Raw genomic sequence first — 115714 nt, 5'->3', positions numbered from 1 at the left:
GAAGATAAGGGAACAATGTATGTGACTGATAAAGAAAAAGCAAATGTGCTGGGGAAAAAGTTTGCAGGGGTGCATAGTGGCGACCATCTGGATGAAAATCATAGACGAGGGAAGGAGAGGATGATAAAAAAGAATAGGGATGTGTTACTAAAACAGGATAGTGAGGAGAGTGTGATGGATGTTGAAATTAATATCAATGAATTGCTAATAGTATTAAATAAAAGTAAAGATACTGCAACAGGAGAAGACCAATTGAGTTATATTATGTTCCAGAATCTACCAGAAAATATGTTGGGAAAAATATTATATTTATTTAACAAAATATGGGAAGAAGGGATAATACCAAAGCAATGGAAAAGCGCATTAATTTTACCATTTAATAAAACCGGTAAGGATCCAAAACACCCTGTGAATTATCGACCTATTGCTCTTACATCACATCTATGCAAATGGATGGAGGAAGTATTAGTCAGAAGACTTAACTATTTCCTTGAAAGTCGAGAGTTACTTACAACTTATCAGTGTGGGTTTAGAAAAGGACGATCAACAATGGATGCTGTAGTTAGAGTAAGTAATGAAATAGAGAAAACCTTTAAAATGAAAGAGTTGATGAATATTGTATTCTTTGATATTGAAAAGGCTTATGATTCCATGTGGCGGGAGGGTTTATTGATTAAGATGAATAGGATGGGAATTAGAGGTAGGTTCTATAACTGGGTCCTTGATTTCATATCGGACAGAAAGTTCAAAGTTAAAGTAGGATCAGAGATGTCAGAAGAATACAGTATAGCAAATGGTATACCACAGGGGAGTGTAATTAGCCCAGTTTTGTTTAACATAATGATAAATGATATATTCATGAATCTGGATAGAAGGATTGGGTCGGCCCTATATGCAGATGATGGAGTGATTTGGGCCAGGGGACGAGATTCTATAAATGTGACAAGTAAAATGAAGGAAGCAATAAAGAAGATAGAACAATGGTCATATGACTGGGGATGTCAGGATTGTGTGCTGCGGTACTGCCTTCTACTGTTTCTCTGTTGCAGCACACTCCTGAGCACCCTGATGAGCTGATCATCTTCACCTGTGCCTGATTAGTTGTGCTATTTAAGCTGTGTGCAATGCTAGGTTCAGTGCCAGATTGTCCCTTTGCTACACCCTGTTCAGCTCCTTCCAGCTTGTTCTTGTGCATTGTGTTTTGGCTTTCTGACCCTCGCTCTGCTCACCTGTAAGTACCTACCTGCCTGCTTGACGTCTTCAGCAGTAGCTGTATTCTTTGGTACTTCTGCTAGTTTTTTTGTTAGCAGCTCTTTTTGTTCTTGTCTGTATTTTTCCCTGCTCAGCTCACCTTGCTAGCAGTGTTTTTTGTTACTGTTTCCCGCGACTAGGTCCGGATGTATTTTGGTTGTACTTTGTTTCTTGTGTTGTTTTTGGTACCTTTTTGTTATCCATTTTTGTATTAAAGACCTTTTCTGTTTTCACTTATTCGACTCTGCATTTTGGATTCCTGTATCACGGCCTTGGCCGTTCATAACAGAACAATCTGGCCAAACATGGAATCCGCAGAGTTCGCACATATAAAGGCCGCACTATCCCAACAAGGTGCGCTCGTCGGCAGCCATGAGCAATCCCTCCGGGGAGTTATGGAGTCCCTGGCCGCCCTCGCCACTAGCATTAGCGCTATTGAGCAGCATCTGGGACTTGGCTCTCACCCAGGACAGTCGGAGGGTGCAGCTCCCTCATCAGAGGTTGTTCGAATCGCACCTGCTGCCAGCAGCAGTAATAGTCGCGAGCCTAGCCTCCCACCCCCCCCACGCTTTTCGGGGGAATCTATGGATTGCAGACAATTTTTACACCAGTGTACCCTGATTTTTGACCAACAACCCAGCACTTACTATTCCGACCAGGCCAAGATAGCGTTTATAATGAGCCTACTTACTGATAAAGCAGCAGCGTGGGCTATAGCGGTGAGCAAAGCTAAGCCGGAGTTACGCACCTCCTATCCTGTTTTTTTGGAGGAGCTACGGCAGGTCTTCGATCACCCTATCCGTAGTAGGGAGGCCGGTAACCAATTGTTGGACCTACGACAGGGCAAACGCTCGGTAGCGGCTTTTTCTGTGGACTTTAGAGTGCTGGCGGCAGAAAGCCGATATGATGAGGAGGCTCTCCGCGGAATATTTCGCAAGGCTCTTAACGAGCGGATCAAGGATGAGCTGGCAGTGAGGGAGTTCACCACCACGCTCAACGAGCTTGTCGACCTAGCCATACGGCTGGATAATCGCCTCCGGGAACGTGATCGCGAACGCAGTGAGGGACTACCTGCAGGATCAGCCAAGAACCACCGTCAGGAGTTTCGGCTGATACCACTAACTTCCGGAACCAGCGGAACAGAGGGAGTCCCATCAACGGCGGCCACCGAGGAGATTGCGGAGCCCATGCAACTCGGGGGAAGACGCCTGTCTGCTGCGGAGAGGTCGCGGAGGCTACGACTCCGCCTTTGCCTGTACTGCGGCGAACCCAACCACACCATCAACAGATGCCCCGCGCGCCCGGCACGCCGCGCCGGATCTCCTCCTGACGTTATTAAGGAGACTGGCGCAGGATCGACCGCCGTATCTAAGTCGAGGGAGAATCAGCCTACGCAGGACCGTTGTGAGTATGCTGAAATGCCTCCGGCGTCGGCTCCGACTCCAGCAGTCTTTAAGAGACTACAGGTGACTGGACTCATTACGGGGGGGGGCGTCAATGTTCGGATTTCTGCATTAGTCGATTCTGGGGCGGATGATTGCTTTATTGACTCTAATTTTGTTAAGGAACATGGCATTCAGGGGGTTGAGTTGAGAGACCATAAGGAGGTTCACTCACTGGATGGACGCCCCTTGGCGGTAGTCACTCATAGAACCGTTCCGTTATCTCTTCAATTGTCTGGCAACCACCATGAATCCATTAGTTTTTTTATCGCTCCGTCTCAATCCGCGCCCGTAGTTCTAGGTCTCACTTGGCTCCAGATTCATAACCCGACGGTGGATTGGACGAGGGGACAGATAGTTAATTGGGGCAGTCACTGTTTTGCTAGTTGCTTACGTTCCGCGGTACCCACAGTTTCAGGTAAACCTAGGAACACTGAGAAGATTGATGTCACTGGTGTTCCCAACGTCTATCATGACCTCCGCATGGTATTTAGCAAGGATAGAGCTCAGAGTTTACCCCCCCATCGTCCATATGACTGCGCTATTGAACTCCTTCCGGGAGCACCATTACCCAATGCTAGGCTTTATAGCATCTCTGGACCCGAGCAACTTGCGCTCAAAGAATACATTGCTTCCTCTCTAGCTGCCGGACTTATTCGCCCCTCGTCCTCTCCACTTGGGGCCGGCTTTTTCTTTGTCGAAAAGAAGGATAAGTCTCTACGGCCTTGTATTGATTTTCGCGGCCTTAATGACATTACCATTAAGAACCGTTACCCGCTTCCTCTCATGGACTCCGCCTTTTCGTCTCTTCATTCGGCCAAGATCTTTTCCAAACTCGACCTTAGGAATGCTTACCACCTGGTTCGAATCAAAGAGGGGGACGAGTGGAAGACGGCTTTTAATACGCCACTCGGTCACTTCGAGTATCTTGTTATGCCCTTCGGCCTTACCAACGCACCCGCCGTATTCCAGTGTTTAATAAATGATATACTTAGGGATATGATTAACCACTGCTGTTTTGTTTACCTAGACGACATCCTGATTTTTTCTAATTCCCTCCAGGAGCATATCCAGCATGTACGCCGCATCCTTCAGCGGCTGTTGGAGAATCGCCTTTTTGTCAAGGCGGAGAAGTGCGAGTTTCATACCACATCCGTGTCCTTTTTAGGGTTTATAGTGGAGAAGGACAAGTTAAGAGCCGATCCCGCCAAGATCCAGGCGGTGGTCGATTGGCCTTCTCCCAAATCAAGGAAGCACTTGCAGAGGTTCTTGGGGTTCGCGAACTTCTACCGGAAGTTCATTCGTAATTTCAGCATAAAGGCAGAACCTCTGACAAGGCTTACATCAGTAAAGGTTCCCTTTGTATGGTCTCCCGAAGCTGAGGAAGCGTTTACCAAGCTTAAAGCACTGTTTACGTCTGCCCCTGTCCTTACTCACCCTGATCCTGCCTTGCAGTTTATCGTTGAGGTTGATGCCTCGGATACGGGAGTGGGGGCGGTTCTATCCCAGCGCTCACCAGTCGACCAGAAGCTGCACCCGTGTGCCTTTTTCTCACGTCGCCTCACCTCTGCAGAGAGAAATTATGATGTGGGCAATCGGGAACTGCTGGCCATTGTGCTTGCGCTGCGGGAGTGGAGACATTGGCTGGAGGGTGCAGCCCAGCCGTTGGTAGTTATTACGGACCACAAGAACCTGGCATATATACGCTCAGCGCACAGACTCAACTCTCGCCAAGCCAGATGGTCACTGTTCTTAACAAGGTTTAACTTCTCTATCACTTACAGACCTGGATCACGGAATATTAAGCCTGATGCACTATCTAGGATCTTTTCCCCGGTGGAGTCGGACTCACCACCGGAGACAATCGTACCTGTCGCCCGGATACTCGGCGCCCTCCAGTGGGAGGTGGAGAGGAAGGTCTCAGAGGCAGCGGGACAGACGGAACTACCAGAGGGGTGCCCAGAGGGGAGATTGTTTGTTCCTGAACGACTCAGATCCGAGGTGCTGCTGTGGGGTCACTCGTCTAAGATTGCCTGCCACCCGGGGATTCGACGAACCCTATTCCTGGTCTCCCAAAGGTTCTGGTGGCCTACCATGACAGCTGACGTGAAGAAGTTTGTCGCCGCCTGCTCCGTCTGCGCCAGAGGTAAAGCTTCCCATCGCCCTCCTGCCGGTTTGCTCCAGCCGTTACCTGTCCCTGGTCGGCCATGGTCCCACATCGCAATGGACTTCATCACTGGATTACCCTCGTCATATGGCCGGACCGTCATACTCAATATCGTGGACAGGTTTTCGAAGATGGCGCATTTTGTGTCGCTCCCCAAGTTGCCCACGGCCCTAGAGACAGCTAAACTGTTGGTGAGGCACGTCTTCCGCCTACACGGGATACCTGCAGACATTGTTTCGGACAGAGGGCCTCAATTTGCTTCAAGAGTGTGGCGGGCATTTAATAAGGCATTGGGGGCGACCGTTAGTCTTTCTTCTGGTTACCACCCTCAGTCCAACGGCCAGACGGAGCGGGCCAACCAGGACTTGGAAGCAGCACTCAGGTGCGTTTGTCATCGACACCCCTCCTCCTGGTCGACCCACCTCCCCTGGATCGAGTATGCCCACAACTCGTTACCCTGCTCGGCGACAGGTATGTCACCCTTCAAGACTGTTTTTGGTTACCAGCCCCCGCTTTTCCCCTCCCAGGAAGCAGAAATTACCGTCCCGGCAGTTCATGTACACCTACGACGTGCCCGACGCATTTGGCGAGAGACCCGGGCTGCATTAACACGTACAGCAGAACACAACCGCCGGATTGCTGACAGGCACCGGGTTCCCGCACCTGATTACCAGCCTGGGATGGAGGTATGGCTGTCTTCTAAAGACCTTCCGCTTGCAGGGACCTCTCGGAAGCTGGCTCCAAGGTTTGTGGGACCTTACAAGATCAAGGCAATAGTTAACAAGTCAGCTGTCAAGCTGGAGCTCCCACCGGCTCTTAAAGTCCACCCAGTCTTCCACGTCTCCTGCATCAAGCCTGTCGCTACCAGTCCACTGTGCCCTTCGGTCGAGGCTCCACCCCCGCCCCGCATCATCGACGGTCAGCCCGCGTACACGGTGAGAGCCTTATTAGATTCGAGAAGAAGGGGGAGGGGGGTGCAGTATTTGGTCGACTGGGAGGGATATGGACCAGAAGAGCGCTCCTGGGTCGCCTGCTCCCGTATCCTGGATCCCTCTCTCATTTCCGACTTCCACTCCGCTCACCCCAATAAACCAGGTATGCCGCCAGGGGGCGTCTTATAAAAGGGGGGGATACTGTCAGGATTGTGTGCTGCGGTACTGCCTTCTACTGTTTCTCTGTTGCAGCACACTCCTGAGCACCCTGATGAGCTGATCATCTTCACCTGTGCCTGATTAGTTGTGCTATTTAAGCTGTGTGCAATGCTAGGTTCAGTGCCAGATTGTCCCTTTGCTACACCCTGTTCAGCTCCTTCCAGCTTGTTCTTGTGCATTGTGTTTTGGCTTTCTGACCCTCGCTCTGCTCACCTGTAAGTACCTACCTGCCTGCTTGACGTCTTCAGCAGTAGCTGTATTCTTTGGTACTTCTGCTAGTTTTTTTGTTAGCAGCTCTTTTTGTTCTTGTCTGTATTTTTCCCTGCTCAGCTCACCTTGCTAGCAGTGTTTTTTGTTACTGTTTCCCGCGACTAGGTCCGGATGTATTTTGGTTGTACTTTGTTTCTTGTGTTGTTTTTGGTACCTTTTTGTTATCCATTTTTGTATTAAAGACCTTTTCTGTTTTCACTTATTCGACTCTGCATTTTGGATTCCTGTATCACGGCCTTGGCCGTTCATAACAGGGGATTTAAGCTATCACCCAATAAAACATGTTACATGACGATTACCCGGAAAAAAGGCATAAAAAATCAGAACCTGATGCTATATGGACAAAACATGATAAAAGTAGATCATTTTAAATATCTTGGTATGTGGCTAGATCAGAAAGGCACATGGAAGACCCATGTGGAAAAGGTAGAAGAGAAATGTAAGAGGATAATCAACTTAATGAGAGCTGTTACAGGTAAGGAGTGGGGAGCAGATAAACAGTCACTAATATATATATATAGAGCTTTGATGAGAGCAAATATAGATTATGGAAGTTTTGTATATGGAGCTGCAGCTAAAACACATTTAATGAAAATAGAAAGAAATATTCACAAAGCATTTAGGATATGTACAGGTGCAATCACATCAACACCAATTAAAGCAATGCAGGTTGAGTTAGGAGAAGTACCGTATGACCTGAGAAGAGATCAACTTATGTTAACATACTGGAGTAGACTTAAAGGATGTAGGCATGGACATCTGGCCAAGAATGTGATAGAGGAATGTTGGGAGTATAATACAACTAAAAGTAATAGCTTTGGGTGGGTAATTAAAGATAAAATAGATAAATATAACATAAAAAATATACATATTAATAATTCTACACCCATAAGCAATATTCCTATTTGGCTATTTCCGAAACCTGAAGTAGATATACATATAACAGAGTTAAAAAATAAATGGAAAGATAATGAAAAAGGACATAAGGCAAGTCAATATATTAAAAACAAATATTATGGTTACTTAGATATGTATACAGATGGATCAAAAAGCGAAGAAGGGAAGGTGGGGATTGGAATCTATGTACCAACAATGAATTATAGCATCATTAAAAGATTACCTGACCAGCTCTCGGTTTATACAGCAGAAATGATGGCAATTATTATAGGCTTGCAATGGATAGAGGAAATAAAACCAGATAGAGTGGTATGTTGTGTGGACTCTCTGGCAGCATTATATAGTATTAAAAATATGGAATCAAGTCGAGAGGATTTATTATTAGAAATACATCAAAACTTATTCCAACTACACATGTTAAAAATAGACATAAGATTTTGCTGGGTGCCTGCACATGTAGGGGTGGAGGGGAATGAGGTGGCAGATAAAATGGCTAAAATGGGAATTAGAAGGAATGAAATGATAGATATACCTGCTGGTAAAGGCGAAGTAAAGGCAATAATCAAAAAACAAATGATGGAGAAATGGCAAAATAGGTGGGATGAGGGTAGTAGCGGGAGAAAGTATTATAAAGTACAAAAATCTATTAGCACACAAGGGGTGAAGAGAAAAAACAGAAAAGAGGAAATAGTGTTAACTAGGATGAGGCTCAATCACACCGGGTTAAATGACAAGATGTTTTTGATAGGGAAATGTAAATCAAAAGTATGTATGGAATGCAAAAGTATAGAGAACGTAGAACACATATTACTACACTGCAAGAGATATAGGGAAGAACGTGTAACGTTAAGGAAAAGAATTAAGAAGATAGGAAGGGAATGGAGCATTGAGGGTATCTTAGGAACAGGTGGGGAGGGGGTAAGAGATATACAGAGGGCAGTGATAGAATATTTGAAGGACACAGGATTATATAATAGAATATAGATAAGTATTAGAATATTTTAGTATTATATTATATAGTATTATATAGTAATATATAGTATTATATAAGTATTATTATTAGGATTATTATTAGTAGTAGTATAAGTAGTCTCCTCACTATCTAAGATAGCATAAAGTAAGATACTGTATATGGCCCATGTTACATACTCCGGTACAGTAGGTGGCGGTATGCACCTTTTCAAGTCATGGTTGCAACCCGCCATTAAACTAAAAGAAGAAGAAGAAGAAGAAGCTTATATTTGCTAATGCAACTGGCTAATCATTCCTGGTCACATGGTACGCTTCTAGCAAATGGGAAGCACAAAGTTGATCTGAAATCACATGAAGTCCTCCAGATCAAATCAGGAGTGAACATGTAAATAAATAAATATTTAAGACCACGCTGGATCTTCTCATGTTCTAATAAACTGTTTGATAGAAATGTGGACTGACAACAAAGATACCCTCCCCCACACGTGATGCACCGCAACCACTATTTGACCAGTAACCCGCTGTAGCACTACTGCTGGTGTGAAGTAGACTGTCATAATGACACTAAAATGTATTTAATCTGCTGTGTAGCCACATCAGCAAAACAATAAGAGTGAATGTTGTCACCATCATTGTATCTAAAGCACTTACGGTGGTTACAGTGAGCTCATTAGACATTTTGTCTACGGTAGTGGTAGGGCTGGGCGATATATCAATATTTTAAAAATATCGATATTTCTTTTTAGCACGATATCAAAAACAAGCATATCGTTAAAAGTGGACAATTTTAAATACCTTGGTATATGGTTCCATCAGAAAGGCACATGGAAGACTCGTGGAAAAGGTAGAAGATAAATGTACAAAGATAATACATTTAATGAGAACTGTTGCCGGTAAGGAGTGGGGAGCAGATAAACAACCACTGATGTGTACACTCCTGATCAAAATCTTAAGACCAGTTGAAAAATTGCTAGAATTTGCATTTTGCACATTTGGATCTTAATGAGGTTTTAAGTAAAGCTACAGTATGCAAAAACAAGAAGGGGGAGTGAGACAAAAAGCATTTTGAAAAGTAATTTATTGAAAACAACAATTAAACTGAAATAGGCTGTTTATCAGCTGATCAAAAGTTTATGACCATCGCTCAAAAAATAGCAAAAAACTCTCCAAACCAGAACAAAAAATGTTCCCAGAAGGACTCAGTAGTGAGTAGCTCCACCGTTGTTGTTAATCACTTCAAAAATTGCTTTGGCCATGCTTGATGCGAGTGTTTCCAGGAGGCTAGTGGGAACATTGCTCCAAGTGGTGAAGATGGCTTCACGAAGGGCATCAACTGTCTGGAACTGATAGCTATTTTTATAGATTTCCCTTGCCAACCATCCCCAAATGTTCTCTATGGGATTTAAATCAGAAGAACATGCAGGATGGTCCAAAAGAGTGATGTTATTCTCCCTGAAGAAGTCCTTGGTCAAGCGAGCATTGTGAACTGCAGCGTTGTCCTGTTGAAAAACCCAGCTGTTACCACACAGACGAGGGCCCTCGGTCATGAGGGATGCCCGCTGCAACATCTGCACATAAGCAGCCGCCGTTTGACGACCCTGCACCACCTGAAGCTCCAGTGTTCCACTAAATGAAAAAGCACCCCAGATCATGATTTTTGCTGGTGAAGAATCCCTGTGCTATTACAACTGATAACGTCCGCAGTTCACTTCTTCTGATTTAGCAGACTTCCTGAAAGAAAGAGGAATTAAACACATCAGAACAAGCGTGTACCATCCACAAGCAAACGGAGTGCTCAAGGTCTGTATCCAAGGAGCACAAGCAGCTCAGAAACCTTGGAAGCCAACAGTAACTGTCATTCTCCAAAACTACAGAGCTACGCCCCATGCCACAACCAACGAGTCTCCTTTCCAGCTGCTCAGGGGAAGACCAATGGGAAGCAAGCTTCACATACTGCCAGACTGTGACCAAACAGGGCAATACAAGAAAGTGAGATCCAGAGTAGCAGTAAGAGTTATATGCACATGAAGAGAGGTGCTAAACCCCCCAAGCTTGCAGCTGGAGATAGAGTGCGTATCCGCAAGCCTTTTCATGTGGGAAAAGGAGAGAGAAAGTACACCGACCCTGTGTCCGTTCAGCAAACTGGATCCAGCACCTTCATCTCGAGTGATGGAAAAAAGATGGAATGCCTCACGCCTTTCTCGCTGCCCGGAGAGAGCAGAGGAACCACCACAAGCTGGTACTGCTAAGGAAAATGCTGACTTGACAGGCACTTTACTAAGCCGCACTGCTCCACAAAAAGAGCACAAACCACCAGCATGGACTCAGGACTATGTTATGAAGTAGTCTGAACCAAACAAGGTTACAAATGTTTCAAACTTGTTGCTTTTTAATGTACTCCTTTAGTTAAATGTAATGCTTGAGCTATTTGTGACTCTACTAGCTGCTGGCTTAAGTTACTTAAAGTGAATCTTCATTCAAGTGATGCACTTACTTTAATTACAGGATGCATTGCAGCTAGTTTTAAGTATTATTGTGAAAGAAACTGGAAGCGAAAGTTACAAAGTCTGAAATGTGAATTACTTACAGTTGCACTATTGCTAAGTGCTGTTCTAAATGTGCATAGGAGATGTAATGTTATGAGTAATGGGGGAGATGTTGTGTCTACAGATACATCATGCTTTGCCTTGAAGTAATTCCATAATTAGCAGACCAGGTATGAATGTGAGTGTGAATGGTTGTTTGTCTATATGTGCTCTGCGATTGGCTGGCGACCAGTCCAGGGTGTACTCCACCTGTCGCCCCAAGTCAGCTGGGATTGGCTCCAGCATGCCTCCGCGACCCTAAAGAGGAGAAGCGGTATAGAAAATGGATGGATGGATATCTAATGCGTACAATTGTTATTATTTTTGAAGAATAAATCTCCAAAATAAGTCAAACATTAATGATTTTTTTCAAACATTATCTCAACCTGTATCACGTAATGCATACCTACGTATACATACATATGTATCATGCTGATGATCACAAGAGTACCAATTTCTGAAATGCTGCTCTGTTTTCTTACTATACAGGAGGAGAGCTTTATTATTGGAGGTACGAAGACTCCAAAAGCTATCAAAACCAAAGTGGTCTGTGGGGCGAACGAGGCCAATGACATATTTGTCGACATCCACACGAGTCCTACTGGGGAACACTGTGGCCAGACGAAAACAAGAGACGCAATCTCTAAAAGGTTTTAATGGCCAGGGATGTAGTTAGACAACAAGTGTGTAAGTGTGTAATGTTTTGAAATCCATTGAAATCATAGGAATTGTCGCTCTCCGCTTGACAGCTCCTACTCTTTGTGTTGATTTTCCTTATTTCCTCTTTGTGCTCTTATTTTGTACATCCATTTCCTGTTTTTCACCACTGCCACTTCTTATTGGTAATGCCTTGAGCGCACTTGGCACTGATTGGTGAGCTGTTATTTAGTCTGGCTGCTAGTTGCTGATTCATCCTTTGAGTTAGGGTTATTTTGCAGCGTCTCTTTTTGTTCCGTCTTTTTCCCTTCACTCTCGTGCCGGTGATTGTTGGCACCTGCCTGTGCCTCTAATTAAAGACTTTGACCCGCACTTCAACGCTGTCTCTGCATCCTGGGGTTATGACCATGACCAGGGGTTATGACCAGTTCACTAAGTCACTATTAACATGAACAAGGCAGTATATATTGATGCAATTTGTTGAATGAAGCTATAACATGGCAATCTTTTTCTTTCAAAGGTTTACCAGCCATTCGAGTTGGTGGGAATGGATCTTATCGGCAAACGAACCGAGACAAATCAGGACAATCAATACATCTGTGTGATGATTGACTTTTTTACGAAATGGCCACAGGCTTATGCTCTTACATCAAAGAGTGCCAAGGAAGTGGTCCAGTGTCTAATTCAATTTGTGTATGAGTTCGAAGCCGCCAGAAGAATACTGACAGATCAGGGGAAATAATCAGTCAGTGCTGTAAGTATGTAAATCCTTGGCAGAATTTGTCTCTCTTAAACATTAGTCAACAATTTGTACACTTGGTATTTAATTCAAGCAACTCTTCATTTTGTTGCAGAGTCATTCTGTTTCTGCAATAAAGTCGTATTTATGAATAGATTTTTTTGCTGGGTGTTATTGTCACATATCTTTGTAAAACAAAAACCTTATGCTTGTAGGTCAACTCATAAGTGTGTGAAATACTTCCCATGAAAAGAAGCCTCTGCTCTCCCTACCACCCACCAAAAAATGGGTTGGTAGAGAACACAATCCAGAGGTTTGTACAGCTCCCATATGAGGAGCTTCAGGAACTACGTGAAACAAAAAGGTAAGAATTCTATTCAGCGTGCTAACAGACAACTGTGTCTATTAAACAATGTCTTTGACACTGTTTCCAGCCAAGTAACGCCCCAACAACATCTTCTGTGGCTTCCTTTACTGTGGTCCTGGGACAAGTGAGCTGGTCTGTGCAAGGTTAGTAAAAAAACAATAACTACATTCAAACACACAAGGCGCTGATGAGTGAGCAACTTTGTTATTTGTATTAGAATATTTCAAGTCCTTGGTACCCACCAGTGACCAAGCAGCCAGAGTTCAGCATTCCTCAGCCCCCTGCTTCCCTTGTGGATCCTAGAGAGTTGCTACCCCAGCTAACTTAGAGACCAGCCACCCTGTTCACAAGCCAGGAATACATTGACGCCTGGACCTGTATACCACCCTTTCAATGCCTCTCCTGGAGAAATAAACAGTCGTCTGCCCTTGGACATGCCATTCAAGCTCCGCCTCCACAGAAGGAGCTGCTCTCTGCACAACTTCTACGTCACGCCTTCCTGCTAGCTGAGGCCGGCAACGTACAAGACTACTCTAGAAAATGGTCTTAATGTGAAATTCAGACTTCTCTATTTTTTTGCTCTCATTTGGCAAAAAAGATACAAACATGAAGCCTGTTGTCAGTCTGCTGTACAGGTGTTCTAATAACAGCTTCATGTTACATCAGTAGTAGGACATGTTTGTGTTGCCTGACTTGTCGCCATTCCAGTTGTGGAACTATTTGTGCTGGCGGAAGTATCGAAGAGGTTACTGAAACGCTTTCACATTGCGAGATGCCTCGTCCACTCATCCGATACTGAGTTAGCTCCGTCTGAGCTGGAGAATAAACTATGCAAACATCTCCAGAGAATAGAGATTAGGGGAAAATGGGGACAAAAGGTCCCTATTCTGCTCACGCCTGATACGCTGGCTTCTATGGAGTTACTCGTCACGACTTGTCGCAAATGTGCAGTACTTGATGAAAATCTGTCTGGCTCAGATGTTATTTGTCATGTTGCTGTATTTGCATACTGGGGTACCATCTGTAGATATGTCTTTTTTTTGCCTGCCAGAGATTCTCTCTTAAAGTAACTGCAATTTAACTGCGCTGGAATAATAGAGATTGGTGCATGATGGTGGAATTATGTCAGCATTATGATTTCTTGAAGGGTTTGTTTGGTTGAGTAAGTGCTTCCTCGTTTGTTTTTCGATGCAAAATGTGTTCTACATTTAATTGTTTTAAGGTTACGAGCTCGTGGGGTTTGACAAGTTATTTTTTGTTCAATTTCTGTTTTATTTCATTCTGGCAATTCCACCCTCATAGTAACAATAGTCATAGGTTCTTGAGGTTGTCTTTAAAGTCACCTATTGAATAACTGATTAGTTGAAAGTGAAGTTCATCCTTTCCAAAGTAGGTCCCGTTGTCCTGTATAGAAGGCCCTACAGGGGTGTGGAAGTTGCTCATCAATTGCACATCAAATATTGAAAGACCAGATTTAAGGCTGAAGCAGTCAAAGTTTGTAAAGTGCAACAGGTTGTGAGAATTTTACCCTGGGTCTCAATTACTTGAAGAAGCACTCACTGAACTCGTGAGTGACACTCCCACTGAGGAAGAAGAGGTGCTTCAGCCGTACAGACTGACCCAGATTAGATGGATGAAAGTGACCGTGAGGAGCACTTCTTCTCCTGTGCCCTCTTTAACTACCCGGACACTTCCACCTGCATCCTCACATTCTCAGACTCACTTGGACTGGTATGTTGGTATGTTTGGTCAAAAACTGTGTCATTGTGGTGTTTCACATTTCCGCTTTTTATGAGTGCCACGGTCTTCAAGCATATAAGATAAATGAGTTTTGTGCTTCCAGATGGAAGAATGAACATAAATGAGTTAGGAGTGTTATGAAAGCTTGAGATATCAATCGCTCTATTTCACCTTATGATGAACCATAATCAGGGGTGCTCACACTTTTTCAGACTGTGAGCTACTTTTAAAATGACCCAGTCCCAAAGCGCTACCTCCTACTACACGATAAATATAAAATATATATATTGATGAAAAAAACATGAGTATAATTTCATGTACGCTATACGTGTATATCAGCATCCAAGTTACAAGTCAAAATTATCTACTGTACCTCTTTCTATAAAACATATACTGTATATATAAAATCCAACCAGTAAACTTAAATACTATTGTAAATATTAATAATTAGTATTTTAGTCATAAAGTAGTTTATATATTTATATTCAATATGGCAATAAAGATGATTACACATAATTCCACAACAGCTGTGTACATAACCTCAGTACTGCTAATATGTGAGTCAAAATAGCTACGCAGCGTTCATGTATTTCGTCCAGTTAGCATTTGCACAAGAAATGAAAAGGATAATGCAAAAGACATCATAATATAGAGATATTAAGATATCATTAATTTAGTTTTTTCAATTAATGAAAAAATTGTCTAAACAATGTTATCGATAAAATCGATTATCGACCAGCAAATTTGTTACCGTGATAGGCATTGTTTGAAAGATCAGTGAATTGATCCTCGAAGAAGCCAATTGTCGTTGATGTAACGCAGTGTTGATAGCATACAAAGACTTCCGAGTCAGAATATTTAGGAAGTCTCCATACTACCCATTCAACACCTGATTGCTTCGAACAAGTTAATCAGGGGAGAGCGCGAACGCAGTCCCCCACTACCACAAATTATGCAGTCGAGATTCCCACATTTGGGGAATTCGCAGGGGTCAGCACAACCGGAGTGCAATGGCTGAGCCTCACCCTGGGTGAACCACCTTCTTGATCATGGTATCTCCCCTGCCAGGTAAGTATGAGTTGTACACGTCTCACACGCACACGTCTTTCACGCAAACACCATGTTAAGTGATGGGCTCATCATGTGCACACAAGCAAACACACACCGGACGGGTGTGTACTTCTACGAAACACACCACAACACTGTTTCCTCATCACAGTACCTATTATAATTTATATTATATTTAAACACAACCCTCTGTTTCCCATCATGCAATGCTGCTGTCTTTCGTTCAACGAGGAAGCCGTTCCTGGTCACATGATACACTTCTGGCCAATAGGAAGCAGAAGCACAAAATTGGTTTCAAATCACATAAAAAGTCTTCCAGGTCAAATCAGGAGTGAACATGTAAAAATATAAACATTTAAAAACACACTGAATCTTCTCATGTTCTGAACAATAAACCGTTTTGCACTTAATAGAAATTTGGAATGAAGCACAAAGATACCCTCCCCCACACGTGACGCACTGCAACCACTTCCTGTTTCTTTTACCAGTAACCCACTGTAGCACTACCGCCTCCTGCTGGTGAGAAGGTAGTCTGTCATAATGACTTGTTCTACAAACACTAAAATGTATTATTTCATTTGTTGTGGAGCCACATCAGCAAAACAGAGTGAAATTTGTCAACATCATTGTACCTAAAGCTAAATCTGTTTTTAAATCAGATGTCACACTTCTTTTAACATATCCCTGATCATTGTATTTTTGTTTATTAACTATTGTTATTTATTTGTATTGCTGCTTGTACTTGTATTTTGTGCCTCTTGGCCAGGTTGCTTTTGAAAAAGGGATTTTATATCTTAAGCTTGACCCAGTTAAATAAAGGTTTTAAAAACTAGAGAAGAAGCCGCCAAGCGCCATAGTTGCCCCCATGTTGTGATTCACACCAAAATAATAATCCAACATTGTTTGGATCATTCTTTGATATTTTATAGAACCTGTTGTAAATTTATCCTATATTTTTTTCCCAAGTGCACTGACCATTTTGTGTAAATGCCGAAAATGGTCCCATCTCGCAATGTTAATGAACCCTTTAAAAATCCTGGACCCAGACGGTGATCTGGATCACCCCCAAAAAGGAATTAGTTCTTCCATATCCCATTTTCGACAATTCCTGAAAATTCCTCCAAATCCGTTGAGAAGTTTTCAAGATACGGTATTATGAACACAAACAGACAATCGGATAAAGACCGGCGTTAACATGACCTCAGTATTAGCTTGCGCTGCGGTTAGTGGAAATAAACAAATAAACACGTACACGGGTCACTAAACTTAACCAAAGCCTCGTTTGTCAGTACCAGTGGTAAAAGGATGATCGTGGTGCGTTTATGACATCAGTTGTAATTTAGAACCACGTTAACAAATAATTTACATAATAGCTCAACCATTAATTTCGACAACTTGATCAGGGGAGAGCGCGAACGCAGTCCCCCACTACCACAAATTATGCAGTCGAGATTCCCACATTTGGGGAATTCGCAGGGGTCAGCACAGCCGGAGTGCAATGGCTGAGCCTCACCCTGGGTGAACCACCTTCTTGATCATGGTATCTCCCCTGCCAGGTAAGTATGAGTTGTACACGTCTCACACGCACACGTCTTTCACGCAAACACCATGTTAAGTGATGGGCACATCATGTGCACACCACCACCCACACACTGGATGGGTGTCTACTTCTACAAAAACACAACACAGCACAACACTGTTTGAGCATCACAGTAACTACATTATTTACATTATTCTTCAACACAACTCTATTTCCCATAATGCAAGCTATTCCTGGTCACATGGTACACGTGCGGCCAATAGGAAGCAGAGCCCCAAAACTGATGTAAAATCACATGAAAAAGTCTTCCAGGTCAAATCAGGAGTGAACATGTAAATAAATAAACATTTAAGACCACGCTGGGTCTTCTCATGTGCTGTACAATAAACAGTTTGAATGAGGCGCAAGGATAGCCTCCCCCACCACTGATCTGTATTATATATCTGGATACACCATAGTCGCACCCGCCCGCGCAAGCCGCTGAAGCCACAGAGACGCCATCTTACCACTCACATCTCGACTACATTCACACAGCGTACATAGTGTACAAAGCAGATGAAGAGGCTCGCAGAACATCTATATTTTGACTTAAAAAGCGGAGAGATTCTCCCATTCCTTCAAGTAACGCAACCTTCGGTCCTTAAAAACGATTTGATACGTTATTCTCTATCTTTTGGCTATATTAAATGTACTTTTTCCCCTTCCAATTCTCATTGCCTTTGGGACAAAATTCTACTCTGCACCCTGGCTCAGCACTCCCCTATAGCAATGCATAGTTTTACTCCTCTAGAAAGAGATTTTCATTTTAACTGCATATCCCATCCCTTTTTGTCTTTACTTTTTTCATACTTTCATACAATTCACTATGCTCTCGTCTGTACAAAATATGAATAATAATATGAATAATAGAGTGACTTTGGACAAGTTTTAAAGTCTTTTAACATTTTTCTGATTTTTTTTTGTTTGTGTTATGAAATAGAAATAACCTCTTTTCTGATATAGAAATATATTTGAAGAAAAACCACAGGAATAATATGTGATAACCATAATGTGTAATAACCATAAACACATACACACACACACACACACAAAAACAACAACAGTGAAACAAAACCATATGCTTTGGGTAAGACAATATGTTGTTTGCAATCTCAAACATACCAGTATGCATGTTCAGTAATATTATTTTCCAGAACATATCATATGAATGAATCCTTTTACGTCAGTCATTCAGCAGCAAAAAAAAAAAATTGTTGTTTAACCAAATGAAGGGTCATGCGGGGTCAATTGTATGCAAACTGGCTTGCTAACTGCACTGTATACAATGTCTGGTAAGCATCATGGAAGCACTGAGATTCTCCCATTCCTTCAAGTAACGCAACCTTCGTCCCTTAAAGAAATACATATATCATGATATAACAAAAAAGTACGTAAATTTCCTCTTAGCTATTATAGAGCTATATAAACCTATCAATTATGGACATACATTTTAATCAAAGAAATTTTACACGATCGAAAATATCTGAGAGACCGACAGTGCAAAACTCTTAAATTATCAGTCGTAAATCTACATTTCAATCATACTTACAGGTGAAATGTTCGTCCACAGCCTTTGAACTGGCGATTTGTGCAGTTAATAGCTGCACATGCAGGCATCTTAAGGCAAAATTTGTGTCCAATCCGAATTAATAAAAGAAGTTCACCACGAATGCAAAAGCTTGTCGAGAAGTGTTTCTTGCGAGTGGTAATATGGCGGCCGTGTGGCTTCACAAGTCATCGCCGATGAGCTATCCAGATATATACTACAGATCAGTGTCCCCCACACTGCAACCACTTCCTATTTCTTTGACCAATAACTCACGGTAGCACTACTGCCTCCTGCTGGTGAGAAGGTAGACTGTCATAAGTGCATGGCTCAGATCAAGGGTACCCTTTGCTGTCTTCAACTTCACTTGAGTAGTATTTGAAATTGTTGTTCTAACAATGTGTACTATCCCTATCACTCTGACGTTTATAGAGTGAGGAAGCTTACCAAACCATAAATTAAGCCTGTTCATGTATTTATTTTGCGCTAGCACGGCTATGTTGTAAAAAAGTGTCTATATTTGGACATTGAAATGTTACATGTAAAACATGTCTACTTTTGTTGTGAAACAACAAACAATATTTTCTGTGATAATTTTGTCATGATTTCTTCTTAGAAGTAAAGAATGATGTCTGAAATTGGTTTCTAATGTGTTTTATTCAAATATTCTCAGTGTAAAAAAAAATAACTGTCGTGTAATCATTAGTGAAAAGTACATTACCTTCGTGTCCGCCTGCCAATGAAAATTTTGAAAAACATAATTCCACGAAAAAACAAACCCCATGACGATTACAATGGTATATATTCATGGAATAATTACTCAACTCTGCAACTAAAGTGAATTTTTGTGTATAAAAGAGTAAAATAAGATTTTTTGAACAAAAGTCATAACACACCCAAATTTCGTGTCCGGCCCGTTATGTACGTACACTTCGAGCTCACAGCGTAAATTGCGTATTGCTAGTAAATATTGAATTAGAAAATAAAAAGTGCCTTCTTGGGCCAAACAAGAAGTGAAATTTGTCAACATCTTTGTATCCAAAAACACAGACTGGTTACTAAAAGTTACATTACCGGTACGCTTCATTTGTCAATGCTGGAGGTAAGGGAGGGTGTTGATAAGTTAATAGTCTCCTCAAACAACAAACATCCATCCATCAATTTTCTCTGTCGCTTCTCTTCTTTAGGGTCGCGGGGGTATGCTGGAGCCTATCCCAGCTGACTCCAGGCAACAGGGGGGGTTCACTCTGGACTGGTTGCCAGCCAACCACAGGGCAGAAATATGTTAATATAATAAGCTGAACAAACACAACAGAATCAATGGATACAATAAACCTTAAATTGTTTTAAACAAGTTAATCAGGGGAGAGCGCGAACGCAGTCCCCCACTACCACAAATTATGCAGTCGAGATTCCCACATTTGGGGAATTCGCAGGGGTCAGCACAACCGGAGTGCAATGGCTGAGCCTCACCCTGGGTGAACCACCTTCTTGATCATGGTATCTCCCCTGCCAGGTAAGTATGAGTTGTACACGTCTCACACACACACGTCTTTCACGCAAACACCATGTTAAGTGATGGGCTCATCATGTGCACACCAAACACACACTGAACAGGTGTTCTACTTCTACAAAATCAGACAACACTGAGCATCACAGTAACTATTCTTATTTATAACAAGGGTGGGCAATTATTTTAATTTAGAGAAGCAGAAAATATTGTGGAGGGTCGGGCCACAAACTGTACTCTGGCTATTAATTGTTTTTGTACTTTGAAACCAGTAAATAACATTGTTTACACAAGCTGGTAAGAGTATGCGGTGTTATTAGGTAATGAGAAAGTGAGGCTGTTTTACAGAAATGAATTTATTCAGTGAATGTTTCCAAAACAATGGTAAATGTGAAACATTTGAAACCCTCTTTCAGTCACATTAACCCCAAAACGGCTTTTGATTTCAATTTTCTATTAAGTCGCCACAATGTGCCAAATATCATGAACACGATATGTCACAATATAAGTACATCTGGCAGATGATCATCAGTGAGTGAGGATCTGTACCTGGATTTGGTCAACTTCATTACTGAGAATGTTTGTTCACACATGTACTGTAGGTAGATCCAAAAAGAACCATTTTCCATCAATCATCAACATCTTCTGAGCACGTTTTCTTATGTTTGGAAAGTTCTCCTCCTTGAGAGATGAGTAGAACTCCAGCAGTGATGCTGACTTCAAGTGCTCTGCCGGTGCTGTATCAGACTGCAAGTCAAGCTTGGACTGCACCATCCACCAAGCACTCTTTAACACACTCACCCTCTGAGAATGGCTTACAGTTTTTAGTGATTTTGTGAGCTGTTACAAAGCTGGTCTTGGTGGCTGCATGCCGGGCTGCGTGTAGCTTGGTAAAATATCCTTGTTGTTTTGCTAGAAAATCTTCAGATGTGCACGCTCTCTCAGCCTCAGTCAAGTTTCTGCATTTTTCCACGTGTTTTGTCTCGTAATGATGACTCGAATTGTACTCCTTAAACACGGCGATCTGCTCAGCACAAACTAAACACACAGGTTTATCCCTGGCTTCAGAAAATACATATTTAGCCCTCTTTAGGGAAAATAAGTTGGGCCAATTTGACCGAGCAAGAGTTTCATCTTTACAGTACCCAGTCTGATACCTTACTGAGTAAAATTGAATTGCCAAAAAGTGCAGTTACATGTCGTGGTATGAATTGTATGAATGTGCAACATGGCCTAGAGTTGTGCTCCCTGTATGAGAAAATTGTAGAATCCCTTCTTAGCTCAAGCAAGTCTGATTGTGATGAAGTTAAGCAATAATAAGGCCTGTGGTGCAGACAAGATATCCACTGAGCATTTAAAATTCGCCAGCATAAAACTTTATCCTCTGTTAGCAATATGTTTTACTGGGTTTTTAATTTATAGTATTTTACCAAAGTCTATACTGTCTGTTATCTTAGTGCCCATTGTGAAAAATAAAGCTGGAAAAATAAATAGTAAAGATAATTATCGTCCTATAGCTCTGGCAAGTACCTTATCAAAGGTCCTGGAAAGGGCTATGTTGAATAGAATGGAAAGGTTTATCATGACATCTGACAGTCAGTTTGGCTTCAAATCCAAGCTTGGCACACATTATGTGCATTTTTGCCTTAAAGGAGATTATGGATCTGTACAACAGGCACAATACTACCATTTTTGTTTGCTTTATTGACGCCTCAAAGGCTTTTGACCATATAAAGCATCAAAAGTTATTTCACAAATTCTATAATAGGGGTGTCCCAAAATATTTAATAAGAATTTTAGTGTTTTGGTATGCTCAGCAGTCTATGTCTGTTAAATGGGGAAACTCCGTATCATCTCCCTTTCATGTTGGTAACGGCGTGCGACAAGGCAGCATTTTGTCTCCCTGTCTTTTTAATATGCATATGGATAAACTATCTATCTGTTGAAACAGCACTTTTTAAAGCATATTGTACTCCTATGTACTTGTATACTGCCCACTTGTGGCAGCATTACAAAAAAAGCCGTATACATAAACTTCAACGATGGCATGAGGATGCTGCTTAAGGTGCCCCGCTGGACTAGTGCCAGTCAAATGTTTGTTCAGCCTGCTGTACCAACTTGTGCTGTTGTGTTATGGAACCTCATGTACAGATGTATGTATGTGTAGGCTAACATGCTCTGTAAACGGCATCATATATGTGCTGACCAACCCTGTACAAAGCTCAGTCAGGTTATTTTCTAGTTTGTGCAAACACTGGCGCCTTAATCTACTTGTATATAGCAAGGGATAGCCATCTTTCACTGTGTCTTGCTCGTAATGTGTTTGTATTTTGAATATTCTATGGACCATGTATGTGTGTGAAATAAAGTTGATGACGATTTAATCACGCTGGATCTTCTCATGTGCTGTATTATAAACCGTTTTGAATGAGCAAGGATAGCCTCCCCCACTCATGTGAAGCACTGCCCCCATCCTGTTTCTTTGACCAGTAATCAACTGTAGCACTACTAATGACTTGTTCAACAAACATTAAAATGTATTTCATCTGTGAAATAAATGAGTGTAATTTGTCAACACTACTAATGCTTCATTTATGAATATTACAGGAAAGGAAGGTGCAGTGTATTTTGATGTTACCATAAACCCAGTACTCCTATGACGACCAGAGAAATCTATCATGTTTTTTTTTAAAAATGCTTTCGCTGGAGTAGACGTAGGCCAGACAGTGTTAATTGTTGCATTTAACAAGAGTATCAGGGGAGAGCGCGAACGCAGTCCCCCACTACCACAAATTATGCAGTCGAGATTCCCACATTTGGGGAATTCGCAGGGGTCAGCACAACCGGAGTGCAATGGCTGAGCCTCACCCTGGGTGAACCACCTTCTTGATCATGGTATCTCCCCTGCCAGGTAAGTATGAGTTGTACACGTCTCACACGCACATGTCTTTCACGCAAACACCATGTTAAGTGATGGGCTCATCATGTGCACACCAGCAAACACACACTGGATGGGTGTCTACCCCTACGAAAAACACCAAAACACTGTTTGAACATCACAGTAACTATTATTATTTATATTATTCTTAAACATAACTCTGTTTCCCGTCATGCAATGCTGCTTTCTTACGCCAAACTAGGAAGCCATTCCTGGTCACATGGTACACTTCTGACCAATAGGAAGCATAAGCACAAAATTGGTTTCAAATCACATGAAAAAAAGTCTTCCAGGTCAAATCAGAAGTGAACATGCAAAAAAATAAACATTTAAAACCACGTTGGATATTCTAATGTTCTGCACAATAAGCCGTTTAGCAATTTCATAGAAATTTGGAATGAGCACCAGATACCCTCGCCCACACGTGACGTACTCCAACCACTTCCTGTTTTGACCAGTAACCCACTGTAGCAATACTGCCTCCTGCTGGTGTGAAGGTAGACTGTCATAATGACGTGTTCAACAAACATTAATATGTACAGCATTTCGTCTGTTGTGTAGCCTCATCAGCTGAAGAAATGAGTCAAATTTGTCAACATCATTGTATCTAAAGCACTGGTTACTAAAATGTATATTATGAAGATAAAGGAAGGTGTTGATATGTTAATAGTTTTCTTAAGCAACAAACACGTTAATAGACTGAACAAACCCCCACGACCCTACTGAGAATACGCAGCATAGAAGATAATCAATAAATACAATAAGTCACCAATTGTTTCCAACAAGTTGGTCAGGGGAGAGCGTGAACGCAGTCCCCCACTACCACTAATTATCCAACATATGGGGAATTTGCAGCCTTCCTGTTTTCAGAAGTGCAGTTTACAGTTTTCAGTTAATAATGAAAGAACAGTAGAAAGAAATGCATTCTGAAATACAAAATGTGAGTTGTGGACACCAGCATTTTGTTAATGTTCTGGTAAAACAAGCATATTCGCTTTGTTTGGGTTTAAAATAAGCTCTGAAAATAAATGTTACAAAAATGAGTAGCTCTTAGCCATTTTCATTTTGTAAAAGTAGCTCTCACAAGGAAAAACGTTGGTGACCCCTGCTCTACAGTGTGGAGAGGCGAGCGGGCTAGCGGTGGAGCGGTGGACAACTAATCACAAGCCGTGCTGACTGTAGAAGACGAATCAGAAGCCGCGACTAGACGACTGTAGCCTACCAATCACAAGCTGCGCTCACTGTAAACAGAGGTGGGGCTTAAAATGATGCCAGTATGCTTGTTTAATCATGAGTATTTTTTTAAACTTTTGGATTTCTACATGGTGCTTGTTTTTTGCTATTCAACATGCTAACAACAGACAACTATGTCTATTAAACTAGTCATTAAACAATTCCCTAGACTCTTTTTCCACCAAAGTGATGGCACAACATCCTCCGTGGCTTCCTCACTGTGGTCCTGGGACATGGAAAGCGACAACGAGCTGGTGTCTGCATGCCAGTCCGTGGAAGGTTAGTAAAACACTAATAACTACACTCAAACAAACACACACAACGCAGTTAATGTTTGTGTTATTTGTATTATAATCTTTCAAGTCACAGGTACCACCAGTGACAAAGGAGCCAGTGTCGCCTGCGCAGCCCAGGCAGCCAGAGGGCACTATGTCTCAGCCCCCTGCTCCCCTTGTGGATCTCAGTGTGATGCCGCCCCAGCTAAAAAATAGACCAGCCACCCCATCTACGAGCCAGGACACACGTTAGTGTAGTTATATGTTTATACTACAACATTACTAAATACAGAACTTGTGTAATATGTGTTTTTTAATATATACATTACAAGGCGGAACTAGAGGGCTGCGTCCACCTGTGGGAGAAGCCCAACGGCATCCCACTAGCGGATATCTGGTGGCTGAAGAATGCGACCCCTTTGCTCCCATCAAGGCGTACAAGGACAACGCCGGAGTCCTGAAACACAGACGGCTCATGAAGTCAGACCGCATGTGGTTCCATCCACCTGAAGCTCCAGGCTACATTGGTGGAGCTCTGCCGAACCCTGCAGTCTTCTTTCGGGGCCGCATGTTTGTCTGGCACCCTGTGGGAGTGTGGAGGTGCTCACTTAAGTGTCCTCAAGGTGACCAGTGTGCGGGGGTAGGGAAGGCCGTGTACCTCTACAAGTCGGGTTACCACCACCGGGTAAGTAACTTTAAAGGATGATGCAAAATGTCAAGTAATGTTATCCTTTGTTGTTTACCTGACGACTGTACTGTGCAGGTGTGGCATATTTGTGACACATCCAGTCGGCATACCCTCATCACGGAGGTTCCGTGCTGTGGGCCCTGCACAAATACGGCGAGAAACAAAGAGGGTGTTTCGGTCGACCACTGGATCGCGTGGGACTTTTGATTTTGTCACAACTGAGTGAGGCTCACTGGGCAATGTTTCCAGCTGTACTGTCCCTTGTGTGCTTATTAAACTAAATGATTCCTTTTAACACACTGACATTTTGTGTTAACAGGAGGGACGTGGACAAGAATGTGGTGAGGCTAGTGAGGGACAGGACCGAAGGCAACATAATGGCGCCAAATACAGGAAAACCGCATTGAAGAGTATCTTCAACAGAAGGACCTGTACACCGCACTTCAGATGCATACGCTGGTCAAAGTGCTGTGGCTGCGTAGCCCATGCCATGCGAGCCCTGTGAAGACCAGCATCATTGAGGCCTATGAGCGCATTGAGCACCTGGTCTTAGTGGAGGATGCTGTGCTGTCAAAAGCAGGTATTCTTCTACCAGAAATTAATACCAAAACAGTCCGTGAATTCATTCATCGCCAGGAGAGGCTCCTTACAATCTACACGCCACAAAACACCCAGCTGCTGCTGCTGTTTGGTCACCGGCTCCACACCAAGAAGTTGCTCTCCCTCCACCAGATTACCCTGTCATGACATTCCAGCCTATTCCGAGCACAGCAGGGACCAAGGCCCTAAAGGGGAGGAAAGAAGTCACACAAAGGCAGCCTCTCAACTTACCCGCCGCCTGCATCCTCACATCCACATCCTCCACATGTGATGATAGGCCCTGCTCCCTCTACAGTCACCTCGTCCTCTTCCCAGGAAGAGCAAGCACAGACAGCAGTCAGTCCTTTCACATGCACGTCTTCCTCTGTGCCCTCTTCATGTGCCACGCAGGCACAGGGGGGCCTCCTGGGCAAGAGCCACTCAAGAGCATGAGTATAAGAGAAAACTGAAAGAACAACAAAGCGGCAACATCAACTCAAAACTTTCTCTCAATAATACAGAGTCTAACAGTTTGCAAAGTATGTGGCCAACCAACACAGGAAAATAAGAAGTATAAAAATAAAACTTTTAGTCCTGTAAAAATGATATCCTCCTCCAAAGGTTTGGACACATCCAAAAGCTAAACATCTTTTGGATAATTTAAAATGGATGTGGACAACTTGTGAATCGTTGTTGTTGGCAACCTTTTTTAGATTTATTCTTTTTTTATTATTATTATTATTATTGCACACTTGTGATTACAACAAACAAAACTGTTGCTTTATTTTTCTTTTCACAAATATAACAGTGAATATAAACAGTGAATTCCATCCAACACATATATACTAATATAAAGTATGTGGTCTTGAATCACACAATATAAGACAACAATGGAAGACAAGACAAATATTTCATCTATAGATCTGTGTTGAGGAATTAAAAGGGCGGCTGGTGTCTGGCCTATACTTCGGCATCCAGGCCACTGTTGGGTGCCCTTTGAATTTTTAACCCCCCTCTGATGAAATCGATTAAAAAGAAACCCTCTGTTGAACCCCTCTATCAATTTTCACAGGAGTCAGCAATGACTGAGCCTCACCCTGGGTGAACCACCTTCTTGATCATGGTATCTCCTCTGCCAGGTAAGTATGAGTTGTACACGTCTCACACACACATCTTTCACACACACCATGTTAAGTGATGGACTCGTGCACGCCAGGAAACACACACTGGATGGGTGTCTGCTTCTACAAAACACACCACAACACTGTTGGAGCATCACAGTAACCATTATTTGTATTAAACACAACTCTGTTTCCCATCATGCGATCTATTCCTGTCACATGGTACACTTCTGGCCAATAGGAAGCAGAAGCACAAAACCTATTTCAAATGACATGAAAAAGTCTTCCAGGTCAAATTTAGGAGTGAACATATGAACCCACTGTAACACTACTGCCTCCTGCTGGTGTGAAGGTAGACTGTCACAACTCTACAAACACTAAAATGTATTTCATCTGTTGTGTAGCCACATCAGCTGAAGAAATGAGAGAAATTCATCAACATCATTGTACATATAAACGCTGGTTACTGAAATGTATATTACAGAGTTGAAGGAAGAGGTCATGTTTTAATAGTGTTCACAAACAACATAAAAGGACTGAACAAACAGCAAACACAAAGAAATGTCATATGCCTTCAACAAGCTGATCAGGGGAGAGCGCGAACGCAGTCCCCCACTCCCACAAACTATGCAGTCGAGATTCCCACATTTGGGGAATTCGCAGGGGTCAGCACAACCGGAGTGCAATGGCTGAGCCTCACCCTGGGTGAACCACCTTCTTGATCATGGTATCTCCCCTGCCAGGTAAGTATGAGTTGTACACGTCTCACACGCACACGTCTTTCACGCAAACACCATGTTAAGTGATGGGCTCATCATGTGCACACCACCACCCACACACTGAATGGGTGTCTACTTCTACTTCTTCTTGTGAGTGGTAATATGGCGCCCGCGTGGCTTCACAAGTCATTGACCAATGGTCTATCCAGATATATAATACAGATCAGTGGGATACCCTCCGGCCACACTGAAACCACTTCCTGTTTCTTTGACCAGTAATCCACTGTAGTCTGTCATAATGACTTGTTCTACAAACACTAAAATGTATGGGGTCGCTTTTATTTATTTATTTTTTTAAGTTCTGTTTGCATTTTTTTAAATAATTTTTTTTTTTAAAGGGATAGTTCAGATTTTTTGACATGAAGTTGTATGACATCCCCATCAGCATTGTAGTCAATTAACAGCGACTTACCCCCCACTTGGTCTCCTAAGTCCAGTTCTGGTCAGATTTCTGTGATGAAGAACGTAGTTCCAAGTAAAGAGTTTGGCTTCTCAAAACAATATGCGTTCAAAAGATTAAAAATATTTGCATCACAAAAATGTCTTCTCAAAAAACACTCGGCGTTGTATCTGTCTCCCACCGTATCAACACACGCAACACATTCCGGTCTTCAAAATAAGAGCGCTGTTTGTCACATTTGTCTAATTGTGTAAACAAAATAAGGGTGTGTTAAGGATTTTCTTACATATCTTACAATGTCAAATACCAATGTATGTACATACTCTATTTTATTATCTGAAGTTCATCAAACAGTCAAAAATCCTGTGATTCTCTGTGTATTCTGTAGAAGTGGAAAGGTACTGTGAGTGGACTGAGCGAAAGCGGTTGAGATAAGGGAGCACTTGGGGGTGCGAGGCATGACCAAGGCTGTCCCCCCACATGCGTGGGCTCAGGGCATCTCCAGACAATTCAAGGACAAAATGCACATTCCACAGTCATGCGCTAAGCAGCCGCTTCCTCAACAATCCATTACCAGAACTAGCTGTGACTAATATCGAAACTTAACTCACCACGTCCATCTATGTGTTTGTGTTTATGGGTTTATGGGTCATTGTGTTAATTCATTGGTGGTGGGGGCAAGTTCCCCTGACAGGGTGTCATTAGAGGTTTGTTACAAAAGCCAAACAATATTGTTGGTCATACTGTGTAATAAAAAAGTAAACTCAGCAAAACTTTAGTTGCTTTATTTTTCATGCATTGGAGAGCTATTTTCTTAACCATATTCAATTCCACAAATCCATGTTTGCAACAAAAGCTGATTATTATTTAAAAAACAAATAAAAAAAGAGTACCGGATATCAGATCCAATCGGAAGCCAAAAAACCTGAATCAGGACATACCTAGCTGATATATTAACAGTTTTCTCAATCAACAAACATGCTAATACACTGAATAAACCCTCCATAATCTTAGGCAGAATAAGCAGCATATAAAATGATCAATTGATAGAATAATCCAGGACAATCCAGCAATTGGTTGCTTTATTTTTAATGCTTTGAAGATCTATTTTCATAACCATATTCAATTCCACAAATTCATGTTTGTAACAAAATCTTAATATTATTAATGAAACAAACAAATAACAATCAGTACCGGATATCGGATCCAATCGGAAGCCTATAAAACTTTGATCGGGACATCCCCAGTTGATATGTTAGTAGTTTTCTTCAACAACAAACATGCATTAACTGGGTGAACTTCCACAACTGCAGAGAGAACAAACATTGTTGAAAAAATGGCCACTAAGTATAATAAGTCATTTATCTTCAACATGTTGATCAGGGGAGAGCGCGAACGCAGTCCCCCACTACCACAAACTATGCAGTCGAGATTCCCACATTTGGGGAATTCGCAGGGGTCAGCACAACCGGAGTGCAATGGCTGAGCCTCACCCTGGGTGAACCACCTTCTTGATCATGGTATCTCCCCTGCCAGGTAAGTATGAGTTGTACACGTCTCACACGCACACGTCTTTCACGCAAACACCATGTTAAGTGATGGGCTCATCATGTGCACACCACCACCCACACACTGAATGGGTGTCTACTTCTACTTCTTCTTGTGAGTGGTAATATGGCGCCCGCGTGGCTTCACAAGTCATTGACCAATGGTCTATCCAGATATATAATACAGATCAGTGGGATACCCTCCGGCCACACTGAAACCACTTCCTGTTTCTTTGACCAGTAATCCACTGTAGTCTGTCATAATGACTTGTTCTACAAACACTAAAATGTATGGGGTCGCTTTTATTTATTTATTTTTTTAAGTTCTGTTTGCATTTTTTTAAATAATTTTTTTTTTTAAAGGGATAGTTCAGATTTTTTGACATGAAGTTGTATGACATCCCCATCAGCATTGTAGTCAATTAACAGCGACTTACCCCCCACTTGGTCTCCTAAGTCCAGTTCTGGTCAGATTTCTGTGATGAAGAACGTAGTTCCAAGTAAAGAGTTTGGCTTCTCAAAACAATATGCGTTCAAAAGATTAAAAATATTTGCATCACAAAAATGTCTTCTCAAAAAACACTCGGCGTTGTATCTGTCTCCCACCGTATCAACACACGCAACACATTCCGGTCTTCAAAATAAGAGCGCTGTTTGTCACATTTGTCTAATTGTGTAAACAAAATAAGGGTGTGTTAAGGATTTTCTTACATATCTTACAATGTCAAATACCAATGTATGTACATACTCTATTTTATTATCTGAAGTTCATCAAACAGTCAAAAATCCTGTGATTCTCTGTGTATTCTGTAGAAGTGGAAAGGTACTGTGAGTGGACTGAGCGAAAGCGGTTGAGATAAGGGAGCACTTGGGGGTGCGAGGCATGACCAAGGCTGTCCCCCCACATGCGTGGGCTCAGGGCATCTCCAGACAATTCAAGGACAAAATGCACATTCCACAGTCATGCGCTAAGCAGCCGCTTCCTCAACAATCCATTACCAGAACTAGCTGTGACTAATATCGAAACTTAACTCACCACGTCCATCTATGTGTTTGTGTTTATGGGTTTATGGGTCATTGTGTTAATTCATTGGTGGTGGGGGCAAGTTCCCCTGACAGGGTGTCATTAGAGGTTTGTTACAAAAGCCAAACAATATTGTTGGTCATACTGTGTAATAAAAAAGTAAACTCAGCAAAACTTTAGTTGCTTTATTTTTCATGCATTGGAGAGCTATTTTCTTAACCATATTCAATTCCACAAATCCATGTTTGCAACAAAAGCTGATTATTATTTAAAAAACAAATAAAAAAAGAGTACCGGATATCAGATCCAATCGGAAGCCAAAAAACCTGAATCAGGACATACCTAGCTGATATATTAACAGTTTTCTCAATCAACAAACATGCTAATACACTGAATAAACCCTCCATAATCTTAGGCAGAATAAGCAGCATATAAAATGATCAATTGATAGAATAATCCAGGACAATCCAGCAATTGGTTGCTTTATTTTTAATGCTTTGAAGATCTATTTTCATAACCATATTCAATTCCACAAATTCATGTTTGTAACAAAATCTTAATATTATTAATGAAACAAACAAATAACAATCAGTACCGGATATCGGATCCAATCGGAAGCCTATAAAACTTTGATCGGGACATCCCCAGTTGATATGTTAGTAGTTTTCTTCAACAACAAACATGCATTAACTGGGTGAACTTCCACAACTGCAGAGAGAACAAACATTGTTGAAAAAATGGCCACTAAGTATAATAAGTCATTTATCTTCAACATGTTGATCAGGGGAGAGCGCGAACGCAGTCCCCCACTACCACAAATTATGCAGTCGAGATTCCCACATTTGGGGAATTCGCAGGGGTCAGCACAACCGGAGTGCAATGGCTGAGCCTCACCCTGGGTGAACCACCTTCTTGATCATGGTATCTCCCCTGCCAGGTAAGTATGAGTTGTACACAGCTCACACACACACGTCTTTCACGCAAACACCATGTTAAGTGATGGGCTCATCATGTGCACACCACCACCCACACACTGAATGGGTGTCTACTTCTACTTCTTCTTGTGAGTGGTAATATGGCGCCCGCGTGGCTTCACAAGTCATTGACCAATGGTCTATCCAGATATATAATACAGATCAGTGGGATACCCTCCGGCCACACTGAAACCACTTCCTGTTTCACACCACAAATTGATCTATAACCACGTCAAATGATTAGTCCTACCCTAAAAGTATTTTGCACATCCATTTTTTCCAATGTTATCTTTTATTGGATGGACTTTTATTGGATTAGGGACCTGACTCACCGAGGTTTGTTCCAAAAGCCAAACAATATTGTTGGTCATACTGTGTAATAAAAAAGTAAACTAAGCAAAACTTTAGTTGCTTTATTTTTCATGCTTTGAAGAGCTATTTTCTTAACCATATTCAATTCCACAAATTCACGTTTGTAACACAAGTATATTATTATTAAAAAGACAAACTAAAACTAAAATTGATCATTAATAAATTTCCACAATAACTCAATGATTTTTAACATGTTGATCAGACTTTCATGTTTTCTCAAACTTTCAATCCTCATCCTGCCGGTAATTATTTATGATATGATGTGGATGGTGGGTGCAAATAGTCACATAGCTTACAAGTATAGCTCAATGGTTGACATAGTGGCTTTAAATCCAAAGGTTATGGGTTTGAATCCCACATATTACAAATTTCCTCTGTATGGATTTTCTTGACATGCTAATTTTTTTTTGCATTGTCAAGGAAGCAAAAACTTGATGCTGCATTGGTGGACATGATTGTTATTGATATGCAACCATTTTCCATCGTGGAAGGTAAAGGTTTCAAGGTATGGTGGTAAATGGGTCTCTCCCATTTTGAGTATCAATACATGTTTACCTAATGTGCTGTATTTCATTTAATGTCACCCTTAGGCCTTTGTCAACCTTTTGGACCCCACCTACATTATCCCAAATAGGAAGGCCTTGGGAAAAATGGTGGCTGACAAATACAAGGCTACCAAGGAGAAGGCTATGGCTCTTGTGAGCAAGGCCTCTGCTGTTAGCCTGACAGCAGACATGTGGACTTCCATTCATATGGACGCCTCCTTGGCTGTAAACGTGCCACTTTATCACTGAGGAAGTACTTCCTTTCTTTGAACTACTTTGTGTATTGCTATGGTTCTTGTGCCTCACTCTGATTTTGCACATTGTAGGTGCAGCTTTCCACAGTGGTTTTGGGGGTTCAAAAGTTTCCACAAACCCACACTGCAACTCACTTGGCTGAGGCCAAAGATGTCCTCATGGAACAGTGGGGAACTAAGGGGAAGGTGAGAGACCAGTCAAAGACAAGATTATCCTGCAATATTGTCTACTACTAATTGCTATATGTGATTTGTGCACATGTGATCTTTGCTACAGGTGACAGGCCTGGTCACAGACTGTGCTCCCAATATGATTGCATGTGCCTATTTACTACATCTTGGGCACATAATGTGTTTTGCACACATGCTGAATTTGGTGGTAAAGCGGTCCCTTGCCCAAACCCCAGAACTAGAAGACATCCGGAGTCGGGGGCGCAAGATTGTTGGGCATTTTAAGTCCAGCACCACAGCCAAACAAAAGCTCTTTGAGATGCAGCGACAGCTGGTCAGGCCAGAACATAAATTGATTCAGGAGGTGATTATTGTTTGAACATTGTTACTCTTCTTGTAGTTACTGTATGATATTCTCTTTATAAAACTTGCTTCTTATCTTATCTTAGGTGGACACAAGGTGGAACAGTACTTTTGCCATGTTGGAAAGGCTGTTTAATGAAAGAGAGTCAATGGGTGAAGCTCTGGCCAGCCTCTCTTCAGACCTTACCCCATTCACCTCAGAGGACTACCAGGCGATGCACCAGTGCCTGGATGTCCTGAAGCCATTTCACCAGGCCACAGTGGAGCTTTCTGAGGAAAAACAGGTGTCGGCCTCGAAAGTCATACCAGTAGTTAAAATGCTAAAACATTATATCTCGAGTAGATGTGGCCATATCACCCACCCACTGGGTGAGAAACTGGCCACCAATTTAAAAAATAATTTAATTGAAAAGTTTGCAATGTTGGAGAAGGTCACAGCACGTTCTATGGCAACCTTGGGTCTAGCCGAGGTTCAAGGAGCTGGGGTTCTGCAGCCAAGTCTGTGCCCAAACGGCCATAGAGAGACTTATAAGGGAGTGTGCAGGAACAATGCATATTGAACTGCCTGCTCAGTCACACTCACAGTCACAGCCACAGTCACCACCAAGAGCAGGCCCTTCAAATCGACTGGAGGATGACAGTCTTTGGGCACTCCTGGACAGGCATGTTGGTGCTCAACAACAGGTGACCAACACAACTGCCAGTGCGACCGTGGAGGTTTAGAGGTACAGTAAACATAATAATCTGCATCACCATTGAACGGTCATGATATGCTGCTGAATCACATATAATTATTATTGTTATTCTAATAATTATTGTCTAGGTACTTAAAGGAATCCCACATTTCCAGAGCAGAGGACCCACTCAAATACTGGATCACCCACAAAGTACTTTTCCCGCACCTTTACAAGCTGGCAGTAAAATTTTTATGCACACCAGCCTCCTCTGTGCCATGCGAGAGGATTTTTTCCAAGGCTGGTGAAGTCGTCAGCCAAAGACGGAACAGGCTGAAACCAGCCACAGTTGAAAAAGTCCTGTTTTTAAATAAAAATCTTTGAAATATATCCCATGCAGTCATTTTAGCCGTTTCACAAGCACAACCCCTTGTCACTTTATGTTTATTTTCATAAAGTAACACAAGCACTTCTCACATAAATCAATAACAATTTGTTTTGTTTTACGCTTTTTATTGTGTACATATTTAAGTAGAACAAAAACAAGAAAGCTAGTTGAAGCAGATGACATGATATACTTGCAGTGCACCACTAGATGTCACTGTTCTGTGTGGTTCTAAGCCCCAAAACGTCGGTTCATTTTCCGGCACAAATAGATGAACCCTGTGGAAGCTTCATGCCGGTTTAGCTGTCCAATACTACTTGTAGTAGTAATTATTAACGATTTTCCACAAAAGTCGATTACTTTCAACATGTTGATCAGGGGAGAGCGCGAACGCAGTCCCCCACTACCACAAATTATGCAGTCGAGATTCCCACATTTGGGGAATTCGCAGGGGTCAGCACAACCGGAGTGCAATGGCTGAGCCTCACCCTGGGTGAACCACCTTCTTGATCATGGTATCTCCCCTGCCAGGTAAGTATGAGTTGTACACGTCTCACACACACAGGTCGTTCACGCAAACACCATGTTAAGTGATGGGCTCATCATGTGCACACAAGCAAACATACAATAAATGGGTGTCTCCTCCTACTAAACACACCACAACACTGTTTGACCATCACACCAATTATTATTATTATTATCATTTATATTATACTGAAACACAACTCTGTTTCCCATCATGCAATGCTGCTTTCTTACGCTCGACTTGGAAGCCAATCCTGGTCACATGGTACACTTCGAGCCAGTAGGAAGCAGAATCACAAAATTGGTTTCAAATCCCTTGAAAAAATCTTCCAGGTCAAATCAGGAGTGAACATATAAAGAAACAAACATTTTAAACCACGCTGGCTCTTCTCATGTTCTGTACAATAAACCGTTTAGCAGTTTGATAGAAATTTGAAATGAAGCACAAAGATACCCTCCCCCACACACGTGAAGCACTGCAACCACTTTCTGTTTCACTACTGCCTCCTGCTGGTGTGTAGGTAGACTGTCATAATGACTTGTTCTGCAAACAGTAAAATGTTTTCTTCTCTTGTGTAGCAACATCAGCAAAGGAAATGAGTGAAATTTGTCAACATCTTCGTATCTAAAGCACTTACGGTGGTTACTGGAATTTATATTAGGCTTAATTTTTCAATCATGGTAAAGAACAATGGTGATAACTTCATGCCTTCCTCAAAAAGCAAACATAATAAATTAAAAAGTACAATACGTGTACATGTGCACACCAGCAAACACATGGGACGAGGGTGTGTTTCTACAAAACACACAACAACACTATTTGATATCACAATAACTATTATTATTTATATTTGACTTGAACACAATATAATGCTGCATTTCCGACATTCAAGGAGGAAGGCCCCCTGCAGCCTTCTAATGACACTTCCTGGTTCCTTCTTGGACACTGACATGTACAGTAAAGTGCTGCTGCCATCTAGTGGAGAGTAGCACATACTACATTTTTATCCTCCTCGGTGAGGTCGAGTGAACATTTTAGATGTCATCCAGGACGTGATCCTTAAGAGAGTGGCAGAATAGATAGAAGTCCCAGAAAAATAAAAAATAAAACCACTGCTGAAACTCATTTTTGTGAGGAACTATATATAGCTTATGATACAGTTTAATGACAAACATTGGATTGCTTTTAGAATGCATCAAAGTGCCGCCCCTGCATCCTTCAGTTTTTCTGTACGCTAGATTTTGTTGTTTTTTTTATAATTGTATTTATTGGATAATTTACCTGCAAGTAGTTTGCATCTTTTTGTTTTTAATTAAAAAATCAATAAAGTCGCTTATACAAAAGCTAAGCAGTTTCATGTTTTGCATTTTGTTCTCTTAGTGTACCGAAAACGACCAAACCGTGACAGCCGAGGTACGCACCGAACCATCATAGTAGGTTTTAGCATGCTAACGTTAGCATCGTAGCATTTTTAGTCATTTTCTTAGCTCGACACTTTTTTAGTACTTTTATGCTACAGGTTAGCATGCTAACATTGGCATGTTAGCATTGCCAGCATTCTAACATTAGCATAGTATCATTTTTAGCCGTTTTCATAGGTAGACACATATATAAAAATCTATCCCTATTATGCTAGGTGTTAGCATGTTAGCTTTGCTAGCATGCTAATATTAGCAATCTAAATATGTCGAGAAAATAAATGTACGACTAACATTTATGGTGTAAATATATTACAGTATGAGGGGAACTATAGCGCTATGGCGGATGTCTGTGCTCTCCGCGTGCTTTTGTAGTTTGAAATGTCATTTGGCAGAGATGGTAAAAGGAACCCGAAGCCTCGAAGCTGGTGTCAGACATCCTGAATCACACGGCTTCGAAATGGTGCTTCGGCGCTTGTGTTGTTCTGCACACATCACGTGACCGATTACGTTTGATGCGTCTGATGATGCGGCTTTGCTGATGGAACAAACAGACGGAAAGCGGAAGTGCCACCCGTACAGTTTATGGTGGTACACGTAAGTGTACAACACTACCAGAATGGCTGAGCGTAAACTCCGACCCACACCCGCTGGATTTAAAGCGAACGTCTAGAAGCACTTTGGCTTTCACGTAGTTGATGGTAAAAATGAGCTGGACTAGAGCCAGACAATATGCAAGCTTTGCCATACAAGATTAAAGTATTTGGAGGACACGACTAATATGAGAAAGCACATCGCACATTTGGGAACCAGGAGGAAAAACAGCCAGCTGACGTTGCCGCCAACCAGAAAACCATCGACAGGTGATAACTAATTTTCCACCCAACTCAAAACCAGGGCTTTCGTGCTTTGTTGCACACTTTGGAACCCAGATACAACGTCCCATTGCAACGTTATTTCACTGACACTGCAATTCCCACACTGTACAATGACACCAAAACTGAAGTCCTGGATTCCTTGGAGAAAGCACACAGGTTAGCGCTTATGTGTGATACGGCGACCTCTGTCTTATATCACTGTAACAGCGCACTTCATTACTGATGACTGGAAGCTAGCGTCTCATGTGCTACAAACGAGAGGACACATTAGCACTTAGTAAGCACATTTGCACTTCCATGCCTTGGCATGTTGATTTCTCATGGCCTATTCATTTGTATGTTATTGTTTGTGAATTAGGACAGCCTGGGTTTTTTGGTTATTCATAACGTACTGAAGTCTGCAAGCATTATTCTTGTATGAGAGCTGCTGGTGCAGAAATCTATATTTTGTATGACAGCCGTTCCTGACTTTGCAATACAGCAAAAAAAAAAAAAGAAAAATTCTCAGATATTCTATGCTCAGAATATTTATTTGAAATCAGAAGTCTATTTATTTGTGAATAATGGGAGATTTTTTTTTTTTGCTGGTTATTCAGAATATGCTGAAGTTTGTGTTGATTTTATAAATGTTGCTACTGGCGCACTTTACTTTTCCTGCTGGTTCCGTGCAATGAGAAATATGGTGGTTGACGTAACCTTCCAATTATTAAAAGATAATGGAAGTATATTCATCTGTTTCATGTTTAATTGTGGATTATTACAAATATGCTTTGTTTTAGTAGTACACGGTGAGTAAAAATAAATTATATTGAGAAAAATTCTGCTTAAATTGACAAACTATTCATCACAAAAAAACTATGATTCGAGATTAATCAATAATCGTTTTATCATTGCACCGCAGGCCTCTGAATCGCGTAATCGCATTGAATCGTGAGGTGGCCAGAGATTCCCACCCCTAATGCGTGCGCCCTCTACAGCCAAGGAGCGCACAAACACACTGACTCCGTGAGTCTTTTAAATTTGCCCTACGGTTACTTGCTCTACGGACGGTGCGCACGTAATAAATGCGTCATCTGTGCTCACTCGGCACTTCCCCAGTTCAACTGTCCAATGAGCACGCAGAAGTCACGTGGACCGTACCGAGTAAGCATGTGCTCCGCACTTACAACGGACGTTGTGCGCACTGATTTCTGCAGTATATACTGTATACAAGCCAAGCTGACAGACAAACGACAACCATTTTGTCTCCAAGATGCCGAAGACACTGAAGAAGGGGTCAGATGCATCTGCAGCTCAAAAGGCAGAGGATACGACCAGAGGGGCCGCTGGGAGGGCCAGAGAGAAAGAGGAGAGGAGGAGCAAAGAAGAGTCAAATGTTGAAGCCATAGAGTCTGATCATGAGTAGGGTGCTGCTGGTGGGTCGGAGAGGGGGGTCACATGAAGAACGGGGTGTGACAAATGAGAAGGCCAACTGCTCGTTCTTGGCGAAAAAGGAGGAGCGCCTGGTTGAGTTCTTCTCGGTCAACCCGGTCTTCTTTGATAGGTCGTGCCCAAACTACCAGAACCAGCAACAGAAGGATAAACTCCTGGGCAGCTGGCCACACAACCAGTAACCTAATTTTCCACGTGTTGCTGTTTCTTTCAGGAGAAACATGCATGCTTTCATCTACAAGCTCTTTCATAAGCACAGTTGTGCCGTATACACTCCTGGAGGACCAAGAAGGTCGTCCTATATATATGGTTGCTTCATCGAAAGGCTTGAGAATCAAAAGGCGCTTGTTGTGGTAGGATGTGTTTACATGGATGCGAAGCGAGAGTGGTCTTCATCCGCTGTGGAACACATCACACAGCAATTGATGCACAGATTACTTTTTGTACCAAGAAAAGTTATTTTACTTACACGAATGCAGGTTAATCGTGAGCATGACCTGCTCAGCCCGCGAAGCATGTGTAGCAATCAAGTGGCATCATGGACATGAGGTGGTGCCTTCAAGGAGCATAGGGAAAAAGTCTGTACCAAACACTGTTACATTCAATAAAAATAAGAAAACCTAGCCACAAAATAACAGGGGTTACAATTGCATCACTACTTTCTCTGCCCAAGGACAGTGGAAAAAGGAAAGAGTACTGTAGTACTGGCTAGGGCTGGGAGATATCGACCAAAACTCATATCCCAATATATTTAGGCTGAATATCCATATACGATATACTGTATATACCAGTATTTTTTCTGCAAAGTGAGTTTAGGCAAAGGTCAAAGCACAATTATGCGTGCCAAGTCATTTTATTAAAAGATTTACTGAATATGAGGAGAGTTTTTTGTTTTATTTTAATGCTTCATGAAAGATGCACATTAAAATAAAATAATCTTATTCAGTGATTTGAAAAAGTGTGTGCCCCCTTCCCGATTTCTTATTTTTTTGCACTTAAATGTTTCAGATCCATCCATCCATCCTTTTTCTATGCCGCTTATCCTCACTAGGGTCGCGGGTATGCTGTAGCCTATCCCAGCTGACTTCGGGCAAGAGGCGGGGTACACCCTGGACTCGCCAGCCAATCGCAGGGCACACATAGACAAACAACCACTCACACTCACATTCTGCATTTTGTGTTCTGATGTTGTTGTCTTTGACTAATATTAAACTTTGTGTGACGATATGAAACATTTAAGTGTGACAAAAATGCAAAAAATAAGAAATCAGGAAGGGGGCAAACACTTTGTCACACCACCGTATAACTTAGCGTTAACTTTTCCAAACTCACAATCAACACAACAGCAGCTCCGGTAGGTAGTGTTACTTTTCGGTACTGGCCTGAGGCGTTGTGAGTGACGCTGAGACTGGCAAGAAAAATTAGTATATACAATAACAATTTCGCTGTAGCTTGGTCAATATACAGTTCAGTTATATAAATGGAACATTGTTAGCATTTTTGGAGGTTTTTTTTATTTTATTTTTTAGGGTTTTACAGTCGAAATAGGTGTCCCACTACATACATTGTTAGCACCCACATGCCAACTGTTTTTCTCGCTCCAGAATGCACAGAAATAAGACGTATGGTCATGTTTCACATAAGGATTGTGGATCACGGGCAAAATTCCCCCCAAAAGAGGGCAGTTTTCCTTTAAAGGTGCACACAAAAAGTCACAGATACTGTATTACACTTCATATCACATCTTCTGAATGCTTTATATCTGTATTTTTTAATTACTTTTGCCATTTTTATGCTTGAAAATGCTTAATTTAGGCCAGTCAAATGTACAATTTGCTTTGTGATATGTGATAAAGTGAAAATAATGTTCAAATGAATCAAACCATGACCATATATATGCATGTTTGTTTTACTAATAATAGGCTGTATCCAACCACGAAACAGTGAGCATTTATTAATAATTTTTGAAAAATCATGATAGAGTGAGGGCGCAATGTTGGACCCGCGATGTAGCAAGGGCCGACTATCACTGTACAGTATATTATTTTGTATGTAAAGTATAATAGAAGCATTTTCAAATAAGTTACAAAGGGTCCTCCTTAAGCTGCTGACGTATGCAGTAACGCAACGCGTCGTCTCTGGTTTTCGGAATGTGTGCGTTTGCAATTAGTTGCTGTGTGTAGTTGTTGTATCATTCTCTCTCGACTCTTATTAATCTACTTGCTAATTTCCTGTTCATATCTGGTTCATATCTGCTGTAACACTGTTCCAGATAGACTTCTGTTAATGTTTAATAAGCACTTATTCAGGTGTAGAGTAAAAAAAACAGAAAACACCCCATCAAAGCTTAAATACTTTGAATATTTGACTTCGGACTTTCTGGAACTAATTCATGACGATAAACGAGGTTCCACTGTAGTTTGTTCACTTTCTGAGGACAAAAGACAAATGACCTTAAGCTGTTTCCACAATGTGAAAGTGAGCCAAGGTCCCTCCTCTGTTCCTTTGGCACACAAAACCGTAACAAAACGTAAACCTTTGACTTGTTTCTTTTGTACTGAAGGTCATTGTGTCCTTGGAAGTGAGGCGGGGGAATTGTGCCCTGGGTGTGGGCACTGTAGCTGCTAACATGCTAGCTCTTGTTAATCACTAACGTAAAGGGCAGCTTTAAACAAACTGTCACCACCAATATGTGAAACTTTCCAACGTTTCAACCCATACTAGAAAGACAAAAAATAATAATAATTTCACTGCAGGTGTTGCCAATTAACCCGCTAGCGGAAGATAGCCAACCGCCATTTCTGTGGTGACAAAGCCTAAAATGAGCCTAAGTCTCTTTTAAAAGCACGTAAGTATAGCGCGATTACAAGAGGCTTACACCTAAAAGCAAATAACAACTCGTAGAAACAAAAGAAAGAAAATAAGAACTTTGCCCTACCTGAGGCTGCTGACGAACGAGCGAGCACGACACCAGAAGTGTTCGGACACCGCGTGCGCGCGAGAATGAACAGAACAACAACAGATATAGACAAATAGATATAGATAGAAATAAACAAAATAATAGAAATATATAGACTGATAATAAACAGCAAATGCTTGTCCATTATATACAATGGATATTCTTATTTACTTAGCTGCGATGACGATAATTATGGAATTGCTCGTAGATGAGGAACCTCACCTCACGAGGGGGCCGTTGACCCATGTGAGATAGAGTTCCTGAAGGGACTCGAATGTGAGATCTCCCACAAGTCACTGCAAAATAAAGAAAAATGCAAAAGCAACATGCATATTTATTACTAACAGGTAAGCACAATACCAACATAGTTGATTGTTTAGTTTAAATATTGTTAAATTGCTCATTAAAACGTTTGTTGATGATAAAGTTTTTTCCCCTAAAATGCTTGACTTGTGTTTGATTATGTATGTACCATTATTTCATAACCATACTCCACAAATTAAAAGCAAACTCACAAAGTTATTCAATGACGTTTTAAAGTATGAAAAATTATCGGTATAAGTATCGGTAATACATGCCCTTGGTATCAGATCAACACCAAATTTCCAGTATCGCCCAAACCTAATATCAAGCAACAGAGCCGATTACTAATACGTCAAAGCGAAAACAGTAGGAGGAGCAGCATTTTTTAGGGGGTGTTGAGTTGTTGAAGCTCACTTCCTGTCACGGCTACATGCGTTTCGATCTTCTCCACAAAGCTTCCAACCTGTGAAGGTTTGTCTTCATGCTAGTGTTGTGTGTGCGTGTCTCTACTCGCAACAACACAACCGTCATCTTTATGACTGAAAGTGCAAACGTCTGCTTGTGTTACTATTTTTAAACGACACTTCAGAACACACACACACTGGTTGAGCTATTTGGGGCTGAGACAGGTTGAGGGAAGATGTGTCAATGTCTTCAGTTGTGAACGTGTCATTCCTCCTCCTTTGCAACAGCAGCGGCACATGACCATGTCCTCTCCAGAGGTTACTTCGGTGGCCTGGGGTCATATGACGGTAAAAGGCTGCTCCTCCACCTACAAGGACTGTAAGGTGTGGCCCGGTGGAAGCCGAACCTGGGACTGGCGTGAGACTGGGACAGAGGTGTGTTGGGGTGGGGATAGGGACCATGACATGTAACGTTCCCTCTAAACTGCGCGCGTGCGCAATCTCGCACTGATCTTTTGTTCTCAGCGCACAAGAAATCCTTGGTACGCAGCAAAATAATATTCAACCTGAAATGTAAATAAAATAAACACATGTAACTCCGTGAGTGACAGGCGACTACAAGCGGTAACAACACAAAGACGAACACTGTCCAGCCAATAATGAGAGCCTGTTGGTACGTATTTACTTAGCCAGCAGGGACCAGGGGAGCTAAATGCTGCTTGCTAACCCTGTATATTAGCGAAACAAACGGGCAGTGCCACAGCCACGTACCAAGCTAAAGTAAAAAAAAAAAAAAAAAGTCCTCTAAGGTGTACTGGCTGTCGGAGTATGTGGGAACAAAAGAACAAGAGTTGAATAGGGATGAGATTTCTTCTTTTTCAAATGAGGGCTGCTCTGGGCCAGTTTTCTGAGTGAAAAGCGTGGACTACTGTAAGTAAGTGGCTTAACGGTGCATGTGCTACTGACGTGCTTTTATTTTGATGGCCGGATTTACAGGATATAGGAACAGTTACAAGCTTGCACGAGTGATGCCGAAGGGACCAGAAGGTAGTTGTTTCTTTCATGGAGTTTTTTTTTCCATTTTTTATTTTGACAAAAGTAAACATTTTCATCAAATGTGCCATCACTTTCAAGTACATTTCCAGAATGAAATAGTACCAGAACAGGCTGCTGCAAAACAGAAAGGAAATGAGGAAATAACAGTCAACATAATTAACAAAATAAATGGTAAAAAAAGAAAAGAAATGGAAAATGAAATGATAAACTATTGTTACCTGCAAGATTTAGATCATTAATTGGATGAGATAGTTCCACAGCTTGTTTTGTCTGAGGTGGACCAAAAAGAAAGCTACTTTGTGAAATACGCCTTGCGGACCTTTTCAACCCCCTCATACACAAAATACAACAGAATGGAAGTTGGACTACCTCAAGTTCTCAGGTTTTGGACGGGTGTGATACTACAAGTGTGCACATCTGATGGCGCTCACAGAGATCCAAGTAATGCTCAGGTTGTTTGTTTGTATTCTCAGACACTTGAAAAATTAGCGGGAACATTGCATGCGACACGTTTGTATTTCCTGTTTAACGTGTGACTCTTCATCAGCACCACCCGGGAGTCCAGCCTGCTGATCTGCAGGAGGTGCTGGACAAAGGAGCAAAGGTGCTGGTGATTGGCCGAGGCATGAACATGGCCCTGCAGGTAGTCATCAGAATGAAATGACGCTGATTGAGGTCACAATGACTTAGGGGGCATGTTTGTGTCAGGTTCCCGCCTCCACATTGGACTGTGTGGCAAAGCGGGGGGTGGACGTCCGAGTCCTGCAGACGGAACAGGCTGTCGCTGAATACAACGCACTGGCTAGACAGGGCATCAAGGTGGGCGGGGTTTTCCACTCCACCTGCTGAAGTCAACGTTCCTTGAAGACACCTGAGCTTCGCGCTGGGATGAAAGCGGCCTAATCTAGTCTTCATCTCCGCTTGCGGAAATCATTTTGACTTTTACACACGGAATTCACGCTCTCTCCATATGAAGGCAGGATATATTTACAATAAAAAATATCGGTGACATTACGCAGTGCAACTATCTAGTTTATTTTTCATAGTTTTTTGAAGACGTTTTTTTTTTTTTAAATGATGAATGAAATACACAAGGGCGGGGGAGGTCTCGTTAGCGTCTGGCAGGTTTTGGCATGATGAAGACTTTGACAGGCTTGCTGAAGGCAATGGTCCCTTCTACGGCGGCCTCTGGTGGCGGGAGGCTGTCAAGGCTGTCGTTCCATGCCAACTTGGACTCTGAAGAGGAGGAAGAGGAGCTGTAGGCCAGCAGGAGGCGCACCTCCACCTGAGACGGCTCTGAGAGACAGCCCAGAAGTTAGAAAAGGACAACATAATCCAACAGCACGACAGGCGTGTGTTCCCTCACCTGTCCATGCGCTGTGAGACAGGTAGACCTGTGTGATGAGTCTGTGTCTTGCAGGCCCAGGTTTTCGGAAGTCTCCGGGTTTGGGATGGATCACGTGACTCTGGCCGTCTGGGTACAGAACCTGGCCCCAGAGGGAAGGCCGGAATATTTGTGAACTTGTACATCCTGACTGACTCACTGCTGTGAACGTCATCCTGCTCACCTCCACTTTGACCGAGTTCTGGGGGTCACGGACATGCTCCAAGGTAGCGTCAATGTCTAGCGCCACCACCAGGCCCGAGGTGAACCTCAGCGGGTTGTCAGACTCCCCTGTGGGCTCGATGATGTTGGCTGTGGCTCGATGGATCTGTCAAGCAGAACATGGATGGTTCAGAGGTTACACGGTTAGGCACATGTCCGCACAAATACCGGTGTTAAAAAGCTTGTGTGTTCACACGACCAAACTAAGCGTACGAGATGAGCAAACGGACTCTAGTTTTAACCGGACCAAAAATGACAAGTGTGAACACCGCCTTAGACGTACCTGTGGAGGCAGCGTGAGCTGCAGCAGAGCGCTCTGCCTCAGAGCTGTCTGCAGAATCTTGACAAGCTCCGCAGGCTTGCAGGATGACAGGCGCGGCATCATCTCCAAAAGTTTGTCCACAAAGCTGTCATGAAGGTGAGGCAGCTCTGCCAGGAACAGCCTAAAGGTTTCAGGTGAAGTGAGGACTCGGGACGCTGAATGAAACCACACCAGACTGAACTCACCTATGAAAGGACTCCAGCTCCTGCAGAAACTTTTCACAGCTGCTGATGAGTGGCTCCTGCCTGCAGACAAGAGTGATGCATCAGTGACGGCTGTGGTGCGGCTACACCCGTGCAGAGTACCCACCCGTGTGCGGTGCGAACGCTCAGGATAAGCTGCAGCGCTTTGGCCTGCAGGCGCACGTCATGTGCGATGGCCACCTGTCTGCTCTCCAAGCCGCTGTACATGAACTCCAACTTGTAACTTTCCTCCAGAACCTGAAACGCACACCGGCAAACATGTCACATGGCACCGGCGCGGCTGCGGGTGTGTCAGGGGAATGCGCTGACCTGCTGAGCAGCCGCCAAGGCCGTGACATTCTGTTTGAGGCACAGAGGGACCGCCATATTCCACAACTTCTCCTGCAGAGCCTGAGGGGAACCGGGAAATGTCAGAGGTCAGCTAACTTACTGTAGATAAAACTTTATGGAGCTGACTTCCTACATAGGGTGCAGTCCAGACTACAAATTATTAAGAAGAGCTCTCAGTAAGTACAACATGAAGAACATATTGTTAGGTTGATGAGATGGTGCATCCAAGTGTAAAAAAGAGGAATTTTGCTTGTCAGTGACAGTAAAGTGACCAACGTGGTCCCACCTTGATGAGTAGAAGCTGGCAGCGCAAGTACGTAGCGCAGAAGTCAGCAGCTCCAGCAAGTTCTGTCTGCAGCTGGCCCAGTCTCTGCAGGTCACTGACAACACACAAAGTCTCACTTAAAGTGGCCACAATAAAGTGTGTATGTGTGTGTGTACATACCGTATGGTGAAAATGAGCAGGTCTTGAGCTCCAGGTGCTTCCAGGTTCTGGATGGTGCTGATCCTGTCCAGACTCTGCTGCAGGAAGAGCTGAGCCGATTCCACAGAACCCGACTCAGATCCAGAATTTACAGAGTCCAAACCAGGAACCTGCTTCCTGCCAGGCAGCTTAAAAAATAAAAAAAACGCAAACCAGGAAGCAGGGTTAAAGCTTGATTGAGACCTTGATTGTGTCTTCTTTGAACGGCTTAAAAAGTGCACCCTGAACTCACTCATCTTAAACTTGCTAGTCAACAAATGCTAGCCAACAAATCAACAAAAGCAGAACCTAAACTAAGGCCATCTCCACACCAGCATAGATACTTCCAAAACCGGTCTGTCCACATAAAAACGCATTCCAAGCATGTGTATTTCATCCTATCAGAATCCTGAAAAAGCAACCACAGCTGACTTGGTTGCACATTATAACGCCGCTATTCATCAATGTAGTGATGCAGTAGATGTAAAATGACGTGTACATTATCTTCATGCTCTGGAGAAAGTAGGCTGACCTTTGAAGAGGCAGAACAAAAAGGTGAATTTTTCCTCATGTCTTTGTTAAACACTTAATATTGTATATATTTTTTTATCTTAAATTATCTAGTTTTAATTATTTTATATTTAATTTTTTTAAAACATTTTACATATTCTAAATTTACATAGCTAATGTTAGGGTAGCATCGGTCTGGTTACCTTGCTAGCCATGCAAACTTCCGTTTTTCTGTGTCATCTTGCAGCACTTTTCTCATGCAATTGTTTCGGGGTTTCTGTGTTTTTGATATATGCATCATTTTTCTTTTGCATTCGTTTTTGATCTTGCAGCCTTCATTTCATATGTGATGCATTTTCTGGTTGCATTTGTTTTATTTGTGTTTGTGCCGTTTTGCTTTTGTGTTTGGCGCGTTTGGACATTGCTGCATGTTCAGCCACTGTACGGAGCGCAGAAAGCAACATAAATGTTTGGCTTTTTTTAAATTGCCCATGCGTGTTATAAGGCACACGCATGCGTGTCTACCACTGTACAAAATGAAACCAACACCCATAAGTCAATAACTTCATTACGCGTGTTCTACTATGCACATTTTTTATGACACAAACCAAAAAGCTCCGCTTTACCTGTCGACACACAAACCCTGAAGCTAGAAAATCTTCACTGTGGAGTTTTCCAAAGCTCCAAAACCTACATTGCATATTTGAAATTTGTGTAGACATGACCAAATATTACAAGCACTCACTATTTATTGAAAGTGACCAGTTGTTATTAGAGCAGAGATAGAGCATAGAAACCCTGTTTACGATCTTGTACAGCTTTTATCACTGTTAGAGCCCTCTAGACATGAAACAACACCCCTATACTCACTCCTATTACCCAATACAGTAGATATAATATGAGAAAATAAGCCATTTAGGACATAAATAAGACTTGTATGTGTTGCGGTAAGCGTGTTACGGTGCTCAGGGGTTCATAGTTGAGTGTTAGCTCGGCGTGGGTTCTGGCCACAACAGTAGCCCATCTTAGGGATTGTTGTGCAACCTGCAATAAAAGCCTGTTGTTCCAGCGATCACGTCTGGTGCTTGTGTCTCTCACCCAACATTACAGCAATATATTACTGACACCTAGTGACCAGTGTAGAATACTACATATCATCACAACGTCTTACATTTGTATTTTACTTAATTAGCCATTTTTATGCTAGGCCAAAAATATGCAAAATTTGCTTAAATATGCTTTTTTTTATTACTAGTAGGCTGTATTCAACAATAAAACAGCAAGATTTTTTTGAAAAACGATTATAGAATGAAGCTTAAAAATTCAACACGCGAAGTGGCGAAGGATTACTGTAATTGTCATTTAAACAAAATAAGGCAGTGCATGTGTGTGTGTGTGTGTGTGTGTGACAACATGTTTGGAGTTCTCACTCGTAGAGGCGGGACCAGGTGGGACAGACTGTCCCTGAGGTAGGCGTAGTGTCTGAAGGTGTGGTCAGAGAAGAGCGCCGGCATGGTGGGACACGACTTGGCTGCGTTGAACACCAACACCAGAACAGCAATGTCTGACATCGGCAGAGTGAAGGAGGAGGAGAACGTGGCCGGCTGAGCAACCAACTCCGAAAGTGTGCAAACATGTGAGGATACATGCCGGGTCGTCCATGTCAGGTTCTGGTGTGTCAAAGTATGGGTGTGTGCTGAGTAATTCGGGGACCAGCGGCAACACCAACATTGGGTGGCGGGAACCCAAAAACTTGAGACACCTGAAAGAAAGAAAGATTAAGATATGGACACAAATACTGGGAAACCACGAGGGAGCCAAACATTTAAAAAAAATTTGTTGTTCCTCCTTTGCAGCTAAAACTAAGCTAAGATGGGTGTTTGCATATAAAACAGTGCGCCAGCATGCAATCTCACTTCCAGACAGAGTTGCGGTCCGAGGGATACTTGTTGAGGTTCTTCAGAAGCTCCAGCAGAGCCAGCTGGATGCACTCCTTGGTGGACACGTTGGTGTAGCACAGTAACTCGTGCAGAGCTTCTCTGATGTCACGGGACGAGTCCTGGGCACAAACACTAGGCTTGTAAAGCGTCACAGAGCACGCAGCGAGTGTGCGCAAACACGCTGATGTTGTGCTGACCTCCAGCACAGCCAGCACAGTATCCAGCTGGTCCTCTCTCAGGGTGATGTGCGTAGAGATCTCTCTCAGCACGTGGATGGACTGCAGCCTCACTTCCTCGATCTCATCATTGAACATGTCCACCAGGAAGTCCAGACACTTCTCAGCAAAGCTGGGAGACGAGCGAGCCAGCTGGCACAACGCCTCCACCGCCGCGATGCGGACCTCTGTAGCAGCAGCCAGAAAGAAACAAAACACAGCACAAAGATGATGAACGGGGGGATGGAAATTAGGACCACATGTGAGCCAGGACGTACCAAACATCTCGTCTTCCAGACCGTGAACGAAGGCGCCGCAGGCTCCCGAGGCGATGAGGTTGACAGTGTTGGTGTCCAGTTTCTCCTTGGGAGCATCGTCGGCCCACTTCCTGCCCGAGGAGAACTCTCCCGAAGCAAAAAGCTCCTTCGCGCGCTCGTGGGCCGTCCGCTTCCTCTGCACACAAGCGCCATGGGCCAAGTTGAGCTCATCAGCAGCAAGCGAACCTCACCGCCCCCCGTCCGTCTGTGTCCACTCACCCTGAGGTCTGACATCAGCTTCTTGTCCAGCGTCTGCTCCAGGAAGTGAGGACTGACCTGCAACATGGAACCCTGACACAAAGCAGACATTTGCTTAGCACTCTGCTGGCGAGCCTTTGTCCGGAACCTCGCAAATGTACACACTCAAAAATCTACAACGTCTTCCCAGAAGAGTGGAAGCTCTTCTAGCTGTAAAGAAGCTCCACATTTTTCATCACTTTTCGCCTCCTGTGTAGCCGTCCCAATACTTTTGGCCGTGTCCCACAAAGAAGCATCACTCATGAACTGAATGAGGGGTAAAACATTCCATCCTCACCAGCGTTTTGGCAGCCTGCACCCGCACCATCCAGGAGCCGTCACTGACCATGTGACTGATCTTCCCGAAGGCGTCGTCGACCAGTCGGATCTCTTCGTTGGACGATGGGATGGGCACGATGCTGATGAGAGGCGGTCAGTCAGGTGGTGCGTGAGCATCAACGGAAGGACGGACCAATCAGGTTTGCATGTTCTGCACAGTGGAACCCGCTTACCTCGAGGCGGCTGTCAACGTAGCCGAAACGACTGCTTGCACATTTACTTGTGACTTTGTCCAGAGACGTAAGGATTTTAACTTTTTAATAAGTAGATAAGCAATTTCAGCAGAAATGGCATGTGAATTTTGAAATGATGAAGCTGAACTGAAATGTGGAATGAATGTTGAAATCCATTCCCCGAATGAGGTTCAAAGCAGCAACTCTCAGGTTGGGAAACAGCCACTCTACCACGTGAGCCATGCCACCGTGCACAAAATAAGCATGTAATGTTAGACATAAAATGAATTTCCACCAATAGGTAGCGACATTGAACTTGTCAATTCATTTTAACGTCACAGAAAACAGGAATTTTTTAAAAAGTCCTGATAAACAGCATACATGTCCTGAATGAGCTCACGAAAAACAGCAGAATTTGAAATGTTGGAAAGTAAAATGCAAACTGCATGTGTGTATTGTATTAACAAAATTGTATGATTACAGTGGGATTGAGGATCGAACCAGCACCCCTCGGGTTGCAGAACAACCACTGAACCACACAAACAGTCACGTCATCTTGTAGAATAAGCAGAATGTTACACTTATTTAAGATGTAAAATGATTTTCCACTTGTAGAGTCGATTAATAATCTGCCCAGTCATTTTCAATGGGAAAACTGTCAAGAGAAAATATGAAATTACAGTACATGTGGGAATTTTTGGAAAAGATCTAATAGATCAACATGCCTTGAATCATGAATACATGTGAATGCTTCTTAATAGCAAATAGGGACTTGAGTTCTTCGACGGTGACAGAAGCGGGATGAGTTGGCGACAGAAGCGGGACCGACGTAAGAGGGTTCCATTCGTGTGCTTTCATGCTGTTGTTTTTCTACACTCTGATAAAACTCACCTCTCAGGATACAACACACTCAGCACCCAAACAATCCGAACTGCAGCAGAGCGAACCTGCTCGTAGTCGTCTGCCAACAACCTGCATGCCTACACACACATACACAAACACACACATTTAAATTTCCCTTGGGATCAATAAAGTATCCATCGTCCTTGTTATCTTCTCTAATGAGTCTACTGTGAGGTTGTAGGTTACCTGGTCATAAATGATCTGCTGAATCTTCATTCCTCTCTCATGTAGCTGCAGCTAGAACGAAACAATCCACACACACAGACGTGAGAACGTTCATCATAGGCATGGGTAGTGTCTGTGTAAACAGGTGTGATGAGTTGTGATGCTGCTAGGTCCTACCATGGCTTTGAGGGCTGCCGTGCGCACTCTGGGGTCCTGATCTCCGAAATGGTCACTGATGATACTCTGAACATCCTTCACGGCTGCTGAAGAAACAATAGCATGCAAACATCACCGGAACGACACATGCGCGGGTCTCACGGCACCCACCTATGGATGTGCCAAGTCCCTCAGCGTCTTTGCTCAGGGGGCTGTCCATCATGCCGAGACAGCCCAGCAGCTGCAGACATTTGTTCCTCACTCCAAAATAAGTATCGGACAGGTGCTGAGGTCGAGAAGAAGCGCAGGGGTTCAGTTGAAGATGTGTGCTAAAGGATACACATAACGGGGCTGCGCTTCACCTTGCAGGCCACGTCTACGAGCCGGTGAGCCACCGCCGGGCTTTCGGGCAGCTGCACGCCAATGATAAGCAGAGTGTCCAGCAGCTGAGCCAGGACCTGATGAGACTCTACAAACACAAAACAGCTCACGCTAGCTCAAAAACAACTGTTTCAAGAAGGTGTGCGGACCATGTCTCACTCTCATTGGAGACAGTGTTGATGATGTCCTCCACGATGCAGTCGGGACTGAAGCCCAGCGTTTTGGACAGCAGACCCAGCAGAGAAGCAATCTTCAGCCTCACTGAGTTATCCGTTTCCTGGGGGGGGAACACATCCTCAACATCACCTCTTGAAGACGCACTGATTATGCAGACTTTGGCCTCAACCCTGAGCTAGTACAATTCGGAAACTACAAAGCTTTTGTCGACCTTGTAGTAGTGCTCCAACAGAATCCTGATCACACCCTCCACACTCTCCGCCTCCACAGGTTTGCGTGCAAACTGCAGGAGGTACTGCAGAGCATCCGTGGAGTTGGTGGCCTTGCAGAGGTCAACGTGGAGCGCTGCAGACTTGCTGGGTTTGCACAGACGGAGCTTTTTGGCCGGAGCTTCTTCCTGTGGGATCTGGAGGCAGACAGCACACCTAGTCTTGGCTCTTGCCACTTAACGTTGAACAGTGACTGGCTTTTGAAGAAGCAAAAGGAAAGGACACATTTTTCTTTGTCTTTTTTAAACATTTGGTGTCATTTACAACTCAATCAATAGCTAAGTAAAGCGGCTGCTCTATAATATTGTACAATATTGCAGTAAAGTGTTTAACAAAGACATGAAGAAAAATGTACCTCAGGTCTGGCTCCTTTGGTTGCCTGGCAAAACTCCACTTTGTTCTGTTAACTTGCAGCATTCCTCTCATGCACTTGTTTTTGGGTTTGTTTTGTGTGTGCGTGCGTGTGTGTGTGTGTGTGTGTGTGTGTGTGTTTCGGACATTTGCAGCGTTTACGTGACTGCAGTACTTCCCCGTTGTTTTATTTTGTAGTCTTGTTTTCCCCCATCATTTCTGTGTATGGAGCGTTTGGACGTTACTGCGCGTTTGCCCCTGTCGGCAACCGTCACAAACACACAAAACATATCCATTTCTTCTTCTTCTTTTAAAACCCCACCAGAGTCAATCGAATGCTGCAGTTATTTCCTCGTATTGAACTAAATCTATATTCGCGTTCTATGGGTATATTACGTTAGCATTCCATGACACTTACAACTACAATACTTTTTATTTTGATCAAAGGCCGCAGAGATGAGCCGGTGAGTTAGCTAACCTCGCTCGCTAGCTACTAGCTAGCTAGCTAGCTGGTTAGCTAACTTGGGTTTATTCCTGGTAATGTCTCTGATGTTACACCGGGGTGGTAAACGTAATTCCTACCTGTACAACTTTGGAGAATTCCTCGTAAACTCGCTTTTTCAGGTGTGCTGCCATGACAGCGACTGTGTCAGTGACTAGTTAGGAGGCGGAGGGAAATGTCCCATCGCCCATCCCGTACCTTGTCGAAGTGGGTGGATCGACACAAAAGGTAGCACCAGAGTGATTAGATCGATATGTTCTTATGTTTTCCTGTAGTTATTTTCACAAATATCTGTGCTTTTGTTGCGTTGTACATATTGGCGCATTGTTATACGGTTAACAAACACGAAATAAGTCCAGTTTTTGCCTTTGTTTACTTATTTTGCACTACTGACTTTACTTTGAGATAATTAAAGAGAATAATTGTATTATAATGTAGATGTTGCTACATTGTCTTATATTGTTGTATTATAATGGTAAATTAGTTCACAAAATAAGTGTGTTTATAAAAATGTATATTTATTTGCTTAAAATCTACTTTTTTATTCTGATTGCAATAATCCTCGACAAATTAAAGGCGATATCCTAAAATCATTCAATAATCTTGAAAATTATCCAAGTAAAAGGTATCGGTATCGGTGATACTGGCCCTGTCTTTACTTGATATCGGATCAATACCGAAATTTATAGAATCGCAACCTTCCAGTAACTACTGTAGTATGAGGTGGGCAAGCCAAATAATGATAAACATACGAAGGGTCGTATCAGTATCTCGGATCGATATTTGTGTGGTTAGAATGATATTTTTCATGTTTTAATATTGTTGTATTGGTATGTTTATGTTTTTTATGGTTCACAAATGAGTTTGCTTATATTTTTGGTAATTTTTGCCTTCATCATAATCAACACATTCAAGGAAAAATAATTCATTATTCTAGTCCAAAGAGCGGCCCAGGGGCTATTTGCGACCCACGGCTGTTGTTTTTATTGGCCCGTAGCACATTCTGAAAATATAATTTAATTAAAAAACCCAAAAAACAACAGCAGCAAAAAATGTTAAAATCTGCAGTAATTTTACAAGAATAAAGTCAAATTATTAAGAAAAAAAAGTTGTAATCTAACGAGAAAAAGTTGAAATTTTACAAGAATAACAAAGAAAAAAATATATTTAAAAAAATTGTTATAGTCGTAATATTATAAGAAACAGAAAAAAATAAAGTTGTAATTTTTGGAAAATTAGGCAGTGGAAAAAGTTAAAATATTACAAAAACAAAGTCAAAATATTATGGGAACAGAGTCATAATTATGAGAAGAAAATGCACAGGAACAAAACTGACATAGTTAGAAAATAAAAAAAAAAATACAGCTGTAATTTTATGAGAATAAAGTCAAAATATTAATAGGAAAAAAAATTCATTTTAGTAGCGTAGAGTTGAAATATTAAAGAAAAAATATGTCATTTTTTAAAAGTAATATTTTGAAAACAAATAAAAAACAAACAAAAATTGTAATTTTTGGAAAATTAGGTTGGGGAAAACGTTCTAATATTATGGGAATAAAGTCATCATATTATGAGAAGAACATTTACAAAGATGACTTAAGAAGAAGGGCCGCACGGTGGTCTAGTGGTTAGCATGTTGGTGGGTTTTCTCCGGGTACTCCGGTTTCCTCCCACATTCCAAAAACATGCATATTAGGTTAATTGGTGACTCTAAATTGTCCATAGGTATGAATGTGAGTGTGAATGGTTGTTAGTCTATATGTGGCCTGCCATTGGCTGGCGACCAGTCCAGGGTGTACCCCGCCTGTCACCCGAAGTCAGTTGGGATAGGCTCCAGCATGCCCCCGTGACCCTAAAGAGGAGAAGCGGTATAGAAAATGGATGGATGGACTTAAGAAGAAAGATGAAATATTTGGAAAATTAAAAAAGAGCAAAGAGCGAAGGTGATACTAATAATATGATTTTTCACCTACACTATATCAAAAATACACTATTTCAAAAAACTTACTCGTATTAACGAGAAACACTTAAACCATTTTTTTCATTTATCATGGCTGTTCTACGCTTCTGTACAAAAAGACTACTGTACGTATATAAAACTTCTTAGCCTATCTACATGTGCTGCTTCACAAAATATCAAAGTGGTGAAGTTGCATCCTTTCATTTTTCACTATGTAGCCCTTGCTGAAAACGCTTGGACACCCCTGATTTAGAAAACTTCAGTGTCGGTCTCAGCAATACTGGCCTGTGTTTACTCATCGTAACAATACCAACATTTCCAGTATCGCCCACCCCAACTAGGTGCAACAACAACAAGTAGTGGAAGAGTTCCCCTACTTTCCTTTCCACCTGCACACAAAGACAACAGTGCGACAAGTTTGCAAACCGACTGCTTTATCGTCTTCCAACCTCACACTGGACCTACTGTATCATTTATCGTGTTGGAGATTAGTTGAGTTGCAGGTCACCACCAGGTGAACGTGAGCGTGTAGAAGAAGTTGTAGCTGCGGGACAGGAAGTTCTTCTCCATGACGTGAGGCTGGATGTGCACCGTGTAGCCCTGACTCTCAATGTCCTTCCTGATGCAGTCCAGCAGGTCTTTGGCCGAGGGGGCGGCGTTCCAGGGTCCAAACGTCACCACCGATTCCTTGTTCCTTGTTGTCGAGTCCAAGCTGCTGATGGCGTTGTCGTAGCAACCCAAATCCTCCTGCGTTCGCAGTACACAAATCATGATGCTGGAGTGGCGGGAAGCCACGGCTTCGGCACGGGCAATGCGGGTCAAAACCTGGAAGAGAAAGATCACATGGTCATAGGACACTGGAGAGGTTGTGAAGTCCTCATGGAGGGGGAGGGTGTCCAACCTCAATGTTCTCCTTGTAGTGAGGAACTCTGGCGAGGAACTGCTTCCTTCCAACCAACTCTCCAAACAGAAGCGGGCTTTCCTCCAAGCGTTTGCTCAGCGCCGTGATGTTGTAGTGGACCGCCTCCTTGTGAACCTGCAGCACGCCACACGATCGTTACGACACAAGTCCGCAGTCCCTCTCAAAGGTTCTCAGCGAGAGACTCGACCTGCTGCAAGTTCTCGGTGGGAATTCGGTCCGATCTGAGGAACTCCAGGACGGCGCCAAAGTGCGAGCCATCCCGGTCCAAGAAGTAGTGTCCCTGTCCGTCCCTGAGCAGTTTGGACGGGGCGCCGAACCACTCAGCCAGCTTGGAGTCGGGGTACTTTCTGAGCGTGCTCAGTGTGGTGCAGAACCTGTGACCCCCCACGTTCAAGTTCACCACCGACGTGTGCTGAGGACGCAGAGGAAGGCGGGACCTTTATTTGTAGCTAGTCACATGTCTTTGTCCTGTGTTTTATTCTGATTGCAATCAAGATTTAAAAATGTCACAAATTCATTCAACAATCAAAGAATTTTAAGTATACGTATCGGCAAACCGGTCCTATGGTATCAGAACGATCCCAAGATTTGCAGTATCGCCCACACCTAGTTGTGGCTCACAGTGTCACGTGACAAAGCCATGCTCCTCCTACGTGTCCAACACCGTCAGGAATGTTTACAGTAAAAAGTTAACTTCCACAAACAAGCATGCTTTAGTTTTGTAGTAAAGAAAAGTAGGATGGCGTCGAGCGGGCATTTGACTGTCTGGAACCGCAAGAGATTGAAAATGTTTGATGTTCGACACGGCCGCACACCTGCCAAACATTCTTGAGACGAACTTGGAATAAGTTCTCGCACAAGGAAGAAATGTTGTAGTTAATATAAGTGTTAAGCGTTCTTACCAGTAAATTGGGCTCCGAATGTTCCTCGGCTGACTTCAAGCCCATTTCGTTCATCTTCTTGTGTCACCGTCGAGCAGGTGAGTCGCAGGGGGGGCGTGGCCAAACACGGACCTGCTACTGTTCACGTGCGCTGAGTGACGTCGTGATTCCAAAGCCCAACTACGGCAGCGATAAAACCCCATTTTTTCCCATCCAGTACTTTTTTTTGCTTGTTTAATGTTCGTTCAATAAAAAACGGTTACCAATAACACTGGGGAACACTCTATATGTTGCATTTAAAGAAAGACTTGTTTTTAGTCAATTTAAGTGTGCTGAGTTCAAATCTGAAGTTGTTTTTTTCTGCAAGCTACAGATTTGATGCAATCTTTGATTTTTATTAAAAAATCAAAAAATCGAGCATTAATATAGGCTATTGCAATGTCAGCCACAAATCAGTATATTTAACAAGGCAAAAGAAACAGAACAATAAAATGTGATTTTAGATTAAAGTACACCATTGTTAGAAGTGCCATATGTTTTTTCTGGAAGCGTTTCTCAGAAAACAGTCTTTATCGCAACGTGAGATAAACGTCATTCATAACGTTTTTCAGATAAGAGTCAATCACAGCTAATAACGCTTATCACTTTCTGTCCGTACAGTATTTTAGTCAGGCAGGAATTTGCGTTTGTAACTTTTGCGTTTGTACACTTCATCTGGCCAATCTCGTTTAATACTCCAGCAGTAGTCAGCCGTCATACTTTTGTCCCAGCCACCTTGGTAGCGTTCTTCCATGATCCTTATGTCTTGGTGGAACCGCTCTCCTTGTTCGTCACTCACAGCCCCCAGGTTTTCAGGGAACTGGTCAAGGTGGCTGTCCAAAAAATGAAGCTTGATGCTCATGTTGCAGCTGAGAGCACGAAAAGCAAGGAGCATTCTGTTCACAAGTTCATTGTAGTTCTCTGCCTTATTGTTTCCAAGGAAGTTCTGAACGACTGCCACAAAGGATAACCATGCTGCCTTCTCCAAGGGGGTCATCTTGGCAACAAACTGATCATCACGAATGAGGGTTTGAATCTGTGGGCCATCAAACACACCTGTTTTTATCTTCTCGAGCGACAACCCTGGTATAGCTGTGATGATGTGTTGGAAACATTCCCCTACGGTATCCAGTGCCTTAACAAATTGTTTTATCAAACCTAATTTGATGTGTAGAGGAGGAAAGATGATCCTATCTCTGTTAACAATTGGGTCATGTGTGATATTTGGCATGTCTGCTTCAAGGGTTCGTTGATTTGGCGTTGTTCTTGCGAAATCATTGGAACTCCAAAAGGCAGATAATTGTGTTTTCCTTTGGTCCAGCTTCGGAGCATTTCCTCACAATTGTGGCACACAACATGAGGAGCCCATTGCTTGTCTTGGTCACCAAGATGAACTTCAAAATAAGCCTTGTCGGCTTGCTTCACAAACAAGGATATGTTACGTCTCTGATAGTGTGTAGCAACCACAGATGTAACAGAAGGCATCAGGCCTGTTTCTACAGTGATGTCTCGATGAGGAAGCCATGTTTGATCGGGAAAAAAGAAGCATGATAAAAATATTAGAATTTATGTATATAATCTCAAAACGCTTAGATTTGGGTTACGTAAATTCATATTTAGACTATTTCATCTATCTTAAATTGCATGAAAACTAGAGTTTATGGAGAAAAACTAATTTCAGATTTGAAATCAGCGCCTAAAAACCCTTTAGAATCAGTTAAAAAATCCAATGCAACAGGAAGTTAAGTGTTCCCCAGTGTAATTTAACATTAAGCGCTCAATATTTATCCTGATAAGAGGTCACATGACATGCCATCCTATCCTCAACATCAGAATGAAGTTCAGTGATGATATTTCAGTGGTTCAAATGCTAAAAATATCACAATAGTTTTATATGAGCAAGTTATTGTTTTAGCTGCTCCTGTTGTGTTCATGTCATGTGAAAATCTCAGCATCTTCGACCATCTCCAGCTCTATCCCAGCTTTTTATCTGGTCCACCGTATACAAACCACACATCATAGCAGGCCTCACTACCGTCTTCATTTTCGATATTAACTTTATAAGTTATTTGACTTTATATGAAATACTGAGAGGTCAACATTCACTGGAGAGTCATTGAGTGAAAATCAGATGTTAAAACTTTTGAGGTTTAAAGGAAAAAAAACAAGAGCGTTCTTTTTTCCACTTTATTGTTTTTGTACACAAACTGGGCTGTCCTCAGGGAGTGAAGTGAAAGCCTGTAAGAGAACGTTAAACAAGTGAAGCTTCAGATGTTTAATGTTTGAAATTTGACAACGACAAGAACATTAAAGATGTTTGTTGACATCATCTTAATCTTGTTGGTGGGAGCATGGTCTCACCCTCTTATGCGGTGGGTACAGGTGCACCCTGGGGCATGACGGGCACGTCTGGCTTGGCGCCCTTCTGCTCAGAGATGGGTGTGGTGGGGAGGGGCTCGTCTTTGGGCTCCACAATGCTGACGTGGTCGGGCAGAGGCTTCTTGGGTCCGATCTTACCGCTGGGGTCCCACGGCAACATGATCTTCACCTTGATGCCCAGCACGCCTGCGTGTGACGACAGTACATCAGGACTCTCTGCAGAGGCGAGCAATACAAATGTTTGGGACGAGCGCGTACTCACCCTGCCTCAGCAGTACGTGGCGGACGGCCGTGTCGACGTAGTAGTTAACTGGGTCGCCGCTGTGGATCATCAGGCCGTCCACAAACTTCATGGACTTTGCCCTTTGGCCCCTGAGTTTGCCAGACACCACCACCTCGCAGCCCTTGGCGCCGCTCTCCATGATGAACCTCAGAACACCATAACACGCCCTGCAAGATGCTTCCATGTTTATCAAGTCCACAGAAGCAAACACGACCGGAGGTCCAGTCGAACCCTCTCAGACAAATGCCTCAGCATCTTCAGTTGGAAAGAACTCGCTGCTCTGAGGAACTGGAACAGAACCACAGAACATGGACCTGAAGCAGCCTCCCCAGAAGCACGCAGAGTCCTGGTCCGACTCGTCATCGTATCTTCACCGAGGGACAAGCTGGGCCACAGTTTGAGGAAAATGACCGCTAACCAGCTTTGTAATAAAACATGAGGCCAAGTTATAAAGCTCAGCTCACCTGCGCACAGCCAAACCTCCTAGCAGCTTGTAGCGCAGAGACTCAGCCTGAGCGATGGCGCACAACCCGCGAGTGGCCACCTTCTCAGCATACAACTGAAACACAAGCACACAGTTCTGAGGACAGGTACACAGTGCAGACACACCAACACACACATAATATAAACCCTCTCAGACAAATGCCTCAGTGTCGTCACGAGGAAAGACTCGCTGGTCAGAGGGACCAGAACAGGACCACAGAACGTGGGTCTAAACCAGTACCTCGCTGACCCAGACTGAATCTTATCGGTCTCGTCATCGTGTCATCACTGAGGGAGTGTGGCACATCATAACGTGTAAAACGGAACTGCTCTCACACACACATACAGTGTCAACATTGTGGTGGACATCTTACCTCTACATTGCCCTCAGGGAAGCCAAACCTCTTTTGGACCACAGCGGTCAACTCTCTGATGCGACGGCCTTTCTCTCCCAGCACATTCTGGGTCCTGAGGACAAAACATGTCATTAACCATAGTCCAGGGAGAAGATGATGATATATAACAACACTGGCAAGCTCTCACCTTGTGGCGAGGATGATGATCTCAGTCCTGGTAGGGGTCACGCGGACCTCAACACCCGAGTATCCATCCTCAGCGAGCTCACGAGTCAGGAACTCATTCAGCTCTGCCTTGAAGATTCCATCCGACACAAACTGGAGACACCATAATCAGCATTACACTCGACAAGAATACTAACATTTTAACTATCAGGACCACATGACAGCCTCGAGCGACAAGCACGTAGTGACGTCACATTAACGCGACACTGACAGTCTACATAGTCTGCTTCAGACTTCTACAAACTACTTTTTGAGTACTTTTAATTTATTGTTGCTCAATAGCAGGTAGGCGCTAACTCGCCTTTAGGTCCCAATCACTTGACAGGAAGCTAACACTAACCCATAGCCATTCGACGTGTTGCTTATGCAAAGGCATCGAACACACGACATAATATAAAAAGCAGACAGTGAAATTGTATCTGATCTTTAATTCAAACACCATGTCAGCGACACGGCGTCGCCATGTTTGCTAGCCGCTTGACGGCAACGCAACGCCGGCAGTATCCTCCATAATCCTGGCAAACCACATTTGGAACACATCGTAAACTCTCCGTTCAGCCACAGGACAATTAAGTCCACCTCCACGTAAACCCATTTTTCCGGAAAAGATCCCCGTCGGGCAAAAAACGACACCTACTTTCCTCTTCTTTGAGATCGGCACCGCCATCTTCTTACAGGCCGTAGACAGGAAAGGACGGCCGTGCGATGCGGAAATGCTTTTATATCACTTCCGGTGATGTAATGCGCACAAGAGAGTTGGGATTTGTAGTTTCTTTTCAGCTTCTTTCGCGCCCTCGACCGATTCAAACGTATATAATTACTGTCGTTGTTCACTGAGACGACATTTAATGTATTGCCTTTTCTTTGTCAAACCAATCACTTGGAAGTATGTACTGTGACTAGTTATAGTCGCAATAGTACTAGTAGTCATTTTAAATATAAAAGTACCGACTTTCTTGTTTGACACCAATAGCTACAATAACAATTAACCTCTCTTAATGTTACATATGGGAGAAACGTAAATGCTATTTACCTTGAGCCAATGTATAGTGTAGGCTCACGCTGTTTTACTACCTTATTTATTATTATTTGTGTCATCTGAAAGTGTTACCTTCAGCATACACGTTTTCTACTTCTTTATTAACTTATTCACTTTTGGAATCACTTGTAACATTGGTGTAATTTACTGAACGCCCACCAGATGGTGAGCGCGCATACACAAAAACCTCAGCACTGAAAAGTTGGATTTTGTCGTCATTTTTACAACGAGCTCACGCTGTCCGTTTTTAACTGATTTGGAAAATGACACATGGTTATGTTGGTCATTTATGGAGGCCATTTCTCTTAATTGTTTGTCCGTAATGTAAGAGAAAGTTCCATCCATCCATCCATTTTCTATACCGCTTGTCCTCATTAGGGTTGCGGGGGCATGCTGGAGCCTATCCCAGCTGACTTCGGGCGACAGGCGGGGTACACCCTGGACTGGTCGCCAGCCAATCGCAGGGCACACGTAAGAGAAAGTTTTCTCACTGAATTACATTGTCAAGATGGCCGACACTAATTACAGTCCTCCATCTTGAAGTCACATGACAGCCACATCCCTTGATACACTTTTTCTAATAGCTTAACTTAACAAAAGCATGTCTACAATACAAAAGGTTGGTCATCTTATGGAGCCACACTATTGGGTGCAACCAAAACAGTAGTGACACGTGGCCATGCCAGGTATTAGCATTGTTAGCATTTCCCTTTTATTGGGATACTACCTTGGTTGAATGCTAATTCTTTCCTCTCCACATTCCATCATGGAGTGTGTTCCAGGATCAACACTTTCCACACACACACACCAAAGCAATAACTGTCTTTTTCTTTCGACGTAACTTGTGTCCATGCAGAAGAATCACTTCATATCCACCACCTCCCCCTCTCTCCCAGGCTGCCTACACACATTAGCACCATTAGCATACAGATGTTAGCCTGAAAAAGGAGAGCAACACAAAAGGCGGGGGTGGATGGGTGGGGTGTTGAGGGCAGCACATGGATGGCCCTTGGCCTTTTTAGGCCCCCTACCACCACACACCCATACACAAATGCATGAATGTTAAGTAGCCATTGGAAGTTGTGTGTGCAAATAGAGGTGTCACGGGGAACGTATACGGGTGTCCACAAAATAAATGCCTTCCCTTTAAGAAAAGATTAAGGCGTTACCGAACTTTCACGTTTTTATGAAAAGCATCCCATCTTGTGTACAATGCAGCAGTTGTTACGTTTCATTGCTCATACACATCCACAAGTAACACACACACACACACACACACACACACACACACACACACACAGACAAAGAGTGCGTGAGTAGATGGAAATGGGTGTAAAGTATCTTCGTCTTTGTTACAACATCTGTTGGCTAAACATTCTCTTCACTGACACACATACACACACACACAAAGAGAGGCGGGGCCACAGAAGAGAAAGAGTTCATCTTTGTTTCTCAGCGACACACACACAATGGTAACATTCCCAGGAGGCAGCACTTAAAGGAGTTTCTGCGTGTGGGAACGTTTGTGTCCCACCAAACACAAAAGTGTCCTATTTTGACTTATGTGCCAAACTGATTAACTTTGACCCCCATGCATGAGTGCTGATTTACACACAAGTCTTCAGTTCACACATTCAAGTGATTCAAGGGACTTTTATTTTGAAAAAAAAAAACGTGGACAAATATATTAAAATAAAGAGCACAACATGTAAACAATAACTGCACTTAAATTATGTGGATCAAGGTATCATATCAAACAACAAAATACAAGTTTTGCTTTGAAAAACCAAATAAATAAGACTTTAATTTAAGAAAAAGGTTTGCTAACCAAAATATTTTATTTCAACTTGCTGGCTTTTGTCTGCCAATCACAAGCTGACCTGTTAGCAACTAGCGAGCAACACATTATTATCATCATCATATCATTAGCAAGTCATGCTAGTATGCTAGCTGCGTCGTCGGAGAGGAGAGTGGACTTGTTGATGACAACGGGAAGTACAGGAAGTACTTCCGCTGCCAATGAGTCAACGAGTCGTGATTCACGCAGTAAGGCAACACAGACATGGAATGCCAAAAGTAATCGTCTCCTCTCCAGCTAGCACTCATGCTAATTGTAAGGCGTCATGATCAAAATGCACAAAAGCAAATAAATATGTGTCGAAAAGGGGCTAGGCTAATGTTTGCATGACTGGCTAAAAGTCTACTAGGTGTGCGCTAGCTAAAAAGCAACTCTTTATGTCTTTAAAGCAGAGAGCAGGAAGTTCTACAGAACCCCCAGTGGGCGGGACCGCCCTGCCCCCCCCACGTGAGTATACAACAGTATACAGCAGTAAGCGTGAAACGACAACACAGACAAACAGTGAGCAGCGCTACAGCTGCTGGGACATGATGCAATATGCACAAAATTAGGTCCGTTTACGCGGCGCCATCACACAGAACTCATGTGAACCAAAGGTAGACCATTCAGACCCCTACTCATCAGAGATGGAGAGGCGGCTGAAGATGGGAAGGCGGCGCCCCTCGCAGCCTGGCGACTCGGTGCCGCTGGAGGCGGAGCTCAGGGAGCAGGAGGAAGTGTAGCCCTCCTCAGAGAGGGAGTCGGCTGAGGAGCAGCGCTGGAGGCCAAGCAGGGATGCCTTGGCAGGGGTGTTGTAGGTGAGCGCGGGGCCTTCGGCAGAGGCAAACAAGCCGAGAGCTGAGTCGCCGGGGCGCAGGCATGGGCGAAGCCCTCCAACCTCCGGGAAGAGAGGAGACAGGAGCTCCGGGCTGTCAGAGGAGCACGGTGAGGGTGACACAGAGGAGGCGCGGGCGAAGAGGAGTGAGGAAGGTTGTGAGTCGTCGACAGGCCGGAAGGCGCGAGGAGGCGACGAGGAGAAGCCGGCAAAGCTGAGGCTGTGGCGGAGGGGCGGCGGTCTCAGCTTGCTCCTCTGAGGGGCAGGGGCTTGCAGCAGCTCATCGGCATTGTGGATGAAGTGGCAGCGGGCGCCATAAGGGCAGAACCCAATGGTGTGGAAGGTGCGGCACGGCTCCGTCTTGTATTTTGGATGGCGGCTCAGGCCTCGCAGCTCGTCCTCACCGTGTGCAAACTGACACTTGGCGCCATACTTGCACGTGCCGCTCTCCTCGAAGGTGCGGCACAGCTCCGTCTTGTAGCGTGTGGACATGTGCGGCGACGGCGGGGGGGGTGACCGGGGGGTGGTGCTCAGGTGAAGGCCCGGCGGGGGCGGGGGTGGTGGCACCTCAGCGACACTGCCCTCTATCATGCTGACCGAGCGGTCCATCCTAAAAGGGATGTGGCTGAGCACTGAACGAGGGAGCTGACTCTCCCGCTTCCACTGCGGGGCACCGGCCTGGCCCCAGACCCAGCACGATGACTCGCCGTCACTGTCGTTGAACTTGGAGTTGGGGAGCGTCACGGGGCACAGGGAATGACGCCGCTGGAAGCCGCGTGCTCGCTGCTGTTGATGTTGCTGGAAGCTGGCGGCTGCATCCATCATGTCCACCACCCCAAAGCTCTGACACCGCAATTAAAAAAAGAAGAAAGAGAAGAAGTGAGGCTGCTGCTGATCAGACTTTTGTCTTTCAAATATCCAAAGTCACGCCAGAAGAACAAAAAGTTTCTCACCTTGACAAACTCCTGGTCCACTTCCAGGAAAGGAGTGAGGAAGTCTGAGGGCATGTTTGTATCCGCGTCCACGCTGGAAGGTTCTGCTTCCAAAAGTGACTTGCAGGACTTTATCTCCCCTAGTCTCCGTGGGGGGTGTCAGGTGTGTCTCAGTCCTGGGGATCGGCTACCAGAGTGGAGAAGCAGAAGCGTGCACGTCGCTTCTCCAGGAGCAAAGTTCCTCGACCATCTGCTGGAATCTGCTTAAATAGTTGGGGGGAACCACCCACGGCCACCCCCGCCCATGGCCCAGGCTCCTCAGGGTGGGGGTGTAGGGTTGTTAATGTGTGTGTGTTGGAGGTGGGGGGGTCTGGCATTGTCAGTGGGCGCTGGGGGGCAGGGTGGGCTCCAAACAAGAGGAGGGAGATGAATGGAGCTACTTTTCTACTCATTCATCAACTAATCCTTCAAGGTGCATTCTTCTCCTCTCTGCTGGACCACTGAGCGACCACGAGTCCACATCGGTCCGCATCAGTCTGCATCCTAACATTTCAGAGTAATGGATTATTGTTAGTATTTATCTTATTTAGATTTTTCGGTGTGTTTTTGGAGATGAACAACATGGAGCTTCATGCTAATGCTGACTAAACGTGGGGTCAGTTTCTTTTCAATGTTTGGCTTCTAGAACTTTCTCAAGCTCCAGACTGAGCTGGTCTTACCTTATGTGAGGACAGACATACTATAGGGAGAGAGTGTAAACAACACGTTGGTCAGTTTGAAACGTTAAAACACAACTGACATTTGTTATCAATCATACACGCTGTGCTCTGTATATGTGTGTGTGTGTGTGTGTGTGGTTTCCTCCTTACAGTTGGTAACTTTGGTTACATCTCTTTTTTTAACAACAACAGTCAAGTCTCGGTTTGTCTTCTTCCTCATCTAACAAGCACATCTCCTGCGCGTATGTCTAACAGTGTTTGCTCATGTGAGTGTAAATTCGGAGAGGTCAGAGAAAAAATCCCTGAGGGACTCCAGTATGACAAGATGTTGCAGGGCTGCAATTAACAATTATTTTCATAGTTGATTAATCTGAATCTTCTTGTTTCAATTAATCAACTTAAATTCGGCCCTAGACGAACCAAATCAATATGAAGCAAACACAAACAGTGGTTTGGTCCGCAATCTATCGGAAAAGAGGTAAAAATGTCGATCACGGTCAAAAATTATGCATGTGAATATCTTTTTTTGCCAAAAACACAGACATAGAATCAGCACCTCCACGTCTGAGTCCATGTTTCTCGCCTGGAAAAGGCTAGAGTGCCATCTCTGGGTGGGAGAAGAGATCCTGCCCGAAGTGGAAGAGTTTCAGTACCTCGAGGTCTGCTCACCAGTGAGGAAAGGATGGAACGCAAGATCGACAAGGGGATTGGTGAGGCGTCTGCAGCGATGCGGACTTTGAAGGCAAAGCTCTCAACTTACCGGTTGATCTACGTTCCTACCCTCACCTATGGTCATGAGTTTTGGGTAGTGGCTAAAAGGACAAGATTGTGAGTGCAAGCAGCCAAAATGAGTTTTCTCCGTAGGGTTGCTGGGCTTTCCCTTAGAGATAAAGTTAGAAGCACTGTCATCGGGCATTTGGTCAGAATGCCTCTCGGACGCCTCCCTGGGGAGATGTTCAGGGCCTGTCCGACCGGTAAGAGGCCTCAGGGAAGACCCAGGACACGCTGGAAAGACTAGACTATGGGGCTATCCACAGGGAAACGTTTTCAGGTCAAAACAGCAAAGTATTTTATGGTTTCAGCCACTCATCCACACGGGAACGGCGTTCTGGGTGACCTGAAATTTTTTGAAACCGGCTTCCAGAGTGGAAAATCTAAAAAACGCCAGCTTGCCGTTTCCGTATGGACTGGCAAATCCACTACAATTTAAAAATGCTGACACCACCGCCCCGTTGTTGTCACACGACCAGAAGTGAGCTCTGATGCCAAGCCAACATAATATCATATTATTTCGAATGTCATGACTCACTGCAGTCAACATTCTCCCGGTATTTTCTTCTTTTATACTCCTAAAATGACGCCCATGTAATTCCACTTTGTCGTAAGTCTAGACGAGCCTCGGACGGCGGAAGACGACGGACTTATGCGCATGCGTTCTTTCTACTTCTGTGGTTTGGTGTGTCACGTGGTTCATATACATACTGTATCTGTTCACAGCGCCACACGTAGGTGTGCCTGTGTATTACACCGTTTTCATTCAGTTCTGTATGCAACTATTTACTGATCCGGCACAGTGTGGATGCAACTTTTTCAAGAAAAAATTTCCCAAGAACATTCTTGCCTATGTCTCTCAACTGGCCTGGCAACGCCTCGGCATCTACCGGGAGGAGCTGGACGACGTGCAGAAGTTTGGGCTTCCCTGCTTAGGCTTCTGCCCCTATGAGCCGGCCTCGGATAAGCGGAAGAAGATGGATGGATGGACAATGATAGTTGTCGATTAATTAGATAATCCATTAATCATTGATTCATCGATTCATTATTGCAGCTGTAAACTGTCATCTCCCTGCAACAGGTCAGTTGTTTTCTTTGTTTTCTTTCTTTGTTTTCTTTTAGAACCTTTTGTTGTTGTTTTATCTGCAAGTGTCTGTTTTCCTGGTTGTTAGCTGCTAATGCTAGCCGCGTATTCAAGGGGGTACTCACACAAGGCAATCTGTGCCCCTTTGTGTGCCAAAACTCTGGTACGTTTGGGTAGTGCAAGGATGCGTACTCAACTTCCTCTTCTATGGCATGCCTGGAGGATGTGGCCCAGGGCCTGTTATGATTGGTTAGCACAAGCCATGTGGTACTTTCACTGTAATGCCATCGCTCATAACCAGTTTTTATTGGTAACCCCCACCTCACTCGAAGACACCAAAGCTGACAAATCTTTCTTCATGTTCCTTCTTTTCGTACAACATGAATGTTGCCGTCTTTTCACAAAGGAAACGTCTTTGACTGAAGCGTTCCCATCAAAACATCCTCATCACTTTGGCTCTCGGTTGCACGTCCACACTTCGGTGTCTCGGCAGCCCCACTATCCCCGGCCCAGCATGGCTGCCGGCCCCCCGCCTCAGCCCGTCTTGGCCTCTTTGTTGGGGCCAGCAGGACAAGAGGTCCATTGTCCACAAGCTGCTCCATATGTTATCCCGCACGCAGCCTGAATGATGGACCACGCTGGCTTAAGCCAGGGCCACGCTCTCCCATGATGCACTGCTCCTAACACTCCAACAAAGACAGTCCTTCCTCACTTTCCCATCACTGTCAGCGAGCACATCACTGGCCTTTTCTTATTCTGTCATGTTTAACAAATGAATCATCCATTCCACTTTTTGGCCGCAAAGTAACCAAATGGTCAGAGCTCGACACAGTGCAGTGTGTTGATTGGTGGAGAGACGCGGGTCACTTTCAGATGATGACAAAAAAACAAGGGAAAAGATGTCCTCCATTGTTTTTGTGTACTACACTGTGTGGACATGCTATGATGTCATGCTATTATGTCACAGTGCTACAATGTGTTACGTGGTATATTTTATGCGTTAATGAAACATGGCATCAATGGTGCGCCTACAAAGAGTGCTGGCATACTGTTTTTATGCGTCATACCAAATTATTATCTTTGCGTTCTATTTTTGCATTGAAACTCATTTGATGCTGTGCCTAATCTAGTGACCAGATGAGGAGTTTACATTGAGAGAAAAGCTTCCGTGTGTGTGTGTGTGTGTGTGTGTGTGTTGCTGTCTTCACACACACTTCACTTCTCCCTTTGAGGAGCACTGCTGCACACACACTAACTTCCTGCTACACACTTTGTGTGTGTGTGTGTGTGTGTGGGATGGGGACGGGGGGGTCAAGAGTGGCCAAACGAGCGTTCGCTGGATTATGTTCTGACAAAAGAAGTAACACCCCCGCCCCCCCCCCCCCCCCCCCCCCGGCTGTAATTTTCCCGCCAAACAGTTTCCTGTTTCCTGGAATCTGGCACGCACACACACACACACATGCACGCACACACATACTGGGCCATGAGGTGCCAGCTGCTCACTATGATGCAACTTTACAGTGAGCAGAGGGCCTCAGGCCTCGGGGGGGCAGTTCATAAAAAAGTTCCTTTCATGAAACGTAATCCAGGAATTATTTCATGCAAGTAGATGCTAAATAGATAGATTTTCTGATGGACAGATGATGCATGTGTGTGCGTGTGTGTGTGTGCGTGTGTGTGTGTGTATAAGGTCAGGTAAATGGGTAGGACCAGAATACAGACTTAAAAACAAACCACGTGTTTGCATGTGTGTGTGCGCGGGTGTGCGACAAGGTTGATAAGGCCTAACGACATCTATGGCCTCACATTGATCATCTCAGCAGTTAACGATGTAACTGCTCGCTGTACGTGTGTGTGTGTGTGTGTGTGTGTGCGGTTAGTGTGTGGAAATGTGAGCGTGAGGACGGCTTAACGAACACAGCTGCTGTCAGTTAGTGAGCACACAGCACCACTTCTGCATGTGGTTTACTGTACATGCGCACACGTGTGTGTGTATGTGTGTAACACACCCAGTGGGCACTTTATTAGGTACAGCATCTACCAAAGATACAGTATCTTTATGAATATCTCGACGTGTGGTATCGTTGACTCCATCGTCTCACTGACGGCAGTTTGTTTTCTTATTTGGTGGATTTACGAAGATTTACACGTGGTTTCACTCTTGCATCTCGTAGCACATAAATGCGGTGCGTTCAAGGGCAGCCGTGCGAAATCTTAACATTAATAGTGAAGCATAAAGACATAAACATGTAAAAATTTGCATATCGCGTCGCACGTGTGGCTCTTCTCAACAAGCAGCGGGTCACTCCCTCATCTCGAAGCGCTCGTGGGCGGCTCCGTCTTGTTTGTGACATAACCAAAAGCAACAGAAGAAAGTTCATTTGTAGTTTTAAACATATATGTTGTGCTTTTCATGTTTTTTTTTACTCACTTTTTGACTCCCGCAACGTTATTATTACATGCAAATGCGTCACAAAGCTGACTTTTTATGCCATCCTTCTCTTTATGAGACACATCATCACACTATTACATGACAGAGAAACATCTCTTTTTAGATTTTATGTGTTTTATGATTATCACGCCTACGATGATGTCCTCTCAGCCTGAGTTAAATAGTAGTAAATAACACACACACGCACACACACCCACACACACACACGTGCAGGCAGTGTAATAGAGCATGGACAGCTGGTGTTTTGGCGGGAAAGTGGAGCAGCTGTCAGTGTGAAGACACACACGTGACACTGAGAGGATTTCCACACACAAAAACAGCACAATTGGTAAGTGGTCAGTAAGAAAGAGGACGTCATCGCTTGTGTGTGTGTGTGTGTGTGTGTGTGAGAGAGACACACTACACTAGGGCTGCAACTAACGGTTATTTTCTTCGTTGATTAATCTGAAGCTTGTTGTTTCAATTAATTGAGTGATCACTTAAGCCCAAGACCAGCGGTCTCCAAGCTTTTTCCACTGAGGGCGGCATAGTGAACAATAACATTCAGATATGCAGAGACGTTTTTATATAAAAAAAAAAACAGCCTGCATCTCAGCTTTATGTTATCAGCGCATTAAGGTAGTCTGCTGACTGAAATAATCTGGTTTCTTCTAGTTTTCACACCTCATGGTGACGTCCCACATCTCCGCTGCAGTGATTGGTCATGAGCTGTGTGCCTCCTGCTCCGCGAGATGGCACTTATGTTTCCTTCAGCGCGGGTAAAGGCTTGGCTTTTCTGGTTGACCTCTTACGTCACATACAGTATACACAAAGCATCTCAGCCTGTGTTGCCAGATTCGCTTATGACAAGCGACTTCGGGCTTGGTTTTTTGTAAGGGTGCTTGCAACTCCCAACCTTTCCTGTCGTTTTGGGTTTTTTTGTAAAGTCGCTTGCAAATTCCCATTTCTGAGAGCTAGTCACTCGTTTCACTCACGAGACCTGGCAACCATGTGTTGGCTGCAAATGTGCATGAGCAGGAATTCTGTGAGCTATATGTGCTATTTGTTGAAGTGATTACACAAAACATACACCTGCCAGACACAACTGTTGCCCTCTATTCACTTTATGACGCACATCTTGAGCTGGGTGGCTAGCAATTTGCACAGAAACAATACAGGTGGCCGCAGTGTGATGGCTACTTTGTCACATGACAAAGTATGACCGCTCAGCCTTTTCCATTCATATGTACTGTACTTTATGTCTTTAACAACGGTAGACACAGTCTGTTTTTCTCGACATTCGTGAGCTACCTGGCAACAGTTTAGATCGTAGCTAAAGTCGCATCCACCCAAAATGGACACATATTAGCTTGAACAGCTGTAAAAAGACAACCCCTGAACATGGACACATTTTAGCTTGAACCGCTACTAGCAATGTGCATACAGCAAACATTGTCTACACAACATCTACACAATCATGAAACCACTTCGCCACAATTAATTGCGGGTTACATTCCGCCTCGGAGAAACAGAAATGCAAGAAAGAGAAATAGTTTCCAATCGCATAATCTACGTACATAATGTAACTTTTAAAAGCCAAACCTAATTTCATTTTAAGTGCATGTAAACGCACCAACTGACAACATGTATTATTAGTATGAACTTTTTCTTCTGACATCACACATTTCTGTTGTTTTTTTTAATTTTGTACAAATATTTTTCTTCTTGTACATTTTTTTCTTGTAATATTATTACCTTATTCTCAGAATATTTTAACTTTATTCATGTATTATAACTTTTTCCCAACCTGATTTTCCAAAATTGCAACTTTACTCTTTGTTTTTTTAGTTTTTTTTTTTTTTATATTACATTGTTTTTCCTATAATATTTCACCTTTATGCTATTTTTTTTACTTATTTTTTTTTTCCATTTTTGCTGTTTAAATTAATTGAATTTGTTACTTTATCCTACAATGTGCTGAGGGCCGTAAATGGCCACCGGACCGCACTTTGGACAGCCTCTGCCCTAGACGGACCAAATCGATATGAACCACACAGAAACAGTTAGGAGGTTTAGTGCGGAAACATGTAAGAAAAGAGGAAAAAATGTCCATCACTGTTTTCCAAAGTCAAAACTGATGTGTGCAAGTATCTTGTTTTACCTAAATAGGTCTGCGTTCATGGATGACTTGGGAAATTAAAAAACATTCACATTGGAGAGGCTGACATTGAGGGAAGCCCATTTAAGATATCCCAATATCCCAATGGTAAGTCATAATTATTAGATGAACAGTCAAAATTATGAGATAAAAAGTCATAATTCTGGGATACAAAGTCAAAATTATGAGATACAAAAAGTCGAAATTATGAGATAAAAAGTCATAATTATGGGATACAAGGTCAAAACTACGAGGTAAAAAGTTGAAATTATGACATAAGAAAGTCAAACTTATGAGATGAAAAATCCTAATTATGAGATAAAAAGTCACAATCATGAGATACAAAAAGTCAAATTTATGAGATAAAAAGTCATAATTATGGGATACATAGTCAAAACTATGAGATAAAAAGTCATGAGATAAAAAGTTGAAATTATGATATTAAGTCAAAATTATGAGATACAAAAAGTCAAATTTATGAGATAAAAGTCCTAATTATGGGCTACAAAGTCCAAACTACGAGATAAAAAGTCATACTTATGAGATAAAAATGTGAAATTATGACATAAGAAAGTCAAAAGAACGAGATAAAAAGTCAAAATTATCACATAAAAAGTCAAAATTATGAGGTAAGAAAGTCAAAATTACAACATAAAATATGTGATAAAAAGCCAAAATCGTGACATAAAAAGTTGCAATTATGAGATAAGAATGTCAAAAGTCTATGGAAACGGTCTTCCGTAGAAATCAGAGGTCATTTACATTTTTAAATAAAATAAAAAACAATGCTTTGACTACCAAAATAGTTGTCAATTAATTGGATAATCGATTAATCATTGATTAATTGATGCAACACGTAAGAGGGTGTAAGATGTGACACGCTACACATACAGGCAACCTGCATTAAAAGTATTTTTTTACATTCCTTGCTGCTGCCAATGGACACAAGAAGACTTGAAGTCGTTCAGTACTACTACTCGTACTAGTACTTGTATGAGTATTAGTATTGTTTTGTGAGCTTGGGAAAGGATGCTGCTACCTTGGGGGTAGCGTGGTAAAAAAAAAGGGTGAATAGTGAAAAGCATCTATTTATGGCTGCTCACTAAAGTCTCTAGGGACCCTCCAATGAAGACAATGAACACTTCTGACACACACACACACACACACACACACACACGTCTACTGGGTAACATTTGAGTGACACAATGGAGTGTAACGTTTCAAATCTAAAAGTATAATGAATGTGAAGACATTTTGACGACATGCTACCTTGCCTCTACTGACGCAGTAGCAGGTGCTAACACAGCGTTTGCTACCTGTTGGCCCTCGCTCATAAACACATTATAATGGGACTGTCAGGCTTAGCTTGTTAGCTGTGGACACTGCAGTATTTTAGTCAACGGTTGTTGTTCTTGCGAAGATTTTAAAGAGTAAACAATGACACGTACAAACTTCCGCCATCAAGCGGTAAGATGATATTGGCTAACGTTACCATTAGCGTTACTATCATGAGTGTTCTTAGACAAATGCTGCGGGTTGCACCCAGGAAGTGTCCACCATGAGGCTCCACCATGTCTGTCCCATCTACGGCTTCTAGAACATTCTTCTTCTTCTTGTCTTTCGCACTTTGTGCTCTCACTTTCCCACCCTTGTGTCTTTGTGGCCTTCTTTCTCCCTCCCAGACCCTCCCCCAACTCTCCCAGCGCCACGCTCCATCGGGAGCGCCGCAAAGCTCAGGCTGCCCTAGCAACCGGGGCGCCGCTGCCTCTGCCCCGGCAACAGGCCACGGCCGGGCCTGCTGAACTCTGACCTCTGCACAGCTGCTCGCCCATCGCCAATCCCACAATGCCCTGCTCTCTCGCGCCCGTGACGGGGGTGGGGAGGGTGGTGATTACATGTGGAGGGAGTGAAGAGGAGAGGCGAAGAAAAGTAGGAAACATGGAGATGGGAAGGACGTATCACGTACAATAGTTCATACTTCCTGCTTGATGTTACTAGCCTAACTCAAACTGAACGTTGTCTCTCTCACACACACACACACACACAATGCTTACACATGATACAGAGATGCTAAAGTGATGACTTCAGGGGAATGTAGTTACGTGACGTCACAAGGCCACGCCGACTGAGGCGCAGTAAAAATGGTAATGTTTGTGCACTTCACCATTTAACATGTAAATTGCTCTATCACTACATCCTCTATGTAAAGTATATGAACTTACCTTATTCAACTAGTACTGATCACATGTAAGTGAAGCTAACACTAGACCTCCTTAAAGATGGGGCCTTCATGGAGATGTACGGTGGCTGAGAAGCGCAAAAATCCCTTTCTGGGTGGTATCTTTGTAATTTGTTTTACTTTTTGTTTTTTACTTTTCAGCTACCGACACTGTGTGGAAAAGGAATGTACCAACTCCTCGGAGCTGATTGATATAAACGTTATCACTTCATATATATGTGGGATTTGGTACATTCCCCTTTCCAGCTGGTGTAAGTGTAATTTGTTTTGCTTTTTGTTAACGTGTTTTGCACTTCTCGGCCACCGTAGAGATGTCTACCATCGGAGTGGTCTTCAAGACCTCGACCAGCAACTTGTAACAGTGACAACAGCACCCCTTTGTGGACACATAAGCATGATGCCTCGCGCTGTACTTGAGTAGAAACCAGGACAAGGACCAGTTTACAACCAGGACTAAGACTAAGACCGGGACTAGAACCAGGTCCGTCACCTTCATGATCTCACTGTAACTACTTTAAAGTTAGCTGTACTTTATACTTTAAAGTTAGATGTATACTACTCACAGGAAGTTAGGGACATTTCAGATAAAGGACAAACCTAAAATGTACTACGGTATAACCTTTACAGGTGAACTTCATTTGAGCTTCGAATGCACGTCCAACTTGTTTGCTACTTAACGTTCTTAACGCACAATTCACTGTTCTCTAACTCAACAATTGTGCATATCCCTAACTTTTTGTGAGTAGTATACTTGAGATAGCAACACATCATCGTCGCAAGTTTTTGCTTCTTTCAGCATACGCAGCTTTACTTCCGCCATCATGTGCCGTGTTTACACTCACAATAGCGCGAGATTTGCCGAGAATAGCGAGACCCCTAACTATATTTCGACATATGACACAAAAACAAATGATCTGCTTTATTATTTATTTCACATATTTATTCTATGCACGTATTATTTTTTGATGCATTCTTTGTATTTACTATGTTTTTTGTATGTATTTATTATTGTCTATGTATTCATTATTTTTTTATCTGCTTTTTATGTATTTATTATGGTTTCTCTGCTATTGGCTGGCGACCAGTCTAGGGTGTACCCCGCCTCCCCAAAGTCAGCAGGGATAGGCTCCAGTATATCCCCGCGACTCAAATGAGGATTAAGCAACATAGAAAATTAATGAATGAACGATGGTTTCTGTACTTATTCTTTATCATATTTATTTGTGACGAACTTTGTATTTATATTTTTTTAAATGCACCTTTTAATATATTTATTCTGATTTCTGTACATTTATTTTATTATGATGTATGTATTTATTTATTTTATGTATTTATTCTGATTTCTGTATTTATTTTTTAGTTTTTATGTGTTTATGATCGATGTATTTATTATTTTTAAGGTACTCACTGTGATCAATGTAGTTTTTTTATTTTGTTTATATTTATTTTTTATGTTATTTTATTTATTTATGACGGTTTGTATGTATTATTTTATTATTCTATTATTAGTTCTATTTTATTATTTATGTTATGCATTTGTTATAATGTATTTAAAATTATTAAGACAGAGGGCCATTAATATCACATACAAATGAAAGATTTTTTTTTACATCGCAATCAGTCGCCTGTAGGACACGGATGTAGGACCCGGGTCTTCCACCAGGTGTCAGTGTTGGTCTGTCACACAACACTAAGCTTATTTGCATGTCGTTAGCGAGAATGCAGAAGGTTCACTGAATATACTGTATGTCTCATACAACATGTGCACGTGTGAAATCATCTGCCTGTGCGTGTGTGTATGTTTTTATCTGGCAGGTTGAGTGCGACTTTGCAGCACACACACGAGCTGTTAATGACTTTCTACAGTATGTGTTGTTTGATGACGTGCACCCTCACGTGCGCCACGGTGGCTTAAAATAAGTGAGCAGGTGTTTCGTGTGTGTGTGTTAACACACGGGACACGTGTGTTAGTGGCGTTTTGCATCTTCGGAGAGAACTTTTGGCCTATGGTATTGGTTCTGCTAAACAAAGACCACACAGGCGGCCCATCTTGTTCTTTTTCATTCATCTGATCCCCACTAGAGGGAACATTATTGGCTTCAGGTTCACAGGTCACTGGTGTCCAAAGCATCCCCGCCAACCTTCCCGTTTTCCCTGACAAATGCTAACGAGATGATTCCACCCAAGCGACCGGTCGTTGGCTAGTAGAGGCCCCATGCCACTGCGTCTTAACGACTGTCGTTTTGCACCACTCAAGAGTGAAACCGTTCTTGTCTGGGCATGCCTCCACCTTTAGGGGATAAACACTTTGGATCCTGCACCAACCTGACTGACTGAGAGGTAGAAAAGAGAGGACGTTCGAGATACAGCATTGGTATGCAAAGCACAAATGTTGAGTCGTGTTGCCAAAGTGTCTCCCTGAAGAGCAGATTAGCACATTTCGCTAACAAAAGGAACATTAGCGCTCGCTATAAAAAACTAAAAGCATCAAGCGCAAGAAAAATGAGGCCACTCTTTAAAGAAAAGCTTTTCATCCTTTCTCTTTGGTTGGAGCCCAATTTGCAGCTTTCTTCACATGAAAAACACAATGTGTGCGAACTCCACCAGTCACCTTGAACGACCTCAGCACAGCGTGATGTGGTGGTGTCACCAAAACAAAAACACTTAAACGCTTCTCCACTGTTCCTGTCCCAGGAGGAGCACATCTGTGTGCAACTAACGTCTTATTAACGTCTTAATCGTGTCAAACTGCCTGACAGGCAGCTGCGTGTGTGTGTGCGTCAGCTGAGCAGACTGCAGTGAGTGAAGAGAAGCAAGAGAACACACATCTCAACAAGTCTTCAAGAACATTCTAGAACCCATCCATCCATCTTCTATGCCGCTTGTCCTCACTAGGGTCGCGGGTATGCTGGAGCCTATCCCAGCTGACTACGGGCGAGACACCCTGGACTGGTTCATCCTAAAGGAGGCTGTATTGCAGTGAATGATTTACAGTACGTCCTATCAGACGACTGCGCCACCTCCGCTAGGCGGACTTTATCAGTGACCGCCTGTGTAATGTTTGCAACTTCAGTTTGGGTGTGCGTTGCGTTTGTGTGTGTGTGTGTGTGTGTGATTCTGCGTGTCTTTTGTGTGTGTGTGAGATCGTGCATGCGTGTCTGATTGTGTGTCTGTGATTGTGTGTCTTTTGTGAGTGTGTGCGGGATGGCGTGTGTGCGTGAGATTGTGTGTGCATTTGAGGTTGCGTGCGTGTGATCGTGTGCCTTTGTGCGTGAGTGACTGTGTGTGTGCGGTATTCTGCGTGTCTTTCATGTGTGCGTGTGTGAGTTTGTGTGTCTTTGTGTGGGTGTGTTTTTGATTGTGTCTGATTCTGTGTTTTTGTGTGTGTGATTGTGTGTCTTTTGTGACTGTGCGTCTTTGTGTGTGTGATTGTGTGATTGTGTTTGGTTTTTTTTGTGTGTGTGTGTAAGATTGCGTGTGTGATTGTGTGTATTTTGTGATTGCGTGTGTTTGTTTGTGCATTTGATTCTGTGTTTTTGTGTGCGATTCACTTTTCTCGCATGTGTGAGTTTGTGTGTCTTTATGTGTGTGTTTTTGATTGTGTTTGATTCTGTGTTTTTGTGTGTGTGATTGTGTGTCTTTTGGGACTGTGCGTCTTTGTGTGTGTGATTGGGTTTGATTGTGTTTGGGTGTGTAAGATTGCGTGTGTGATTGTGTGTATTTTGTGTGTTTGAGCGTTTGATTTGTGTGCGATTCACTTTTCCGCATGTTTGTGTGTCTTTGTGTGTGTGTGTGTGTTTTGATTGTGTTTGAGTCTGTGTTTTTGTGTGTGTGATTGTGTGTTTTTGTGACTCTGTGTCTTTGTGTGTGTGTGATTTTTTTCATTTTCACTTTTCCGCATGTGTGCGATTGTGTGTGTTTTGCGACTGTGCACTTTGTAGTGGAGCAATTGTGTGTGCATGATTCTGCGTCTTTGTGTGTGCGCGTGATCGAGTGTGCGATTTTGTGCGTCTTTGTGTGTGTGATTGTGTTTTTGATTGTGCATTAGTTTTTGTGTCTTTGTGTGTGTGTTTGATTCTGTGTGTGTTTTTGATTGTGTGAGTGATTGTGTGTCTTCGTAGTGGAGCAATTGTGTGTGCATGATTCTGCGTCTTTGTGTGTGCACGTGATCGAGTGTGCGATTTTGTGCGTCTTTGTATGTGTGATTGTTTGTATTCTGTGATTAGGTGTGTGTGTGGGTGTGCTCCCGTGTGTGTGTGTGCATCTGTGTTTGCGTTTTTGACTGCGTATGTGCGCATCCGTGTGATGTTGTGCGTCTTTGTGTGACTGTGTACGTGTTGGACTGCGTGTCTTTTGATTTATGTGTGTTTGATTGCGCAAATGTGTGCACGTGTGCGTGTGTATGTGTGTGTGTGTGTGCTGCAGGGGCACAGTGTTGTGTTGATTTTCAACGTCGTGTATGAATAGATGGGTATCTAGCAGAGGTCAGAGGTTATCGATGTGAAGAAGCTGTCATGTGACAACATTGTGTGCATGCTGTTGGGTTGCTGACACACACACACACACACACACACACACACACGCACGCACACACAGGGAGGCAGTAAAAGTCGCCAAGTAGTGTTTGATTTGCAGTAAATGTTGCAGTGTTTCATCTCCTCAAGGATGTTTTATTTATTTCTCTTCCGTCAGCATTGTATGTTATTTCTAATATCAAAAATAGCCCAGGCAGGCTGGAGGTCAAAGGTCACACTCACTGTGTGTGTGTGGTCATGTTTGACCTTGAAGGCGACCTGACTGAATGATGCTCTCCGGCATCCATTGATCAGCCTCTTTGTTGCTGAGCGTTCATCTTTTCCCTCCATGTTGTTTTAATGGCGAGTGCTTGTCTTTATGGAGCACTGATGGCATAATAAACACGTGCACGCTGTTACCTGCGTGCACGTGTTCATTGTCCTCCTAAGCACCTTTTCATGTCTTTTCTTCTCGCCTTTCCTCCGCACTGATTTACTCTTTCACTCACATCCTTGTTTACTGGGCTCAGACAGGACCACGCCCCCTCCAGGACACAGCCCCATTGGCCACGCTCATCATGGCCCCGCCCACCTTGTCCTGGAAAAAAAACAATGTGAACAAATGGAGCGAAAAAAAGACTGCTAGAACACCATTCATGAAACAAGTAAAAGCTTCTTGGCTTTCATCTTCACTACACTGTGTGTGTGTGTGTGTGTGTGTGTGTGTGTGTGTGTGTATGTGTGTGTGTGAAGTGCTAAGTAGATTAGCGGTCATTAACACAGAATCACATCATGTGGTGAATTTTACACAAACGCCACACATACGTGTGTGTGTGTGTTTGTGTGTGTGTGTGTGTGTGTGTGTGTGTGTGTGTCCTGCAGGAAGGAAACAAGGAAGCAAGGACCGGAGCCAAGGTTTCATCCTCATGAATCCATTTTTGTTGTAGCGCTTGTCCTTTTTAGGGTCATGTTATGTCATGGGTCATGTTGTGTTAGGGTCATGTAGGGTCATGGGTCATGTTGTGTTAGGGTCATGTAGGGTCATGTCTATCACACCAGTTGACTGCAGGTGAGAGGTGGGACACACCCTTGATTGGTCGCCAGCCAATCACAGGACACATACTTTACATTCAATCATTCCCACCTACAGTATCTGGAGAGTTTACGCCGCACAATCCGCCTAACATTTCCTTCTATCATTCATTTCCTCCATCCTTCCTTTCCCTCTATCCTTCCAGTCTTCCTTTCCTCCATCTTTTCTTTCCATCCTTCAACCCTTCCTTTCCTTCCACTCTTCTTTTCCTCCAGATATCCTTTCCATCCATCCTTTCTTACATCCATCCATCCTTTCTTTCTATCCTTTCCTTCCCTTCACCCTTTCCTTTCGTTCCATTCTTCCTTTCCGTCCACTCTTCTTTCTCTCCATATTTCCTTTCCTTCCATCCTTTCATCTTTTGATTCTTCCAACCTTCCTTCCCTCCCACCTTTCCTTCCACTCTTCTTTTTCCTCTATATTTCCGTTCCTTCCATCCTTTCTCACCTCCATCCTTCCTTTCTTTCCATCCTTTCCTTCCCTTCACCCTTTCTTTCCTTCTATTGTTTCTTTCCTTCCACTCTTTGTTTTCTCCATTTTTCCTTTCCTTCCATCCTACCTTTTCTTCCATCTTTTGATTCTTCCAAACTTCCTTCCCTCCCACCTTTCCTTCCACTCTTCTTTTCTCTATTTTTCCTTTCCTTCCATCCTTCCTGTCTTCCTTTCCTTCCCTTCCATCCATTGATTCTTCCATCCTTCCTTTCCTTGTGTGTGTGTGTGTGTGTGTGAGAGATGGCAGGTATGATGGCAGGTATGAATGTACAGGTGTGTTTCTAGCAGTAAGGTAGTGTTGTGTTCCAATGAAAGGGGGTGGAGGGTGGGGGTGTTCCACAGGGGCACTGCCAGGAATTCTCTGTGAAAAAAATCACATTGGGCCCCCATGGACAGCTGTTGTCACCACTTCCCTGTTTTCTGTGTGTGTGTTTAGGGTGGCGCTGTCAGTCAGCGGCCCGTCGAATTGTCCTAACCTCGTCAACGACGTGCTCGTGTATCTTCACGTGCACGTGTTGGCACAGTGCACGCAGGAACGTTCTGTCTCTTTGTTCTTATCTTTTATTCATGCGTGCGTTTAAACAACACGGCCTAATTGCTCAAAGTCTTGTTTCATCATTCATCATGTGCTAGCTAACGAGCTAATTAGCACCGCTCTGGCTTTGTTATTCACGTGCACGGAGCCCGCACCCGTGGAGGAAGACGATGCAGTTCTTTAAAGCTTGACCGCGAAAAACGTACAATCGCATGCCGAGTCATTGACAGTTGCGATTGGCCGTCTACGCGTGGCGGGCGGGGCCACAGCCCCCACCTTCACGTGGCGTTCAAACCTTTTTGCAGGGAAGTGTTTCATACAGCACCCTACCTGTCTGATTCCGTCATCTTCATCATCAAAGAAGCTTCCAAGACTCTCAGCGAGGCCGAGACAGCTTGAAGGCTGATGAAAGTTTAGAAGGACTTGGTTACATCACAGCCTTACATGAACGTCTCAGCGTGCACATGAAGAACACAACATGTGGACCAGACTAGTGGACTTCCCGTCCAACATGATTGTTGTCGTATTGGTGCTCGAGACTAGGAACGTGTGACAGTGTGTGTGTGTGTGACAGAGAAAGCGAGAAAGAGCTTCTGAGGTGTTTGACTTCTTTTTCTAGTGCTGCAGCATGAAATGTAAAATGATGCAGTCTTATCACACACACATACACACACACACACACACACACACACACACACACACAAGTGCGGCTTCTACAAGCAGCTGTTTGATGTCATGACCCAACATCCAATTATGTGCAACACACACACACACACACACACACACACACACACACAGGTGTCTAAAAAAAGGTACAGCTATGAGAAATGAAATCCAAACAACAGCGGGGAAGGCAAAGGAGGGGGGAGTGTAATATATAGGCCATCTTGGAGGGGAGGGGGCGTAGGTGAATCAAGTCACATGACCTAGACTTCACTTCCTGTTCCTCAATCGTCATCTTGGTCATCATCCTCATTTCCTGTCTCGCCACTTGTCAATAATCAGTCATTGGCCTCACATATCTGCTTTCCTCCCGCCAGTCCTCTTCTATCGCTCACACACACACACACACACACACACACACATTCTCGTTTCCATGTTTTTTGAGGACCATATTTTTTATCGTCACTTGTGAGTACCACCCTTTCTAAAGGTGCTACAAGGATGAAAAAAATCAGGTACTCTAACCACATTTTTATAAGCTTATACACGACTTCAAATATCTAAATTGTTGACGTAATGAATTTTCTCGTGCTATGTGGGGACATAAAAAAAATCAAGAAAACACGGTTAATGGGGACCTCATTAACATAATATTTGCATACTTCACACCAAGTCCAATGTGATTAGTGGGGACTTTGCAACAAGTATATTACCAATGTGATTTGAAGGGACTTTGCAACAAATATATTACCAATGACATGTTCAGATTGTCACATATATTAAAAAGGTTTTTGATCAAGAGATCAAGAAATCAACTATTACTATCACATTTCAGATTTCAGATTTAAACGTTGAATGGACAATAATGCAACAACTATGCATTCATTTGTGCTCTGATGTCAGCAGTGTAAGTGTTTTGCTCCAGCAACTTCAGATGTAGGATGTACTGGTCACAGGTCATATTGTCTGTGGATGAAAACTGTGGATAAAACTGATTCTTCAATATTTTCACAAAGAGTGTGTACCCAGACTCTGGTGGAAGGTGTGTTGTGGGGACCCCGTAAATGTCCAAAATACCCTCTTTATTAAAAAGGAAAAAATATTCCTGTGAAGTTTAAATTATGCTACAAGTATTGCACGATCACTACATTTCAACATATATTACATAGAACATCTTTGTGTACTTGTACGCAATAGATTGGGGGCACACACTGGTGAAATGTCTTCTAAACGTTTATTATGTAGGAAAATGTTTACTGTGCTGGAAATGTACTTGCACCCTAAGGTGTTTAACATACTACATTTAGAAGTTTACTGCAAGTGCAGTACTTGAGCAGAATTTTAAACTTCACAGGGATTTTTTCTTGGTTTATGATCTATGTAGTCTGGGCCTTGACGGCGTCCCCACAACACACCTTTGACAAGAGTTTGACCTGACCCTGTGTGTGAAACCTGTGGATGAAACTGATTCTCCAATTTTTCACAGAGTGTGTACCCAGACTCTGGTGGAAGGTGTGTTGTGGGGACCCCGTAAATGTCCAAAATACCCTGTTTATTAACAAGGAAAAAATATTCCTGTGAAGTTTGAATTATGCTCCAAGTATTGCACGATCACTACATTTCTACATATATTACATTTACAATCTTTGTGTACTTGTACGCAGTAGATTGGGGGCACACATTGGTGAAATGTCTTCTAAACGTTTGTTATGTGGGAAAATGTTTGTTGTTCTGACAATGTACTTGCACCCTAAGGTGTTTAACATACTACATTTAGAAGTTTAGTGCAAGTGCAGTACTTGAGCAGAATTTTAAACCCAACAGGGATTTTTTTCTTGGTTTATCATCAATGTAGTCTGGGCCTTGACGGCGTCCCCACAACACACCTTTGACAAGAGTTTGACCTGACCCTGTGTGTGAAACCTGTGGATGAAACTGATTCTCCAATTTTTCACAAGAGTGTGCACCCAGACTCTGGTGGAAGGTGTGTTGTGGGGACCCCGTAAATGTCCAAAATACACTGGTAATTAACAAGGAAAAAATATTCCTGTGAAGTGTAAATTATGCTACAAGTATTGCACGATCACTACATTTCTACATATATTACATAGAACATCATTGTGTACTTGTTCGCAGTAGATTGGGGGCACACACTGGTGAAATGTCTTCTCAACGTTTGTTATGTGGGACAATGTTTGTTGTGCTGGCAATGTACTTGCACCCTAAGGTGTTTAACATACTACATTTAGAAGTTGAGTGCAAGTGCAGTACTTGAGCAGAATTTTAAACCCAACAGGGATTTTTTTCTTGGTTTATCATCAATGTAGTCTGGGCCTTGATGGCGTCCCCACAACACATCTTTGACAAGAGTTTGACCTTACCCTGTGTGTGAAACCTGTGGATGAAACTGATTCTCCAATTTTTCACAAAGAGTGTGTACCCAGACTCTGGTGGAAGGTGTGTTGTGGGGACCCCGTAAATGTCCAAAATACACTGTTTATAAACAAGGAAAAAATATTCCTGTGAAGTTTAAATTATGCTCCAAGTATTGCACGATCACTAAATTTCTACATATATTACATTTACAATCTTTGTGTACTTGTTCGCAGTAGATTGGGGGCACACACTGGTGAAATGTCTTCTAAACGTTTGTTATGTGGGAAAATTTTTGTTGGTCTGACAATGTATTTGCACCCTAAGGTGTTTATCATACTACATTTAGAAGTTTAGTGCAAGTGCAGTACTTGAGCAGAATTTTAAACTTCACAGGGATTTTTGTCTTGGTTTATCATTAATGTAGTCTGGGCCTTGACGGCGTCCCCACAACACACCTTTGACAAGAGTTTGACCTGACCCTGTGTGTGAAACCTGTGGATGAAACTGATTCTCCAATTTTTCACAAAGAGTGTGTACCCAGACTCTGGTGGAAGGTGTGTTGTGGGGACCCCGTAAATGTCTAAAATACACTGTTTATAAACAAGGAAAAAATATTCCTGTGAAGTTTAAATTATGCTCCAAGTATTGCACGATCACTAAATTTCTACATATATTACATTTACAATCTTTGTGTACTTGTTCGCAGTAGATTGGGGGCACACACTGGTGAAATGTCTTCTAAACGTTTGTTATGTGGGAAAATGTTTGCTGTGCTAGCAATGTACTTGCACCCTAAGTTGTTTAACATACTACATTTAGAAGTTTACTGCAAGTGCAGTACTTGAGCAGAATTTTAAACTTCACAGGGATTTTTTTCTTGGTTTATCATCAATGTAGTCTGGGCCTTGACGGCGTCCCCACAACACACCTTTGACAAGAGTTTGACCTGACCCTGTGTGTGAAACCTGTGGATGAAACTGATTCTCCAATTTTTCACAAAGAGTGTGTACCCAGACTCTGGTGGAAGGTGTGTTGTGGGGACCCCGTAAATGTCCAAAATACCCTGTTAATTAACAAGGAAAAAATATTCCTGTGAAGTTTAAATTATGCTCCAAGTATTGCACGATCACTACATTTCTACATATATTACATAGAACATCTTTGTGTACTTGTTCGCAGTAGATTGGGGGCACAAACTGGTGAAATGTCTTCTCAACGTTTGTTATGTGGGACAATGTTTGTTGTGCTGGCAATGTACTTGCACCCTAAGGTGTTTAACATACTACATTTAGAAGTTGAGTGCAAGTGCAGTACTTGAGCAGAATTTTAAACCCAACAGGGATTTTTTTCTTGGTTTATCATCAATGTAGTCTGGGCCTTGACGGCGTCCCCACAACACACCTTTGACAAGAGTTTGGCCTGACCCTGTGTGTGAAACCTGTGGATGAAACTGATTCTCCAATTTTTCACAAAGAGTGTGTACCCAGACTCTGGTGGAAGGTGTGTTGTGGGGACCCCGTAAATGTCCAAAATACCCTATTTATTAAAAAGGAAAAAATATTCCTGTGAAGTTTAAATTATGCTACAAGTATTGCACGATCACTGCATTTCAACATATATTACATTTACAATCTTTGTGTACTTGTTTGCAGTAGATTGGGGGCACACACTGGTGAAATGTCTTCTAAACGTTTGTTATGTGGGAAAATGTTTGTTGGTCTGACAATGTATTTGCACCCTAAGGTGTTTAACATACTACATTTAGAAGTTTAGTGCAAGTGCAGTACTTGAGCAGAATTTTAAACCCAACAGGGATTTTTTTCTTGGTTTATCATCAATGTAGTCTGGGCCTTGACGGCGTCCCCACAACACACCTTTGACAAGAGTTTGACCTGACCCTGTGTGTGAAACCTGTGGATGAAACTGATTCTCCAATTTTTCACAAAGAGTGTGTACCCAGACTCTGGTGGAAGGTGTGTTGTGGGGACCCCGTAAATGTCTAAAATACACTGTTTATAAACAAGGAAAAAATATTCCTGTGAAGTTTAAATTATGCTCCAAGTATTGCACGATCACTAAATTTCTACATATATTACATTTACAATCTTTGTGTACTTGTTCGCAGTAGATTGGGGGCACACACTGGTGAAATGTCTTCTAAACGTTTGTTATGTGGGAAAATGTTTGCTGTGCTAGCAATGTACTTGCACCCTAAGTTGTTTAACATACTACATTTAGAAGTTTACTGCAAGTGCAGTACTTGAGCAGAATTTTAAACTTCACAGGGATTTTTTTCTTGGTTTATCATCAATGTAGTCTGGGCCTTGACGGCGTCCCCACAACACACCTTTGACAAGAGTTTGACCTGACCCTGTGTGTGAAACCTGTGGATGAAACTGATTCTCCAATTTTTCACAAAGAGTGTGTACCCAGACTCTGGTGGAAGGTGTGTTGTGGGGACCCCGTAAATGTCCAAAATACCCTGTTTATTAACAAGGAAAAAATATTCCTGTGAAGTTTAAATTATGCTACAAGTATTGCACGATCACTACATTTCTACATATATTACATAGAACATCTTTGTGTACTTGTTCGCAGTAGATTGGGGGCACACACTGGTGAAATGTCTTCTCAACGTTTGTTATGTGGGACAATGTTTGTTGTGCTGGCAATGTACTTGCACCCTAAGGTGTTTAACATACTACATTTAGAAGTTGAGTGCAAGTGCAGTACTTGAGCAGAATTTTAAACCCAACAGGGATTTTTTTCTTGGTTTATCATCAATGTAGTCTGGGCCTTGATGGCGTCCCCACAACACATCTTTGACAAGAGTTTGACCTTACCCTGTGTGTGAAACCTGTGGATGAAACTGATTCTCCAATTTTTCACAAAGAGTGTGTACCCAGACTCTGGTGGAAGGTGTGTTGTGGGGACCCCGTAAATGTCCAAAATACACTGTTTATAAACAAGGAAAAAATATTCCTGTGAAGTTTAAATTATGCTCCAAGTATTGCACGATCACTAAATTTCTACATATATTACATTTACAATCTTTGTGTACTTGTTCGCAGTAGATTGGGGGCACACACTGGTGAAATGTCTTCTAAACGTTTGTTATGTGGGAAAATTTTTGTTGGTCTGACAATGTATTTGCACCCTAAGGTGTTTAACATACTACATTTAGAAGTTTAGTGCAAGTGCAGTACTTGAGCAGAATTTTAAACTTCACAGGGATTTTTTTCTTGGTTTATCATTAATGTAGTCTGGGCCTTGACGGCGTCCCCACAACACACCTTTGACAAGAGTTTGACCTGACCCTGTGTGTGAAACCTGTGGATGAAACTGATTCTCCAATTTTTCACAGTGTGTACACAGACTCTGGTGGAAGGTGTGTTGTGGGGACCCCGTAAATGTCCAAAATACACTGTTTATTAACAAGGAAAAAATATTCCTGTGAAGTTTGAATCATGCTCCAAGTATTGCACAATCACTACATTTCTACATATATTACATTTGCAATCTTTGTGTACTTGTTCGCAGTAGATTGGGGGCACACACTGGTGAAATGTCTTCTAAACGTTTGTTATGTGGGAAAATGTTTGCTGTGCTAGCAATGTACTTGCACCCTAAGTTGTTTAACATACTACATTTAGAAGTTTACTGCAAGTGCAGTACTTGAGCAGAATTTTAAACTTCACAGGGATTTTTTTCTTGGTTTATCATCAATGTTGTCTGGGCCTTGACGGCGTCCCCACAACACACCTTCGACAAGAGTTTGACCTGACCCTGTGTGTGAAAACTGTGGATGAAACTCATTCTCCAATATTTTCACAAAGAGTGTGTACCCAGACTCTGGTGGAAGGTGTGTTGTGGGGACCCCGTAAATGTCCAAAATACACTGATAATTAACAAGGAAAAAATATTCCTGTGAAGTTTAAATTATGCTACAAGTATTGCACGATCACTACATTTCTACATATATTACATTTACAATCTTTGTGTACTTGTTCGCAGTAGATTGGGGGCACACACTGGTGAAATGTCTTCTAAACGTTTGTTATGTGGGACAATGTTTGTTGTGCTGGCAATGTACTTGCACCGTAAGGTGTTTAACATACTACATTTAGAAGTTGAGTGCAAGTGCAGTACTTGAGCAGAATTTTAAACCCAACAGGGATTTTTTTCTTGGTTTATCATCAATGTAGTCTGGGCCTTGACGGCGTCCCCACAACACACCTTTGACAAGAGTTTGGCCTGACCCTGTGTGTGAAACCTGTGGATGAAACTGATTCTCCAATTTTTCACAAAGAGTGTGTACCCAGACTCTGGTGGAAGGTGTGTTGTGGGGACCCCGTAAATGTCCAAAATACCCTATTTATTAAAAAGGAAAAAATATTCCTGTGAAGTTTAAATTATGCTACAAGTATTGCACGATCACTGCATTTCAACATATATTACATTTACAATCTTTGTGTACTTGTTTGCAGTAGATTGGGGGCACACACTGGTGAAATGTCTTCTAAACGTTTGTTATGTGGGAAAATGTTTGTTGGTCTGACAATGTATTTGCACCCTAAGGTGTTTAACATACTACATTTAGAAGTTTAGTGCAAGTGCAGTACTTGAGCAGAATTTTAAACCCAACAGGGATTTTTTTCTTGGTTTATCATCAATGTAGTCTGGGCCTTGACGGCGTCCCCACAACACACCTTTGACAAGAGTTTGACCTGACCCTGTGTGTGAAACCTGTGGATGAAACTGATTCTCCAATTTTTCACAAAGAGTGTGTACCCAGACTCTGGTGGAAGGTGTGTTGTGGGGACCCCGTAAATGTCTAAAATACACTGTTTATAAACAAGGAAAAAATATTCCTGTGAAGTTTAAATTATGCTCCAAGTATTGCACGATCACTAAATTTCTACATATATTACATTTACAATCTTTGTGTACTTGTTCGCAGTAGATTGGGGGCACACACTGGTGAAATGTCTTCTAAACGTTTGTTATGTGGGAAAATGTTTGCTGTGCTAGCAATGTACTTGCACCCTAAGTTGTTTAACATACTACATTTAGAAGTTTACTGCAAGTGCAGTACTTGAGCAGAATTTTAAACTTCACAGGGATTTTTTTCTTGGTTTATCATCAATGTAGTCTGGGCCTTGACGGCGTCCCCACAACACACCTTTGACAAGAGTTTGACCTGACCCTGTGTGTGAAACCTGTGGATGAAACTGATTCTCCAATTTTTCACAAAGAGTGTGTACCCAGACTCTGGTGGAAGGTGTGTTGTGGGGACCCCGTAAATGTCCAAAATACCCTGTTAATTAACAAGGAAAAAATATTCCTGTGAAGTTTAAATTATGCTCCAAGTATTGCACGATCACTACATTTCTACATATATTACATAGAACATCTTTGTGTACTTGTTCGCAGTAGATTGGGGGCACACACTGGTGAAATGTCTTCTCAACGTTTGTTATGTGGGACAATGTTTGTTGTGCTGGCAATGTACTTGCACCCTAAGGTGTTTAACATACTACATTTAGAAGTTGAGTGCAAGTGCAGTACTTGAGCAGAATTTTAAACCCAACAGGGATTTTTTTCTTGGTTTATCATCAATGTAGTCTGGGCCTTGACGGCGTCCCCACAACACATCTTTGACAAGAGTTTGACCTGACCCTGTGTGTGAAACCTGTGGATGAAACTGATTCTCCAATTTTTCACAAAGAGTGTGTACCCAGACTCTGGTGGAAGGTGTGTTGTGGGGACCCCGTAAATGTCCAAAATACCCTGTTTATTAAAAAGGAAAAAATATTCCTGTGAAGTTTAAATTATGCTCCAAGTATTGCACGATCACTACATTTCTACATATATTACATTTACAATCTTTGTGTACTTGTTTGCAGTAGATTGGGGGCACACACTGGTGAAATGTCTTCTAAACGTTTGTTATGTGGGAAAATGTTTGCTGTGCTGGCAATGTACTTGCACCCTAAGGTGTTTAACATACTACATTTAGAAGTTGAGTGCAAGTGCAGTACTTGAGCAGAATTTTAAACTTCACAGGGATTTTTTTCTTGGTTTATCATCAATGTAGTCTGGGCCTTGACGGCGTCCCCACAACACACATTCGACAAGAATTTGACCTGACCCTGTGTGTGAAAACTGTGGATGAAACTGATTCTCCAATATTTTCACAAAGAGTGTGTACCCAGACTCTGGTGGAAGGTGTGTTGTGGGGACGCCGTAAATGTCCAAAATACACTGTTTATTAACAAGGAAAAAATATTCCTGTGAAGTTTAAATTATGCTACAAGTATTGCACGATCACTACATTTCTACATATATTACATAGAACATCTTTGTGTACTTGTTCGCAGTAGATTGGGGGCACACACTGGTGAATTGTCTTCTAAACGTTTGTTATGTGGGAAAATGTTTGTTGTGATGGCAATGTACTTGTACACTAAGGTGTTTAACATACTACATTTAGAGGTTGTGTGCAAGTGCAGTACTTGAGCAGAATTTTAAACTTCACAGGGATTTTTTTTTTTGGTTTGTCATCAATGTAGTCTGGGCCTTGACGGTGTCCCCACAACACACCTTCAACACACCGAGTGCATATATTATTCGATATATTACATTGAACCTCTTTGTGTACTTGTCTTAAACTGGCTATGACATGTAGTTTTAAACTGTTGTAAAGTTGGAGTGCATAATCTTGAGAAGTATCTATTTTTGGCCCTCATGTCTTTGTTTTTTTAACAGTCTATCAACATACAGGAGAAGGCCAAAAACATACACACCTCTCAAGATTATGCACTCCCCTGCTGCAGCAAGCTAGCTGCACTAACTATAACTTTCCTGTAAGTTGAATGACAGTTGAACACTTATTCAGGTAATTCTAATTTGTCACACAAATGCACTTACCTTGTGTCACACAAATTCTTGACTTGTAAATTCTTCTATAATCATTCCTTATGGGGACCAGGAAGTGGGCGGCACCCAACCATTTATGGAAAAGTGTGTGTGGAGAGCGAGTGTGTGCAGTACCAGCCACAAACTACTGGGGGAGCTTGTGGGCATGCCACACACACACACAGCCATTGAAAACCATGTGTTGTGGGCCAATGCTAAAAACCACACGGGCACCTTCAGAACAGCTTCTGGGTTAATTTAATACCATTTTCTTTATGGGGACCTGATTTTTGGTCCCCATACCGAAATCGGTCCCCATGACGTGACTGTGTAAACAGATCTTTGTCCCCACAAAGATATGATTACAAACACACACACACACACACACACACACACACGGTGTAATGCTGTTTGTGGCCTGCAGGGGGCGACGTGAAGCTCATTGTTTGCATACAACAATGCTGCAAATGCGCCAAAACATCCTGCACTGTCATTGGTTCTTCACACACACACACACACACACCCACACACGCACACACACACACACACACACACACACACAGCTTGAGTATAAGGAAGGCCGGCGTCAATGTGAATATGAAAGTTTACATGGTCAAAACAAGGAGAAGGACGGCAAAGAGCAGGGTACAATGAATAAATGATGGTGCAGATGTTCCATGAGGTCCTCCAGGAGTACACTAGACCACCTCAGCATGTTGTTTTTTGTAGCTACATCTCTGTCTTCTTCGTCACAAACTTTCCTGCCAGTGTGTGTGTGTCTGTGTGTGTGTGTGTGTGTGTGTGTGTGTGTGTGCTTGTGCATGTGTACGTCTGGCCCGGTTCAGACAACACACACTTTTGCTGCAATTCCTGGAGCGCTGTGTAGTGTCGACACGGAATCGTGTGAGGGTTTTCTCCCCGTCAACAACACGTGTGAAGGTCATGTGACCAAACCTGGGGCCCGCTGGCTGTCTGAACCGTGCTTCCTGCTGAGGTCTGAAAGCGGATCTCAGAATTCCTAACGAGGGAAACGTTGGTACGTGTCAGGTCGAGACTTCCTCTCTGCAAGTCCACCTCTGGGATTCGAGTGGACACACACTTTAGGATCCACAATGCTACAGGACAGAATTTTCCAAGACGTTGAAGTCGGAAAGTTTAGCACTAACTGAAGAAACAAACTTACTAACAACTAAAGCTGTGTGCAAAGTGACAAACATTTGTGATGTTGATAAATGTTTCCAAGGGGAGCGTCACCCGGCAATGGTAAAAAAACAAACAAACATACGGTAACCACCCAAATGTCCGATAAAATAATACTTTTCTGCAGAACTTTGCTGCAGAAAGCTTGCTTGTCTGTCCCTCTCCGTCACACTGCCCTGTAAAGAATGAGACCTGTATATCACAAGAAAGCGCAGAGTCTTCAGCTTCAGAAACCACTGGCATTATTTCAAGAATTTAAGACTAATAATTAAGTAATTAATAAGTAATTTTAAAAATTATTGCAAATAATTATTGCAAAAAATTGCAAATTCTATTGCCGCATCATGTTTTTAAAAAATAATTTGGAAATGCTTGGCGGATCAGATTTAAAAGCTTCACGCTCTTTACAGCAATCCCTCGCCAATTGAATTTTGCGACTTCACTCTACAGGCCAAAGGTTTGGACACACACAACACAACCTCATGGTCCCAACCCCATTAACAAGGCAAGAAATTCCTCCATCTCTTTTCTATGCCGCTTATCCTCATTAGGATCAGGGTCGCGGGGGTATGCGGACAAACAACCATCAACACTTACACTTATGGAGAATTTAGAGTGCATGTTTTTGGAATGTGGGAGGAAATCGGAGTACCCGGAGAAAACCCACGCACGGGGAGAACATGCAAACTCCACACAGAGATGCCCAACGGAGATTCGAACCCAGGTCTTCCCGATCTCCTGACTGTGACCGTATAGTGTGGCCAACATGCTAACCACTAGACTACCGTGCGGCCCCCGAGGCAAGAAATTCCACTAAGTAACCCTGACAAGTGAAGTGAAAACCATTTGTGGTGACTACCTCATGAATCTCATTGAAAGAACACAAAGAGTTTGCAGCACTATCAAAAAAATCAACTTTGAGGAATCTAAAAAATAAGACATAATTAGTTATTTCACACTTTTTTGTTAAGTACATAATTCCACATGTGTTCATTCATAGTTTTGATGCCTTCAGTGAGAATCTAGTCAAGAAAATAAAGAAAACGCATTGAATGAAAAGGTGTGTCCAAACTATCGGCCTGTACTGTATAAATAAATCATGTGGTTGCGTACTGCCTATTATTATTTTACATATTTTTCGCCTAAAATAAGCATTTTCAAACATAAAAATGGATAAATGAAGTAAAATACGGCATTCAGATGATGCATTCAAAGACGTTGTGATGGTATGTAGTATTCTACACTGGTCACTAGGTGTCAGTAATGTTGATGAGACATGTACACCCTGCAACGTTCAACATCGGTTGACACTCGGTTTGCAGCCGAGTGTCAAAAGCTCCAGGTCCGAGTCCATGGTTCTTGCCCAGAAAAGGTTGGAGTTCCATCTCCCGGTCGGGGATGAGATCCTTCCCAAATTAGAGGAGTTTATATACCGCTGGGTCTTGTTTATGAGTGAGGGAAGGATGAAGCGCAAGATCAACAGGCAGATTGGTGCGGCGTCTGCAGTGATGCGGACTCAAATACCGATTTGAGTCCGCATCACCGTTGTGGTGAAGAGAGAGCTGAGCCAAAAAGCACAGCTCTCAATTTACCAGTTGAGCTACCCATGATCATGAGCTTTTCGTAGCGACCAAAAGGACAAGATCGTGGATACAAGCGGCCAAAATGAGTTTTCTTCGTAGGTTTTCTCTGTAGATGAGGTGGCTGAGGCATCTGGTCAGGATGTCTCCCACACGCCTCTCTGGGGAGGCGTTCAGGGCACGTCCAACCAGTAGCAGGCCTTGGGGAAGACCCAGGACATGTTGGAGACTCATTGGGCCTGGGAACGTCTCGGGATCTGCCTGGAGGAGCTGGACAAAGTAGCAGGGCACAGGAAAGTCTGGGCTTCTCTGCTTAGGCTGCTGCCCCCGCACACCCGACCTCGGATAAGCGGAAGAAGATGGATGGATGGATGGACTTATTTCAACCAAAAGACACAAAAATATTTGCTTTTGTGTCCCTCATTCATATCATTTTGTGTCTGAATCTGTGTTGAATCTCAGCAGTCGGAAACATGTTCTTCTATATCACACGGAAACGATGAAATAAACTTCATTCCCGGTGTGACGCGTGTTTGGCCTACATACAACATGTGAGGAAGACTCTTTCCTGGGGGGGCGCACAAATCTAGAGTTTTCACAAAAGTTGGCTTAGACATAATGTAACCTACTTATGCGCACTTTCTCCTCCACAGAGTGAAGTTCTTGCAAGAGCGCCCTCTTCTGCTCAAACACACCATCTTCACACTGTCGTGTTTACTTTCTGTTTGTTTGCGAGCGGAGCTCACGCTGAGGTCAGCGGGATGAGGATGAAGGTAAGAGGAGGCAAAAAGGCTTTGAACGCCATCTTGGCTCAGAGTCGATGTTTATGTTGTTCAGGAATGCCAACCGCAAAAGAACACGGAGAACCTTTTCTTTGACCAACTTTTACTGAATTCCTTCACATGAGCACATGAAATATTCTGGTGAAGTGGTGACTTGAATCAGATCCCTCCTCCGCCTCCTGGCGTTTAATGTTAGATGCCTTCATCTCCTGTCACCGGGATGAAGACGGAAACTTCACAGCTAGCCATGCTAACAGCTAGCTAGCACATAAAACATCACAGGTAAGTCCAGTAAAGAGCCCAGTCTGGGGCTTAAATGGTCCCTGACATGATTTACCAACTTTGCTTAAATCTGTTATATGCTGTTTGTAATTATGTTCTACATTGTTTGATTTTTGAAAGCGAATGGTAAATCCGCAAAAATTACATTTACAGTTCAAGGTACCACCCATGACGAACCAGCTCTCGCAGTCCAGCCTCAATTCTGGAAGTGACATCATCGGAGTACTATCGCTTAGCTACGCAAGCATGGCGGTGTACGAAACAGAAGGTGTTTTCAGTGATTATAGCGAAGATTTGAGTAATGTGTCAATGGTTGTCGAAGAGAAAAGAAGAGAGAAACATTTGGAGATGAAATAGAGAACTTGCAGAAGATGGACTTAAGCCTTAAGACATGGAGATGAAGATTGGTCACCTTCAAAACACAGAATGGTAAGTGTAAATTACTCTGGAGTTGCTTATCCTTCAGTTATTGTTTTAAATGGGCTTCTTAATGAGCGTAAAGGGGTTTTTATAGCATGTTTGATTGTTATTATATGGCCGAACGTCGAAGATATATTTTCACCCCACCCGCCACAGTTTATCGCTGTGAAAAGATGCTTATATAACATGTATAAGGCTTTGCAGCCTTGTCGCTATGGTGGAATAGTGTTTTGAAGACACTATTAGACATAACGATAAGACATGACTTACCATCCATCCATCCATTTTATACCGCTTCTCCTCATTAGGGTTGCGAGGGCATGCTGGAGCCTATCCCAGCTGACTTCGAGCGATAGGCAGGGTACACCCTGGACTGGTCGCCAGCCAATGGCAGGGCACATATAGACAAACAACCATTCACACTCACATTCACACCTATGGACAATTTAGAGTCTCCAATTAACCTCACCTGCATGTTTTTGGAATGTGGGAGGAAGCCAGAGTACCTGGAGAAAACCCACACGCACACGGGGAGAAAATACAAATTCCACACAGAAATGCCCAAGGGAGAATCGAACCTAGGTCTTCCCAATCTCCAGGCTGTTACTGTGTTGGCCAACGTGCTAACCACTAGACCACAACATGGCTTGCAACAGCTTTAATACAGTGGTCATTCTTTCCTGTTTTTTCTACTGGCGGAATAGCGTCGCTTTTCAAAATGCGTTTATACTGTACTTACAAGCCATATGCTTCTGGTAAAGATGTCCCTTCGAAGCAGTCATCAGTGAAATGATCACAGCAAGAACAAAACTAGGGGTCGGCGTCCATCTATCTCCCGTTCTCTGCAATTGCTTTGTCCATTTTTGTCTTAAACCTTCCTCTTTTGGAAAAGAAAACACTTACACTTACACTTACAGTATCACGCTGTTACTGTAAACATCCAGCAGCAACACAACATTTTGGCATGACTACTGTTTTGATGAAAAATTTATTAAAGCAAGTCAAAAAACTACCTCGAGAAATGTTTGTTTGCTCTGCTTTAGCTGAAAGGTGTCACTCCGATGATGTCACTTCCGGAATTAGGCTGAACTGCGAGAGCTAGCTTGTCTACAAATGCAATTTCTAAGAATTTACCATCCTGTTTCAAAAATCAAACAATGTAGAACATAATTACAAACAATATATAACATATTTAAGCATCCATCCATCCATCCATTTTCTTTCTCTTATCTGGGTCCGGGTCGTGGGGGCAGCAGTGTCAGTAGGGAAGTCCAGACTTCCCGGTCCCCGGCCACCGCTTCCAGTTCCAGCCGGAGGACACCAAGGCATTCCCTGGCCAGCTGTGAGACATAATCCCTCCAGCGTGTCCTCGATCCGCCCCGGGGCCTACTCCCGGAGCATATTTAAGCAAAACTGATGACTCATGTCAAGGACCCTTTTAAACCTGTACACTGCCCCCTTGTGGCAGGAAAACAAGTGTGTAAAGTTTAAAGTCCAAAAGAAGAGTTAAGTATGGCAGAGCCCAGCTGTCAATCAGATTTCCACCTTCAAATACCTGCAAGCGTCTCGTTTGTCGCTAAGAAACAACCATCACCATGGTGACGGTGATGGTTCTGATCCAACATGGAAGAACCCACTTTTATTTTTAACACCACAATGCTTGTCTGTGTGCGTGTGTAGCAGCTGCACACACACACACACACACTTTTTCCCCGCCTCCATCTTCTCCTCCTCTTGTCAGCTGAGCAGAAACAGGAAGTGGAGGTCTGCGCCCACGCTCGCTGCATCGCCATGTCATGTGCACGGGGGAGGGGGCAGGACAGCCCAGAGAAAGCTATATCTCACACACACACACACACACACTGTGACACTCGGATTATATTCTGACCATGCGAGACAACACATCGGTCTGTGTGTGTGTGTGTTGACAGTATTGCGGGCTGTGTGAGGGGGAGTAAAGTGGGTCAAGTGAAAATGGAGGCGACCATAAAAGCTTGACCGGCCTGACCACATGGTCCCGCCCACTTGATTTGATATTTAGAGAAAAGTTGATGATAAATTGGCTGGCGTCGTACTAAAACATGACGCTAACTAATCAATGGCATGCTCAGAGGAGTTTGGTGTGGGAGAACAGGGGCGTCCTCACAAATGGACACACTGCAGCATCTTGTAGAAAGTTTTTCCTCACTTTTGTCCACATAGTGCATGTGTGTGTGCGTGCGTGCGTGTGTGGTCTTTCACAGTGGGATGTCAGCTTTGTGTGTGCAATTTAATTAGCGCTCTTAATTAGCTACCAAAGGCTAACGAACTTGTTAATTGAATTTGTTGTACACACGTGCTTGTGGACATGTGTGTGTGTGTGTGTGTGTGTGCATGTGCTCTTTGATTGACAGGCAATTTATCATACTGTTGTTGTTGCTATGGAGCTGCGCCTTAGCGTTGCTATGACAAAAGGGCCGCCATCTTGGTTATCCATCTGTTGGGTGACCAGCCAATCAAAGGTCACCATGGAGCATCCTGGCATGTGTGCGGGCGGTGCGTATATAAGTGGTGTGGTGTGTTAGTTTTACTTCCTTTGAGAACTTGTCCTTATCCACCCCCACCCCTCCTGGTGACCTTTCCCGCCAACTCTCTGGGTACGGTGGCGTGCGCCGCCTCTTTAAGCTGCCTAACGATCCATGGAAGTTCAACTCTGTAATTACACTTAGTGAGCGGCACTATCATGCACACACACACACACACACACACACACACACACACACACACACACACACACACGCAACCCCCCCCCCGGTCCCCCACATGAACTACTTTGCGGTAAGCTTCCATTTTGTCTCACTTCTTCCTCTGCTGACAGCATTCCCTCCCTTTCTTTGGAATGAGGTGCTAATATATGCAAGCCTCCTCCTCATGGGGACGCTTGATTCCCAGCATGAGGCGGCCCGCGTGGGCGGAGCCTCGATAGAGCTACCGAGTGGAGGAGATGCACAAAAAGTCAACACGTCTTCTTTGTGAAGTCCCCTCGTGGCCTCGTCTTTTTCTTCTTATCATTATTATTGGCTGCAGAAAGAGGAGTGGTGACTCCTCCCCCCCGTGTAAACATCTCATCAGTGTGTTGATCAGCCAATGTCGGCGCAAGGCTGTTGCCATGGCGACCAGCCACTCCATCTGTCTGATGGACGTTCACAGACTGCTGGGAACAGACGGTCGACACCATTCCAGAGAGAGGGAAACCCATCCCAAACAAGATTGGGAAAGTGAGGGAACATTCGGAGCAGCATTCCAGAACCTTCCACATGTCATCAAATGCGTGACACCAGATCGTGACTTCCTCTTCACAAGCAGGAAGTTAATGAAAGAATAAAATGGAGGCATCCTGTTGGACAATCTGAGGCTGATGGGAGAGGTGTTGTGGTGTGCGTGCTGCAGGCCAGTCAGGCTTGACAGAGTGGGAGCGAACAGCAAGTTTCCATTTAGGAACGTTGTCCTGAAGAATCCTCCTCTGCTGGTCGTGATGAATAATGCAGCCTGAGGCCATTGCCATCATGGCTGCCACCGCCAACGCTATAAACACATACACGGCAACAAGAGCACACACCACTACAACACACAGAACCACTACAATAAACAGAACAACTTGAACAACTGGTGTCACTAAAACACACACAACCACTAAACCGTAATAACTAGACAAGGAACAACGAGAACCCCTGGAACCACTAGAAGCACTGGAACCCCTACACCGATAAGTACCACTGTGTCCACCACTACACTACACACACTACAACCACTGGACCCACTAAAACACATCCAACCATTTGACCCACTAGAACCATTAGAACCCTGGAACAACTAGAACCCCCCAAACCACCACAATCACTGGAACCCCTGGAACAACTAGAACCCCTGGAGCCACTAGAACAACTGTGCTCACCGGAACCACTAGAACCACTGGAACCACTAGAACTACTAGAGCCAGTAAAACCACTACAACCACTGGACCAACTGGAACTACGAAAGCCGCTGGAACCACTACAACCACTAAAACAACAGTATCCACTGGAACCACTACAACCGCTGGACTCTCTAGAACCACTAAAACCACCAGAACCACTGGAACCACTGCAAGTAGTAGAAACAGGGAAAGCACTAGAACCACTGGAACTACTGGCACTACCGGAACCACCAGAACCACTGCAACTGTTAGAACCAGCAAAACGACTGTAGCCACTGGTCCAACTGAAACCATTGGAACCAGTAGATCCACTGGACCCTCTAGAACCACTTAAACCACCAGAACCACTGGAAGTACTAGAATTAGTAAAACCACTAGAACCACTAGAGCAAGTAGAACCTCTGGACCCAGTAGAACTGCTAAAACCACCAGAACCACTCAAACCACTAGCACCGATATAACTACTAGAAGCAGTTAGAATAACTGGACCAACTGGAACCACTGAAACCACTGGACCCACTAGAACTACTAAAACCACCAGAACTACTGGAACCACTTGACCCAGTGGATCCCCTGAAACCACTATAACTACTACAACCAGTAAACCACTAGAACCACTGGACCAAATGGAACCACTCCAACCAGTAGAACTGCTAAAACAACAATAACCACTAGAACCATTAGAACTACTAGAACCAGGAAAAAACACTACAACAACTGGACAAACTGGAACCACTTGGACCCACAAGATCTGCTAAAATCCCTGGGCCTACTAGAACCACTGCAATCACTGGAACCACTAGAACCACTGGAACGTGTGTCCATCGTGGTCATGAAGAGAAAAAACATTGTGTGGTGACAATAAACACACACACACACTATAGTTATGTTGCACGACTGTCAAGAGACACTCACACACACACACACACAACATTGTTATTGCCCGACTGTGTGTGTGTGGGTGTGTGTGTGTGTGTGTGTGTGTATGATTATTGTGTTGACACTTGACACTAACACACACTAAACTACAGCTAATTGACACACACACACACACACCCACACACGCATTTACAGTGGTGAGGGAGTGTTGTGGTCTTAAACTTTATTACTCTGCTTCAGTCATTCGCACTCTATTTGGGGGCCGTGGGGCCTGGGGGCGGTGGGTTGGGGGGAGTGTGGGGGGCGCTGCAGTGAGAGCAAACTGCAGAGGCTAAAAAGACAAAAGCAAGGTGATGATGAGAAATAAAAGATGAATGAAATGAGGTCAATGCGGGTCTTTAGCATGGCTTCGCTAAGCTCCTAGCTTCTTTTAGTGCTTTAGCTGGCGTGTTGCTGTGTGAAAGGAGCGTGAGTGAAAGTGAACATTCCTATTCATGGCATCTTCAGGAGAAAGGAGGACATGATATGAGCTCTCCATGACTCACATGTCACTTTCATTCTGTCTCTCACCTCATTTTTATTCCACTGTCGTCTCTTTTTTGTCTCTGTGCTCCACTTGGCCTCCGCCCAGCGGCCTCCTCATCCTCTATCTCTCCATCCATCCATCCAACACCTGCTCACCCCCCCAAGGCGTGATTTCCATCTCATCTGGCCATCGTGACTTTGTCTCTGTCTTTCCTCGTCCTCTCCCTTGTCTCCGTTTGACTTCGGAGTTATTCCAAACTACCCTTTCTCCAAAATGGACCCGTGTTTCGTGTTCCCACATTATTCTTGCCTGTGGCTATCCTGCTCCAGAATTTACATTCCAAGTTGGGATGCCAAGACTTCCCTGTGTCCGGCCACTACCTCCAGGTCTACCGGGGGACGCCGAGGCGTTCCCAGGCTATTTTGGAGGCATCGGAAATAGCTGTCCGAGCCACCTCGACGGGCTCCTCTCCAAATCCTCCAACCCAATGCCATTGTACAGGCCTCATGAGGCAGCAGATTAGCACAGAATGATCAATCCTTGCTCCCTTTCCAATACCTGCTGAGAATGATGAAGTGGATACAGGAATGATGGCGATAACGTGCGGATGGGATGGTCAATGATCCATGAAGACAGCGTCGGTCACGTGTCTGGAACATATCTTCCTGTTTGCAGTTGATTGCTCGTTAGCATCCTCAACCCCCTTCTCACTCTTCCCCTATCTCATCTTTGTAGTTCTTTTTTTTTTTTGTCCTTGGTCACCCCAGCAACAGCCCCCCCTCCCCCCCCCCCTCAGTGGATTTCCCGCTGCTGTCCCAAAGTTTCCAGCAGGGACGGAGGGAGAGGAAGAGGAGTGACAGATTGGAGCTCAGGATGAAGCAGATGTCTCTTTTCCATGAGTACACACACACACACACACACTCGTGCACACTAACACCTGGTGACACGTGCACATCACGCTTGTTCTTCCTCAAATAGCTATAATCTTGTTGGGTATTTTTTTTTCCCCCCCTGTAATGCAAATCTAAAGAGCATCATTAAAGGAACAAGATGTTTTCATGGTAATCAGCAACTAACCAGCGAATTAGCGTTTGTCATGTGACGGCTCCGTCATCTCACCTTTGTGACGCGCACACACACTGACTCCACGAAACACAATCGACCACTTTGTGTGCATGTGTGTGTGGTCGCTTTACATTCCCAAAAGGCTGAGACGTCTTGTCTGCACATGTGCACGTGCGCGTGCATGAGATGTGATTGAGCTTGTTTGCAGCTGAATGTGTGGCAGCCTCTTGACGACACACGCCGTCCTCCACAGCCAAGTAATCCAATTACACACACACACACGCACACACTGATATCAGACACAACAGGATTGCTGTAGGTGGGGTGTGGGGGTGGGGGGGAAGGGGGCGAGGGGGAGGCGGTAAATCCTAGAGAAATATTGCTGGGCTGCAAACAGGATGATAGAAATACAACAAACATTGCTACACACACACACACACACACACAGTGTGAGGTCGTCATGGCAGTCCAAAGTGGACCAGGACCTCATCAGGAAAGTTTCAAGGTGGAAAAAAAAGAAAGACTTCACTGCGTTCCCTCGTGTCCTCACGAGGACGCCTCTGAGCACTTCCTGGTTTATCAGCGCCTAGCACGCTCCCTTTCAAGGCTATTTTTAGAGCTCCTCCCCCACAGCTCATTAGCATCATGGCAACTTTTTAAATGGAGACAAAAACAACAACGGCGACGATGCTGTTGTCAACTCGCCGCAAGGCTGAAGTCAAAGGTCACACGGTTGGAGCGCCGTGAGAGGTCGGCCGAGGTCACCCTGCAGACGCCGACTCAGCGCGCTCCTCCTGGCTGTCAATCAAACACAAACATGGCGCGGGCTCCCCCCCGGCTCCTCTTCATCGTCTTCTCAATGAGTCATCATTTGCAGCAGTGCCCGCCCCCCATCTTCATCCCAACTGACTCATTGTGTGTGTGTGTGTGTGTGTATTGTCCTGCCTCCAGGTCTACCCCATCAAAACACACACGTGTGTGTGTGTTGGATGGTGTTTTGGTTCAGAACCAGACTGAACACTGTCAGTATGTCCTGGAGGCGGAACCTGAGGTGGGGGTGGCGGGGTAGCACACGTCAAATCCCTCCTTGATGACCAATGACCAATTACTGTCTATAAAAGTACATTTGGTATGCTAACATACGCAGCTAACAGAACACCATCCAGTTTACAAACTTATTCTAAGTAATTGTTCAGAATATTTGTGACATCTATTAAAGTGCTTTGTACTCATAGATACTTACAAAGGCGCAAGTTTCCCAAGGCTCAAATGTTTTAGAGTAAAGATAACGTGTTTATGACCTTTTCAGACCTCGTTTCTGCCGTAGCTACGAGCTAGCTTGTGCTTCACCAGAGACAGGAAAACGTCAAAGATCGTCTAATGACGAGAAGAGAACTCACTCTGCTGTCGCTAAACTAATCGTTTATGGAGACGATTTCTCACTTTGTTAACCATTTTTTAACCAAACATTTTTAATGTGTCTATACCAAATATGAACTCATTTAAACCTTTTATACTAACCCACAAATCCCATTAAACTACTGTCTTGACCCAAAGACTTGACAGTCCTCCTTCCCTGCTGCGGAAGACCAGGATCAGGACCAAGCTTGAGTGGAGGATTTGGGAGATTTCATAGCGGGGAGCGGCCTCATGTCGCGCTGATCCGAATGGAAGGAAAGTGCGCTTACATAAGTACACTAGTTAGCATTCACTGGAGGAGGGAATCCTCAACAGAACCGCCCCCAGAACACACACGCCTCTTCTTCTCTGTCAGACACACACCCACTGGCATGCATTTGCATTCCTTATCCTTCATCTGCACATCCTCCTACTCACTTTCATCTTCCTCTCTTACATCGCCTTCCTCTATCTGTGTGTGTGTGTGTGTGTGTGTGTGTGTGTGTGTGTGTGTGTGTGTGCGTGTGTGTGTGTGTGTGTGTGTGTGTGAGAGATAGCATCAGTATTCACCTCAGCTCTTGTTGTTCACAGCCCCCACACATCATGCACCTCTCCCAGACCCCAATCCAGTTTCAGGGAATCCAAAATGGCGTCTCAGGTCCTGGCTACCCTGGCTGTGATGCTGATTGGCTACGTGGGCCAGCCAGCCTCACCAAGCAGACCTGCCATGCGACCTTTGGCCTAAGCTAGTGTCATCAACATCATCATCATCACTGCGGTCTGTGTTTATGTTGTGTGTTTATATTTTTATACTTCCTGTCTGCACTCCAGTTGCTCTCTCTGATTGGATCGCCCTGACACACACACATGACCTCATTCAGCCAATCACAGGCAGCTTTGACTCACTCACGCCACCTTACTGTATGAGTGCTTGTGTGACTGGAGGGGTGCATGGGGTCGTGTGGTGAGCATCACTGCGCGGCCTTTGATGTCTGCAACACGCGTACACACACACGCATGCACACACACAATTGACCTTCCGAGCTAGCAGGCAAGAAGACAAACAGGAAGTGGTGCTATCACCTTGTTCCTCCTGCCTCTCCCTGATCCTCCGTTTTCCACCTTTGACCCTTTCACAGCCACTAAAAAACACACCTGCCTGCTGCTTAATGGCATGAACTTTGACCCCTCAACTCACCTTGACGTGCGTGCGTGTGTGTGTCTGTTAAAGCCAGGGATATTGTTCCGTGTTCCCATGTCACGTGTGTCTCATGAAAGATAAACACGCACATCGATGTCCCGATTCTGGTGTGCCGTGTTCTGTGTGAAAGACACCGACACACACACACAGCATTGTCCCGCTTTGCTGCGTTCTGTGTGAAAGACACACTTTTCTGTTTTCTGTGTAAAAGACAGACACACAAAGCGATGTCCCACTTTGTCGTGTTTGTTCTATGTGAAAGACAGACACACACAGTAATGTCCTGCTTTGTTGTGTTCTGTGTGAAAGACACACACACACACACACACACACACACACACACACACAGCAATGCCCCGCTTTGCCGTGTTCTGTGTGAAAGACACATTTTTCTGTTTTCTGCGCAAAAGACAGACACACACAGTATTGTCCCGCTTTGCTGTGGTCTGTGATAGACAAACACAGCAATGTCCCGCTTTGCCGTGTTCTGTGTGGAAGACAAATTTTTCTGTTTTCTGTGCAAAAGACAAACACACTCAGCATTGTCCCGCTTTGCCGTGGTCTGTGATAGACAAATACAGCAATGTCCCGCTTTGCCGTGTTCTGTGTGAAAGACACATTTTTCTGTTTTCTGCGCAAAAGACAGACACACACAGTATTGTCCCGCTTTGCTGTGGTCTGTGATAGACAAACACAGCAATGTCCCGCTTTGCCGTGCTCTGTGTGAAAGACAAATTTTTCTGTTTTCTGTGCAAAAGACAAACACACTCAGCATTGTCCCGCTTTGCCGTGGTCTGTGATAGACAAATACAGCAATGTCCCGCTTTGCCGTGTTCTGTGTGAAAGACACACACACACAGCGATGTCCCACTTTGCTGTGTTCTATGGGAAAGACGGACGCACACAGTAATGTCCAACTTTGTCGTGTTCTGTGTGAAAGACACACACACACAGCAATGCCCCGCTTTGCCGTGTTCTGTGTGAAAGACACGTTTTTCTGTTTTCTGCACGAAAGACAGACACACACAGTATTGTCCCGCTTTGCTGTGGTCTGTGATAGACAAATACAGCAATGTCCCGCTTTGCCGTGTTCTGTGTGAAAGACACACAAATACAGCGATGTCCCAATTTGCTGTGTTCTATGGAAAAGACAGACACACACAGTAATGTCCAACTTTGTCGTGTTCTGTGTGAAAGACACACACACACACACACACACACACACAGCAATGCCCCGCTTTGCCGTGTTCTGTGTGAAAGACACATTTTTCTGTTTTCTGCGCAAAAGACAGACACACACAGTATTGTCCCGGTTTGCTGTTGTCTGCGATAGACTAAACATAGCAATGTCCCGCTTTGTCGTGTTCTGTGTGAAAGACACATTTTTCTGTTTTCTGTGTGAAAGACACACACACGCACACAACAACGTCCCCGTGTTCTCTGTGAAAGACAGACGGGATTTCCAGTGATGACATCATCACGTAAAGTTGCAAATATTGATTGACCTAGTTCAAGTGTCTCCATCCTGCATCCTGACAGCTGTCACTCACCTCTCGCTCATGATGATGATGATGATGATGATGATGACGGTCTTCATCATTTAAACGTTTCTTCATGTTTACTGTCCTCACTGGACCACTTCCTCTCCTTCTGGAACATTCCCCTTCAGAAGTCACCTTTCCTGTCACTTTTGTGTGCGTGTGTGTGTGTGTGTGTGTGTGCATGTGTGGGTGTAACACTTCGTGGACTTCAAAATGTTATCCGACTAGTGATGGCTCTAATTCTCCACACACACACACACACACACACACACACCTACACACGCACACACACACACAGTCGAGCTGTCTCTTTCTATCAGGTCATCTATAACTGTGACGCTGTCCGAGCTCCCCAGTGCGTATTAAGACGTATAGTGTGTGTGTGTGTGTGTTGCTCAGCTGTTAAATTGCTATCTTAAAGGTGACCTCACACAGACACGCACACGCACACACACCAACACACACACACACAGGAGATGAAACACTTAAATCTTAAGTGCTGCAAACTGGACACCGGAGGATGTCTGTGTGTGTGTGTGTGTGTGTGTGTGTGTGTGTGTGTGTGTGTGTGTGTAGCAGCATGTGTGCATGTGCGCTTGTTATTTCGGGATCCTGACTTATTACACCTTGGAGTCGTTTCTTACATTCCAACACGACGTTTCTCCCTGGTGAGTTGTTGCGGACATGTCCAGCCCTGGAGGAAGCCTGAGGACAGACAAAGGACACGCTCGAGGGACTGGCTCACTGCTGCCCCCAGTGGAAGAGGAGGAGGTTTGCCGGAGACGGGGAAGTCTGTGCGTCCCTGCTTAGAGTCAGTGGGGAAAATAATGATGAACGTGACGGGACAGCTTGTTGATGGACATGCCCTCGCACTTGAGATTCCAAGGTTGTGACGAACGATGATGGACGGGTTGTCAGCCATCTTTGTTTTGGGAAAGATGAAGCTCCATGCTGTCTCTTTGAGAGCGTTCATATTTAAACACAGACATTGTTGAAGGAGGAAACATCTGGAAGTCTGTCAGCTGTCTCTCGGGATGTTTTGTCTTTCTTGGATAAAACATGAGGTTGTTGAGACTTTGTGGACACGTGACATGGACGAGACCTGATCGGTCCTCGTCCTGGCGTGACAGGACTCCCACGATGGGCACCTACCTATTGTGAGACATGTGGACAAACCTGCTGAAGATCAATGTCAGCTACGCCCCCGCTCCCCAACATGAACCTTCCAGAACATGTTTACAGCAGCAGCCATCAATAGGAGCTTTCTTCTGAGAGTGTGTGTGTGTGTGTGTGTGTAGTGATTGTTCTTCCACTTTATCTTGTTTGCTTCTTGTCTCCGTCAGCCAGCTGCTGCTCTATCACACACACACACACACACACGCACACACACACACGCACACATGCAGCTACAGAAGAATGTGTGTGTGTGTTTGCTCACTGCTGTGTATTGCTAAAGTCAACATTTACCCAGAATTCATTGTGCCGGCTGGCAAGTGCTCACTGCTGTGGCCTGCGGAGAGGATTGTGAGAACGTCGTTGTGAAGGTTGTGTGTTGTGTGAAGAGGCCGTGGTCACGCCGAGCGTGTGAACAGCGTGTTATTAGCGTGTTCGCTGATGGCACGCCTGCTGGAGGGGGAGGCGCATGAAGCTTTAAAAAGCTTGATGAAATAATAATAATAATTACCTGGCAACACTTTGATCTCATCAGCAGCTGCAGCCTCCAGTTGGGGTAGACTGGTATCATGGCAGTAATCATGCTTAAACGTGTGCGAGGCATTGGGGGCGGAGCTTCAAAGTGAATGGAAAGTCCTTTTCATGGAAATACACACACACATACACGCACACACACACACCTGTGTTTTCACGGAAAGTGATCCATGATACAAACATATTGATTATCATATTATCATCTTCCTTCCATCCTCCACGCTCATGCTCATCCGTGATGATCTGCTCAGCTTATCATCCTCCAGCATCACCATCCTTTTCCTCCTCGTCCTCGTCATCATCCTCATCCTCATCCACCATCGCCGTCATCGTCATCCTCCATCATGATAGTTGCAATGATGATGATCATGGTGAAGTGTACGTTGGTGTTGATGTGATGTTCTTGGAGGAGATGTTTAGTGTGTTTGTGTTCCAGCATTGATTTTCCAGGCGCTTCCTACGCACGTTTTTATGAGGATGTGAAGATGCTGCCCGAGGCCAAACTCTGCTCAGTAGATCAACTTCTTCCTCATGCGTGCTCACCGCATTCAGCATCCTCAGCCTCATGCCTCCTTCTCAGCAATCCTCATGCAGTCACGCCGGCGCTCATCTTGCGGAGGCCTCATCCCGTCTCATCTTCACATGCACACACCTCATGAACGCGCTAGAGGCTGGATGTGCATCACATTCAGCAGCACAGCGTGACATACACACACACACACACACACACACACTTGGCTACAAGCTGTCATCATGCAGCAGCAACACAGGATGGCGTTGTCCTTGGCCTGCATCACGTTGCCTTGGCAACCAGGATGAAAAGTACATATTAGAAAATAGAAGTTTTTATGTTAAGCAGAGAGGGCTCAGCGTTACCACGGCAGCCACATGGACACTTAACAACCACTCCACTGTGTGTGTGCGTGTGTGTGTGGGTAAAGATGCCAGGTGACATTTAGGAGGAAACTTGGCAACAAGAGTCATTCCTCATCTGGAACGTCCACATTGTCTCTGAGGGCGGCTAATGGCTCACTGAGGTCCACACATATACACACACACACGCACACGCACGCACGCACACACACACACACACATGCGTATGAGTGCAGCAAACAAAAGCAAGGATGGGATTTGTAGTGGAAGCAAACAGCTCACCTGCCACATGTTAGCAGCAGCGCCAACGACACCTCAGGGAGTCGTTGGCCCGCTTGTGGAGACGCTCAGAAGCAGAACTTTCACACTTGTCTCGTGTCTTTTGTCTTGTGTGTCTCGTAAACCACTTAAACTGTCACGCCAAGTGTTGCTTTCAGGGCTTTTGTTCACTCACTACTTCATGTCAACTGGATTGATGGTGTGTGTGTGTGTGTGTGTGTGTGTGTGTGTGTGTGTGTGTGTGTGTGTGTGTGTGTGTGTGTGACTTTTTACCATACACGTCCAGTGTAAGAGCAGGCCTGCAGGTGTTGCGCCACAGAAAGACATGCCATGATACGTAGTGACACGTGGTGACAAGAAGAGGACAGCGTGTTGACAGGAAACAACATGGAGGCTGACAGGAAGTGTCATCAAGCAGCGATTAGCGAGGAGGAGAAGATCAGTCGTGATTAGCCGCTTGCATTAGGGATGGGGCAGCGTGCGCAGGCGGAGAAGATTGATTTCCAAGCGTACCGCCGACAAACGGGCCTTGAAAGAAAAGATGAGTTCATCAATATTCCAAAGGAAAAAGCATCCCGGCAGCTGCCGTCCTCTGAGCTCGACTCCTGCGTGTGTGTGAGATGGATCTTTGAATCGATCACGTGGTCAACATGGCGGCGGGCCCGTTTCGGTGCAGCTGCCGGGAGCCACTTCGTCTCAAATATTTACCAAAGAACATTCCTTGATGTCACATCCAGCCTTCCTTCCAAAGATGCTCGTACATGAGGGCTGTACCTAATAAAATGCACACCACTGTCACTTCACACATCAAAAGCTTATTTAGCGAAGTCTACGTTAGCGTGTTAAGTAGTGAGGCCACCCTGTGCTGTTTAACATGTAGGTCATGTGATGCAGACTGGAGGTCAGAGCACTTACACTTATTGTGTGATGTTCGAAACAGGAAGCCCTCCTCCGTGTCAGCGTCTGACATGCTAATCGCGTGTCACGCTCCTGCTCTCTCCCACGGCGGCGATAGCATCACCCGCAGCCGACAGCGTCTTATCCGAGCTACAATGTGGCGGCGCGCGGCGACGCATCCTCTTATCAGCGACACAAAAGGTGCCACAGAGGAAATACGACTCATTCATCTGTGGCCCTCGCTTGGCGCGCACAATGGCACGCACGGCGGCACGCACAATGGCGCGCTTGATGGTACGCACAATGGCGTGTGGGCGGAGCTGGTGGTATCGTTGTTATCAGTGCCTCAGCACACGTAAAGTCACATGGCGTGGCGACGTCCTGATAAGACGACTTCAGATGTGTCACTTCCTGTTTACGTGGTCATTAGGACCACTGTTTTTTGTGCGTGGGGCTCAGTGAATGTCAGTGATGTTGTGTTGGGTCACACCAGGTGAATGTTGTACTTCCTGTTGTTCACTGATGTCTCTCTCCAGAGGAAGTGATTAGAAATGAGCTACTGAGATGGCGGTCAATACCACCTCCCCCCCCACCCCACACCCCACCTCCACCCTCATGACTGCTACATAAACATGCACACACACACGCACGCACACCAACGTCCATCTGGCGTCCATATTTGACATTGTTGTTTACACGATGCTTGCATATTTAATGAGGCTGAAGGAGAGCGGGGGCGGAGTCTCCTGCAGGTGTGACAAATGTTCACTTCTTGTGTGTTTACACTGCCAAGCATAGAGCTAGATAAATAGATAGATAGAATATATGTATATACACAGTATATACATACACACACACACACACACACATATATATATATATATATATATATATATATATATATATATATATTTAATAGTTATATATTTATAATAAAATACAGTCAACTTTTTTGTGCTTTGTTGTTGTTGTCCTTCGTTTGTCCTCGCTGCAGCATCGTCTCTCCAAAGGACATGCAAGAAACTTCCGGAACATTCTGTGCTGAGACACGAGCTCTTTGTTAGTCATGGAGGGAGGGGGTGATCTAGATTAGAACAAACCACCAGCTGTGTCTCTCATTGATGTGTGTGTGTGTATGTGTGTGAATGCTAGCAGAAGTGTTGCTAAGCTAGTTTGTGCATCATAATGAGATAGAAGAGAGCAGTTGCTCTTCCTCATGCTGTGATGTTTCTCATAGTGTTTCTCACGCCATTGTGTTTCTCATGGTATTATGTTCCTCATAACGTGATGCTTCTCACAATATGTTTCTCATGGCGTGATGTTTATCATGATGTCATGTTCCTCGTGATGGGATGTTCTTCACAACATTGTGATTCTCAGGGCGTTATATTTCTCATGATGTCATGTTTCTCGTGGCATTGTGCTTCTCATAACGTGATGTTTCTCATGATGTGATGTTTCTCGTAGCGTAATGTTTCTCATGGCATTATGTTTCTCATAACGTGATGTTTTTCATGATGTGATGTTTCTCACAGTGTGATGTTCCTCATGAACTGATGTTTTTTATGATGTGGTGTTTCTCACGGCGTTATATTTCTCATAAGATGATGTTTCTCATGGCATTATGTTTCTCATGACGTGATGTTTCTCATGAACTGATGTTTTTTATGATGTGGTGTTTCTCACGGCATTATATTTCTCATGAAGTGATGTTTCTCATGACGTGATGTTTCTCATGATGTGATGTTTCTCATAGCGTGATGTTCCTCATGAACTGATGATTTTTATGATGTGGTGTTTCTCACGGCGTTATATTTCTCATGAAGTTATGTTTCTCATGGCATTATGTTTCTCATAACGTGATGTTTCTCATGATGTCATGTTTCTCATAGCACGATGTTCCTCATGAACTGATGTTTTTATGATGTGGTGTTTCTCATGGCGTTATATTTCTCATGAAGTGGTGTTTCTCATGGCATTATGTTTCTCATAATGTGATGTTTCTCATGATGTGATGTTTCTCATAGCGTGAGGTTCCTCATGAACTGATGTTTTTTATGATGTGGTGTTTCTCACGCCGTTATATTTCTCATAAAGTGATGTTTCTCATGGCATTATGTTTCTCATAACATGATGTTTCTCATGATGTGATGTTTCTCAGAGCATGATGTTCCCCATGAACTGATGTTCTCCATGACATTCTTTTTTTTGGTGTTATATTTTTCATGAAGTAATGTTACTCATGACCTGATTTTCCTCATGGCATGATGTTTCTCATGGTGTGATGTTCCTTGTGGCATTATGTTTCTAATGAAGTGATGCTTTTTATGGCCCGATGTTCCTCATGACGTTTCTTATCATGACATCAAATTTCCCATGAAGAAATGTTTATCATGACCTGATTTTCCTTGTTTATCATAATGTGTTTATCCTGGCTTGACGCCATGTTCCTCGTGATGTGATGTTCCACACAACATGATGTATCTCATGGTGTGATGTTCCTTGTGACATTGTTTGTCATGGCATTATATTTGTCATGAAGTGATGTTTCCCATGACATGATGTTCCTCATGACATTTTTTCTCAGGCATCAAATTTCTCATGAAATGTTTGTCATGTCCCCAGTTTTCCTCATGAAGTGATTTTACTCATGACATGATGTTTCTCATGGTGTGATGTTTCTCATGACATGTTTCTCGTGACGTGAAGTTTATCATGATGTCATGTTCCCGGTGAAGTGATGTTTCTCACGACATTCTGCTTCTCATGATGTTATACTTTTCATGATGTGATGTTTCTCATAACGTGATGTTTATCATGATGTCATGTTCCTCTTGAAGTGACATTCCTCATGGCGTGATGTTCCTCATGGCACTGCATTTCTCATGAAAAAATGTTTCTCATGACCTGATTTTCCTCATGAAGTGATGTTACTCATGACATGATGTGTGATGTTTCTCATGACATGATGTTTATCATGACGTCATAATCCTCATGAAGTGACCTTCCTTATGACATTATGTTTCTCATGGTATCATATTTCTTATGAAGTGGTGTTCCTTGTGAAGTGATGAACATTATGTTTCTCATGGTGTATTCCTCATGTGGTATTTATCAAGAAGTGATTTTTGTCATGATGTTCCTCATTACGTTATGTTTCTCATGACGTGATGGTCCTCATGGCACCGCATTTCTCATGAAGAAATGTCTCTCATGACCTGATTTTCCTCATGAAGTGATGTTACTCATGACATGATGTGTGATGTTTCTCATGACATGATGTTTATCATGACGTCATGGTCCTCGTGAAGTGTCCTTCCTTATGACATGTTTCTCATGGTATCATATTTCTTATGAAGTGGTGTTCCTTGTGAAGTGATGAACATTATGTTTCTCATGGCGTATTCCTCATGTGGCATGATGAGGCATGTTGTCATGATTTCCACTGTGTGTGTGTGTGTGTGTGTTGACTTTCACACTGAAACAGTTTTTTATTTTGCCAGGAAGTGCACGTGCAGTGGAGCAGAAAGGAGACCTGCACATGTAGCGCCAATATGTGGGTGCGTGCGTGTATGATCATTGAAAGAAAAAAAAACTGTCACGCAGGTCCTCATTGCTGCCGAGTCTGAGTGCTGAGGTGTGAAGACGTGATGAGAATACAAATGTGCACAAACCTAAATAATGAATTCCCAGTGAGAGCGTGTACAGAGGTTCCACGTTGGAGTGCTAGCGTGAGCGAGATGACCAGAGTGAAAATGTAGCTTTGTCGTCTGGGGAGCGCACGCATGACTTAGTGTAGACTGTGCACACACACACACACACACACACGGACACACACGCATGCGCTGACACCACAGTGAAAAACTCACACAAAGAAACAACACACACGCACACACCAGCAAATGTGTGCAGGTGCTGTGGTCTCTCACACGTACACGCACACGCACATGGACACACACACGAAATGTAATCTTTGGTTGACAATTTAATATTTAAGAAATAAAGAAATTAAAAATGCATTCTTCTCTCCCAAAGCTAGCATGTGTTGTCTTACACACATGAAGATTTTAGACATGTTTGACATGTGACAGTAAAACATGGTTGTGTGTGTGTTGTGTACTCGCAGACATACACGGCACGCACTAACCATCTGTCAACACACGCAGAGACCCAATGTCGTACTTGGACTGACCTGTGAGAGGCAGCAGTGTGTCACAGCACACCAAAACTACTATTAAATAAAAAGAAGAAGAGTTTAGGCTAAACTGTTAGCTTAGCTGCTACCTCTTTTGCTGGTCAAGTGTATCGTTGTAACGCTTTTAGGACATGAAATAGAAGTCAACCAGTTTCAGGAAGTTCTTCCTCAGTACTGAGCACACAACATGATATTTGTGTGATGGACATGTTTAGCATGTAAAATTCAGCTTTGGTCAGAAGGGGGCAGTCTTTTTTATTTTCATCATGTTTGCATGTGAACTGTTTGCATGTTTGCTGTTTGGCCAGTGACCAGGTTAAAATCAATAACTGAAGATGTCAGCTGATCATTCATGTGACTTTCTATTAGACTTGGTCGGAGGTTGATGTTTATCATTCAAATGTGCACGGGAAGCACTTTGCTAGCACTTGAGTTGAATGTTTAATTCACGTGAGTGAGCGTGCACATCAGGATACTGTAACAAAGCTATCCTAAGGTTACGCTTACTTAGCATTAGCAAGCTAGCATGACTCCATGTCTTGCAATTCCATCTTGATTATTATTTGTGTGTTATCCTCATGCTAACATCATGCTATCTTTGTGTTAACGTTACACTATCTTTATGCTGACTTAATACAGTCGTCATGCTAACTTTACACCATCTTCATGCTATCTTCAGACTAACTTTATGCTAACTTCACACTAACTTTACGCTATCTTCATTAGAAATGTATGCTATCTGCATGCTAACGTTACACTTTCTGCATGTTGAATTTATGCAATCATCATGCTAACTTTACGTAAGTCTTCAAGCTGATTTTATGCTAATCTGATACTAACTTCACACTAACTTCAAACTAACTTTGCACTATCATCATGCTAACTTGACACTATCATCAAGCTCACTTTATGCTAAGCTAATGCCAACTTTGTGAGCAAATTCATATTTGGTACATTAAGGAGCAATTAATGTTGTGAGCAATTTCTTTGATGATTTGGGCATGTCCTTCGCAACAGGGCATGTGACAAGGTGTTGCATGTTAATCATGTAACCATGGCATCAGGCAGGGCGGGGTCTGCCTTTTTTGTTAGAAACCTCCAGCAGCGAGTCGCGCGCACAGCCCTCCCTCCCTTGCGCGCCACCCTAGTGCACTCCACGCGCGCGCCATCTCCAGTTCAAAGTTTGTCTGTGTGTTCGATTCCAGGGCGGCAGCACGGTGCAGGAAGGAAGGAGAGAGGAAGCACTAAGGAAGGAGGAAGCAGGAAGGAAGGAAGGAGGTTCCGGCGGGACAGAGCCCGTCAAGGAGACGTGTTGGCGGGATGAGACGGCGTCGCGCGCTGACAGTTTGGCGCGCACACTGCGGACGTGCGAGGAGACTGCTGTAGCGGAATGTTGACGCGTTTCTCGAATGCTCTGTCTTTGTCTCATTGATCCCAGTGGACCGGGACCCCGCCCGGATCAGCAGCTCGCGTGAAAGCAGGTTCGAGGCGCCGGTGGCGCCAGCCTGCTGCTCGCGCAGGACCGGACGGGACCGGACCCGGAGCACGTCCGTGGTCCTCATTGGATTGTAAATGGAGACCCCCCCTCCATCCTGAAAGACGGACTCTCTCGGACTGAGGACGCCCCCCACCCACCTGCAGCCTCGTGCCTCCCGGGAATTGTGATAAATTCCCTCGCGACGTTTCCTGGATCAGGAAGCTGCTCATCGATGACGGTGAGATTGATTGACTGATTGGTGATTAGGAGGATGCGTGTGCGTGAGAGGCTCGTGCGCTGTGCCACTGATGATGTTCTTAGTTGGCGGGAAATGAATCATCGTTGTAATCTGATTAAACATGATCCCTGCGTGTGCACACATTTGCGCGTGCGTGTGTGAAGCGATATGAGCTACCCCCCCAACCCCGCGTAGGAATGTGTGCGTGGATACTTGATCCTATGAGCGTGCGTGTGCGCGGGCAGGAGTGTGTGTTAC

The 115714-nt window shown here is 43.6% G+C and overlaps 7 protein-coding genes, 1 long non-coding RNA gene and 10 other non-coding genes across 22 annotated transcripts in view; 4 read left to right on the top strand and 14 right to left on the bottom strand.

Annotated features, from left to right (window-relative positions):
- Positions 1 to 11253: 11253 nt before the first annotated feature.
- On the top strand, positions 11254 to 12983 carry LOC129191568 (uncharacterized). The gene is made up of 5 exons (XR_008573231.1): positions 11254 to 11422; positions 11913 to 12146; positions 12347 to 12495; positions 12566 to 12641; positions 12716 to 12983. It is a non-coding gene; the product is annotated as an uncharacterized LOC129191568 (long non-coding RNA).
- A 2167-nt stretch (positions 12984 to 15150) lies between these two features.
- On the bottom strand, positions 15151 to 15314 carry LOC129191739 (U1 spliceosomal RNA). The gene has a single exon (XR_008573267.1). It is a non-coding gene; the product is annotated as a U1 spliceosomal RNA (small nuclear RNA).
- Positions 15315 to 16706: 1392 nt separating this feature from the next.
- LOC129191758 (U1 spliceosomal RNA) lies at positions 16707 to 16870 on the bottom strand. The gene has a single exon (XR_008573286.1). It is a non-coding gene; the product is annotated as a U1 spliceosomal RNA (small nuclear RNA).
- A 2921-nt stretch (positions 16871 to 19791) lies between these two features.
- On the bottom strand, positions 19792 to 19955 carry LOC129191738 (U1 spliceosomal RNA). The gene has a single exon (XR_008573266.1). It is a non-coding gene; the product is annotated as a U1 spliceosomal RNA (small nuclear RNA).
- A 2741-nt stretch (positions 19956 to 22696) lies between these two features.
- Positions 22697 to 22860, bottom strand: LOC129191737 (U1 spliceosomal RNA). Its single transcript, XR_008573265.1, has one exon. It is a non-coding gene; the product is annotated as a U1 spliceosomal RNA (small nuclear RNA).
- Positions 22861 to 24143: 1283 nt separating this feature from the next.
- Positions 24144 to 26529, top strand: LOC129191426 (uncharacterized). The gene is made up of 5 exons (XM_054794780.1): positions 24144 to 24391; positions 24476 to 24635; positions 24720 to 25072; positions 25151 to 25297; positions 25395 to 26529. Exons 1-4 carry the CDS (start codon positions 24302 to 24304, stop codon positions 25280 to 25282), a joined length of 735 nt encoding a protein of 244 aa, XP_054650755.1. The 5' UTR covers positions 24144 to 24301; the 3' UTR covers positions 25283 to 25297; positions 25395 to 26529.
- An 833-nt stretch (positions 26530 to 27362) lies between these two features.
- LOC129191744 (U1 spliceosomal RNA) lies at positions 27363 to 27526 on the bottom strand. The gene has a single exon (XR_008573272.1). It is a non-coding gene; the product is annotated as a U1 spliceosomal RNA (small nuclear RNA).
- Positions 27527 to 29334: 1808 nt separating this feature from the next.
- LOC129191742 (U1 spliceosomal RNA) lies at positions 29335 to 29498 on the bottom strand. The gene has a single exon (XR_008573270.1). It is a non-coding gene; the product is annotated as a U1 spliceosomal RNA (small nuclear RNA).
- Positions 29499 to 31306: 1808 nt separating this feature from the next.
- On the bottom strand, positions 31307 to 31470 carry LOC129191770 (U1 spliceosomal RNA). The gene has a single exon (XR_008573298.1). It is a non-coding gene; the product is annotated as a U1 spliceosomal RNA (small nuclear RNA).
- Positions 31471 to 34638: 3168 nt separating this feature from the next.
- LOC129191769 (U1 spliceosomal RNA) lies at positions 34639 to 34802 on the bottom strand. Its single transcript, XR_008573297.1, has one exon. It is a non-coding gene; the product is annotated as a U1 spliceosomal RNA (small nuclear RNA).
- A 7299-nt stretch (positions 34803 to 42101) lies between these two features.
- On the top strand, positions 42102 to 44253 carry aamdc (adipogenesis associated, Mth938 domain containing). Its single transcript, XM_054795033.1, has 4 exons — positions 42102 to 42249; positions 42471 to 42617; positions 43786 to 43881; positions 43947 to 44253. The coding sequence occupies exons 2-4, from the start codon at positions 42480 to 42482 to the stop codon at positions 44085 to 44087; spliced, it is 375 nt and encodes a 124-aa protein (XP_054651008.1). The 5' UTR covers positions 42102 to 42249; positions 42471 to 42479; the 3' UTR covers positions 44088 to 44253.
- On the bottom strand, positions 43202 to 53015 carry ints4 (integrator complex subunit 4). Of its 3 annotated transcripts, none has more exons than XM_054795030.1 (24): positions 52878 to 53015; positions 51887 to 52081; positions 51658 to 51775; positions 51480 to 51586; positions 51289 to 51403; positions 51139 to 51224; positions 50983 to 51033; positions 50785 to 50873; positions 49680 to 49800; positions 49364 to 49435; positions 49106 to 49280; positions 48810 to 49015; positions 48589 to 48731; positions 48319 to 48434; positions 48103 to 48236; positions 46145 to 46311; positions 45986 to 46079; positions 45679 to 45759; positions 45476 to 45606; positions 45352 to 45411; positions 45128 to 45287; positions 44807 to 44950; positions 44605 to 44725; positions 43205 to 44534 (listed from the first exon to the last, which is right to left on the bottom strand). In XM_054795030.1, exons 1-24 carry the CDS (start codon positions 52929 to 52931, stop codon positions 44350 to 44352), a joined length of 2925 nt encoding a protein of 974 aa, XP_054651005.1. In that variant the 5' UTR covers positions 52932 to 53015; the 3' UTR covers positions 43205 to 44349. The 3 variants fall into 3 exon arrangements, with proteins under 3 accessions (XP_054651007.1, XP_054651005.1, XP_054651006.1); XM_054795031.1 differs by having other exon boundaries at positions 43206 to 44534; positions 51139 to 51221; XM_054795032.1 differs by lacking the exons at positions 51887 to 52081; positions 52878 to 53015 and having other exon boundaries at positions 43202 to 44534; positions 51648 to 51765.
- A 1827-nt stretch (positions 53016 to 54842) lies between these two features.
- On the bottom strand, positions 54843 to 56690 carry kctd14 (potassium channel tetramerization domain containing 14). The gene is made up of 4 exons (XM_054794657.1): positions 56582 to 56690; positions 55867 to 56091; positions 55659 to 55793; positions 54843 to 55582 (listed from the first exon to the last, which is right to left on the bottom strand). Exons 1-4 carry the CDS (start codon positions 56633 to 56635, stop codon positions 55262 to 55264), a joined length of 735 nt encoding a protein of 244 aa, XP_054650632.1. The 5' UTR covers positions 56636 to 56690; the 3' UTR covers positions 54843 to 55261.
- Positions 56691 to 58772: 2082 nt separating this feature from the next.
- Positions 58773 to 61042, bottom strand: rps3 (ribosomal protein S3). The gene is made up of 7 exons (XM_054794220.1): positions 60963 to 61042; positions 60288 to 60418; positions 60119 to 60212; positions 59726 to 59820; positions 59241 to 59428; positions 58961 to 59164; positions 58773 to 58837 (listed from the first exon to the last, which is right to left on the bottom strand). Exons 1-6 carry the CDS (start codon positions 60990 to 60992, stop codon positions 58965 to 58967), a joined length of 738 nt encoding a protein of 245 aa, XP_054650195.1. The 5' UTR covers positions 60993 to 61042; the 3' UTR covers positions 58773 to 58837; positions 58961 to 58964.
- LOC129191762 (small nucleolar RNA SNORD15) lies at positions 59492 to 59640 on the bottom strand. Its single transcript, XR_008573290.1, has one exon. It is a non-coding gene; the product is annotated as a small nucleolar RNA SNORD15 (small nucleolar RNA).
- On the bottom strand, positions 59891 to 60038 carry LOC129191763 (small nucleolar RNA SNORD15). The gene has a single exon (XR_008573291.1). It is a non-coding gene; the product is annotated as a small nucleolar RNA SNORD15 (small nucleolar RNA).
- Positions 61043 to 63250: 2208 nt separating the features above from the next.
- On the bottom strand, positions 63251 to 65804 carry LOC129191289 (mRNA decay activator protein ZFP36L1). The gene is made up of 2 exons (XM_054794501.1): positions 64990 to 65804; positions 63251 to 64879 (listed from the first exon to the last, which is right to left on the bottom strand). Exons 1-2 carry the CDS (start codon positions 65041 to 65043, stop codon positions 63836 to 63838), a joined length of 1098 nt encoding a protein of 365 aa, XP_054650476.1. The 5' UTR covers positions 65044 to 65804; the 3' UTR covers positions 63251 to 63835.
- Positions 65805 to 114892: 49088 nt separating this feature from the next.
- si:cabz01090165.1 (uncharacterized protein LOC100333421 homolog) overlaps positions 114893 to 115714 on the top strand; it is a 36556-nt gene continuing 35734 nt past the window's right edge. For 2 of the 3 annotated variants that reach the window (XM_054794197.1, XM_054794196.1), the window contains exon 1: positions 114893 to 115456. The gene's annotated coding sequence lies outside the window, so the exon portion shown is untranslated. The remainder of the gene's footprint in view (positions 115457 to 115714) is intronic. The other variant, XM_054794199.1, reaches the window with a different exon arrangement.

The sequence above is a fragment of the Dunckerocampus dactyliophorus genome, chromosome 12 (assembly GCF_027744805.1).
Source record: "Dunckerocampus dactyliophorus isolate RoL2022-P2 chromosome 12, RoL_Ddac_1.1, whole genome shotgun sequence".
Taxonomy (NCBI): Eukaryota; Metazoa; Chordata; class Actinopteri; order Syngnathiformes; family Syngnathidae; genus Dunckerocampus; species Dunckerocampus dactyliophorus.
The sequence above is the reverse complement of the archived record's forward strand: the minus strand, read 5'-3'. Positions and strand labels throughout refer to the sequence as shown.

What these genes read in the sequence shown, in the direction of transcription:
- kctd14 (XM_054794657.1), bottom strand. Translation starts at nt 56,635, where the DNA reads ATGAACGAAATGGGCTTGAAGTCAGCCGAGGAACATTCGGAGCCCAAT. An exon ending in ATTCGGAGCCCAATTTACTG is followed by an intron (nt 56,092 to 56,581) that starts GTAAGAACGCTT and finishes CTGCGTCCTCAG; the next exon opens with CACACGTCGGTGGTGAACTT. An exon ending in CCACCGAGAACTTGCAGCAG is followed by an intron (nt 55,794 to 55,866) that starts GTCGAGTCTCTC and finishes GGCGTGCTGCAG; the next exon opens with GTTCACAAGGAGGCGGTCCA.
- LOC129191289 (XM_054794501.1), bottom strand. Translation starts at nt 65,043, where the DNA reads ATGCCCTCAGACTTCCTCACTCCTTTCCTGGAAGTGGACCAGGAGTTT. An exon ending in TGGACCAGGAGTTTGTCAAG is followed by an intron (nt 64,880 to 64,989) that starts GTGAGAAACTTT and finishes TTGCGGTGTCAG; the next exon opens with AGCTTTGGGGTGGTGGACAT.
- LOC129191426 (XM_054794780.1), top strand. Translation starts at nt 24,302, where the DNA reads ATGGCACAACATCCTCCGTGGCTTCCTCACTGTGGTCCTGGGACATGG. An exon ending in TGCATGCCAGTCCGTGGAAG is followed by an intron (nt 24,392 to 24,475) that starts GTTAGTAAAACA and finishes TAATCTTTCAAG; the next exon opens with TCACAGGTACCACCAGTGAC. An exon ending in ATCTACGAGCCAGGACACAC is followed by an intron (nt 24,636 to 24,719) that starts GTTAGTGTAGTT and finishes ATACATTACAAG; the next exon opens with GCGGAACTAGAGGGCTGCGT.
- rps3 (XM_054794220.1), bottom strand. Translation starts at nt 60,992, where the DNA reads ATGGCGGTGCCGATCTCAAAGAAGAGGAAA. An exon ending in ATCATCATCCTCGCCACAAG is followed by an intron (nt 60,213 to 60,287) that starts GTGAGAGCTTGC and finishes TTTTGTCCTCAG; the next exon opens with GACCCAGAATGTGCTGGGAG. An exon ending in TCCCTGAGGGCAATGTAGAG is followed by an intron (nt 59,821 to 60,118) that starts GTAAGATGTCCA and finishes CTTGTGTTTCAG; the next exon opens with TTGTATGCTGAGAAGGTGGC.
- aamdc (XM_054795033.1), top strand. Translation starts at nt 42,480, where the DNA reads ATGACCATGTCCTCTCCAGAGGTTACTTCGGTGGCCTGGGGTCATATG. An exon ending in GGCGTGAGACTGGGACAGAG is followed by an intron (nt 42,618 to 43,785) that starts GTGTGTTGGGGT and finishes ACTCTTCATCAG; the next exon opens with CACCACCCGGGAGTCCAGCC. An exon ending in GCATGAACATGGCCCTGCAG is followed by an intron (nt 43,882 to 43,946) that starts GTAGTCATCAGA and finishes TGTTTGTGTCAG; the next exon opens with GTTCCCGCCTCCACATTGGA.
- ints4 (XM_054795030.1), bottom strand. Translation starts at nt 52,931, where the DNA reads ATGGCAGCACACCTGAAAAAGCGAGTTTACGAGGAATTCTCCAAAGTT. An exon ending in TGCAGGCTGCCAAAACGCTG is followed by an intron (nt 49,436 to 49,679) that starts GTGAGGATGGAA and finishes GCTTTGTGTCAG; the next exon opens with GGTTCCATGTTGCAGGTCAG. An exon ending in GTCTCACAGCGCATGGACAG is followed by an intron (nt 44,535 to 44,604) that starts GTGAGGGAACAC and finishes GCTGTCTCTCAG; the next exon opens with AGCCGTCTCAGGTGGAGGTG.